General features: G+C 40.3%; 3 protein-coding genes across 7 annotated transcripts; 1 reads left to right on the top strand and 2 right to left on the bottom strand.

Moving 5' to 3' along the window:
- Window positions 1-13,503: 13,503 nt before the first annotated feature.
- klhl13 (kelch-like family member 13) lies at window positions 13,504-62,947 on the bottom strand. Of its 4 annotated transcripts, XM_047379405.1 has the most exons (9): window positions 62,811-62,947; window positions 60,334-60,406; window positions 42,800-42,871; window positions 36,672-36,813; window positions 35,830-35,962; window positions 26,694-26,890; window positions 24,725-25,520; window positions 22,140-22,253; window positions 13,504-14,566 (listed from the first exon to the last, which is right to left on the bottom strand). In XM_047379405.1, exons 2-9 carry the CDS (start codon window positions 60,384-60,386, stop codon window positions 14,079-14,081), a joined length of 1,995 nt encoding a protein of 664 aa, XP_047235361.1. In that variant the 5' UTR covers window positions 60,387-60,406; window positions 62,811-62,947; the 3' UTR covers window positions 13,504-14,078. The 4 variants fall into 4 exon arrangements, with proteins under 4 accessions (XP_047235361.1, XP_047235364.1, XP_047235360.1 ...); XM_047379408.1 differs by lacking the exon at window positions 42,800-42,871; XM_047379404.1 differs by lacking the exons at window positions 60,334-60,406; window positions 62,811-62,947 and adding an exon at window positions 51,939-52,240.
- An 11,832-nt stretch (window positions 62,948-74,779) lies between these two features.
- wdr44 (WD repeat domain 44) lies at window positions 74,780-88,897 on the top strand. 2 transcript variants are annotated; one of them, XR_007040238.1, is made up of 21 exons: window positions 74,780-75,344; window positions 76,545-76,578; window positions 78,400-78,480; window positions 78,601-79,207; window positions 81,818-81,966; window positions 82,103-82,198; window positions 82,835-82,971; window positions 83,070-83,153; window positions 83,258-83,364; window positions 83,788-83,939; window positions 84,019-84,157; window positions 84,261-84,325; window positions 84,480-84,596; window positions 84,680-84,802; window positions 86,364-86,555; window positions 86,646-86,747; window positions 86,828-86,943; window positions 87,757-87,884; window positions 87,966-88,100; window positions 88,188-88,395; window positions 88,615-88,897. XR_007040238.1 is itself a non-coding variant. In XM_047378719.1 (20 exons), the coding sequence occupies exons 1-20, from the start codon at window positions 75,253-75,255 to the stop codon at window positions 88,274-88,276; spliced, it is 2,745 nt and encodes a 914-aa protein (XP_047234675.1). In that variant the 5' UTR covers window positions 74,780-75,252; the 3' UTR covers window positions 88,277-88,897. The 2 variants fall into 2 exon arrangements, 1 of the variants encoding a protein (XP_047234675.1); XM_047378719.1 differs by having other exon boundaries at window positions 88,188-88,897.
- Window positions 88,898-88,969: 72 nt separating this feature from the next.
- Window positions 88,970-105,472, bottom strand: zgc:163098 (uncharacterized protein LOC100037380 homolog). Its single transcript, XM_047378720.1, has 24 exons — window positions 105,318-105,472; window positions 103,253-103,337; window positions 102,957-103,068; window positions 101,996-102,105; window positions 101,805-101,875; window positions 101,602-101,711; window positions 99,640-99,704; window positions 99,396-99,561; window positions 99,093-99,292; window positions 97,485-97,528; window positions 95,618-95,722; window positions 95,459-95,525; window positions 95,150-95,319; window positions 94,903-95,065; window positions 93,630-93,709; window positions 93,458-93,545; window positions 93,234-93,362; window positions 92,930-93,119; window positions 92,768-92,827; window positions 92,629-92,692; window positions 92,407-92,539; window positions 91,724-91,834; window positions 89,366-89,532; window positions 88,970-89,289 (listed from the first exon to the last, which is right to left on the bottom strand). Exons 2-24 carry the CDS (start codon window positions 103,328-103,330, stop codon window positions 89,169-89,171), a joined length of 2,604 nt encoding a protein of 867 aa, XP_047234676.1. The 5' UTR covers window positions 103,331-103,337; window positions 105,318-105,472; the 3' UTR covers window positions 88,970-89,168.
- Window positions 105,473-108,856: the final 3,384 nt, after the last annotated feature.

The raw sequence follows: 108,856 nt of genomic DNA on the forward strand, positions 1-108,856 counted from the left end.
CCCAGAAGTACTGAACTGCTCCAGTTTTGCAAACCTCTTAGCAGGTCCACAGGAGGTTGCTTTTCACTTTCCTAGAGCCTAATTAAATATTGCATGACGAGAAATTAACTTCACATGTTTCATTTGGTACGAAGATATTTTTCTCTGATTGCGCAAACTGCTTTGTTCTCTCTGCACGTGGTTCAGATTTATATTCTTTGCATCCCTCCTCCTAGTCATTGTCAAGGGGGCAACAGAGCATATCCCAGCGAGCACTGGGTTGAAGGTAGAGATGCACCTTTGACAGGCTTACCATCTGTCAGATCTCCAATCCGCTTTGAGCTGTGCAAAAAAACTTTTAGAAAAAAAACTCAAACAAAATGCAAACTGAACGTAAATGGTTCATATTTTTCAGCATCACAAGAACAGTGTGACAGCTTTAATTTACGAATTAATTAAATAAAACATGCTTAGATGTGAGTTATGTGCACATCCTGTCTTCTGTAAAGGCTAAACGTAAGACAAAATATTTGGTAGGAGAGGAGTAATTAGCTTTTGAGTCCAGCAAAGTTTTGAATACTTTCCAATATAGGAAGATACAAAAAAGTAACTTGTATATAGAGTGCTTTTGGTGCAATGCTGAACAAACGAGATCATGGTGACCAAGGAACACAGCAGACAAATCAGGTATTAAGGTCTGAAGAAGTTTAATGCAGAGTTAGGTTACAAAGCAATATCCCAAACTGTGAACATCTCACAGATTTTTTCAAAATGGGCAAGAGTATGGCTCAACTGCAAAACTACAAAGACAAGGACAAAGAGTCCGGATTGTAGTTTGCCACAAGCCACGTAGGGGGAACAGCAAACATGTAGAAAGGGGCACTCTGGTCTGATGAGAAGAACATTTATCTTTCAGGCCTTGATGCAAATGCTATGAACTGGTATGGTGGAAAACATACAGCTTACAAAAAAGTGGTGGTGGCATCATTATGCTGTGGGGAATATACAGGGAACTTAGTACAGAGCAATCCTGGAAGACAACCTGTTAGAGGCTAGCGAGACTTGAGACTGTGGTGAAGATCCTGCAGCAGGAAAGCAACTCTAACCATACAGCCAGAGCTACAGTAGAATAGCTTAGATCAGGGGTCTCCAACTCCAGTCCTCGAGAGCTATTGCCCTGTAACCTTTAGATACATCCCTGCTTCAACACAGCTGACTCAAATGATTGAATTAGCTCTTCGGCATGCCTTCAAGTTTGGCAAAGGTCTGTTAATGAGCTATTCAATTGGTTCAGGTGTGTTGGAGCAGGGATGTATCTAAAAGCTGCAGGACAGTAGCTCCCGAGGCCTGGAGTTGGAGACCCCTGGCTTAGATCAAAGCAGATTCATGTGTAAAAATAGCCCAGTCAAAGTTCAGGTCTAAATTCAAATGAGGATCTGTGGCAAAACATAAAGACTGATCTTCACAGACACTCTCCATCAAATCTGATTGATCCTAATCTATTTTGCAAATAAGAATGGGCAGATATTTCCATTTGTAGCTGCGAAGCTGGTCCAGACACACCCCAAAGGACTTGCAGTTGTAACTGCAGCTCTATCACATAATATCCCGATAAGTTACAATCAAGTTTTAAGTTGTAATGCAACGACATGTGGAAAAAATTAAAGAGGTATGAACACTTTTGATAAGCTATGTATAAAATGCAACAGACAGCTGAACTAAAAATCTAGAACTAATGACTGGCCAGATGTTGGACAAAACAAATCTCTGGCGGGGCAGAAACAAGTTGGGGAACACGAGGTGAACCAGAGGCAGATTATTCAGGACACGGTCGCAGCAGGATAGCGAGCTCAGGAGGGCTGCAAGGACTTGACCTTTTCTGAATATTCATGACGAGGGAAAAGAGATACACACCTTCCCTGACACCTAAAACCTCTGTGGGGGCCAAGAACAGAAGCCCGCTTATGATTCAGTGCCAAAACATTGTTATATCTAGCATAAAGAAACTAATGCATCAGGATATCTTGGCAGCCTGCCAGCCAGCAGGATCAATAACCATTAACACCATTGTGCATTCAGTCAGAGGACAGCAGGGATTTGAGGCTCTGCAGATTATTTCATCATGATGGGAGGTGGATCACAGCTTTAGTTACAGTAACCGCATCCAGCTCCTTGCTGCTCTGCTGTGAGAGATGCTTTTTGACTGACAATGTCATCAGAGCTCTCTCTCTCTCTCTCTTTATGCGTGTGTAAACACATGCAGCAGCCTAAAGAAACTAGGTCATTTTTCAGCCTCGATAGGATGAGGAGGAGTCGTCTGGAGACACACCGTGCTGCAAATGTGTGCTGTGTGCTTGTCTCAAAGAGTCAGGCCGTAATCCACACACTCCTGTTTTTATCTGCCTCATGAATCAGGGGAACATGCCTCTAGTGGTGATGAAATCCACAGAGAAACACAAGTAGTGAAGCAGGGGGGGGAGAGGAAGGAGAAAAAGGAGGAGGAAGAGGGACGAGCACTTGTAATTTCTTGCTCCAGATCTCTTTGGCTCAGTGCTGAGGAGACGCTGTTCATAAATAACCAAGACTTCAGTCTTTGGGATGCACAAAGCTCTGAGTCATGTAATATTGACATTGGCTTGCTAAGAAACAATAGAAGCATGTGGCAGGAATTACACAGAGGATCTCGAACATGATGTGCTGCACTCCCGTGGTATTCCTGAATATCTGAAGGTTGTTGGAGCTTTATCCAAAGTCGCTTCCTAAAGTGCTCCTTTGACTCTTTTTGAAAGGTATGGGACTGAACGTCCCTGATGCAGAGCAATGCTTTAAGGATACATCTGAGAGTAGCAGCAGAGTGTTTTCTGATTTAACTGTTGGAACAAAGCTCAGACTGATGCAAAGGAGTGGATCTTTTTTGGGGTTTTTTCAAGAAAATGTGCAGAGAAAGTGGAATAAAACCACTAAAATGATGCAGAGGTCTTAGTAAAAGAAAGAGCCGACAGCTTTCAGGGTAGATTGATAAGAACAAGCAGCACTCTGAGGCAAATGCAAGCATCAGCATGCCAACGTGGTCACTAAGTGGCGATGCCAGCATGCTGATGTAATGCAGTGTGAAATGCTTCTCAAGTTTGCCATCATTGCTCAGTGTGATATAAAGCAGCAAATGCATTTGAGGGAATCTCAAACAAGAGCAGAAATGATCCTCCAAGGAGCATCTGGACAGAATCCTGCTCCTCAGTCAGCTTATTTTTCTAAAGCAGGCATGTGTGCCCAAACATTAGTGGCATTAGAGACAAGAGGGACCTGGAAACTGACAAATGTGTACAGTCTATGTGGAAATATATGTAGATGTAAAGGTTTAACATACAGTGCAAGTAAGAAGTTTGCATACGCTCATAGTGGTCATGAATCTCGTCTTCATTTTGGGCTTATTAATGACTGTACATATTGGATAATTTTTCAAGGTGGAATTGTAATGAAACAAAGAATTAATTAATTTTAAAAACAATCAGGAGAACAAGTATGGATTTAATGTTAATGTTCTCTAATTTAAACAAGGATATTCCTTTACATTGTTTAGTTTGTCCATTCATGTCAGAAACAAACTTCTTGATCAAATGGAAATCATTTTAAATCTAAATCCACCAGGTGTATATGAATCATTTTGGGCTCAGCTGTAATGGTTCACATCAGACCATAAAATGTTGCTCAAATTTCAGTGAGCTTAAAGGTGTGCGTTTTGAAGCAGGGGCTTGTTTTTCTTTTGGTCAGCCCCCTCTCAGTCCAAATTTGTTACACTGTGCACAGTGACACTAGCCTTCAAGGGTCCTCCATTTCATGGCAGGCTTGAACTTCAGTGGTTCCTGGACTGCTACGGATCATTCAAAACTGTTTTATTTCATCTGAATGTGACAGTTAGGGTCAGATGGTTGAAACCCAGACACAATGTTGCACTCAAACAAAACAATGATCCAAAACATGCATCAAAAGCTGTTTTACAATAGATAAATCAGGTTATATCGTTCAAACTTTTGGAAACCTCTGACTTCAACTATGGTAAGAACCTCTAGACTTTGCCTAAAATTGGGTCAAATATCCCGCCAGATGTATGCCTGAAGGTTGTTGGTGGCTTTAAACAGTGTGTGGTTGAGGTTCAACTTCATTTAATCACCATTAGAGGGGGATTGTTCATATCTATTTCAGCCTGTATGTAGATATAACAGCGGTTTATTAGGGCAGCACAAATCTGTTTCCCTACTAAAAGAATTTGGGGGAAATATGTCATTTCACTCATATGGCTTAAAAATGTATTTTTTTTATATATAAAAAAACACATCTGCACTAAGCTGCACATCCTTCTCTTAATGGCCTTATATACACAGACACAAACACAAGCCGCAGTGCAAACAGAACAGCAATACTCTGAGGGGCAGATTATTAAAGCTTTGAACTGTTTGCAGCAAGTTTTGGGGTTGTTTGGAGACTGTGCTAATCACTAAAGAGGAGTGCTAAATTAGTGCCTTGGAGGTGTAAGAACAGGAATGTTTGCACCTGGCCCTGTTGCATTCATGTCCATGGGATTCTTTTTTTTTTCAACTTTATTGGCTGGCGTGACTGAGTTTCTGCCTCTTCGAGAATCTGAAGGTGTTGATTGTGAGAAGAGAGCCTGTAAGAAGGAAAAGATTCTCCAATTGTGCAAATGCGTTTAGTGATTCACATTATTCGAGTTCTAAGCGTGTTTCTTAAGCCAATTTGTTTTGACCCGTGGGTTTTGCTGGCTCAAATCCATCATTTTTTTGTTGTGGATTGATGTATTGTTTTTAGTGTTGCTGGGATTTAAGACAAATCGAAGTAAAGTGGTAACATCACACACCATAAATTTCTAATGGTTGAGAAAATTAGCAAAACCTCAGTCTTCATATTACATATGGATGCAATTGTCGCCCAGTCTCTTAGTTATTGTTTAATCATGAACCTTGACCTTAACTAAGGCAAGTGAGACCTACCTAGATGTTGTTCTAGGTTTTCTGTGTCCTCTGGGGTAAGTTGTCAGAATAATTTTGCTATGCCAGTCATTCCTGGGAAGGGTCACTAAGTTGTAGTTAATTCATGACTTGACCAAGGGGATGGTTTCTTTCCACATGTTGCCAGGCTGGTTTGGGTAGCTTTTTTCCCTTAAGAAGTGAAATTATCATTTGATATGTGGAGTGGAGCAGTTGTTAGCACTGTTGCTTTGCAACAAGAAGCTCCTGGGTTTGAATCCCAGCTCATGTTTTCTGCATGAAGCTTGCATGTTCTTCCTATGCATGCATGGTTTTCTCTCCAGCTTCCTCCTAAATTCCAATAACACGCATGCAGCTTAACTGGTCTGTAATTCATCCTAAATTATGAGTTTGTGAGGACATGGTTGTCCTGTGAATCTCTGTGTTAACCGTATGATGGTGGTGGGGTACACTCTGGCCACCTGACCAGGGTGTACCCCACCAACGACTACTGGAGATAAGCACCAGCCACGCCACAATCCTGCAAGGGCAAGCTGGTATAAACAATGGATGGATCAACCATTTAAAGACTACTTTTTTATTTACTTAGATGGTCTTTCTCTCATGATAAAATTAGTTTGATGATGGGAAACATTTATGGTCAACATAGAAGCAAAATCAGAAGAAATCACATCACTAACTTTATACGAGGAAATATCTGGATACCTGTAATCTACGTCTAACAGAAGTAATGTAATTCCAGTTGCAATTAGTTTTTTGTGCATCTTCATTATTTTTTTATTCTTCTTCTTCCTATTATTGTCATTTTTTAATAAAGCTCTCAATGTGCATGAATTGTGCATTGAAAGTGAATTGATGCACAGCAGGTTTGTTTTTCCTCCAAATCCAAACTGAAAGCAGTTTACTGAAATAACAGGAGTAAACTGCACTGTACTGACAGCTGATTGTTAGGTTAAAGCAAAAAAATTAAATGTTTTCCTATTTATTATTTGTCTGAATGAGGTATATCTGCCTCTGGTTTTCCGCCGCCATTCATTCCTTTATTCCAAAAATGGTTAATCAGCAAGTCTAAATAGTCTCTCTTGTCTCCTGTTTGAGCACCTCTTGCCCACAGGAGATAGGCAGCACCCCAATAAGGAGATGAGTGAAATATCCCAGATCAAACACCCAGCTGCTTTGCCAGTCAAGTAGCCAGTCTCTGGATTGTGACGAGCAGTTAAGGAGCAGATATTAAATAAGCCTTGTAAAGAAATTTGAAGTTAAGGAGCTATGTGTTTTGGGAATCTGCAAGTGCTTCTTAGGTACTCAGGAATGTTTACTTTCTAAATGTAAAACAAGATTATGGAATCTACAGGGGCAGAGGATTTGGGGATTAAAAACAAGTAATGACTGAATTAATATTACAAACTCACTGTGATGAGCACTTGTTCACTGAAATGAAAAAAAGTTTACTTTTGTGCAAATTTAATTCATAACTGGCTAAGAAATAACAACACAGACAGTATAGATGTTTGGGGTGTGAGGTAAAAAGAAGTAATTTAATTGCACCTGACAAAAAGTAATCTTGTTTCACTCAAACAAAATATAAACAAAAATGTGTTTTTTGCTGAGGAAAGTTAGAACGCTCTAGCCTTACTCTCTTTAGCTGAAATTACTTCAGCAAGACTCTTACTGTACCCACCTACCTGGAAAGTAGAGGAAAGTTGACCCGATGATTCAGTTTCGGTTGTTAAATGTTTCAGGAGTTTCTAGCATCTGCAGCTCATTTAAAGCCATCCCACAACATGAGATCAAGATCGAGGCTTTGACTAGGCCCAGGACATCTTTCGTAATTCTCAGCCGGTTCTTGGGAGGATTTATTGGAACATTCTGGGTCACTCTGATGCTCCAGGATCTGGTCCTCCTTAGCTCCATTTGTTTGATCTCACATTTTCCTCAAGCACCCTCTGATTTACGGTTAATTTCATGGTGGATTCTTTGATAGTGAATTGTGCAGGTCCCACTGAAGCAAAGCAATCCCAATGACACTTCCAGTGTTGGTATAAGGTTCTTTTCCTGCAATGCCCTATTGTATACCAAACGTCCACTATTGAATTTCAAAACTAATTAATCAGTCCAAAGAATTCACACTTTTAAACTTTTGTCTGGCCTTTGTGTTTTTCTTAGAGGTCAAAGGCTTCTTCCTTGCACCCATCCTATCCACGTGAAACTTGTGTAGTCTTCTTGTTATTGAAGCATTCAGTTTCATATTAACCGTGGAAAGACCTTGGTGACAACTTACGTTTTTGGAGACTTCTTTAAGCATCTTGCAGACCTGGGCATGTTGTCAATTGTTTTGAATGTCCTCCATTTGTAGACTAGTTTCCAGACAGAGGAATGGCAGATTACACGTGTATGTGAATTTTTTTTAATCTAATTTTACGGAACAGTTTAAAGGGTAGACTCTTCAGATTTATTGTTTATTTGACTTGAATTTAAATTGACATTAAATATCCATGTGTCCAAATATGCAGGCTGGCATAAAGTGTTCTGATTGTTTTTACAAGTGGGTTTAGGTGAAAAAGGGCCTTGAGAAAATAGAAAAAAACATTTTGCAGTATATGTTTAAAAATAAAATCGGTATTTGGCAAAAAATCTTTTGTGTTCAATAATTTTGTAAACATTGGCTAAGAGCTGAATTTGTTACATTCAAGATCTTCGTTTATTCAATGGCTTTCCATTATTAGAAGGATGTGAACTGCTTTTAATAATGGGCTTTAATTAATATGTGAATATTTTGCATCTGAAATGTCCAAAAAAAGACAAATTTACCTTTCATACTAATGCATTAGCTAAAAGAAAACACCAACCTAAGAGCTGATGGAAAAAATAAAATATAACTGCAACATCCAGGTCATTAAAACATGTTTACCAAAATTACCCTGATCCAACAACAGTGTTTAAGGGACGAGGGAACAGAAGCAGCTCTGCAGCATCTCATTATTGGGATAAAATGAGAATATATTGAGCACTTAAAGCAGCAGTCCAAACTCACCTGATGATCACACAAACCTTTTGTTCTTGCCAACAGCATGAAGAAACATGCTTTGGACACCATATGCTGCTATTAAGGCTTTAATCATCCAGGAGCAGATGGGCAGATTGCAGGCGACGTTACCGTCTGCTGCGATGTCAAGAGGAGACACGCCAGCGGAGGGAGTGCCAGCACTGGTCACCAGCATCTTCACATCACTAGGAGGAAGATCACTGCTTTTGTGCTGGCAAACATTAGTACACAGACTGCTACGGCCTACAACCACTGGGAACAATGTAGCTTGTGTTTAATGAATACTGTGTAAACTTTAACAATTAACAGGAAAGAGGTGACCCCTACACTGGAGCCGATTGGTCCTGCCTTTACCTCACAGCTCATTCATTACAGACATGCTCACAAAGATAAAGGAAGCCATCCTCCCTTCTTCTGGCTAATTAATGAGCATGAATCTGAAACCAGGGTGCAAATGTTTCACTGAGACCAACGATGTCAGGAATCCAATTATCTCAAAGACTGGACTAAATCCAAAACAACTATTCAAAAGAAAGTTATCTAGAAGAAAAAAAAGTCTCTGAAGTACTCAAGTTCACATGCAGGCCCGGATTTATATGTACGCCTATAGAAATATTCAGTTAAATGTCCTCGAGGGAGTTAGGCACCAACCACACCCTTTTCGTAGCCATCAGCTATATGCTGTCATAATTCTGACTCTATATTTGACCACTCTTCTGATTGTAATTGGTTGAGTTCAGAGTCCAGTTTTCACTGGCTGGTTTCCAGCCACTGACTCTACTTCTGAGCATGGTCGACCATTGCCCCCAATGGTGTCCAGGTTTCAATCATCTGACCCAGACAGCTAGACTCTGATGGAAAGAAACTAGATTGGATGTTCAGGAATATCCCAGAACTGGATGCTTCTGGACCAGTGTTATTCTCCACAGTGGAGCAAACTTGACAACCAACAAGAAGCACCCCTCCAAAATAGACCCCTTTAAATGGACAGTTTGCAGCTGCCCACATGGATAAACCAAATGCCTTCTGGAGAAAAGCTTTAATCAGAATCAGAATCAGCTTTATTGCCAAGTTCGTGCATACAAACAAGGAATTTGCCTCCGGTACACTTTGCTCTTTTGTTCTGTTTTTGCATTACGGAATATACAAATTTACAATTTACAATGTACAATATACACATATCTAATAGAAAAGGTGCATTGGCAACACCTGTATGCTGTTGTTTTGTAATCTATTGAATGTTCATCAACAGCCTGGGAGAAGAAACTGTCTCTGTGGCGGCTGGTTTCAGTGAACAGTGCTCTGTAGCGACGGCCTGAAGGTAAAACTCTAAACAGTTTATGTGCAGGGTGTGTGGGGTCTGCAGAGATTTTGGCAGCTCTTTTACTGACCCTATACCTGTATAAGTCCTGGTTGGAGAGAAGGTCAGCCCTGATTATTCTCTCTGCAGTTCTGATTATTCGATGCAGTCTGGACCTGTCCTGTTTTGTGGATGAGCCAAACCACACTGAGATGGATGAAGACAGGACAGATTGAATGATAGCAGTGTAGAAGATGACCAACAGCTCCTGTGTAAAGGTGAACTTCTTGAGTTGCCTCAGGAAGTACAGTCTCTGCTGGGCCTTCTTTCGAACAGTGTCTATGTGTGAAGACCATCTCAGGTCCTCAGAGATGGTGGTTCCTAAGAACCTGAAGTGGTCCACAGCTGACACGGTGTTGTTGAGGATGGTGAGGGGTGTGTGGGGGTGGTGTTCTTGAGTGAGTTGAGTTCAAGGTAGTTCTGACTGCACCAGTGTACCAGCTGATCCACCTGCTGTCTGTATGCAGACTCATCACCGTCCTGGATCAGTCCAATGACAGTGGTGTCATCTGCAAACTTCAAGAGTTTCACAGACGAGTCCGATGAGGTGCAGTCATTTGTGTACAGAGAGAAGAGGAGTGGGGATAGAACACACCCCTGGGGGGCACCAGTACTTATTGATCTGGATCGGGAGAAGATGCTCCCCAGTCTCACCTCCTGCTGTTGGTCTGTCAGGAAGCTGTTGATCCACTGACAGGTAGGAAGCGGACCTCACATGTCTCCAGTGACTTGTTGAAGATCCTTGTGAAGATCGGAGCAAGTTGATTTGCGCAGGCTTTCAGGCATGATGGGGAGACGTTATCAGGTCCTCCAGCTTTCTTTGTTTTCATGCGCTGAAAGAGCCTGTTTACCTCTTCCTCGGAGATCTTTAGTGCAGGCAGAGGATCTGATGGGGGGGGGTTGGTTGCTGTATGGCAGGAATTTGTTCCTGAATGGGATGTAGAGGGGATTATTTGAGGTGTGAATGGCTTCTTGTCATGTCTGCAGTAGAAGGTCAGATGGGACAAACACTGAGCTATCTGAAGAGTGTTTGGCAGAGTCAAGCTGACGCATTTAATGCTTTGAACACAGTACCAACTGTCAAGCACGGTGGTGGTAGCATAATGCTGCAGCTCCATTTTGCAGACAGTTCCATTGGTGTATTGCACAAGTTGGATGGAATAATGAAGAAAGAAGATTAAAATTCTTCAACTTTGTGGCAAAACAAGAGCTAGATGGTTGAAACTTGGGACAACTAGGCGATCTACAGGTCCTTCTCAAAATATTAGCATATTGTGATAAAGTTAATTATTTTCCATAATGTCATGATGAAAATTTAACATTCATATATTTTAGATTCATTGCACACTAACTGGAATATTTCAGGTCTTTTATTGTCTTAATACGGATGATTTTGGCATACAGCTCATGAAAACCCAAAATTCCTATCTCACAAAATTAGCATATCCTTAAAAGGGTCTCTAAACGAGCTATGAACCTAATCATCTGAATCAACGAGTTAACTCTAAACACCTGCAAAAGATTCCTGAGGCCTTTAAAACTCCCAGCCTGGTTCATCACTCAAAACCCCAATCATGGGTAAGACTGCCGACCTGACTGCTGTCCAGAAGGCCACTATTGACACCCTCAAGCAAGAGGGTAAGACACAGAAAGAAATTTCTGAACGAATAGGCTGTTCCCAGAGTGCTGTATCAAGGCACCTCAGTGGGAAGTCTGTGGGAAGGAAAAAGTGTGGCAGAAAACGCTGCACAATGAGAAGAGGTGACCGGACCCTGAGGAAGATTGTGGAGAAGGGCCGATTCCAGACCTTGGGGGACCTGCGGAAGCAGTGGACTGAGTCTGGAGTAGAAACATCCAGAGCCACCGTGCACAGGCGTGTGCAGGAAATGGGCTACAGGTGCCGCATTCCCCAGGTCAAGCCACTTTTGAACCAGAAACAGCGGCAGAAGCGCCTGACCTGGGCTACAGAGAAGCAGCACTGGACTGTTGCTCAGTGGTCCAAAGTACTTTTTCCAGATGAAAGCAAATTCTGCATGTCATTCAGAAATCAAGGTGCCAGAGTCTGGAGGAAGACTGGGGAGAAGGAAATGCCAAAATGCCAGAAGTCCAGTGTCAAGTACCCACAGTCAGTGTTGGTCTGGGGTGCCGTGTCAGCTGCTGGTGTTGGTCCACTGTGTTTTATCAAGGGCAGGGTCAATGCAGCTAGCTATCAGGAGATTTTGGAGCACTTCATGCTTCCATCTGCTGAAAAGCTTTATGGAGATGAAGATTTCATTTTTCAGCACGACCTGGCACCTGCTCACAGTGCCAAAACCACTGGTAAATGGTTTACTGACCATGGTATCACTGTGCTCAATAGGCCTGCCAACTCTCCTGACCTGAACCCCATAGAGAATCTGTGGGATATTGTGAAGAGAACGTTGAGAGACTCAAGACCCAACACTCTGGATGAGCTAAAGGCCGCTATCGAAGCATCCTGGGCCTCCATAAGACCTCAGCAGTGCCACAGGCTGATTGCCTCCATGCCACGCCGCATTGAAGCAGTCATTTATGCAAAAGGATTCCCGACCAAGTATTGAATGCATAACTGTACATGATTATTTGAAGGTTGACGTTTTTTGTATTAAAAACACTTTTCTTTTGTTGGTCGGATGAAATATGCTAATTTTGTGAGATAGGAATTTTGGGTTTTAATGAGCTGTATGCCAAAATCATCCATATTAAGACAATAAAAGACCTGAAATATTTCAGTTAGGGTACAATGAATCTAAAATATATGAATGTTAAATTTTCATCATGACATTATTGAAAATAATTAACTTTATCACAATATGCTAATATTTTGAGAAGGACCTGTATTAGGACAATGATGCTAAACACACATCAAAACTGCACATAAATAAAGCCAACCAGTTATTTCAGCTTAAACAAGTTAAAACATCAACTCAAGTTAAGAGTGGTCACTTATTGAGCCAGGATGTTGTTGATGGCTACAAGTGTGTGGTTTCTCTGCAACTTGCTAAGCAACATTTTATCAAATATTAGCACAAAAATGAAGAAAAGTTGTTTTTTAGCTGATTGTTTGAAAATTTGTTTGGCAATAAATCTTGTTGCATTGGAAAATATGTATATTTCCCTTTAAACTGTGCATTTGTAAGGAAGATTCATTGGTGGGTTGTGCCCATTACAAACTGAGCAAAATCTCTCTGCTAGCACTAAACGAGTTAGTCAACTATTGGGTTCTGTTTGGTGATTATCATAGGATAGGATGACTAAAGTTGGAAGGAACGAAACATTTTAGGAATTCAATAATTTATTTTGAAAATAACAGCGTAACTGAAGCAGGCACCTGGTCGCCAGCTTCGTCTAACACTGCAGTGACATTGCATCCTGTTTTTGTCACAAGACATCATATGTGGCCATGTTGGTCACTCTGAAACAAACAGCACCCCCAAACTGATCCGACAAGCGGGTAGGGTCAGTAGGGTTAAGGTTATGGCCGCAGGCAGGCCATTCCATCCTCTTCACTCCTAAATTCTGGAGGTGGTCTCGGATAACCTTGCTCTGTAGTAGTGAGCGTCAACATCTTAGAGAACACAGTTTGGGCCCCAAGAGTGGAGATATGGGTGATATATCCCTCTCTGCATTGAGATAGCCTCCTATGAAGAAAAGCCTTGTTCTTCCTGCAAGGGAGATGTCAAAAGCCTTTTGATACAGTCAGAGAACATTTAGCTAGTTTTGTATGAGCAGAACCCAAATACTCAGCTGTACCGGTCAACCCGGCACTCCATTCTCCTTAAAGTTGTTACAAAGAAACAAACAAAAACAACAAGTAACCAAACAAAACAAATTTCCATAAGTTTATATTATTAGACCAGAATATGTTTGGACCTAGTATGGATTAGAGAAAACGCATAATAAATTCAAACCTGAGCGTAATCACTGAAGTTGTTTGTTGTAAAATTATTTCACCCTGAAATGCATCGTTAAAAGGCCAAAGCTTAATACCATGCCAGAGATGAGTTTATGTAAACCTTTCACCTCTTCTTATTGGTCCACTTCCAGTTTTAGATGTTCAGCTTGAGTCCACCAAGTCAATCATCACAACATCCACATTTTTTTTTTTTAAATCATGTTTATTAAATTTAGAAAACATCGTTTCATTAACAGTTTCATACCAACAGCAGGAAAGAGCTGAAACTGTAAGAGACGCAGATGGGGCCCGGGCCAACCCCCTGAGTTAAAAACCATCCGTTCTGGAGCTCTTCTGTCACGATACCTCTGTTGCCTGGGGTTACCTGTAATTCAACCTGGCATAGAGTAGAAGAGAGTCACAACGTAGTCAACATCTCAAGGTAGAACGCCAAAAGAAATGGGACGTAAGAAAACTCTGTTGACATCAGGTAGAAAAGTTGATTTGCAAAGTCAAGTTTCAAGTCAAGGTATTTCCTGCCAAAATATGCTAAGTACGCAACATTGACACGTAATTAGGTTGCCAAACCATGTCCTATGTAGACTTAATCACTCGGAAAGGTTTCTGCACAGTCTTAGGGGATGTGAACTCAGGGATGCAGAGCAGATGTCTGAGAAAGAAGTGCAAACAATTTCTATAAGGAGTGCTTATTGAGAAAGTTGCATGGGGAAGGATAAAGGGGGTTTGAGCAGAGCGGAGCCACCCCCTCTTTGTTTATCAAGGTGCTGAGAGGGGCGACTCTCTGGAGGGTGAGCCGGAGATATCCTCAGGAGGGAAAACCGTGAGTGTGCAGGCTCGGATCCCGCCTAGCGACTCGGGCAAGTCAAAAACCTTTTGCCACTCGTCTCTCTCCGGGTCGTATTTCTGTACTATTTCCACCATGCAGCGATTGTTCCAGGAGTAGCCGCCCACTACGTAGATCTTATTTTCAAAGACGGCAACACCGACGTCGCTCTGACCTCGCAGCATGGCGGCAATGGGTGTCCACAGGTCGAGGGCAGGAGAGTAGTATTCACAGCTGAGCACGTCGTCGTAGTCGCTGGTGCCACGGAAGTGATTGCCCCCGATCACGTAAAGCCGGTCGCCCACCGTGCACATGCAGTGGAGGCCGCGCACCGTTGTCATGGGCGCCTTCTGAGTCCATTTATCCGCATCTGGGTCAAAGCACATCAGCTCCTTCTGGAAAGTGTCATGAGTGATTCCCCCTGCAGCAAAAAGAAGGAAAACATTAAAATGAATTCTCACTGATCCACTTGGGGGAAGAAAACACTTTATGGACTCGTCAATCACATTTGTGTGTCATTCACTAGATAATTCCCTTTCTAGGCCATGCTGAGCACCAGCCATAATGCTGCCCTGGGCTTCACATTTTTATTACTCTTCTTTCCGCGATCCCACATTGCATATTCGGCCAATAAACAGATTAAACACTAATTATACAAACTAGAGCAACATCAGTGGTTGCTCAGCCTCTTTTTTTACACTCATTGTGAGCGCTCGGCACAAAGCGGTACGTTGTTACAAAGCCCTTGTTGACATATGCACAAACAGACGGGAGACGTCGGGACACGAATAGATGAAGGAAAAAAAAATATACAGGACATGTCTACAGGGAAGGCTTAAAATAAAGAGGAACACAATCCCAGCATGCATTTGGGTGGGAGCCAGCTCAACCCTCCCCCTTCCGCCCCCACCACACACATAGGCGGAGTGACTAGGAGCAAACGCAGAGAGGGATTTGCGGAGCGTGCCATACACACACACACACAATACCTCCTTTTTTGTTGCCGCCCATCAATTGTGTACTTGGTTCATTGTTCAGGATTAATCTGTGTTTTCAGCTGCCATGACTCAGATCTGTGATGCTGCACCTTCTTAACTGATCAAATGTAGAGATAGCCCGACTACTTTACCCATCCAATTGTATGGAGCCATTATAAACCCTGAGAAGAGTGATGGAGTTAACTCTGGATCTTTGTAATTCCCCCTAAAGGTGTCTGGCCTTTCCTTTAATCAGTGCTCTCTGATCAGGACACCCAGCGTCTCAATGTTTAATCAGCAACATTAGAGGGACACCAAGAGAGAGAACGTGTTTTAACCAAACTGATCTCATCCTTCAAAGCCTTTGTCCTTCAATAGTCGTCACAGAAAGAACTGCTGTTTTTATTTTATGCCATGTGTGTCCATATGGTTCTATTTCAAGACATTTCCCTGTGCAGCCATGCGCGCGCTGAACAACTGCAGAGTCGCTTTGTACAAGCAGTGACCTGGATGAATGAGTGCCAGCACACGCGGGACTCGAGCAGATGACTGAGAATGGGCGGAGAGGGGCAACTAACGGAGGTCCGTTTCAACAAACGCCCAGTAACAATCACGGGTGTCAGGAGTTGAGATCCTGCATAAATATCGGCCACAGGTGATCTGCGCTCGTCTTTGATGTTAAAGCCCTCAAAGGTGAACGGCAGAGATAAAGCAGGTATTGATCAGTCTCACTACAGGAATAATTCGCCATGAATGCAGCTCTGTAAGGACAATAAAAGCAACTGAAAACACCTGAGTGCATCCTTACCCAGCACACTTCTCACTCTTTAGAACAATTTCAAACAGAAATGGTTCACTTTTACAATCCCTTTATGCTGCATAAAAGCAGTTCAGACAAATGAGGAACAATGTTGTGGACAAAGTATTTGCTCCTTATAGATGTTTTCTGTCAGTGAAATTCATACTTGAAATGTTTGACATCAAACAAATTTTAACATCAGACCAAGTAAATGGCTTTCAGTAGATGAACATCATTACATCCGCTCCATAAATTCTTCGAATTGCTGCCATCCGGCTAACGGTACCGCAGTATGAAATGCAGAACCTCCAGACTGATCAGCAGCCGTCTCCTGCTTGCTGGGTTGAGGGGGTGCCACAGGACATGCATGTGTTTATTAATTAAAGTTTTAAATTTCTTCTGCTGACCCTGGAGAAACACTCTTTCATTTTGCAGCTCTGGGTTTGTATGCGCAGCAGATTGACTATCAGACACGATTTGATAACAATTTAGCCATGTTTAGTTAAGTAAATAAAAAAATACAGTTTTCAAAATTATAATGTTATATTTTAAAAAAGGGAAAAAGACTATTCAAACCAACCTGTTCAAATAGGTTTTGGCTCCCCCTAGTTAAATAATAAAATTAAATGTCATTAGCCACCTTTTTCATAGGTTTAGTTTCATTTCACTAGCCATACCCAGCCCTGATCACCTGACAACATGACTATATTCAGGCAAAAGGATCTACAAATCTCAACTACACACCATGCCCCAATTTAAACAGAAATAATGCATAAGAAATAAAGTCACTGGCATCCATCAGTCTGGAAAATGGTACAAAGCCATTTCTAAAGTGATTACAAAGAAAATTCTCATGAACCAATCAGACATTTCCACACAAACAGGCTGACCAATAAGCATTCAAAGAGATGGGGCTGCCGACTACTTGAACCAGAGCCTAGTGCTGAACCTTCCCAGAAGGGGACAGCCAACCAAATCATTAGAAGAGTTCATCGACAACTTCTAGAAAAGAATCCAGATCATCATCTGAAGCGCTGCATCTCTTAGTGTCAGTAAAAGTTCATGATTTAGCAATATGAAAGAGACTGGGTAAAAATGGCATCCAAGGGAGGGTTTCAAAGGAAAAAACACTGTGGCCACAAACTAAACAAAGACCCCTCTCACATTTGCCAAAAAACTTCTTGAAGATTCACAACATCGGGATCTGAAAAGAAAAACATGGTAATTGATTTGAAAATGTGTGTTGCTTTACATCTGGCTTTAACGTAGCAATTGAGGAAAAGAATTGCCGCATTGTTCCTTTCACAAGGTGCCAAAATCCTGCCTTGAAGTGTATTATAAAAAAAGGGACAGTAATTAATTACTCAGACAGAAACCACCAGGTCTTATTCAATGAAAAAACAAGTGATTTTAAGTCAGTTCTGCAGGAAATAAGACACTGCTGAATGTTTGCCCATAGGAATGTCCGAAGCAAGACACAGTAGAGGCAGCATGATGCTGTGGGGTGTTCTCCAGTGGCAGTTATAAAAAAATGTTTCAGTATGTTGAAAAAGCGGAGTAAAAATGTTATTCTGCTCCAGAGCACTCGTGACCTCAGAATTCACCTTCAAGCATGAAAATGTCTTTAGGTGGTTCTCTGACTTGAAGCCAATTAAAAATCTATGAGGAGACTAGAAAAAGGAGGTCTGCTGACAGCCCCCGCCTCAACAAACGAAGCTCAGGGGGATTGCAGAAAGGAATGGCAGATAATCCCTCAATACAGGTGTGTATAGGTAGTCATGTTATTTCATGCCCAAAAGGGTTCAGAGCAGTAGATGCTGCCAAAGATGATTCAACCAGTCGAGTATGAGAGCAGAGCGCTCGTTTCAGTGAAACATTGAACCCTCTCTTGAAAAAAATGCTACTGCACAACTGATAAGATTTCAAATGTGTGTGTATAGAAATCGGAAAATAAAACCTACAGCAGAGGCAGGAGTTTCATGCTCTGACGAAGTTTGGTACTAATATCTGATTTCTGCCGAGTGACTCTGGCTGCGATGGCCGGTGGACTGAGTGCCTTTGTCAGTTTCATCCAGCTGACAGAATACTTTCAGACAGCACAGCAGCACAGATGGAGAAAGTGACCTGATGTGCTATGACAGACAGACAAGGAGGTCCACTCCAGCGTGGGTCACCTTGCACTGCAGGACTGTAACCCCCTGAGACTGCTGGAACAAGTGAGGTCTCACAGCAACAAAAGATTTCTCTCGTGGATCATTCCTGTTAAAGCTAAGTTTTCATGTGAGCTGCTTGTTTCCTGTCTGATAGCAGCTGCAATCAAACAGCTTGAGTTAGATATTTCTAGGTGGTAAAGGTGCAGAGGCTGCTCTAAAAAACAGCATTTATCACATGAGTGGCCAAATATCTGCATCATAAAACTGTATTTTCAGCACAGAAGGAATAAAAAAAGCCAATGATGAGCAAAGGACAATGCGTACAGAAGTGTGTGGCAAAAATCTATTTCACTTCAGTCTTCACTATAAACAGTGAGAATATAATTCATTTTCATTATTGTATCATCAGCATCTTTTAGTCTTGCTGGTTCTAAAAACATCATTATTCTTTAGCTCGATGTGAAAATCATCTAATTAAAGAAAGCTTTTATAGTTTGCACTATTAATCATGTGCTGAGGTGTTAACAGACATCCTCCCAGCCTTAGTTAATATAAAATCTAATGAAAAGGGCTACATGTTCTGCTAACTTGTCGATATTTCTCAGTTTTTGTGCCAACAAGGCAGAACTGTTGAAAACTGAGAAAATAGGAATTAACAAGACAATAAAAATCGATCAGTAAAATGCTGAACACTATAAATTAGTCCCAGTCAACTTCCCAACTGTCTTCCCAGCTTGACTCAGATAATCTTCATACTGCACAACAAAATACAACTACTCAAGAGAATTGGTCGAAACATTTGGTTAATATGTGCAGGTAATACCTGGGATAGATTCATCAACAGTTTAGAAATATTTATCCATATTTCTACAGCCAGCATCAAACAGTGTAACAACAAATAACAGAGCTTGGTTGGTCTGTTGGGGGACCAGTTCCAACATTTTATTTTCTGAGGTCTTTCCCTCATCCAAACTCATTTGTGTAGACTTCATTTTAACAACTGAATGTAATGATCAGGTAGGGAGGAAGTACTTATTCATTTACTTTTACGGAGTGTCGAAGAGGTCAAAAAAATATGTTTAAAATGATCCAGAGAGACACAAGTCAACCCTGCTGTAGTGGAGGAGTTACCACATAGCGGCTGGAGACGTCATGTCCTCGTTTTGGACTACACGGTGGCACACAATAAACCAAAGCAACTAAAATACCAAGGTAAATATAACTTTCAGGTAAATTAGCTCAGACGGAAAAACGGTTTATAATCAAAACAAGAACCCCAGGCAGAGGCCCACAATTATATTCATATCTACAAATTACTGAGCAAAAGCTGAAACAAGGGGGTGTAATTGTTTTAGTTAAACTAGGTGTCATTAATTGTCTCACCTTATCTGCTTTTTCCAGGACATTTTGGGATTTAAAAAAACCTGACTAACTGGGATCAGTTTGCTTTGGAATAACTGTTGTGAATGTTGTGAGTTTTAGAGTATTACAGGATCAGTTTTTATGCGTTTGCAGAAGGATGATTTTCTTTCGTGGCCAGGAGGGATTAACATTGTCTGTTTTATGTTACACCTCCTACACCTCCTTTAGTTCTCTCGCTCCATCTTTCTAAATTCCCCTCCACCAGCCCAAATGTTCTTCCCTTTTGTTGCCTCGCTCTGGATTAGTCACACAGAGAAACTAGGGCTCATCTCCATACCGCCGGATTTGTTTCAAATCGCAGGAACGAGTGTTAATGTGACGCCTAAAGAACAAGCAGTGATCGCCCAATGGTTCACTCTTGGTGTTTACTTCATGCTCCAGACCCTGGACCACCACAAACTTCACAACCATGCTTGGGAGAAAAGTCTGAGGAGTGAGACGCCACAGTCACAATTACAGACTCTTTTCTATGAGATGTTAAAGGTCAAGTAGATAAAAGTAACAATCAAACTGATCAAGAACTAAACATATTGAGCACACAATAATATCAAATACAAATAACAATACAGTGCCTCGCAAAGTATTCTTACCCGTTAGGCTATTTGTATTTTTTGATGATACCAAAAACTTTAAATGACACATGGCTTTCAAAATTGTTTTTACCAAAAAGAAAGGAATAAAAAAAAAAGTCTGAAAGTGAGAGCTGCATTTGTCATAAGGCTGTTTTACAGAGAAGCCACCCTGAGGCCCATGGTAACTCTGGAGGAGCTACACAGCTCAGGTGGGACAATGTGTTGTCAGGACAACCACTATTTGTGCACGTCACAAATCTGGCCTTAAGGGTTGCACAATACATTGAATCGCAGTTGTCATGGCAATATCAGCATGTGCAATGTCGCAATTACAATGGCTGCTTGCTTGCCATGTTTGGTAAGGTATTATTATTCCAATGAGACTTGATTGTCAGATTTAGAGTATTTTTTGAAAATAACCTTTAAAGTATTTAAAACATATCTTTCAAAAAAGCTCACATTTTTGTATTAAAAAATTCTCTTTTATGGTCTGATGTAATATTCTAATTTTAAAAGTAATTTTTTCATTAGCTGTTAGCAGAAAATGGACATAATTAACCAAAATAAAGGCTTTTAAACATCAGTTTGTGTGAGGTTGATCTTTATAATGCGTTTCACTTAATGTTTCACTTAATGAGCTAAGTTACTGAAATAAACGAAGGTGTTGGGCATTCAGGTGCTGTACATCAGTTTTATATGTGGCTATTTGGATGGACTGTAAACACCCATGCTGGATGTGTATCTTTACAATGTAAGATGCCAAAGGTCACGCAGAGTGGTCAGCACATGGTATGACATTAAAGACAAGTGTTCAGAAAATGTGGGTTCATTGTTATCTGTGGTTATCCAATTTTCAGCAATAAAACTGCAATTAAATGTTTCCCCGATATTGTGCAACCCAACTGGCCTTAATGGAAAATTGGCAAGAAGAAACGTAAACCGTATTTTTCTTGGATTGCTAAAAGAGGACAATGAAAGAAAATGAGACCAAATTTGAACTTTTTAGCCGGTGGCAAAAACCTAACCCCACTGAATACATGATCCCCACTGTGACACATGTGGTGGCATGCTGTGGGGATGATTTTCTTTAACAGGGATATGAAAGCTGGTCACAGGTGACAGGTGAGCGCGGCACTGCAGCAATTACTTTAAATACCGACTCAGGAGAGATGAAAAGAAATGCACACCACACTTACCAGATTTCATTTGTTAAAAAAAATTCAAAATATCTTTTTCCTTCCACATCACCAGTAGGCACAACTTTGTCTTCATCTATCACATAAAATCCCAGTACACTGAAGTCTGTGGTTGTAACTAGGTATGGGTTAGAATGAGATTCTAGCAGTATGATAAGATTAACAGCAGTATATAAAATCAAAATGTAAAACACGACCTGTTTTAATTTTAAGAATAATTCCTGCTCCTGCTACCATAGAAAATCATGTCAATATGTTATATCGATATATATAGATAGTAATTGGCAAAATTTAACATTCATTTTTATTTTGACTTTCATACATGAGCCAAAGATACAGAATAAATACCAGCTAAAAGCAGTTAATAGTTTTTAAGAGCTAAGCGTGCAGAACATTAACCTTTTTGCCACTCTGCTCTTCACAGAGTAGCAGAGTATAACAAGCTTGCCAATTGCCCCTTTAAAACATTGCTCCCTAAATAAAGGGGTAATCTAGAAGCCCTATTTCAGCCAGCTGACAGGCAATGCACAGCAAAAGATGGGGAAAGGGGAAGTCAATGTTACACAACCCTTCGGACTGCCAAAAAAAGTATGGACACGGCAGCATGGTCTGGCAACGAATACAAACAACTTTAACCTATAGGAGCGGGATTATGGAAGAGCTTTTTGTAACCAGCCCATGTCTAGTTGTAACTAGATGAGGAAAAGGGTAACGGATATTTCTGCAAAGCACTGTAGATTGTGGTTAGAAATATAACTAATATCTCTGAATCAAGCGGACAAAGAGTCTCTGTGCCATTAATTTTTAAACAAGCTGCACATTCACAAAAACTGTCACGTCAACTAATTTTAAACAAACTCCCAGGATGCACTTACCTGAAATATACATATAACCCCCATACACGGTCCCAGCGTGGCCGTAATGTGGCTCATTCATTTTGGCAACATACGTCCATTCGTTTGTCCTTGGGTTGTAGCACTCCACAGTAGCTTCAATATGAAGGAAAAAAAAAAACAACCAGAAGACTGTATTAGAGGAAAGTAGGTCAAGACGCATCTAAAGAGGACAAACGGCAGCAAATGAGGCCTTGGAGGGTCTCGGCGTGGGATCTAAAACACAAATTTAAATACAGTACACATCCCCACAGCCCCCAACCAGTGCTGCGTCCACTGACTGAACAGGAAATTGGCAGATTGTTACATCCTTTATCTTAATGTGCCTGAGGGTAGTTATGCAAAAAATCTGAGCGCTCCAAGAAGAAGGAGTCTGGGATTCATGAGTGATAATCACAGGCGAGCGATTGGCTGCTTGTTATGACCCCACAACTAGTAACAAGGGTGCATTAATGAGATTACTTTGTGCTTGATATAAGATCATAACTAGTCTCAAAGCATGTTTCAGTCTGTGCCATCAACAGCTCTTCATCACCATGGTTAAACTTCATGAGTGTTCATCAACACAATAGCAGATACCAGGTAAATTTAGAGAATATGATGCAGAACTGCAAAATCAACACAATTACGAAGGCGTAAATGTCATGTAGAAAAGAAGTTTACTATAAGGGCTGCAAATAGTAGCTCAGTGGCCTCAACTGTGATCTGTATCATCATATATCTTTATTTAAGCTTAGAAAGGCCATATTTTACTGGCACATTTAGTGTATGTATGCATGTGCGTACATAAATCTATATATATATATATATATATATATATATATATATATATATATATATATATATATATATATATATATATATATATATATATATTTATATATATATACCCCTTTATTTCTTAGGACAGTAATATAGGTACAACAAAACACATTTGTTCTCAGGCTTTAAACAGCTAAATTAGTCCAAAGAGAAATAGAAGTTATGCGAGACAAAAAGACACTGCGCGCACTCATTAAAACGGAAAATCCCTCTGTGAATGTTGTTATGGTTGTTAAGCATTTCCTTTTCTAAAAACCAAGGCATTTAAGACACAACAACAAAACTGCACCCATACAATCCATCCAGAGTAAACAAACATGGCGGAGGGGAAGGGCACATGCAGAAATACATCAGGCCTGAACCACACGCAGAGCGGAGGCAGTGGAACGTAAAGCTGAATCAGGCAGTTGTGTAGACAGGCGGTGAGCTCAGGCTGTGTTCTTTGGTCTAATTATAGCCTAAAATAGAAGACAACTCCTCTGGTCGGCTGAAGTTATACGGTCGGATTTAAGTATTGGGTGGCACCTCTTTGTGGTTTAAGGCTATGGGTGCAGAGGTCCCAGATTGGTTACTAGGCATTGACAAACTTCAGGGAAAACATTTTCACCATAAATACAAAGATCTGCTCAATAAGTTTCTAGAATCGAAATGTAAGAACAGTGTTTTCGTTCCAAGACTTTTCAGCCAGGATGATGTTATAAACACTTCAAACTCTCTAGGGCGTGTCAGTTGCTGTTGCTGTGAATCCTTCTGTCAGTATTGATCCTGTCAAAACTTCAGCCTCTACTCGGGACCTACAGCTCAATGTCGTACGCACTGGCAAAGAAGAATTACAGGACATAACACTCCTCAGAGACAAACGCAGTAAAGCCTACGCAGCAAGTATTGATATGCTTCTGGAATTGATTGCAGCAGATTGGGAGGACATTTGTGACAATTATCCTAGATCACATGCAGTTTTCTTATGCATCATGTTAAACCAGCACTTTAAAGAATGATAATTCTTACAACTTAAAGGTATCTGCTGTTGATTTTAAGCAGTCTTACAGTATTGATATTTTGTACCGGCCCACGGTGGACCGAGGAAGATTCTTAAACATAATATGGCCAACTAAGTTAGGGCTCTACAACATGTAAATATCACAATATCTGTGTGCACATTAATAATATTAAAGGACTGTTTGGAAAGTACTATTTGCCAGTTAGCATTTCTAATTATCATGACTACATCCTTTGAATGCCAATATTATATTCAGCCTGTTGGGTGAAGTCTCACTGCAGCAGATGCTGACATCCAACACAGATGATCGTGCCCGAGATGCTAAAGGTCACAAAGAGTGTTGGAAGCTTAATATCGCAAAACAATTTCCTAATCGCACCCCTGAAGTCAAAGGGAAAGATGCGATCTATGAAGGACAGACTGCTGTTCTCAAGGATTAAGCCTTGAATTAACATGATCAGACAAAAAAATACAGTAAAATACAACAACTTTAGCATTTTTCAGTTTTTGCTCTTCTAAAGGATAATTTACAGAGAGATGATATACAGTTTCTGTCCTCAGACTGGCAAGTCTGGTTTAATATTTTAGATCCAATGAGTACTGTTACCAGCAGCCAACATATTTAGAGTTTATTATATTTATTTCATGATCCGGCACTAAACAAAAATCAGAGTTACTTATGGCGTCACCAACAGAAATAATTTGCTTGATTTAAAAGGGCACAAAAGGTCAACTATGAACTTACCAAGCTCCCCAGCTGCATTTCTTCCACCAACAGCATAGAGGTGTCCTTTGAGTGCACTGAGGTGGAAGAAGGTACGTTTCTCATTAAGGCACGCCACCTGAATCCATTTGTTGTAGCGAGGGTCGTACCGAAACACAGTGTCCACTGCCGTTTTGCCTTTGGTGTCATAGTTGCTTTGGCCACCCACAACATAAAGAAAGTTGCCGATGACTGCGATACCGTGCTGGTAGCGAGGTGCGTCCATGGGAGCAAGCGCCTTCCACTCATGAGCTTTCTCGTCAAAGAGCCGCAGCTCCTTGCTCACGACCAGCTGCTGACGCAGAACACCACCCAGGGTGACCAGGTGGGCGCTGTCCGAGCGAATGGCTGTCCGTTCAGATTGCATTACTGGCTGCATGTAGGGCATCATTTGGTAATTGCTAGCTTCCAGAAGTAGGTTGACGCAAGTGTTGTCTGTACGCATAAAATCCACTGTTTGTACGTGATTAATGAGCTCCTGGGGGTTCATGAGGGGAAAGCGGATGTTCTTCATGAGCTTTGCTGCATATTCCATTCGGCCGTCCTCGTAGCGCAACCAGCGGCACGCAGCCTTGAACAAGTCTAACTCAGTGCAGTGTTTCAAGCTGTTACTGGACAGCACAAAGGCCAGCCGTTCAAACGGGAGCTTGACGAACTCTCCGGTGCCCAGTAAAGAGGGGAAGTTCTTCAGGATGAAGTTGTTGACGTATTTGTCCACCTCCGTCAGGTTGTATGTGTTGGCAATTCGCCCCACTTCAACGCAGTTGTCGAGTGAAACCTGCAAAAGGAGTAGCAATAGGAGTACCACTTATTTTGTCACATTACAACCACAAACCTCTGTTTTTTTTGAGTTTGAAAAGTATGACATGCATATGTATTTAGCCTCCTTTTCTTTCCTAAATGGAATTTTGGGCCACCATCTGCACTGCAAATAATTTTAATCAGTTTAATTTAATCTCAGTATTAATTCAGCTGTTATGTGAGGGCCTCAGAACATTAGTAAACAAACAGCATCATAAAGACCAAGCCACACAGCAGACAGCTCAGGGAGAACGTTGTGGTGAAGTTTAAAGCAGGGTGTGGTATTTAAACAGTATCCCAAGCTTTAAACATCTCATGGAGTATTGTTCAATCCATCACCTAACAGTGAAACATGGTGGTGGCAGCATTATGCAGTGGAGATCCTTTTCTTCATCGAGCACAGGGCAGCCAGTTGGAGTTAAAGGAAGATGGATGGAGCTAAATAAACAGGGCATTCCTGGAACAAAACCTGTTGGAGGCAGCAACCTGGGTGGAAGGTCACCTTACAAAAGGGCAACAATCCTTAGCATATAGCAAGAGCTACAATTTCAAATTCATGTGACAATGGCCTAGTCAAAGTCCAGACATAAATCTAAATAAAGACATGTGGCAAAATGTGATTGTCAATGTGACAAAAATCCATTTCTGGATGTAAAGAGCTGGTACAAATATTCCCCAGACAACTTACAGCTGTAAATCTAGCAAAAATAAAAAACAGTGGCCAAACAGAGTACTGCCTCAGGAGGGAGTGCTACACTTTACGAAACTTTTTAAAACCGTGTTTCATTTTCCTTCCATTCACAATAAACATTACTACCTGACATTACTATCACTATAAATCTAGGTTGAATACACTGACGTTGGTAGGGGTGACGAGACAAAATGGTGAAAAGTATCAAGACGTATAAATACTTTTGCAAGGTATTGTACTTACACTTTTTAAATAGCCTGTGGTTAGTCACCAACGCATTCTTCAGTATTCATTCCCATTTTCATGGCTTCCATACAGTCCCTAACTTTATATATTGACTACAAATTCAAAACACTTTTCAAAATAAGCTCCCAAAGCTCTTTACGGCAGTGCTCTCTAAAGTTATTAGCAACAAGCTCTAAGTTTTTACATGCAGCTGCTCCTTTGTCATCTCCTTACCCCAGAAATGAGAAAAACTTTGCAGAAGTCCAACACAGGAAGTATTTGTAAGAAACTGGCCGCCTCAAGTGTGTCTTGCAGATTCTCCATGTTGAGTGACAACTTTGCTGTGTAGATAAAGTCGATGATCTTCTTGAGGCCTATTCGGTTTACTCCATGAAGCTTGATGCACATTAAGTCCTGTTCTTTCATTCCACCTGCATCAGGGGAGAGTGGGAGAAAAATAACAAAACAAAAGAAAACAACTTATGATTACATGTGGTTCGACTCATAATTAGAGATCAGAGACACCTCAATCCAAGCAGATTTTCAACACACACATACTAAGACAAGCTCTTTTAATTATAGATTTTTGTCATCATAGATCCTAAATCCTCTACCCAGGAGTGTATGGGTAAGTAGCACGATGCAGCAGGTGAAATAAGCATCAAACACATCCACAGTTTTCTCAATTTAAACATTTCTGATTGGGGCGTAGCCATGAAATTCTGACAGGATGTCAGCAGCAAGTTAGCCATGAAATGAAGTTATGAGTAAAAAACTGGAATGACACAGGTAATAAGTAGAAAATACTTAATCATGAAGAAAATGCTGTGCAAAAAGCCATAGAAATCCAAAATAACCCGTAGAAATTGATCAGTGTGTAGGAAACATTCCTGCTGCAATGTGCTAATTAATATTATCTGGTTTAATATTAACTGATGGTCCATAAAAGGTTTCTCACTGCCAAAGTACTGCACAGAGTGGTACAATTAGTAAAAGCAAAAGAGATCTTCACATAAAATTTCTACTGTTGCAAAACCTACTAATGGACCTGCACTTGGAAACTTCTGAATATTCCAGTGAGCGGCGCTGGAGCCGTAATTGTGAAATGGAAAGATCCTCATTTTACCATAAAGGACCCCCAGAACCGTCAATATTCGAAGACAGTTTGTGTGGAAAAATGTCTCAAAATCTTTCCTGAACAATATGTGTGACCAGTTTCTGTTGATTTCTTTGCATGTGTGAATGACTTGTGTTGTTGCAAACATCTAGTGATGATTTTATATCAAAGGCCTCAATGGAAATACAAATATTTAAACTGGTCTTTCAAAGCATGACAATTTTAGATCTCCATCACTCAACTTGGCCTTGCCCCCCGACAAATTATGACAACATAATAAAACTTCAGAACTTCTGTTATAGTTTGGGTTTTGGTGTGTTGTCCCAAATTTACATCTGCCCCACCATGTGACCACCTCACTGGCCCATCAAAATCTCAAACCTAAATAAATAACAGTTTCTTCAATTCTAGAATATGAACTAATCTAAATTATTATGGTGGTGAAAAGCTATAATTGGGAAATATAATTTAAAGAGCAAACTGAAATATCCAATCAAAATATGTTTTACTTAAATGTTTATATCTGAAATTGAGTACAGCTTTAATGTAAAATCAAAAATGACCTGATACAATGTATGGCTTGGCAGAGAAGCTACTATAGACAACAGTGAGATCTGCATAAGGAAAAGACTTAAAATATTACATTCGTACTCCATTGCTTTTTACAGATAGTGTGAGAAACTAATCGTAAGTGCCCTTAAGGTGCGGACAGCAAGCAGATAAAATATTGTATTCAGACATTTTATTACATTATCATTAACCATCTGGGACTTTATAATCAAGCACCAAATGGTGAGCTTCAGACTGTTTAATCATTTGAGAAAGCGATAGTGACCCCCTATTTCAATGTGGTTCCTGACAAGCAGCACGAACAAAGGGTCTGTGTTGCTAAGAAGATTGGATTTATCCTTAGTGTTCCCTGAAGCTTTAAAGATAAGTAAATTAGACTGCAGAGTAGAGCAGCACAATATATCTAACCCAGTAGTCATCTCAATATATGCAATATCACAATTGCAAAAAATGCTTGGGTGCAATATTTCGGTGGTTATATTAATATCAGGTGCGATGCATTTAATTCTGCTTGACTTTCACTGTCTTTTATGCCCAAATCTGATCAATTTGAGCAAGTGCTTAAGGTGGGTGGCGTGGACATGGTGACGAAAAGAAACAAATCTGAGGAGATGGTGCGAGTTTCATGCAATCTTTATTGTTATTGCAATATTACTGTTTAATATTGCAATGTCAGATTTCTCCAGCGTTTTTCAGCCCTACAGCAGAGTTCTCTGTGGATCAGACTTTTCCTTGGTAACGCAGCTTGAAGTTTTGCCACCACCCACAAATGTGTGAAGCTATACAGACACATATAGATCAAGCTATAGAAGGTATACATAGATATGGAACCAGCGCAACACGCTTCAATTCAGGCAAGGTAGAGAGAACAGAAGGCTGCAGATCCCCACATAATGTTACATGAGGGGCACCGCTCTGTGTTGGGTTTACTTGTTGACTAAATACTAAAAGTAAACAGAAATATGTACAAATAAGCAAATGAAAAGATGACTGAAGTAAATCAGAAGACATGTATTGCTATATAAGGGCTCTCGTTGTTTTGAGTCACTGATTCCTGTACACTGAATAGCTCAAGTACTTTTTGGATTTCTTCTTTAGAAAACGTGCACAAATGAATAGCTGACTTCTTCAAGGGATAGTTTGGATTTTGTTCTTTTTTATTACAAGAATTTAATCATAACCCAAACTGAAAACTTTCATATCCGTGGGATAATTCAATTCAATTCAGTTTATTTATATAGTGCCAATTGATAACACATGTTGTCTCAAGGCACTTCACAAAAGTCAGATACATACATTCCAATTAATCCTAACCATTGAACAGTGCAGTCGGAGTTAGCTTTTTATTCAAATTGGATAAAACGTTTTTCTATCTAAGGAAACCCAGCCAAATGCATCCAGTCAGTGACCTGTAGCATTCACTCCTCCTGGATGAGCATGTAGAGACAGTGGACAGTCACTGGCGTTGACTTTGCAGCAATCCCTCATACTGAGCATGCATGTAGCGACAGTGGAGAGGAAAAACTCCCTTTTAACAGGAAGAAACCTCCAGCGGAACCAGGTTCAGTGTGAGCGGCCATCTGCCAAGACCGACTAGGGGTTTGAGAGAACAGAGCAGAGACACAAAGAGAACAAAGAAGCACTGATCCAGGAGTACTTTCTATGGGCAGAAAAAGTAAATGTTAGTGGATGTAGCTCCTTTAGTCGTTTCACCTAGAAAGAAAGAACAGATAAACTCTGATCCAGTTTTCAAGGTTAGAGTCTGAAAGAGAGAACATATAGTTAGTCACAGTAGAAGCTCAGTCAGTAGCCATGTCTAGGAGAGAGAAAGGGTTAAACACTAAAAGACAGGGCCATGTGGATCATCGGTAGAGGGTGAGCATTAAGTTGTTGTCAGCAGAAGCTTGGACGATGCCCCTCTCCAGAAAGGTGTCACAGGTAGATACAGAGTCAAGCCAGGTGTAGCTTCTAGGAAGAGAAAAGAGAGAACAAGGTAAAAAGATGAAATAACAGCAAATAATGCAAAATTGGAGAGTAGTGTGAGAATGTAGCAAAGAGGACTGCTGGAGGACCACTTTCACTAAGTGGTCCTCCAGCAGTCTAAGCCTATAGCAGCATAACTACAGAGATAGCTCAGGATAACCTAAGCCACTCTAACTATAAGCTTTATCAAAAAGGAAAGTTTTAAGCCTAGCCTTAAAAGTAGACAGGGTGTCTGCCTCACGGACTAAAACTGGAAGCTGGTTCCACAGGAGAGGAGCCTGATAACTAAAGGACCTGCCTCCCATTCTACTTCTAGAGACTCTAGGAACCACCAGTAAACCTGCAGTCTGAGAACGAAGTGCCCTGTTAGGAACATATGGAACAATCAGATCTCTGATGTATGATGGAGCTAGATCATTAAGGGCTTTATATGTGAGGAGGAGAATTTTAAATTCTATTCTGGATTTAACTGGGAGTCAATGAAGGGAAGCTAAAGTATGGGAAATATGATCTCTCTTTTTAATTTTCTTCAGAACTCTTGTTGCAGCATTTTGAATCAGCTGAAGGCTTTTAACTGCATTTTGTGGACATCCTGATAGTAACGAATTACAATTGTCCAGCCTTGATTTAACAAATGCATGGACTGGTTTTTCAGTGTCACTCCTGGATAGGATATTTCTAATTTTGGCAATGTTCCGGAGGTGAAAGAAGCAAATCCTAGAAACCTGTTTAATATGGGATTTAAATGACATGTCCTGGTCAAAAATAACACCAAGGTTTTTTACTTTATTACTGGAGGTCAATTTAATGCCATCCAGGTTAAGTGATTGACTTAAATAGAGTACAAAACAACAGCATACAGATGTTGTAAATGCACCTTTTTATTTATATATGTGTATATTGTACATTGTAAATATGTATATTCTGTAATGCAAAAACAAAACCAAAGAGCAAAGTGTACCGGAGTCAAATTCCTTGTTTGTATGTACAAACTTGGCAATAAAGCCGATTCTGATTCTGACTAAGCAGTTTCTTTTTTAAAGACTCCGGTCCAAAAACGTCAACTTCTGTATTGTCTGAATTTAGAAGCAGAAAATCTAAAGTCATCCCAGTTTTTATATCTTCAAGACATGCTTGTAGTCTATCTAACAGGTTGGGCACATCAAGATTTATGGATAATTAAGGCTGAGTATCATCAGCATAACAGTGAAAATTTATCCCATGCTGCCTGATAATTTTACCTATTGGAAGCATATACAGTTCCTTCTCAAAATATTAGCATATTGTGATAAAGTTCATTATTTTCCATAATGTAATGATGGAAATTTAACATTCATATATTTTAGATTCATTGCACACTAACTGAAATATTTCAGGTCTTTTATTGTCTTAATACGGATGATTTTGGCATACAGCTCATGAAAACCCAAAATTCCTATCTCACAAAATTAGCATATCATTAAAAGGGTCTCTAAACGAGCTATGAACCTAATCATCTGAATCAACGAGTTAACTCTAAACACCTGCAAAAGATTCCTGAGGCCTTTAAAACTCCCAGCCTGGTTCATCACTCAAAACCCCAATCATGGGTAAGACTGCCGACCTGACTGCTGTCCAGAAGGCCACTATTGACACCCTCAAGCAAGAGGGTAAGACACAGAAAGAAATTTCTGAACGAATAGGCTGTTCCCAGAGTGCTGTATCAAGGCACCTCAGTGGGAAGTCTGTGGGAAGGAAAACGTGTGGCAGAAAACGCTGCACAATGAGAAGAGGTGACCGGACCCTGAGGAAGATTGTGGAGAAGGGCCGATTCCAGACCTTGGGGGACCTGCAGAAAAAGTGGACTGAGTCTGGAGTAGAAACATCCAGAGCCACCGTGCACAGGCGTGTGCAGGAAATGGGCTACGGGTGCCGCATTCCCCAGACCTGGGCTACAGAGAAGCAGCACTGGACTGTTGCTCAGTGGTCCAAAGTACTTTTTTCGGATGAAAGCAAATTCTGCATGTCATCCGGAAATCAAGGTGCCAGAGTCTGGAGGAAGACTAGGGAGAAGGAAATGCCAAAATGCCAGAAGTCCAGTGTCAAGTACCCACAGTCAGTGATGGTCTGGGGTGCCGTGTCAGCTGCTGGTGTTGGTCCACTGTGTTTTATCAAGGGCAGGGTCATCTGCTGAAAAGCTTTATGGAGATGAAGATGTCATTTTCCAGCACGACCTGGCACCTTCTCACAGTGCCAAAACCACTGGTAAATGGTTTACTGACCATGGTATCACTGTGCTCAATTGGCTTGCCAACTCTCCTGACCTGAACCCCTTAGAGAATCTGTGGGATATTGTGAAGAGAACGTTGAGAGACTCAAGACCCAACACTCTGGATGAGCTAAAGGCCGCTTTCGAAGCATCCTGGGCCTCCATAAGACCTCAACAGTGCCACAGGCTGATTGCCTCCATGCCACGCCACATTGAAGCGGTCATTTCTGCCAAAGGATTCCTGACCAAGTATTGAGTGCATAACTGTACATGATTATTTGAAGGTTGACGTTTTTTGTATTAAAAACACTTTTCTTTTATGGATCGGATGAAATATGCTAATTTTGTGAGATAGGAATTTTGGGTTTTCATGAGCTGTATGCCACAATCATCCGTATTAAGACAATAAAAGACCTGAAATATTTCAGTTAGTGTGCAATGAATCTAAAATATATGAATGTTAAATTTCCATCATTACATTATGGAAAATAATGAACTTTATCACAATATGCTAATATTTTGAGAAGGACCTGTATATAGTAAAGAGAATTGGCCCAAGTACTGAACCCTGTGGTACTCCACAATTAACCCTGAAGTTTAAAGATTTATCATTTACATGAACAAAGTGGAATCTGTCAAACAGATGAGATTTAAACCAGCCTAGCACTGTTCCCCTGATCCTTACAGCATATTCTAGCCTTTCTAAGAGAATATTGTGATCGACTGTATCAAATGCAGCACTGAGATCTAACAGGACAAGAACAGACACAAGTCCATTATCTGAGGCCATAAGAATATCATTAGTGACTTTCAGCAAAGCTGTTTCAGTGCTATGATGAGCTCTGAAGCCTGACTGAAACTCTTCAAACAGGTCATTGCTGTGTAAATGCTCACACATTTCATTAGCAACTATTTTCTCAAGAATTTTAGATAAGAATGGAAGATTGGATATAGGTCTGTAATTTTTCAAGTCATCTCGATCATGCGAAGGTTTCTTAAGTAAAGGTTTAATTACAGCTACCTTAAAACTTGTGTTACATATCCATTTACTAAAGATAGATTAATCATATCTAAAATGGGACTGGTAATCAGAGGGAACACTTCCTTAAATAATATGGTTGGGATTGGGTCTAACATACAAGTTGAAGGTTTAGATGAAGCTAATATTTCTGATAACTCAGGAAGCTCCACAGGATCAAAACAGTCCAAACACAGATCAGGTTCTACAGTTACGTCCAGTGTTGTCTCACTTGCTGAGGATGAAGTAATCATCTTTGGGAGTATGTCAATGATTTTATTTTTAATAGAATCAGTTTTGTTTAAGAAGAATCCTATAAAGTCATGACTGCTGAGAGCTAAGGGAATGGATGGCTCAACAGAGCTATGCTTCTGTGTAAGTTTAGCAACTGTACTAAAGAGAAACCTAGGATTATTCCTATTCTCTTCTATTAATGATGAGAAATAAGCTGTTCTGGCTTGGTGAAGTGTCTTTTTATACAACAGTAGGCTATTTTTCCAGATTAAGTAGGAATCCTCTAGGTGTGTAGAGCGCCATTTTCTCTCCAATTTTCTAACATTGTGCTTTAAAGTACACAGCTCTGAATTAAACCAGGGAGCTAGCCTCCTATGAATGATTACTTTCTTTTTCAAAGGGGCTGCATTGTCTAATGCATCACGCAATGATGAAGTAACACTATAAACAAGAGAATCAATTTGTGAAGGGGAAGAAACAAAATTATTGCCCTCCACTGTGCTTTTCTGTGATAATGAGGAAATCAAAAGTGGAACAGATTCTTTAAAGGTTGTTACAGCATTGTCTGATAATGATCTACTATAATGAAATTTTCTTTCAGCTGTGGAGTACTCGGTTAAATTAAACTCAAAGGTTTTAAAAAAATGGTCAGACAGGACAGGGTTATGAGAAATATTATGTCTTTACACTCAATGCCATATGTCAGCACTAGGTCCAGAGAATGAAGACAAATGTGGGTAGGTTTGTTAATGTTTTGAGCAAAGCCAATTGAGTCTAAGATAGCATTAAAGGCTATATTTAGTCTATCACTTTCAGCGTCAACATGAATGTTAAAACCCCCCACTACAATAACCTTATCTGTATTTAACACTAAAATCAGATAAAAGGTCTGAAAACTGATCTAAAAATTGAGAGTAAGGGCCTGGTGGACGGTACAAAACAACAAACAGAAGTGGTTTTAGTGCTTTGCAATTTGGATGAGGAAAACTAAGGTTTAAATATTCAAAAGAGTTGTAGCTATTAATTGGTCTGGGACTAATCAATAGATCGGACTGAAAGATGGTTGCTACTCCTCCTCCTCGCCCAGTAGTTCGAGGAATGTGAAAATTTTAATAATTAGTAGGAGTTGACTCATTTATAGTAACATAATCCTCTTGCTGCAGCCAGGCAAAATAGGCAAAATAAATCAATCAGATTGTCACAAATCAGGTCATTAACTAGCAAAGTCTTTGAAGAGAGAGATCTTATGTTCAGTAAACCACATTTAATTGTTTTGTTTTTCTTTTTAGTCTGAGTCATGTTTATTTTTATGAGATTTTCATGATTTCCTCCTTTTAGATAATTTTTTAATCTATTCAATTTTGGCCGTGGGCGAGACACTGTCTTAATAGGTACAATGCTGGGGATTTCTCCAAAGTCCGTACTTGATGCAATCGGCTGGTTTTGCTTAAATAGAAATCTTTAACAGCTGAGCTTGACTGCTTTGTATTATAACTAGGATCAATTGCAAATGTGGTTACATACATCTGCAATGCATGCAACTGCCTTTGAATCCGTCAATATGATTGGACTGATATGATTGAATATTTATGTCTATAAATAGGAGCTGTCAGTCTTGTAAAGTGCATTGAGATGACATTTGTTGTGAACTGGCTGGCACTATATAAATAAACTGTATTTTATTGAATTGACTTATCTACAAACTTACTGCAAAATGATAGACAACATGGAAGGGAACTATTGCTGATATTTTCACAGAATCTCACACTGACAAATTCTAAACCATCCCTCTAATAAACCTTAGTGTGCACCCCTGCGAGCAACAACTTGTCTGCATTTCCATTGTTTACATTCATTTGTCAGTTTTTCCGGGTTTCATGCTCAGCTTGAATGCAGGCATTCCTGTCAGTCAGTGGTAAACCAAGAGTATGGTAGGCAACCAAAACACACTATGTGTTTAAAGGTTTTCAATGTTCCTATGTTGCTGAATTGTCTGCTAATAAGTAGAAAATAATACTAAAACCCAAACATATTTCTTTACTGTATGGAGGGAAAAAAAATCAATGCAAACTAATGACTAATACATAAAGAACATCAAAGAACCAAACATACATACATGAAGTGCACCTGTTTAATTTATGCTACGGCTGCCCTCTGATGAGCATATGCTCTGGTCAGAGAAAGGGTTTTGCACACCCACCTGTAAACATAGCTTTGAAGTAGTCAGAGGATGAGGCCATCATTGCACGGTGAACGGGGAAAGCTTCATCGCCGTCCCCAGCAACCAGCGTCACGTCACACAGCAAACCTTCTATTCTCAGCTGATCAAATCCCTGAATCCAAACGGGACGGAAGGTGAGAGTTATACGAGCAGGAAGTGTTTCTGGCTTCAGCTTAGGGGACCTAAATTAAGTGGCGGCTTTATATCCCCCCTCTTCCAGTGACTCCTCAGCTGGGTCAATAACAGACTAAGATCACGTGCTAACCAAAGCTCCTGCTGACAGAAATAAAATCACCATTTCTGTAGTCTCTACAGTTGAATTATTAACACTGCACGCATTTATGCAGACCTCATTTTTCTACCTACTATATCAAATAAATTAAGGGTTTTGGTAGTTTGTACAAATAGCCTGAAAAAAAACTGACAGTGTTAAAACAACACAAACAGCTATAATTGGTGGGTACATCTTTGCGGGATCAGGATGTAAGATAGGCTAGAAAAACAATGATCCCACATTTCTGTAAATATTTTATATATCTTTTCACTGAACAACACTGAATAGATGACACTTTGATAAAAAGTTAGTGTGCTGCTTGTACAAAAGTGTAAATGTGCTGCCCTCTCTAAATACCTCAACACACAGCCATAAATGTCTAAACTGCTGGCACAATAAGTGAGTATACCTCTTTGTTACTTATTTCTTAACAGCAAACCCTGCAGCATTAAGGCATACCCATAGGGTTAATAATGTAAAAGGGGGAACAAAAAACACTGATCACTAATCGGCACAACTTTTTTCATAAAGCAGTGTATGATCTCACCTGAAGAACCACAGAGCTGTGCGTATTGCTAGTGAAAAATCGAGTGTTTCCAGTCTTCGATGCCTGAAGGTGAGCAGGGATGCCCATTTCACCATAACCCAGAGCGACTTTCATGTGCGCGTCGTCGTCCTCCACGAGGGATCTGGAAAACAACAGAAAAAATAAGAGGGTTTTAAACTTTAAACTCTTAAAAAAAGTTGGAAAAAAAGGATTTCCTGGATTATAATAAAATATAATGCGACTCTTGACTGTAGAATAAACAGGTCCCGTTTTTTGATGCCTTCCATTCAAGTGTTTTCATCTCAACCTCCCCCTCAATCCATCAGTGTCCTTGGATGAGGCGATAAACTACAAAAAGCTTCTGATGAGTTACAAATTAAAACAAGCTGAACCTCGGATTTGTTCAGTTTAGCTCCCATCCTTAAAACTCCTTTCTGAGTGAAGAAAATTCAGTTCAAATCAAAAGCTGTTCTGAGAGATCCCCTTTCTCTGTCTATTAAACACTTCCACTCTGATGGAAAGGGTTCTGGCAAACCAAACACCCAGTTTCACAAGATAGAAAATGATGCAACCCGTTTGCCCAAGCCAACTGACTTCAACATTTATGGGACAGCACCCTGCATCACTGTCAGCGACACCAACCGAGGGAATTTGTCGTGGCAAAATGTTTTCCGGCTACGAATCTCTCCAGAGACCTGTAATATTTTTAGAAAAGACCCTAAAAAAAAAAGAAAAAAAAACAAGCTTTCTTTCTCGCAGCATTTGTTGGCCCAACGCTTGATTTCGACAGTTTTCTCCAACATTGGCAGAAACTCAAAACAAATGTAAAAGCCACTTTATTTTGCTCCATGACCAGAGGAAGCTCAGCATTATTTAATTTCCATAAGCGTCTTTCAAAACGGAACAGACTGGTTTACAGTGATGTGCGATATTACCTGTTTCAATCTTTGTATTTTTACTGGTTTTATTGGATACTATTTTTTAGAAATGAGCTAGATTCCAGGACCACGGTAAAAAGTAACTTTTAAAATAGCTAAACAAAATGTCCTTCGTAACACTCCTACTTTTTAAAGCATTTTTTAAACAGCTGCCACAGATTGCTGTAGCCACTGTAGTTTTTTTTTTTTTTATTGTTTATAGCTGTTTGGAGCATAGAGTAACGCCACGCTCCCAACAGAAGACTTCCGGACACTTCCTTAAGATGGGAAATTCTGGACATATTCCAAATTAGAAACTTCCCATGTAGAACATAATGATACTTAAAGGAAAGAAACTGGAAATTGGAAGCAATTCAATTTAATTAAACATCCAGACAAACTGTTTTGTCATGGCCAGACAAACAAGTGATATTTCCAAGTTAAATATTAAACAACAAACATCAAATATATTTACCCAATGATATGAAACTTTGCTTTATGTAGTCGACAGACTCAAGCTACACCAGTCTTGTGCTCCAGGTGCCCTCAGTAATCCAAGCTTCAATGAACCCGTTTATGTGGTGGAGAAATACGCAGTGCATGTAGGGGTTGTGGCCTCAACACCCCAGCAGTAAGGAAGTATGTTATGTGTACGTGACTGAGAAGTAGCACAGTAAAGTGTACCTGCATGAATCTGGTTGTTTTAGTCAGGATTGTGCTTATATTTAAATATCTATTTTCCTTAACTATATTTACAATCCCTTTTAAAAAGGTCAACCTTCATTTTTTCAGATCCTGGTTTATTCCTGTAGATTCCCATTAATGACCTTTAAATCCAAAGCAATGTTTCAACTTTAAAAAAGCCCCAAAGGTTGCATCCCTAAAATCAACTACTAAATTTGGCGGGTGTTTATTCTATATTCTTGCTTAAATCAATGGATGATAATAAAAATAAATATTGTATGTTTTTGTTTTTTTTAAAAGCTTCAACATCATGATATAAATCTTTGATCTTTAACTCTTAGAATCTCTGAGTTGTCTTGGTATATATTTTTTTGCAACATAGCAGTTTGATCCAGTGTTTAAGTACGTTATTTAACAAAAGCTGACTATGAAAGTATTTTATTCAGCAAGAAAAAAAAAGGAATTGTGAGAGGCGTAATGATAAACCTACCATACTGCTGTCTTTTCTGATTCAAGCTGAATACTAAGGAGTGATGAAGCGTTCTGTTTAGATAAACCACTCATCTGTTTTGTAGTGACTGGTTGGTATTGTGCCTTTGTTAAAGTCTCAGGGCGAGAATGAGACAAACCAAAGAAATTCAGAAAAAGATTTAAAACGGCTTTCCCATCCTGAGGTTCGGCATTGTAACAAAGCTGGCTGGTAAAAGGCCTTTCGGGTTAAAAGCAACAATATTGCAGTGTTTTTCATAATCCACATGACTGTGTAACTAAAAGCATGTAAAGGGATAAAGATACCAGTAGGACCTCGACATGTGATGAAACAAGGTGCAAAAAGTCTACCTGCTCGACAGAAAATAAATGTGTGAAAAATGTCACTCTGTGCCCAAGGGAAATACCCTCTCCATATACAGGTCCTTCTCAAAATATTAGCATATTGTGATAAAGTTCATTATTTTCCATAATGTCATGATGAAAATTTAACATTCATATATTTTAGATTCATTGCACACTAACTGAAATATTTCAGGTCTTTTATTGTCTTAATACAGATGATTTTGGCATACAGCTCATGAAAACCCAAAATTCCTATCTCACAAAATTAGCATATTTCATCCGACCAATAAAAGAAAAGTGTTTTTAATACAAAAAACGTCAACCTTCAAATAATCATGTACAGTTATGCACTCAATACTTGGTTGGGAATCCTTTTGCAGAAATGACTGCTTCAATGCGGCGTGGCATGGAGGCAATCAGCCTGTGGCACTGCAGAGGTCTTATGGAGGCCCAGGATGCTTCGATAGCGACCTTTAGCTCATCCAGAGTGTTGGGTCTTGAGTCTCTCAACGTTCTCTTCACAATATCCCACAGATTCTCTATGGGGTTCAGGTCAGGAGAGTTGGCAGGCCAATTGAGCACAGTGATACCATGGTCAGTAAACCATTTACCAGTGATTTTGGCACTGTGAGCAGGTGCCAGGTCGTGCTGAAAAATGAAATCTTCATCTCCATAAAGCTTTTCAGCAGATGGAAGCATGAAGTGCTCCAAAATCTCCTGATAGCTAGCTGCATTGACCCTGCCCTTGATAAAACACAGTGGACCAACACCAGCAGCTGACACGGCACCCCAGACCATCACTGACTGTGGGTACTTGACACTGGACTTCTGGCATTTTGGCATTTCCTTCTCCCCAGTCTTCCTCCAGACTCTGGCACCTTGATTTCTGAATGACATGCAGAATTTGCTTTCATCCGAAAAAAGTACTTTGGACCACTGAGCAACAGTCCAGTGCTGCTTCTCTGTAGCCCAGGTCAGGCGCTTCTGCCGCTGTTTCTGGTTCAAAAGTGGCTTGACCTGGGGAATGCGGCACCTGTAGCCCATTTCCTGCACACACCTGTGCACGGTGGCTCTGGATGTTTCTACTCCAGACTCAGTCCACTGCTTCCGCAGGTCCCCCAAGGTCTGGAATCGGCCCTTCTCCACAATCTTCCTCAGGGTCCGGTCACCTCTTCTCGTTGTGTAAAGTTTTCTGCCACACTTTTTCCTTCCCACAGACTTCCCACTGAGGTGCCTTGATACAGCACTCTGGGAACAGCCTATTCGTTCAGAAATTTCTTTCTGTGTCTTACCCTCTTGCTTGAGGGTGTCAATAGTGGCCTTCTGGACAGCAGTCAGGTCGGCAGTCTTACCCATGATTGGGGTTTTGAGTGATGAACCAGGCTGGGAGTTTTAAAGGCCTCAGGAATCTTTTGCAGGTGTTTAGAGTTAACTCGTTGATTCAGATGATTAGGTTCATAGTTCGTTTAGAGACCCTTTTAATGATATGCTAATTTTGTGAGATAGGAATTTTGGGTTTTCATGAGCTGTATGCCAAAATCATCCGTATTAAGACAATAAAAGACCTGAAATATTTCAGTTAGTGTGCAATGAATCTAAAATATATGAATGTTAAATTTTCATCATGACATTATGGAAAATAATGAACTTTATCACAATATGCTAATATTTTGAGAAGGACCTGTACACTACATACATTTTATACAGAAAATAATATAGACAATAAAACGAAGCGCATTTTGAACCGACAATTAATCTGTAGTAAAACCCAAACAAGTCAGCCTTTCCCATTTATGTTTTAGCAAAATAAAAAAATAAAGTATTTTAAAGCAGATTTTCAGCTAATTTAATAGCTAAAACACAGATTTGAGTTTTAATGACAGCAGGATGTGTATAAATAGTGAATGAAAACCAGGCTTAAATTATTACAACTATCCCCCAAGGAGCACATAGAGATAACAGATTAGTCAATGAATGTTGCACGGTGGTTTTAAAAAGTGTTTGATTGGCCTGGTTTTGATCAAATATTCTTCAGCACAAATGTCTGGCTCAGCAGGGTTTTAAATGCGAGTCTTCAAATGGGCCTATGAGCAGGCAGTGCTCGTCAGATGTAGAAGACTAATGCTTTTTGAATGGACTATTTATATAATGAAGCCTTTTAAAATCCTCGCCTGGCTGAGCAGTTGAGAGAGGGATTTTAAACACTGCTAGAACTTCCCTGTGCCTTTAAGAAATCGCCAGTAGATTTTAGATGCGAGGAGGGTTACTGTCAAAGCCATCAAGTTTATATTTACCGTTTCTTCAGTAGTTGAAATGTCAGAAAAGGACTAAATTTTTAACCTATTAAATCACCCACCCCTCACCACCCCACCAGCTGAGCCCTTCCTACTTATGTTGCTCCATCCTGCTGGTCAGCTGGCTGAAAGAAGGTTGCTACATCTTCACCACAAAGCAAAGACAAATTTAGCAGTTTGAAAATATTTCCTGCTGCAAAAACCACAGACAGTCTGAAAAACTCAAGGAGCGACCCAAATCACTAATATTATAGGAAAGCTACTTTAAAACTATACCACCTGAGCAAATGCCCTGACTAATTTAATTCTGTTAGTATCAGCTAGTTATTCAAGTCTTACTCTAAGAAAAGCAGAACGACAAAATCGGAAAATATTCGGTGAAATAAGCACTTGGAAACTACTACTAAATTTAGCTGGTGTTGGTTCAGTGGCAGATGCAGGTCTTTCAAGGAGGGGAAGCTCAATTTCAAGATCACTGATTCGCTCATTTTGCTGTCAATCTAATAGGGATTCATCCTCAGACAGATCATCCAATCATCATGCAGAAGCTGAGCATCCGGGCCAGCCGAGGCCAGCCCACTGCCCCATAAACCCCCAGAGACGCTGAGCGTCCGATGGGCGGGACAAAGCCCGTCATTTTTGCTTTGCTATTGAACTCACTGTTTAAAGCACTGTGAAGCTGCGGGAATGAGTGAGAGGAAAGCCGCGTCGTTACCTGTGATAAGAAGCTGATTCTGAACAAAAGTTGAGCGTGTTGTAGCACATATTTAGTCAATGACATGTACACACAACAATATATTTGATCACTTATTTTTAGACATTTTAGGGGAAGCTGAGCTTCCCTTGCAGTCTTAGAGCAATCACCACTGTGTTGGTTCTAAAATGTTGCTTAAGTTTATGCATCAAAATCAAAATAAATATAACTATACTAATCAACATCTATTATTTTAGCCGCTGCAGTAAAAACCATAAGAGGAGAATGTCATACTGGCAGTGTGGTAGTGAGAAATATGCTTTACATTTGCTATTATCTGCAAAGTAACATCAAACCAAACATTCTTGAACACTTAAGGCCAATAAATACATAAATTCACAGAAAATGCAAAGAAAAAAGAAGAAAAAAAAAGCACATAAAGATGCAAACTGTACCATCACAAGAGGTTAGGAAACTTAAAAAATATATATAATCTGACCACATGCACTGAAGGTCTGCTACAAACAAGATTACCAACACTTAAATATGGGACTGGTAAAAAGGTCATGTCGTACACGGAGATGATGGTGATTTACTAAGTCTAGCAGGAGTTTGTAAACAGCATTACAACTAAACACGGATGGTTTAAAACAGTAGTCACAACCACAGTGACACAGAGCACAGGCAATGTACTTGTACATTTACCCCGTCAGGTGGTAAGTCGGACAGGCAGCGAGGAGAGAGTGGGTTGTCCAAACCATAAAGGAGTGCTGGTGGCTGCCGGAACGAAAACAAGAGAGACAGAAGCTACAGCATCCAGCATAAATGTTCTGCTGTCCTTAGTAGGACACCAGGCCCCTTATGAAGGCTTGAAAGGCTTCAGCATTGCGTCTTATTGAGGCTCAACACTTGACATCATCAAAACGTTACAAAATGTGGATGAATTACCTTGCAAAAATACAACAAACTCAAACACGTTAATCCCCTTTAACATTATTGTTTAACCCCATCTAAAAGCAGAAATGTTGTGTTGTGTTGCAGCCAATAAAGCCAATAACCTAATACCTTTCAAATAGCAATAAGGTATTTTTTTTATTTATTATGGCAGTTAACATTTGACAATAGGTTATCACATTATTGGAGACTAGTTATAACATTTTCAATGTTTTGCACATAAAAAAAAAGTAACTGTGATAACTGTAGCCAATAATGTGATAAATATAAACAAGACTGCATTTCCTGAATATCAAAGATTTGTTTTGGTAGTTTTGTGCAAAATTAGGTTTGGTGGAGTCCATAATCATAATGACTCAAAAATACTTGACTTAATTTAAAAGGGTATCTGCTGCACAAACCATCTATTTAGAATACTGTTCATTGGATTACATATGAAAGTAATTTCATGTATGGATAAATGCCATTTAAACAATTACTTTGAAGTACACCTGGTAGTTAGATTGTTAGTGGAAAGAGGTAACATTCAGAAAGAGCAGAGTGGTTATGTGACCTAAATGTATTACACTGTTATTACAATTTTAAATGCTTTTGTTACACCAATAAAATAACTTATTATAATATTGGCAAAATGGTTACATTGCTGGCTGAAACATTACATGATTGTCAAATTATTACATTCTAAGTTATTATTACTACATTTACCAGCTCCTTGATGTGCCAAACACTAAACGTAAACTTAGAGGTGACCGTGCTTTCGTTGTGTCTGCTCCAAAGATGAGGAATGATCTTCCTTTGCATGTCAGACAAGCCTCGTCACTCTTTGAATTTATAAATATTCTTAAAATGCATTTATTTGCTAAAGCGTTTTGCACCTCATGAGAGGTTGGCTCTATTATACCATTTTTTATTTAAAACCTGTCTATTTTAAGTTGTCTGTTTTAATTGATCTGTTTTCTTTTGTTTTATGTTATTTTGTATATGTACAGCAGTTTATGTTAAAGTATTTCATAAATAAAGATGGTACGGTATTTAAAAACGATCAGAGTTATTACGTTATTGGCAGGTTTTACATTTATTGGTCATTATTACATTATTGGTTGCAACACTGTTGGTGAAAACAAAAAACTGTTGAGACAAACATTTTATAACTTTATTGTTCAATGATGAATTGAAGCAAATTCACACTTAACACAACGTGGATGGATTGAAGGATGGACTAATTAACAACAGAAAATACAAAAAATCCTACATTGTAGCACATAATGTGTCCTAGAGTTATGTCATAAGTGATATAACAGAAATATGGACAAATTAATCACTATTACAATCATTTTACCATTATTAAAAAAAAGGACTCAGCCTTAAGTTTAATTAAAACTAATCTAGTCTAGCCTTGCTATTACCTCAGTAGCTTCACTGGATATTTACTGCACTAATTCAATGTATTACGATTTACAAAAGAAAGTTTTTTACTTGGCGTTTCTGACAGTATAACTCTGCATTTAGCTAAACAAAAAAATTGAATTCCTGCAATTCTGATTGAAATACGAAGGCTGATCCACATCAGCCTATATGTAAAATATTTTCAGTGTTATAATGAAATTCAAAAGCTTGATTAAATCACCACAAGGTAGTTCTCTGACTAGCATTTGTTTTGCACGTTGCTATAACAATGCATTAAAGTGATTAAAGCCAGCTTTGTTCAAACTATGCTTTAAAAGTCAGACTGAAAAATCAATGCTACAGTGGTCATATTCATCGTTTTCTCATACCGTCCCTGGGCTGATTAGGGACAAACAAATATATATGGCTGGATGAAAACATAGCCTTGGGAACAGGTTCGTCCATGTTCATGTTAAAGATCTTTGGAGAGACAACCAAGGAAAGCTATTTTCTCCTGCCCAGTTTGATGGCAACTCTCCTAATTTGCTGTGTAGTATGAAGACATCTAAATTCATCACGAACCCATTGAGTTTGGTGTCAGTTTTCTATGTGCTCTGCTCAGAAAAGACCACAGGGTTGCTTCAGCACAGTTAAGGAAACATACAACCCAGCAGCAGAAATACATGAACAATGATTGAGTGGAAAACCTCTGAATTGAGAGTTATTGCAAGTTGAGCTGGGACAGAAATCCCTATTTGTCTCTAATTGGAGCAATGAAAGACGCCGATACTGAGAGTCCTTTCAATCACTGACCACACAAATGCAATAAAGCTACATGCTGAACAACGCCTGACCACGGAGAAACCCAGCAGCGCTGAAGGACAGTACACCATGATTCAATTGAATAAGGCTGTCTGCAGGTCACTGAGTATTTTTTGTCTGAAAAAAAGGCAGTTCTAGAAGCTGTGCAATGATGAAAAAACTATCTCAGATTATTGCATCTTACAAGCTAAACAATTGCCTGTAAAACGGTAGAACAGCACCAAAAATTTTAAAAATCTATTTCACAGAAATAAAAATAAAGTATAATCTATGGGGGAATTGTCTCCATTTATCCGTTCTAACTCGTAATGTCGTTTACTGTCTACTTAAATAATTGTGTCCCATGTGTGACACCTTTAGTTTGTTCAGCCCATTTCTCATGAATCAATAGCAATGATGAACTGTTCACCAATCACTGATGCCAAAACTTTAATAAAGACTTTTCAGGTTAAATCTTAACATGACTTCATGGTCGTTTGTATTTAGGGTGCCCAAATTCCTCCTTTTTCTGTTTTTATTTTGCTGAATTGAATACATTTACAAATTGAAACAATTAGTCTAGAGACAAAATACAGGTATTGTTTGCATTGTGCTCATTTTGTCTAAGGAAGACCGTCTTTGATCGCAAAATATTTCTTACACTCTTACAGTCTTAAAACATTACAAAGCACTGACAGTAACTTTATCTCAGTAGTGTCTGGGTGTACCTAATGCAACATTTTAATATAAACGTGAGGTTATTAAGCCAAACTCTTTTTATAAAATGTTTTTATTATGAGTAAAGCAGCAACCCTGTCATTAATTTCAAAGCGCAGCTGTTTTGAGAGAAACATGATAAAATAGTAGGATACACAGTGTAAAGCCAAATAAAAACAGGTTTTTATAAAACACAATCCATCATAATACTTTTTTCAAAAGAACATGTCTAGAAATAAGTACTGCTCTTCATCAAAAGATCTTGTAAACCATTAATTAGTGGAGAAGAAGTGGAGATTTACTTCAAACATTAAATCCAGAATCTGAGCAAAGAAGCAGGAGAAATGCAAAAGCCATAAAGAGATGAAAAATATCAGCAAAGCATAGCCTGTATTCAAAGGAGTGCAGGCACAGCTCTGCATACTAAAAGGAGCTTAATTTGTCACTCCACAAATAGGGATGCATGATTAGTAGCAGATCATGTTATAATCACATAGGTCAGCATCATTATAGTTTATTTCCATATTTAATTACCCCGAATGTTCTGGTAGGGCACACCTGTTATTATATGAGGCTGATTATGACCTCAGAATGTGCAGCTATGCAAGCTCCATACCAAAAAGGTCCCAGGCGTTAGTCTTTCATGAGAAAGGCTGGACAAAACTTTGCACCTCGGCCACAGGTTTCTGATTGGTCCATGTCTAATTTGTTTTGGGTTTTTTTCGCTAAATATTCTGTCAGAGGTCAAACAATTTCTGCTTTTCCAACTGTCCTACGAGTGCAACTATTCATTACAGAAATACAACTTCAAATCTGGGGTTTTTAAAAGACTTCTTGCCTCCTTATCCAAGTGCTCTGCCATTCAAATTAAAGCATGATGCATCAGATGTAACAGACCTGATATAAAAGAGTTTAACCTGTCTTCTGTAATGCATCTGCTTTTTAAGCAGTTATGAAAGATCCTGGTTGGTAAACCATTTTCTGTGAAAGCAAACTCCACTTGATCATATATAGCCTTTGGAGGTGATTGTGTGTGTGATGAGTATAGATATGACAGTTTCACCTGAGTAAACCCACTTGAGTCTGCCTGTACCTCCCCCTGGCCTTTCAATAAAAATAAAATAATCCCCCAGGCAGCGGTTGCCATTTCTGAGAAGTAGCCACAAATCAGCATGAATTCAATGTTTGCCTTAAAAGGGCAGGTGTATTAAAACCTCAAAAACTATTTTCCCCATCTGTGTGCATCTACAGTTGTGTTGTGTGAATGCACAGGGCAAGATTAACACAAATGAATATAAAACGAACAAAAAGTTCATTATGAAAAACAGCAGCAGACGTTTCTCACCAGAAGGCATCATTTAATGTTGGGTAGTCATGCAAACAAAAAAATAACTAAACCTTTATTTTATGTTTTACAATACACTGATTATTAGGCATGAAAACACAACTAATGCATTATGCGTGTTTGACAACTTTTATATACCAATCATATAGCATCTGTACCAGTCTTTTATTTTTTTTAAGTCTAGCCTCCTAATTCTGAGAAAAACGAGGTAGAGGTTGGATTCTGTAATGGAGGCATTACAAGATTACCCCCATTTCTTCACCCAAAGCCTCTAACATTAATCTGATTTTCAGTGAACTTACAAAAAATAGTGGATCAGAGTGCATTCTGTTGTTTAATGCATTTAGAGATCAAAATGGTGGGAGTTTTTAAGTTTTGATCAACTTTTCAGATTTTTCCCCCAGTATTTGAATTGCAAATCACCAAGCAGAACCAATTAAAGATAACTGGATTATATTAGTATTCCAGTTTATATTCAGCTTTATAATATTATTACAGTAGTTTGGAACAGGAGAATAGGTTTAACCTCATTGCTGGCATATCTTCCCTGAATAAGTGTAATTAAGGAAGACTTGGATACATCTCAGAGGATCTGCTTTATGTATTTTTAACGATAAAGAGGTTTTTTTTTCTCTGCCAGCAGAAGGTTAACTCAACTCAGATTCTCCGGTGAAGAAAACCAGCTCTTATTCTGCGTCGGCTGTTAAAGCAACCGTCCTGCGATTTTCTCAAAAAGATGAATTCATTGCAGGCTGACTTTGAAAAGGCTTCAAATGAAATTTTATAGGGCCAATGAAAATCCTGTCAATGCAGTATCGGCAGCAGACTTTGCAGCCAAATAAGACATATGACATGTCTTTGCAACAGTCTGTTAAAAAGCGTGTCAGAGCTTTTTATTCTTCTTTTAAACTGATAATTTTCCAGCCTCTTTGGAATCTATTCAGATATTTACTCTAATAAGACTTTCTACATTTAAGAGGAGCAAAACACATTCACTGAAGGACATAATGGTAAAAGACGTCCACAAACAAGTAAAAAAAAAAACTAAACCAAGGCCAAGAACAAGAGCAGAAAAAAAAATGCTTTAAATAGAAAGCACTAAAAAATAACAAAACCATATGCATCCCTAGACTGACTGGATTTTCTGCAGTTTGCATCTATTACACTGTTGACAAACAGCAAGATGAGCACAAGGAGGAAAGAAGGGATACGACAAGTGCCAACAAGAGTCCAACAGCAGCTGTGTTAGTTTGACAACTGGATCACCACAGCCCTTTTCACACATTAGTTATGCTTCATTGACTCAAAAAAAAAATGCCTTTACTCGCAAAGACACCCCAGTTTCTACTTTGGTATTTAATCTAAACCAAACAAAGGAAGCTAAGCACTACAGGAAAGCCATTCGGCATTGTTTAATCAGATGAGAGCCAACAATGCCAAAGGTTGGAGCCTTGTGCTGCGTGCCTCACCTCAACGTTCACACATACACACTGAAAGCATCTCTATGACTACCTCTACTGCTGGCTCTATGGTGCTTTAGCAGTGGGTCAACTTAGATTTCAACTAAGCAATTCTGATGAAGACACATTTGGCACAAAGTGCTGCAAGAACAATTTATTGCTTCATTGGTGACATTTACCACATTTATTTGGATAAAAATACAACATAGGACCATAATTCCAAAAGACAGGTGTGTGTCCACCAGCTTTGCACACCCACAGGCTGACATTGTGGATCATTCTTCTTAGTAAAATACCTCGACCTCAGTGAGACTGGATGGAGGAAATCTGAACAGAAATTTTCAAGTTTTGCTAAAGATTTTGAATTTAAATTCAGGTCAGGACTTTAATTCCGTTCATAAAACACTTCAAGGCGGGATAAATGTGCCTTGTTTGCCGTCTCCTTGTGTCTTGTGAAAGGAGAGATGCAGCGAGGGTGGTTGAGCTATGCCTGCCTCTGTTACGCCCATGACTCACCAAGACAGCTGGTCACAGGCCTGCGTCGCGGGAGTGATGAAGATGATGTAGTGTGTGAAACCAGTTAACCGTAGGATAGAAAAGCGTAAATAGACTTAAAAGTATTTTCCGACAAATTGAGAGTGAAATGTGGAATTTAAATTTCAAGCATTTGCACGGCCAACAACAGGATCACTACATAGTTTGTTTGCCATCGTTCTTAATAATAAAAAAATTGAATAGGGAGACCTCCAACACAGATTTGGTGTGTGGAGTTGGCGTCGATGCTGCACCACACCTCCAGTCGTTCCACAGTGACGGTTTTATTTTTGACTGAGCCAGTCTAACCTACTGATATTACTGAATTTAAACTGTGCCACTGAAACTCTGGGTGTATATTAAGTGTCACTGTCCTGCTAGGAGGTGAACCTCTGATCCAGTTTCAAAGTTGCAGCATCTAGCAAGTTTTTCTTTCAGCAATGCCCTGTATTTCGCTCCATTAATCTTTCCAACAATTCTGACCAGTTTCCAGGTCCTTGCTTAAGAAAAGCCTCCCCACAGCATGATGCTGCCACCATTGAGGACTGTCTGGTTAGGGTGATGTAAAGTGCTAGTTTTCTGCCACAATTTTGCATTTAGGCGCAACATTTCAAATATGGCGTCATCTGAACACAACACTTTCTTTCTTGATCCACGACTTGCTACCCAAGTCGTGGATCTCTGTAGCTCTTCCAGAGTTCCCATCATTCTCTATTTACTAATTACGTGACTTCTGAAGGTAATTGGCTTCATTCGATTTTATTTAGGGCTATCAGAGTAAAGGGGTCTGGATACGTATGGATACAACTCAGCAGTGTTCCGTTTGAAAAAAATAAAAAATACCTTTCAAAAACCATGTTTCATTTTTCCTTCACTTGGAGATTATGGTTCTAACATGACAGAACGTGAAAATCTTTAAAGCGTGTCAATACGTTTGAAAGTTTCCAACTGTTCGCTTGGTGGAGGCGATGTCCATCACATATTCTAAAAATTAACTCCTCTGTGTCCGCCATCAGTCGCTAGCTAGGACACAAAAATTACCCCTCACCCAGTTATAAATGTCTGAAGGCAAATGGACAGCTGGTTTATAAAGAGTGACTTCTCCCTCACCACAGACTAACCCCAAATATCAGCCTGTAAAAACACAGCTAACTATTCAGGTTTCAAAATAGTAAGTGGTCTGGCTGGGCAAAGCAACACGGAGCAAAGTAAAGTGGCACCTCGATACATGGGTACACTTCGCATGTGATTGCGTCCACATGATTTAGCAGGAAGATACTGTGAATAGCCACTGTTCCACAACCAAGTAACCACACTTTATGTACTTTAAGATTTGCAACTTCATGGGAAGAGCCGTCAAAGGCCTCCAAAGGACATGCCAGACTGGCTGGTGTAAAGACCCCCGTCTTACATTTACACAATGTCAAGAGACAAAAATAAAGTTTATGTGATGTAAACAATCTTTACAGCCCGTGACAAAGTCTTTGTCATTGCTGTGGCAGGACAGCATTACATTACACAACAAATATATGAAAGATTCTGACATGCACCTAGGATATAGTCGCTCTATATGTGTTGCTGCATTTTTAAGCAGCTTTATTAATCAATAACAGAGGGGGAAAAAATCAATTTCTTGGCTATTGCTATTAACTATTGCTGCAGGTTTTTCTTCAGGAAAAATGTATGTACTGATACAATGACCAAATGCCATTATATTTTAAACACTTAGAGAGTTTGACCTACAGTCAGTTCAGACCTGCTGAGGGCACCTACCTGACAATAACAACATTTTTCAGCTATTTAAGTGTAGCCAACAGTGTTTGTATAGTACAGTCATTGTGGCTTCACATATATCTGTAGAGATGTAAAAGAAAATATAGCAAACAGATGAAAAGGGAAAAAAAAGGTGGAAAGGTTCTTGTGGTCAAGCTTCTAGGCTCATAAATAAAACTACAAGACAACTGGATGACACAAAAATCCAATCTAGAGAAAATCCATCAAAGTACACTGTACTAGCATCAGAAATTCCTGCAGGCAGTGAGTTAGCTCACTCAGCCCAGAGAACTGTTTTTCTTTCCCCTTCAAAATCCAGCTCTTCTTCTATAAGCCGAAGCCATGCCAAGAACCAAACGGAGCTCTGATGGAGGGGATGAAAGCAAGGATGGCGAGAGGTTGTGTGAAGCACCCGCTTTCTACCCTTCCCCCTTCGTGAACAGTAGCTGATGACAATAGCTTCTAAACCAGGGCATGTCAGACATCCTGACAAAGGCAGTCTCCTCCCAAGCTGCCGATTCCCAGCTCCCAAATAAACACAGCCACGGGAAGAGGGCAAGAGTCAGGGATGTGATGCCTGCCATGTCCAGACTTGCAGCACAACAAGCCTATTTGAATAAAAAAATAAAAAAAGGCATGCTGAGATGGAATCATAAAAATCACGCTGGACGAGGGTAATCTCTTGATTCACACTGAGCTCAGTCTCATCCTGCCCAATAAAAGGCACGACATATATAATAGCACCTTAATCTATTTAAATAAATGATGCCAGGAATAAAAAGAAATAAAATTAATTGTTTTTAAAACTGACAAATCCACCAGTAAATACACTACCACAGTTGTGCAATGTGAATCCCATTAAGCTCTTACTCACATGTAGGCAGGCGAAAGGGGTGAGGACCTGGATGTCTTAAGAACTGGCACTGGGAATTTCCAGCTGACAGGAGAACCGCTTTTCCATTTCAACGGCATGTTGTTGTCACCAGTATGGTGCTATAGCAGTACCAGCAGCAAAGAGCATTTCCATGAAAAGATTCCCAATGCAGTCTTCCATCCCACTCTGCCCACACCATGAGGGGGAGGGAGAGCAGCGGTGGCACCAGCAGCTGCAGAGAAACGCTGGTGGAGGCAGTGAGGGCTACAGTCAGGGTTGTGACTTTAGCGGCAGCACTGAGAAGCGTTCGACGCGGCTGCTTGTCCTGCTGCATTCGCAGTTGTTTGGGGGGGGGGGGGGTCTGAAAAGGCTGTAGTTAAGCAACAGTGCCACCTTGCTACAAAGGTGAGGATTACAGCTCTGAGCAAATAGTTTTAAAAAGCTACACTGTTATTTGTAAGGATCTTAATATTAATTTCTCCCTACTGAGACTTGGCACCTTCTTCACCACGCCAGCTTAGGCTTCAACGTCATTTACCCTTCCATTTTTCAACACATCCTCTTTCTACAAGTCCACCTGCTATAGCAAGTAGACCTGCTTTTGCCCTTCTGAATATACTGGTATACCCATAAATTTCATACTGTCTAAAAACAATCTCATCAATTACATAAAGTCTAAAACACTGTCTATAAATCTGTGAATTATGTCAAGTCTGCCATTTAGTGCATCATGATTTGTACATTCTGTTCTCACTGATGCAACGGTACAGCTGCTTTTACTTTAACTCTTGAAGAGAGGAATTTTGTGCTCTGGCTCCTCTGCTGGACAGGCGTGGTAAGGCGTATTCGTCACTTCCTGTTTTCGCTGTTGAACTCGGTGAATTGTTTGGTGTGTGAAGGTTCTCTCGTTTGATCTGATTTCTCTCTACTGTGATACCTCTTACTTGTTCTAATAGATAAGCACGTTGAAACACATACTTTCTGCTGCTGCTTTTAACGATTGAGGACTCTCCATGTCTTACACGGTTTTTTCTAGTAGTGGTAAGGGGTCGTTAGCTTAGCATTAGCTTTAGCTCTACCATGGCTACCCATTCTGCTGTTTCTCTCTCTGAGTCTCCTCCTCTCTGTGTCAGATGTTCAGTTACTCCTCTGACTCCTTTAGTGATAATGGTACATGTAATAAATGTAGCATTGGAACAGATTATTTTGTTTCTTCCCCTTCACAAATTGATTCTTTTGTTCATAGTGTTACTTCATCATTGCGTGATGCATTAGACAATGCAGCCCCCTTGAAATAGAAGGTAATCATTCATAGGAGGCTAGCTCCATGGTTTAATTCAGAGCTGCGTACTTTAAAGCACAATGTTAGAAAATTGGAGAAAATGGCGCTCTACACACCTAGAGGATTCCTACTTAATCTGAAAAAATAGCATACTGTTGTATAAAAAGACACTTCGCCAAGGTAGAACAGCTTATTTCTCATCATTAATAGAAGAAAACAAGAATAATCCTAGGTTTCTCTTTAGTACAGTTGCTAAACTTACACAGAGTCATAGCTCTGTTGAGCCATTCATTCCCTTAGCTCTCAGCAGTCATGACTTTATGGGATTCTTCTTAAACAAAACTGATTCTACTAAAAATAATATCATTGCCATACTCCCAAAGATGATTACTTCATCCTCAGCAAGTCAGACAACATTGGAAGTAACTGTAGAACCTGATCTGTGTTTGGACTGTTTTGATCCTGTGAAGCTTCCTGAGTTATCAGAAATATTAGCTTCATCTAAACCTTCAACTTGTATGTTAGACCCAATCCCAACCAAATCATTTAAGGAAGTGTTCCCTCTGATTACCAGTCCCATTTTAGATATGATTAATCTATCTTTAGTAAATGGATATGTACCACAAGCTTTTAAGGTAGCTGTAATTAAACCTTTACTTAAGAAACCTTCGCTTGATCGAGATGACTTGAAGAATTACAGACCTATATCCAATCTTCCATTCTTATCTAAAATTCTTGAGAAAATAGTTGCTAATTAAATGTGTGACCATTTACACAGCAATGACCTGTTTGAAGAGTTTCAGTCAGGCTTCAGAGCTCATCATCGCACTGAAACAGCTCTGCTGAAAGTCACCAATGATATTTTTATGGCCTCAGATAATGGACTTGTGTCTGTACTTGTCCGGTTAGATCTCAGTGCTGCATTTGATACAGTCGATCACAATATTCTCTTAGAAAGGCTAGAATATGCTGTAAGGATCAGGGGAACAGCACTAGGCAGGGTTCAGTACTTGGGCCAATTTTCTTCACTATATATATGATTCCAATAGGTAAAATTATCAGGCAGCATAGAATAAATGTTCACTGTTACGCTGATGATACTCAGCTTTACTTATCCATAAATCCTGATGAACCCAACCAGTTAGATAGACTACAAGCATGTCTTGAAGATATAAAAACTTGGATGACTTTAAATTTTCTGCTTCTAAATTCAGACAAGACAGAAGTTGTCGTCTTTGGACCGGAGTCTTCAAAAAAGAAACTGCTTAGTCAATCACTTAACCTGGATGGCATTAAATTGACCTCCGATAATAAAGTAAAAAACCTTGGTGTTATGTTTGACCAGGACATGTCATTTAAATCCCATATTAAACAGGTTTCTAGGGTTTCCTTCTTTCATCTCCGGAACATTGCCAAAATTAGAAATATCCTATCCAGGAGTGACGCTGAAAAACCAGTCCATGCATTTGTTAAATCAAGGCTGGACTATTGTAATTCGTTACTATCAGGATGTCCACAAAATGCAGTTAAAAGCCTTCAGCTGATTCAAAATGCTGCAACAAGAGTTCTGATTAAAATTAAAAAGAGAGATAATATTTCTCCTACTTTAGCTTCCCTTCATTGGCTCCCTGTTAAATCCAGAATAGAATTTAAAATTCTCCTTCTCACATATAAAGCCCTTAATGATCTAGCTCCATCATACATCAGAGATCTGATTGTTCCATATGTTCCTAACAGGGCACTTCGTTCTCAGACTGCAGGTTTACTGGTGGTTCCTAGAGTCTCTAGAAGTAGAATGGGAGGCAGATCCTTTAGTTATCAGGCTCCTCTCCTGTGGAACCAGCTCCCGGTTTTGGTCCGGTTTGGCAGACACCCTGTCTACTTTTAAGGCTAGGCTTAAAACTTTCCTTTTTGATAAAGCTTATAGTTAGAGTGGCTTAGGTTATCCTGAGCTATCTCTGTAGTTATGCTGCTATAGGCTTAGACTGCTGGAGGACATAATGACTACTTTCACCCTCTTCGTTACATTCTCACACTACTCTCTAACTCTGCAATATTTGCTGTTATTTCAGTTTTTAACTTTATGTTCTCCATATTTTCTCTTCCTAGAAGCTACACCTGGCCTGACTCTGTATCTACCTGTGACACCTTTCTGGAGCGGGACATCGTCCAAGCTTCTGCTGACAACAACTTAATGCTCACCCTCTACCGATGATCCACTTGGCCTTGTCTTTCAGTGTTTAACCCTTTCTCTCTCCTAGACATGGCAATTGACTGAGCTTTTACTGTGACTAACTATATATGCTCTCTTTCAGACTCTAACCTTGAAAACTGGCTCAAAGTTTATCTGTTCTTTCTTTCTAGGTGAAACGACTAAAAGGAGCTACATCCATTAATATTTACTTTTCCTTCCCATAGAAAGGACTTCTTTGTTCTCTTTGTGTCTCTGCTCTGTTCTCTCAAACCCCCAGTCGGTCGTGGCAGATGGCCGCTCACACTGAACCTGGTTCTGCTGGAGGTTTCTTCCTGTTAAAAGGGAGATTTTCCTCTTCACTGTCGCTACATGCATGCTCAGTATGAGGGATTGGTGCAAAGTCAACACCAGTGACTGTCCACTGTCTCTACATGCTCATCCAGGAGGAGTGAATGCTGCAAGTCACTGACTGGATGCAATCTGCTGGGTTTCCATAGATAGAAAAACTTTTTATCCAATTTGAATAAATAACTGAATCTGACTGCACTGTTCAATGGTTAGGATTAATAGGAATGTATGTACCTGACTTTTGTGAAATGCCTTGAGACAACATGTGTTGTGAATTGGCGCTATATAAATAAACTGAATTGAAATTGAATTGAAGATAACTGCTGGTGTTTAGGTTTTAAAATTCAGTTCTATGTCTCATAGTTTAAACAGAATGGCTTAACTTTGTTTGTTTGTTACCCTCTCTAGTCACACATATCTCTCAAAGTGCTTTACTATAGAGCCACATTCACTCAATCACAATATCAAACACACATTTATACACAGATACACAGAACGGTAGGCAACTTGGGGTTAAGTACCGTGCCCAGGGGCACTCCGACATGTGACAAGGATGAATCTGGAATTGGACCCACAGCTTTTGCACTGCAAGACAACTACTCTACCCAATGAGCCACAGCCGACCAGTTAGATCATACAATACATTTTATTTTTACTTCTTGTGTAAATACTGTTATTTTTATCCAATGCCATCATACCGGACCATTCTCATCTTCCACTATGGCATCATTAAGTAATCTAAAAGGTACAGCCAAAAATCTGTACGTTTGTGAACAATAAGTGCACCCCAAGGCCCTAGATATGTACAAAATATGTATGTAAAATCCTAGAACTTAAAAAAGGTGGTGACTTGCTTTTTTTTTTTTACTGTAAATGTACTGTAATAAAATAACACACAGTCTCTCACAAAGATCCGCTGGTTATGCCCTGCAATAACAGAGACATCAGTATGCGTTCAACTATTTTAGTCTCACTTTCACACTTTCATAGAGGAAGCGGCATGTGCATTGCTCACCACAGACACAGGGCATGCACAAATCACTCCCAAGTTTGGCGCTAGTTGCCGGGAGACCAAAAAGATTTCTACAAGTACTTTGAAAAGTAAGACACACCGCACCCCCTCCAACTGCATACTTGAATGCAGGATGCACCTGTCAAACTCAGAGATGAAAGCACGGGTGGGACTTTAACAGATGAGGAAGAGAAAGAACTGCGCAGCGGCCAAGAAGGTGTGGGTTTACCCACCTCATTTGACAACCTCGGTAGTCTAATTCAGACTGAGTGAGAAGCAAAGTGACTAAATAACGAGTTGAGGCATGAAACTAAGCCTTAGACGGAACAAACACAGACTCTGATTAGATTACATGATTCAAGCATGTTCACAAAGCACTACTCTTTAGATAAAGTTTAAAATTCATCGTGCAAGGACAGTAATCCCAAAGATCTTCCACACAGCTTCCTATTTAACGAGCCGGCGCATCAATGAATTATTTATGACTGCAATCACGGGATAACAGAGCTGTCATTGCTTTCGTGGCTGCAGTGCTAGCTATGCTGTGACAATTTGCAACAGTGAAAAATTCATCCATAATGCACAAACCACAAGGTGGAGGGGAATGTGTGTCAGAATGAACCGTTTGTTGCATCAACTTTTCTAAACACCTGTGGGACAAATGCTGTAATTCATAAAAGCCAAGCGACATTGAGTGTGGTTTTGGCGGGAGTTGTTTTTTTTTTTTTTTTATAATACTTCAGAAACGCTAAAAGTACAGCCACACAAACCCAAACCACAACAAGAGGTTGAGTAAGAAAACAAACCGCAGTCTTCCTCAAGAGCTGCAGCTTATGACTGTCTAGATGACAGGAGTGGCCTTTCTGAATGAGGTTGCTAATAAAAAAAACACTTCCACTATACTGCTTATACACTGCTATGAAAACGTTTTTGCACCCTTAGGGTTTTCTTGTTTTTGCTTTTCTGTCACAAATGTTTCAGATCAAGCTAATTTTATTTTAAGAGAAATAACCTGAGTAAAGAAAAAACGTTTTCAAATGATGATTTAATTTATTAAAACAGGGAGAAAAAAAGCTATTCAAACCAAACTGGCGTGAAACAAAAAAAAAAAGTAATTGCCCCTTAAACCTAATAACTGGCTTAACTGGTGGCCCATTAGTGACGACAACTGAGTTGTCATTGACATCAGTGTCCAGGGATTTTGGCCCACTCTTCTTTGAAGAAATGTTTTAATTCTGCCACATTATAGGGTTTTCATAGATGAAGTGAAACCATGGATTCTTAATCGGATTCAGATCTGGACTTTAACTAGGCCACACTAAAACCTTAATTTCGGTTATGAGCAATTGAGAGATGGATTTTACTGCTGTGATTTAGATTGCTCTCCTGCCTACATGTGCTTAAGGTCACAAGCTGATGACTGGATAGTCTCCTTCAGAATTGTTGCTAGAGAGCAGAAATTGCTGTTCCTTGGATTATGACGAGTCATTTGGGTCCTAAAGCAAGATATCACACCAACAGCACCATGTATGACTGTTGGTATGGTGGTCTTTGTCTGAAAGGTGTTAGTTTTACGCCAGATCTAACAAGACGCATACTGTACCTTCTAAAAAAGTTCTACGTGGAGGGCAGTGGTTTTCAGCTTGTACTTCTACCAAGGATGCAATTTTGCCCAGTTTCTTTCCTACTGTTGAGTCAGGAATACTAACATAAACTGAAGCCTGCAAGGCTGATGTGAAACATTTAACTGTGGCAAAAAATAAAATCAAAACCTGTAAGGGTTCAAATACTTTTCCACACAGTATAATGTGTACACATGATGTAATAAAATATGTTTTGTATTTATGGAAGATAACTAACACTTCCCCTTATTAGTTCTGTCCATGTACTGGCATATTATTCAAATCACTCTGTGTGCATAATTAAATAGAAAAAAAACAAGGTTGAACAAATGATTGAGCATCACAGCAAGAATCAGATTGGATTTGGAGAACCGTTTCATTCGGAAGCAAGACTAATAAACATCCATAACCCTTCTGGATCGTTACCAGATTTTAGGTCAAGAAATGAGGCACCATGCTGGTGTACGATTGATGCTCCTTTGAGACATATCACACAGCCTGCGTTTATTAAATAATGTGACCATTACAAGCTTTCTCTGACTAACCTAATTCTAATTCTTTATTATAGCGTCACTGCTGGAAAATAGTCTAGTTACGGCTTTAGAACGCCTGTTTTGTAATTTCGACCGGAGCCCTCTCTCCTCATCTCAAGCAGAAACTCTGCATCAGGGAAAGCCCTTTAACGTTTGTCAAAGTTACATATTTTAATAAGGTTTGTAGAGACTTTATGTAAGCTATAAAGTGTAATTGCTGATAGATTCACTGGCTATACTTTTTTTTCAGCATACATAGTTAACATAAAGAGCACTGTTTTGTACCTCACCATGGAAACACGCAAATCAAATGGCAGGGGTAAAGTAGGAGGTTCCAGGAAAATAAATTCAGAGGAAAAATGTTCTGTCTCAAAAGGTGAAACATATCTATACAGACAAAGATTGAAGAAAAAAAAAATGACCATGCACCAGTCACTCATAAGATTATGATCATTCACCTAGGTAACCCTAACTGAGAAATCACTGAAGCACTGAGTGTGGACAAAGAACGCCTTATTGGTTTCTGTAGTTTTGGGCGCTAAGATTTTGCAAAAACGTCTTTCGGGCCCTGTGGGGTCTAAGTGGATTGGCTTCAACTCAACAGAATAGATCCTTTAAACTTTGTGTCCCAGAAGTTTGGACAGCAGGTAAATAATTATTTTTAATTTCTTTAAACACCCATCTTTACTGCTTTTCAAGCAGATCACAGAAAAATAGAACAGATGCAGCTGCAGGTGATAATAAATACCAGAAACTAAAATGACTTCAGAAAATAATTCTGGCAGCTCTGTGTGTAATCCCGTTAGCATTCTTGCTTGATGCTTCTAACATTGCAACGGGCTTATAAAACTATTCAGTTGACGCGTGTCAAATGTGGCAACAATTAGCCAAAAGCTGTTTAAACGACAAAGTTACTACAGTCAAATGTCAACAAATTTAGCCAGTATTAAGCACAAGTCTGTCAAGCATTAATTGGCTTTCATTGTTGAACTATTCTAATGGAAAAACTAGAGGTCTTTCCAAGGAATTGGAGGTACTCCAGTAAGACTCTTAGGACTAGCCCTCAGTCCTGGTCAGTGTGCAGCGATGTCTACTCTTGTTTCTCAAAGAGTAATCAGGAATTAGCCAATTCAACTCATGTAATGCTAATGTCAATTCCCATCTGAAACTAGGCCTTTTTGCTGCTGGATTACTTGAGGTTTGTTCTGTTTTTCCATGAAATTATTTTTTGCTTTATAACAACAAAAAAAAGATCCCTGAACATTCAAAGATTGTCAATTCAGTCGGTTTACTGCTGCTGGTTTATTTACAAGGTTTGTTAGCTAAAAAATGAAATAAGAAGAAACGATACACACTTTCACAATGAATTATGAAATGATGACAAAATGTGACACATCACATTACCTGTCATGTTGTCCGACAGGCATCGTCTCCCCTCTGTGTGCAGGGTGATCCATACCCTCCCCAAAAAGCACACCTGGACATCAAAATAATAAATGAAAGCTTTTTAAACACATAATTAAGACCATCTTTAAAACCTTTAATAAAAATGATGGACACCTTAAAATCCTTCAGACTGGTAGAAGCTCAAGACTCGCCAGTACATGAACAGCTTCTTTAATCTTAAATAAATGACCTGCACCTGTTCATACAGCTTGACCCAATGATACTGAACTAAAACATAGATGTCTGCTTTTTTTGTGGGATTCATATAATTTAATTCTGGGTTTTGTGCAATACTGGAGAAATGTATGAAAATAAGATTCAAGTACACATTTTATCTTTTATTGTACAACCTGAGTAACTGGCAGCCTGAGTGAAGATTTTTTGTGAGTTACAGGTCGTGTTAAACAAATCCATATTAGGAAAGTGTTTTTGCCAGCCATTGATAATTGAAACTTTGCACTTTTAGCTGAACATGTATTTATTCATTTTCCTCTCGTTACAGCATATCTTCTATAAATGGATATGTATCATTAGAATCCTTTATAAAAACATATGTTCACCTCAGTGCAACTTTATAATGCGAATGTCCTTCAGTAGATCTAAATAAAATGGCAAAATTACTTCCTCAGAAGCTTATCAACTTCTGCAGAGGACTCGTAATGAACCATTTTAATTCAGATGTGCTGGAACAGAGATGCAGCTAAAAATTGTAGGACACGTGTTCTGAAAAACTGATGTTTTGGCTAAACAATTTCAGTTCCATCTGAAGACAAGTAACCCCAGAGCAGAGCTTGATGATGATGCCACCACCATCTTTTACCACAGGGTGTTTAGTGTCATTTATGTGCTGAACACCTTACAGGACTTTGACAGAAAAGGTGTGCTTTATCAAACCATACCATAACATATTCCCCCACATGCTTTGGGAGATTTTAGCCATGCCTGAAGGTTTTCTTTTGAAAAAAAAATAATAATTTTGTAATACAAATCTACTCTTTAGTCCAGAAATACAGAGAATACACAACCAGTAATTTCTGAAAATTCTAGTATATTGGCAGCTACCCCGACTAGACTCAGCTTTTTTCTTTTCATCAGATTTGAAGAAATCTCCAGTTATTGATGACTGCGTGTTTTTGTGTGTGTGTGTGTGTGTGTGCGCGTGTGTGTACTTCAAACAACTAATAGTTCAAGGGTGTGCAAAAAAAAAAAAAAATGATACAGCTTTTTATTTATACATATATCTTATACTCTAACATATTAGTTTTTACTTTTAATGTTTTAGCTTGTTTAGCCTTTATTTAACCCGGAAAAAGCTTATTGAGATAAAAATATAATTCTTCAAGAATTATATTGACAAAATAAACTAAAGTACAAATAAACACTCAACCCACAGTACATACTCAATTGAAGAAAACGGTTACATAGTATTAGATAAAATAGTAAAAATTAAAATAGATAATTCAAGATATAAAACTAATCTGTCTGTAAGGAAACCTCAATACATTCTTCGAATCCAAAAACACCACAGTTAATGTGATAGAAAAGGTGAGTGATCTCTATCCTCTAGATGAAAAGCTTTTGAGGCAGTGTATTTACAACTTGTTTCTTTGTGTAGAACCAGGCTAATTAAAGGGTAAACGAATATCTACACCGAGGATAACTAATCAGCTTAAATTTACTGCTGTTTTGATTTAATTTAGCTTTTTCAAAGTGATAAAACAATGGCGCTGTCTCTTTAAGTGATCGCAATGTGGTTCACATGTCAATTCAGGCGGATTCCTCATTCAAGTTTGATCCCTGTTGTTGACATTTGTTTTTAAGTTTAGTAATAAAAAACAACAACAGGGCGCTGTGAGCGGATCTCACTAGAATAGTGTTTTAAAACTTAAATAATGTTGTGTTTTTAAAAGTCGCCTCTCAGCGTAGGTGAGACCTTTTTTGCTAGCTGGTGTTCAAAGCTAAAATCGATTGAAACAACAAACGGCATTAGTCGGACAGACCCATTCGATTAGCAGACAGCACTGTCAAAGGCTTGTTGGCTTTCTGGCCATGTTGTTGCCTCCACAATGTCGGTCCATTCTCCTCTGGGATTCAGGCTCTAGCTAACTAGCTTAGCCAACACTAACGTTAACGTTTGCTATCCTAAAATCTTGGCAAAAGGCCACACCAATACATGGTTGTCAAGTTGAAAAGTATTCTCCATATTCAGCTAAGTGTGTTTAGTTAATTTACTGAGCCGCAACTGACCGGTGTCTAACCATAAGTTAGTTGGTTTAGTTAGTCTGGTGGGTTGATTGATATGCAACAGCCAGCAGATGCCTGTGCCCAACTGTCAGCTAGTATGTGTTCAGCTAAACATGCAACGTACGATATTCCCACTACTTTACTCTGTTTTTTATACACTCCGTAAACTTTTAGGTAACATGTTCAATTACCTTTCGAAGCAAGATAACGATACCAGCGTCCTTGTTTTCCTTTCCAAGCCCCTCAAATCCACTTACAAGGCTGAAGCCGCCTTCCTCCTCCCTATATCCAATGCTGTTGTCGTTTACTGTCAAGCAGGAAACATCGAAACTTCCCATTGGTGAAAGAGTCTGGCAATCTTCTGTCATTGGCTCAAAACTTCCGTTACTAAATAAAGTGGTTTTAGGAAGAGTTCGTTTCATGTGCAGCACATTGAAGCTGGCTGAACAGTGTATACTGCTGTGGTCTTTAAACGAGTAGCGCTCCAAACCATCTACCCAGTTAAAATGTAAGAAATTTTACACACAAAACAACAACAAGCCTCAGATATGCGTGACATAAAAATTTAAAGTGAGAAAGAAAGAAAGGAATTGTGGTAGAATATTATAACTGCAGTCTGTTCCTCATATAAATACTTCATAATGATACGAATGTGGTTTAGAAAAGCAGAAGTAAGATTTTTAGCAAGAGAACTACAGATAGCGTGTTGAGTTAATCAGTCTACTCATAGATTTTCATGTGAAATGCGATTGAATTCAGGTTTGATAATACTTCATTTGTGTTGATGTGAAATTATACTATATTGCCTATAATATCGAGTCACTTACATTTTTAATCTGTAGAGCTGGCCCGCTTTGCAGCTATAATAGGTTAAACTCTTCTGTGAAGGTTTTTCTCAAGCATTAGGAGTGTGTTCATGCAACATTATGACCATTCTTCCAAAAACACATTCGTAAGGTCTGACATTGATGTTGGACGAGAAGGCCTGGCTTGCAGTCAACAATGCATTGATGCAACAATTTATACAGGAGGTGGTTTTACTGGGTTGAGGTCAGGACTTTGTGGAGGCCAGTTCTGTTCTGCCACACCAAACTTGTTCTTCTGTCTTTATGGATCTTTCTTTGTGGACCTGTGCACAGTCATATCGGAACAGGAAGGGGCCATCCAAACACTGTTCCCAGAAACTTAAGAGCATAAAATTGTCTTGTTAGGCTAGAGCATTAAGATTTCTTTTCACTGAAACCTAAAGGGCCAAGCCCACCTGCTTAAGAACATCCCCACATCCCCTCTGCTCCAAACTTTATACTTGGCAAAATATAGTTAGGCAAGCAGTGCTCTGCTGGCAACTGCCGGACATAGGCTGGGATTGCCAGACAGATGTGCATGATTGGAGGTTTGTCACTCTAGAGAGCATGTTTTCAATGCTACAGCAGCAGCATTGTGCTTTACACCACTGCATCCTGCGCTTTTCATCGCACTTGGTAATGTAAGGCTTGGATGCAGGTGCTTGGCCATGGAAACCCATTACAGAAAGCTCTGTTATTTAGATAATTTGAAGGCCACATGAGGTTTGGAGCTTAGTAACTATTAACTCTGTAGAGAGTTTTCAGCACTTTATGCACCTCAGCATCCTCTGACCCTGCTCTGTGAATTTACGTCTCCTATCACTTCACGGTTGAGTTTCATTCAATCCAAGTTGCTTAAACTTTGTTATAATACCACTTACAGTTGACTGTGGAATATTTACTAGCAAGGATATTTAATGACTGGACTTTTTGCAAAGGTGGCATCCTATCATAGTTCTATGCATGATCTTGAAGAAGTCTCTGACTAAAGACAATTGGTTGTTGAATTTATAGTAGAGAATGCTCAGAGTTGCCAATTACCTTAATAATTGTATGAAGCATTCTTCTTTAATTAATGAGATATTGGGACTCCAGAGCAGCCCTCAGAACAGCTCCAGCTTCCTTAAACTACTGATCAGCTCACTGGCTCTGATGCTGCTACTCTAACTAATGACTGCACTTGAGACTGTCCACAACAGACTTATTGACCTTAAAACTATGAATGCTTTTACAGACTGTAATAAAGAAACATAAAATTTGAAAAAAGCATTAACAGATTTGCAATTGAGTCAGTGAATTCAATAAGGGCCCAACTAGACAGACGTATTTTGTGATCCACAGGTGAAAATCCATTCCCTCGCGTACAAGAATGTCACAGCTCTTATTCATGCATGTACTTGAAAAGAACATGAACCAAAGAGGGCTGCTCTGTGGCACAGAGGTTAGCACTCTTGCCTTGCAGCAAGAAGATCTCTGTTGCTTTGCAGCAAGAATTGGTCTCTCTAAAACTGTCCTTAGATTTAAGTATGTTTGTAACAGTTAAGGACATTGGATGAAGCAGAAGGACCAAAATATCGAGGCACGTGACGTGGCCCGGTACGGCGGAACCGGGGTCCCACCCTGGAGCCAGGCCTGGGGTCGGGACTCGTCGAAAAGCGCCTGGTGGCCGGGTTGCTCCTCGTGGGACCCGGCCGGGCCAAGCCCGAACGAGAGACACGAGGCCATCCCCCAGTGGGCCCACCACCTGCAGGGGGAACTGTGAGGGACCGGTGCAAAGAGGATTGGGTGGCGGACAAAGGTGGAGACCTCAGCGGCCCGATCCCCGGATGCTTAGGCTGGCTCTAGGGACGTGGAATGTCACCTTGCTGGGGGGGAAGGAGCCTGAGCTTGTGCGGGAGGTCGAGAGATATCGACTAGAAATAGTCGGGCTCGCCTCCACGCACAGCGTGGGCTCTGGAACCCATCTCCTTGAGAGGGGTTGGACTCTCTTCTACGCTGGAGTGGCCCACGGGGAGAGGCGGCGGGCTGGTGTGGGTTTGCTTGTTGCCCCCCAGCTCAGCCGTCTCGTGTTGGGGTTTACCCCAGTGGATGAGAGGGTCGTATCCCTGCGCCTTCGGGTTGGGGAGAGGTCTCTGACTATCATTTCAGCCTACGGGCCAAGTGGTAGTGCAGAGTACCCGGCCTTCTTGGCGTCCCTGTCGGGGGTGCTGGATAGTGCCCCTCCCCGGACTCCATTATTCTGCTGGGGGACTGAAGAGAGGGGCTGAGCTGTCCACTGATCACCACCTGGTGGTGAGTTGGATCCGCTGGAGGAGGAGAAAGCCGGACAGACTTGGCAGGCCCAAGCGCATAGTGAGGGTCTGCTGGGAACGCCTGGCGGAGCCCTCGGCCAGGGATGTATTCAACTCCCACCTCCAGGAGAGCTTCGACCAGATCCCGAGGGATGTTGGAGACATAGAGTCCGGGTGGACCATGTTCTCAGCATCTATTGTCGATACTGCTGCCCGTAGCTACGGCCGTAAGGTCTGCGGTGCCTGTCGCGGCGGCAATCCCAGAACCCGGTGGTGGACACCGGCAGTAAGGGATGCTGTCAAGCTGAAGAAAGAGTCCTATCGGCTGTGGTTGGCTTGTGGGACTCCTGAGGCGGCTGACGGGTACCGTGAGGCCAAGCGTGCTGCGGCCCGGGCTGTGGCAGAGGCAAAAACTTGGGCCTGGGAGGAGTTCGGTGAGGCCATGGAGAAGGACTACCGGTTGGCCTCAAAGCGATTCTGGCAAACCGTCCGGCGCCTCAGGAGGGGGAAGCAGTGCTTCACCAACACTGTTTATAGTGGGGGTGGGAGACTGCTGACCTCAACTGAGGACATTATCGGGCGATGGAAGGAGTACTTCGAGGATCTCCTCAATCCTGCCATCACGCATTCCGTGGTGGAAACAGAGACTGGGGACTCGGGGTTGGACTCTTTCATCACCCAGGCTGAAGTCACCGAGGTGGTTAAAAAGCTCCGCGGTGGCAAGGCTTCGGGGGTGGATGAGATCCGCCCTGAGTACCTCAAGTCTCTGGATGTTGTAGGGCTGTCATGGTTGACACGCCTCTTCAACATTGCATGGCGGTCGGGGACAGTGCCTCTGGACTGGCAGACTGGGGTGGTGGTCGACCGGAGGGTGTGTTCCAACTACAGGGGGATCACACTCCTCAGCCTCCCTGGTAAGGCCTACGCCAGAGTATTGGAGAGGAGAGTCCGACCGATAGTCGAACCTCGGCTTCAGGAGGAGCAGTGTGGTTTTCGTCCCTGCCGTGGAACACTGGACCAGCTCTATACCCTCTACAGGGTGCTCGAGGGTTCATGGGAGTTTGCCCAACCGGTTCACATGTGTTTTGTGGACCTGGAGAAGGCATTCGACTGTGTCCATCATGATGCCCTGTGGGGGGTGCTCCAGGAGTGTGGAATTGGGGGCCCTTTATTAGGGGCCATCCAGTCCCTGTACGAGCGGAGCAGGAGTTTGGTCCGCATTGCCGGCACTAAGTCGGACCTGTTCCCGGTTCATGTTGGACTCCGGCAGGGCTGCCCTTTGTCACCGGTCCTGTTCATAACTTTTATGGACAGGATTTCTAGACGCAGCCAAGGGCCGGAGGGGGTCTGGTTTGGGGACCAGTGGATTTCGTCTCTTCTTTTTGCGGATGACGTGGTCCTGCTGGCCCCCTCTAGCCAAGACCTACAGCATGCGCTGTGGCGGTTCACAGCCGAGTGTGAAGCGGCTGGGATGAGGATCAGCTCCTCCAAGACCGAGGCCATGGTACTCGACCGGAAAAGGGTGGCTTGTTCTCTTCAGGTTGGAGGGGAGTTCCTGCCTCAAGTGGAGGAGCTTAAGTATCTCGGGGTCTTGTTCACGAGTGAGGGAAGAATGGAGCGGGAGATCGACAGATGGATCGTGTGGCTGCCACAGTAATGGGGGCACTGTGCCGGTCCGTTGTGGTGAAGAGAGAGCTGTGCTGAAAAGCAAAGCTCTCAATTTACCAGTCGGCCTACGTTCCTACCCTCACCTATGGTCATGAACTTTGGGTCATGACCGAAAGAACGAGATCCCGGATACAAGCGGCTGAAATGAGCTTCCTCCGTAGGGTGGCCGGGCACTCCCTTAGACATAGGGTGAGGAGCTCGGCCATCCGGGAGGGGCTCGGAGTAGAGCCGCTGCTCCTCCACATCGAGAGGAGCCAGTTGAGGTGGCTTGGGCATCTATACCGGATGCCTCCTGGACGCCTTCCTCGGGAGGTGTTCCAGGCACGTCCCACCGGGAGGAGGCCCAGGGGATGGCCCGGGACACGCTGGAGGGCCTATGTCTCTCGGCTGGCCTGGGAACGCCTTGGGCTCCCCCTGGAGGAGCTGGAGGAGGTGTCTGGAGAGAGGGACGTCTGGGCATCTCTGCTGAGTCTGCTGCCCCCGCGACCCGGTCCCGGATAAGCGGAAGACGACGAGTACGAGTACTTTTTTTTTCTTTCACTTAGAGTCGTGATAAGATGGGAATAGTCAGAAGTGTGTAGATGCAGATTAAAGCCAAGCGTGTTGGTCTGTAGTCTGTTTTTTTACATCAGGTTTTTATATAACAATGGTTCTGACTGGCCTGTCCAGGGTGTACCCCGCCTCTTGCCCATAGACTGCTGGAGATAGGCACCAGCTCTCCCGCGACCCACTATGGAATAAGCGGTAGAAAATGACTGACTGACTGGCTCTGACTGAATCAAACATGTTTTGTTTGTTTATGTAAAGTTTTGATTTGATTTGATTCAAAAATGACCTAATTCCATTGTCTATATTTAGTCGCCTACCTAAAACCAATCTCTCATTTACCTCCATATTTTGTGATTTATTTCCTCTTGTAGGCCACTATAGGTGTCAAAGATATAATGCTAAGACAATGTTTATACCTCGAGAAACAAAAACCTCCTTTAAATGAAGGCTCGATGGACTGGGGTCCTTATTAAATTCACTGATTCAATTCCTGACTGTGTGCAGCTTTATAACAAATAAATAAATCGAATGTCTTTTTATGTACATTGTCTGATAATTTAATATACTCGTAGCTGGAGTCTTTGTCCACTGAGGGAACATTCTCCAGACTTGAGCTGCTGGTGGTACTGAAACAGAGATGGCTTCACTGCTGCAGGCGGACCTTAAATAGTGAGAGCTTCGTAAGGAACTTTAGTGGCTTCTTGGAAGGCAGAAGTTGGCCTCACCACATGAGAAGACTGGAAACAAACCCTTGTCCCATCAGGAAGTGGGGAAAGTGGTCGTTGGTCTTCTTCACCAAGTAGCAAAAGTGGAAGGGAGCATTACCAGCACTTCCCACAGTTTGACAGCCGTCACTTGTGATGATTTGATATTTACTAAACTGACCAACTAATGGTGCTGAAGGACCAAGAGGTCCAACAGATGGAGACCAGTTCTCAGACATTTCGCCTCAGATGTAAAGTTCCTTCATAAAAGCAGGTGCTGAGTGTATTTAGAGGAAGATCTGAAGGAGATTCTGTAGCTGAAGATCATGGTGTCTTGTTGTTTCTGGTTGATGATGATGTCTGATCTCTGTTTACAGGTGTGCTGAGGAAGATGATGGGGAAACCACACGTGCCTTCTCCTTCCTTATTGATCTCCATCCTCCAACGCCCTCCTGCTCCTCAACAAACCCAATAAACTGCTTTCTCCTGAGAAGGCTTTGAAGATGGACCAGTCCAGTGTGAGGCTGAAAGGTGAAGAAGATGCAGGAAGCTGCTGTAGATTTATGGATCCCACCAGTTGGGCCTGACATTCCTGTATGACTTGTGGGACTCTAGAGGAATCCTTTCCACCATCCAGCAGGTTAAAGTGGAAACTCAACAGGACTCCCAGAGCAAAGTGACTGCTGCAAGCAGATGAACTGAGTTACTGCAGAAATCTGATGCAGAGCTTTTTAACTCTGAATTGGACTCTGCATCTGAATCTGTTCCTTTTGTTGTAAATAAACCTTGTTTCCATCTTCAGTTCAGGAGGCAACATAACAACAAGAACATCTTCTAAGGTCTGATATACCAGGAAATAATAATCTATTTTGTTTCAGCATTATAAATTTCTCTTTAAGTGATGGACATATGGATTCACGATTGAATACTTTGGTACACAGAGGAGATCATGGTTCACTCAATGACTGCAAGGTGCCCAGGTACTATGGCTGAAAAACAAGCCCGAGCCATCATACCTCCACCACCATGCTTGACAGCAGGTATGAGGTGTTTGTACTGATATGCTGGGTTTGGTTTCCTACAAACATGCTTCACCACATTATGGTCAAACATCTGTACTTTGGTCTCATCTGTTTAGAGAACATTGTCCCAAAGTCTTGTCCTATGTTCAGATGTAGCTTTGCTAACCTAAGTCCTGCTGCCATCTTGTTTCTAGAGAAAAGAGGCTTGCAACCTTTCCAAGCTGCCATGCTGATTCAGTGTTTTTCTAGCTGTCCTGTTATGACCTTTAACCTGCTAATTGAGGTCTGTAGAGTCTGAGATGGAGCTCCTGGGTTTTGGATCATTTCTCTAAGCTTCACGCTCTGACCTTGGGACATCCACTCCCGGGAAGGTTGACAGCTGTCTGAGATGTTTTCCTCCTGGGAATAATCTTCCTCTGTAGAATGATGGACTTCAGATGGTTTGTAGATGACCTTCTAACCCTTGTTGATGTGCAGCTACAGTTATTTATCTGAAGGTCATTGCTGATGACTTTCTGTCTTGGAGTTGTGTTAACACACATCTGCTTCTATAAAGATCGTCTCTCTGAAGATGATCAGTTATTTAATGCATTTAATCAGCAGCTTCTGGCTGATACTTCCCCCCTTAATCTAAAGGAAGCAACAAGAGTGATTTTTTCTTCTTTGGTTTAATTTTTAGTTAAAGTTCAACTGACCTTTAAGCACAAAATATTCCATAAATTGTTGAAGATTTTATAAAATAAATATAGACTCCATCCAGTGTTAGTAAGGACTCTTTTCTATTTTGCTCTCTGTGGGGTCAGGCGCTTTTCCACTCTCTCCTTGATCCTCCCCCATTTTTTGCCCTGTTTCAGCTTTTTGTCTGTGTTTTTCTTAGAGCCTCTGTTCGCATATCCTCCTAATTTGTTCATTATGGATTTGGTCAGCTGGTCTCTCAACGCAATCGATCAAATTTTCTCGACGGGAAGACAGGGTAAAGGGCAGACGGGACGTTCTTCTCAAGATATGCAATGGATTCTTGGCAGCAGTGGAAGATTGTGTGCCTAACAACAATGTTAATCGAGGACGTGGAAGATTTGTACATAATTGGATTTCTGATAACAGGAATTCTACTTTTTGGAGTTGGCGGTTACCTGGCTTATCGAAAGATTTGTAAAACATCGGCAGCTTTTCAGAGCACTCCAAAGCTGCCTGGGATGTTTGAAGGGATCTTTAGAGTTCTCAGCACTCAGACTGATATGTTAAAGAGAGCAGAATCGCAAGCTGGACGCAATCCTTGAACAGAATCGCAGGCTGGCTGCGTTTCCCGGACTCAAAGGTGATATGATATAATCTTGGAGAAAGTTGTTTGCTCAGGATCTACTGAAAGTACCAGAAATTTGGCTATTTGGATTTGAAATTGAGAATGCCAGCAAGACTTTGAAGGCAGGGGGAAAATCACAGCTGGCCTGAACTAAAACATTTATTGTTTGTCTAATTCAGGCGCCCCGATACGGCCTTCACAGGCTTCTTATCAAAACATTTCTCCTGGATGTTCTGTAAATACAACGCTCTGCCCCAGCCACCCCCCTCATCTGTGGACTGAACTGTATGGCCGTTTGATAAAACTTCCATCTCTTTTTCAAGGACAATGGCACCTTCGTCAGTGTTGACAGTCTGATTCTTTGCACACATGATCATACTTAAATATTGGCACCCTCAAGAGTCCACCATGCCCCTGCAAAATCTTTGCTTATGTGTGTTGCTTTCCCATGCTCCTTATTTTTACCTAAATGTGGATTTCATTTCTTCATTTCTTCTCCTTTTCATAGATTTTTAGATTTACCAGTGAAAGGAAAATAATAGTAGTTTCTTAAAAGATTTGAACAAAAGCTGTTTTTACACCAGTGACTCAGCTTCCTTAGTTAGAACTCATCAATTGCTTAATTAAATTTCAATGACTGTTATAACCTCTTTAGAAATATTGGTTTAGAACCAGCTTTTACCAGAAAAACCCAAAGGATTATTAATGTTATCTGTATCTTTGTAATGTTGGCCAGATATTTTTAGATTTCTCAGAAAGATTCATAGATTTGATTTCTTAGAAATATTATAGTATCATTTGATTTGTTTTTCTGTGTCTGTATCTGTTTATTTTCTTTGTGATTGTATTGTAATTGTATGTACAGCGCTTTGGGTGTCTCGTTACTGAAAAGCGCTATATACATAAACTTACCTTACCTACTTACCTAGTTTTTAATGGTTGTCCTAATGCTGATTGTTTTTCCTGTTTGTCAAACTTCTTAGTATGGAAAGGAACGTTTTGTAGTCATGAAAGAGTAAAAGTGAGCAGACTAAAGTGTTTTGGGTGGTCTTAAACATGTATGCATGGCAGTGAGGTGTGCATAACGTTTTCCCAAGAAATTTGTTTCTCTAAACTTAGAAAACCAGGCTGAGAAGAAGTGATATCCTTCTCTGTGTTTCTACCATGATGAGCATTTGACCAACGCTGAGCCTGCAGCTCTGAGCTGGAGGCGCTTCAGGCCGACAGCTCAGAAAGAAACGCTCGTGTTTCCTAGACAAACATGGCTGATTACCCGCAGGAATGGGATTTCAAAGGCCTGAGCTGAGACCATTACAGAACCAATTAAACTGGGATGCGCTGGAGGCCTACATGGGCTTTAGATGCACTCCTGTGTTGTAGCCTAATGAGGTCTAATCTGGTGAGGCGGGCTAATTAAAAAGGAGGGAAGATTCAACCATAAAAACTTTGTGTTCCTTTTTTAAATCTAAATTAAAACATCTGAACCTCAACTGCAAACCTTCTGTCTCTCATTGTGTTTGTGGGTCCAAAAGCATCTTTGAATCAGCTCTCGTTGTTGACCGCTTGGTCTTGAATCACTGCACCGCTTCCTTTCTCACATTACAGGTCCTTCTCAAAATATTAGCATATTGTGATAAAGTTCATTATTTTCCATAATGTCATGATGAAAATTTAACATTCATATATTTTAGATTCATTGCACACTAACTGAAATATTTCAGGTCTTTTATTGTCTTAATACGGATGATTTTGGCATACAGCTCATGAAAACCCAAAATTCCTATCTCACAAAATTAGCATATCATTAAAAGGGTCTCTAAACGAGCTATGAACCTAATCATCTGAATCAACGAGTTAACTCTAAACACCTGCAAAAGATTCCTGAGGCCTTTAAAACTCCCAGCCTGGTTCATCATTCAAAACCCCAATCATGGGTAAGACTGCCGACCTGACTGCTGTCCTGAAGGCCACTATTGACACCCTCAAGCAAGAGGGTAAAACACAGAAAGAAATTTCTGAACGAATACGCTGTTCCCAGAGTGCTGTATCAAGGCACCTCAGTGGGAAGTCTGTGGGAAGGAAAAGGTGTGGCAGAAAACGCTGCACAACGAGAAGAGGTGACCGGACCCTGAGGAAGATTGTGGAGAAGGGCCGATTCCAGACCTTGGGGGACCTGCGGAAGCAGTGGACTGAGTCTGGAGTAGAAACATCCAGAGCCACCGTGCACAGGCGTGTGCAGGAAATGGGCTACAGGTGCCGCATTCCCCAGGTCAAGCCACTTTTGAACCAGAAACAGCGGCAAAAGCGCCTGACCTGGGCTACAGAGAAGCAGCACTGGACTGTTGCTCAGTGGTCCAAAGTACTTTTTTTTCGGATGAAAGCAAATTCTGCATGTCATTCGGAAATCAAGGTGCCAGAGTCTGGAGGAAGACTGGGGAGAAGGAAATGCCAAAATGCCAGAAGTCCAGTGTCAAGTACCCACAGTCAGTGATGGTCTGGGGTGCCGTGTCAGCTGCTGGTGTTGGTCCACTGTGTTTTATCAAGGGCAGGGTCAATGCAGCTAGCTATGAGGAGATTTTGGAGCACCTCATGCTTCCATCTGCTGAAAAGCTTTATGGAGATGAAGATTTCATTTTTCAGCACGACCTGGCACCTGCTCACAGTGCCAAAACCACTGGTAAATGGTTTACTGACCATGGTATCACTGTGCTCAATTGGCCTGCCAACTCTCCTGACCTGAACCCCATAGAGAATCTGTGGGATATTGTGAAGAGAACGTTGAGAGACTCAAGACCCAACACTCTGGATGAGCTAAAGGCCGCTATCGAAGCATCCTGGGCCTCCATAAGACCTCAGCAGTGCCACAGGCTGATTGCCTCCATGCCACGCCGCATTGAAGCAGTCATTTCTGCAAAAGGATTCCCAACCAAGTATTGAGTGCATAACTGTACATGATTATTTGAAGGTTGACGTTTTTTGTATTAAAAACACTTTTCATTTATTGGTCGGATGAAATATGCTAATTTTGTGAGATAGGAATTTTGGGTTTTCATGAGCTGTATGCCAAAATCATCCGTATTAAGACAATAAAAGACCTGAAATATTTCAGTTAGTGTGCAATGAATCTAAAATATATGAATGTTAAATTTTCATCATGACATTATGGAAAATAATGAACTTTATCACAATATGCTAATATTTTGAGAAGGACCTGTATATGGGCGGCTCGCTGCAGAAGAAAAATGTAAGGCTGAAACTTAGGCCAGCATACATGAGCAGGCAGCTGAGGCTCCACACATAAACGGGCCTGCAGAACCGAGCTGCTCCCTCACAGGGTTGGTCCAATTAGCTTCACATTCACAGCAACAAAGACGCTTTCAGTGCTTCAAACTTATCTCCAGAACAACATTCCTCTGGTTTTCCACTCGTGCCTCCACTGTAGACCAGTTTTACCTGATAACTTTTAGTCAGGATCTCCAATCATCTCATCTCCAACTAAAATCCCTGTTTTTGTCTCTACACAGAACTTTTTTCTTTCTCTTGATGAAACAGGTTCTTGTCATAAGAATGCAGAATTATTCACACGTCTTAAATCTTTCCAGATTTTCTCACATTCCAACCACAAATGGTTTTACTTTATGAATCAGACCAACACAAAGTAGAATAAAAATGTGAATGCAGACTGCATTTGACAGACTCCGGGACACGCTGTTCCTCTCTCTTGCTGTTCTTCATTAGCCCAGTAGTGGGCAGTAATGTCTCTAAACGACAACGAACTGTCATAACAGCGGAGTAGAAGCAGCTGCGCCACGCCTATCGACCCACCCGTTAACATTTAATGGAATTGCCGTAAAAATATTGTTGTTTTATGCCAACGGTTTGTTTATGACGTTGTTTCTTGCGTCCTCGTCAGCTTTACAGCTGTCCACTAGTGGCCTTGGTACCGAAAACTGGTCTCTAAATTGTGCTTTTATGGTCGGCGCTTTGCTGTGATTGAGACAGATTTAAAAACCGGCTGAAGGCTACGTTAGCATCGGAGTACATTTGTTAGCCTGTCAGTTGGTTAGCATATTCTAACATTATGACGTTAGGTTAGACAAGAAAGTGGTTGTTTTCCCCTAACCTTCGGCCACAGTTAGAGTGTTAATTTTAATAAGGCAGGACATAAAGAGACAACGCATATGTACAACATCTCAAGAGTCCCAGGTTAGGCTTTGACACGGCTGTCTAGCGACTTAGTTGGACTAGCTGATGAGCGAAACTGGCGTTAGCATGGCGTCAGATACAAGTGACAACGAAGAATTCTACGATGCTCCAGAGGACGTTAGCTTGACTCCAAAAGAGTAAGGAAACAATTTTTAATTGACTTTTTCACATATTTGTTAGTTTTTATTATCGCTCACAGACAATTAGTTAATGACAGCTACTGTGGCATGTGCAAACCGTTTTGCTTTATTTAAAGCTCTTAAACCTTTCCTAAAAAAAGCTAGCTGGTTTGGGTTTGCTTAACCGTTTTTTCCATTTTATTTTATGTTGTTACACAGCACTTTAGTTGACCAGCTGTTAAATGTCGGGAGAGGGAGAGGCTAAGCCTGAGAGTCACATAATATCTCTGGGATCTCAAACAGAAGGATAAGGTTACTTTGCAAATGTACAGTTTCAGTTCAAAACACAGCCAAAAGCATACCTGTCAGGATGAACCAGAAAAACATTTAAACGTAACGCACGGAAAAACTGATTAAAGATCACAGTCAATGAACATGGCATTCAAGGTCTTGGTGTCCTCCCTTGTAAACTTGATCTTCCCCCCCCCCCCAATACTATTTACTAAATACCAGACAGAAGAGTTGAGTCATATCCACACATTGAACCTTTATGTAGATACCAGCTGGGAACAAGCATGACAGATCAGCTTGGCCTTTTAAAGGTGCTGTGTTGTGCAGCAGTTATTACTATTCTCATTAGGTCTTAGCAAAAACGATTTATCTTGGGGGGGATAATCATAGGAATTCTGTGACGATGACAATAAACATGAATTGACGTCTACAAACTCTAAAAAACACCGTATGTTTGTGATTTTTACCTTTGCTGTCAGTTTTGTCTGCAGTTGGTTTATGATTCCAAATATTATTGGATACGATTATGTTGTACCGTTTATCAGCACAGTTGCACTGCTCAGTGGAACTGGTGTTGTGAAATAGGCTTTGCAATAATGGGTGAGTTTTATTTTTAGCCCAGTATTTGTGTTCGCAAGACTCGGATTGAGACTGGTCAGTTTCTAGCGCAGAAGAGTGTGATGAATATTTCAAAGAATTTTGGGCATCACTGTTATTGTTATCACGATAAATAGCACAGCATCTTGTAATGAATGTTTAGTCCATATTGCGTCTTCCCCTATGTTTTTGAACATGCCAAAGTCCATAACTGCAAACCCCCTTGAGAAGCAAAACTAAATGTGTTTTACTAAATGTTTAAAATTCCAAGTTGACATGTTTTTATGAGTTTCACTGCACTTACCACTGCAACTCTCTTCATCATTTTAGGTCACCTGCAAAGTTTTTCATTCCTCCCCTTCAGGTATGTGTATTTAAACTCAAAGTATTGTTGAAATACGGCAGTACATTTGGTCAATTCTCAGCTTTTAGGTAGCCTTGTATTTTCAGTTTCTAATGCCCCTATAATACACTGCTGGGCCTAAATAAATATTTTAGAACATTGCCAATGATCCTAGAGTGGCAACTGTTGCTTCCCCTGCATCTGGGAGAGTCCATCGTTTTATATTTAATATTCCTAATTTAAAGAATTTTAAGCTGTTGTCAGTAGTTATAGGAGTCCATGTCTCTGCATGTTCATCCTGGGGTCAAATTATGCATTGCTCAAGGAACCCAAAGGCTAATGTTTGATTTTACAGGCCTTTGTCTGCTTGTTTGTTGTTGGCGTCTATTGCAGTGTAGTTAGGAAAAGATGGAACGGGTATGGTTCTTGTAGAAAGGTTGCCAGACGATATTATGACCAAAGTGGAGATATCTGGCTATAATACTGAGCACTGCTCCTTACCAAGTATTTGGTGAGAAGCAAACTTGGCACATCAGGATGAAACCATCATAGATGATTTGGGCTTGTTTAGTACCAGCCTTGTAGCCAGTCAGTTCACTTCATTAAACAGAAGTATTTTACAGATACATTTTATACCTCCTACTTTATAGGAGGATCTGGGCCCAGATTGGGCCCAACTACTTGACTTATTGCTTCTATAATTGAATCTCCTAACTATTGCATCATAATACGTACCAAGTTGGTCACACACTGTTCAAATTTCTTAGTTTTTGTTAAATAATGTTGAGTTCTATTCCAGTGAAGTTCATTGTGTCTGTATACAATAGGTTATTTTGTTATTAGACGCTCAGCTTTTCTGTCTCTGAGGATGTACCAGACATGTTTCGACTGAGACTTCCATCTTCATCATAGGTGTCACTAGATGTTACCTGATGTGTCAAAATCAGCTGTTCCCTGAGGCCGTGTCAGCCTGTCATTGTAGCGACAGGCTGACACCGCCCCTTGCTGCTGCCTCATCGCTGTAGGATGTCGTTCCAGGTGTTGGGAACCTGGGAGGCCCCTTTGTCCCCGTTCATAGTGACTAATGAGCAGGAAAAGAACCGGCATTATAGGAAAACTTGAAATCAGCGATAGTGGACCTCTGCAAACAGGAAAACCACATGGATTGGGAAAGGGCCAAAATTATCCGCATGGAATACAACAGACATCAGCATTGGATCATGGAGGCAGTGGAGGTTAAAAGCGAGCCCACACAGCTATGAACAGGTGTGATTCCTACACCTGGAACAACATCCTCCAGTGATGAACCAGCAGCAGGGGGTGCTGTCAGTCTGTCTTTACATTGACAGGCTGACAATGTCTCAGGGACCCGTCACTTACCAACATCATTTTATTTTCAGTCGGCCAGAAGTTGGAATTGGCCAATTTTTTCCTCGATTGGCTCTCATTGGTGATCGGCAGGTTAAATGTTGAATATTCAGATCTGTTTTTATTATATCAAAACTAACAACTCCTATATTTCTGGCCTGTAAGTGCTTAAACCAATAGCATGTACTTAGATTTACTTTTATTAGAGGCTTTTGATTTTAGTGCACCTTTTTTTTAGTCGTTTTTGATTTTTGGATAAAAATCTTGGTGCATCAGTAAAAAATGAGGGATTGGCCATTAGACAGTAAAATAGCCAAAGGGTTTATTCTGATGAATGGCATGCTACATCAAACACAAAAACCCAACTTTAAAAGTGAGTCCAATAAGAATCCTGGAATAATTTTAAATGTCCTCTCCAAATGAAACGTTGCTTGGTCTTTTTATTGTCCAAATTTGTTTATTTCTATTTTTAAGGAGACACCAGATAGTTCAGGAAATGCTGAAGAAAATGTAAGCAGTGCGACATCAGAAACTCAGCAAGATGATTCTCTGCAGGTATGAATTTCTTCAAATAAAATCTTATAAAAACTGCCTTTATTATGGTTTAGTTTAACATGAGAACTGATATTTGTAGTCAGTTTTTACAATTTAACTGCGGTCTGGTTTTGTTCCTAGATCATTGATAGCATCATAGAGGAGAGCCAAAAGGGATGTGCTGTTGATGAGGTGGTTCAGTTGCTAGATCAGCTACAGGTTGATGTAAAATCGGAGCCAAAGGAAGAGCAGGATGCAGGGGACGTTCCTCTGGAGAGAACAGTGCTGGTTGTTTCACCTGAACTTGTTGAGGGGTCAGAGGAGCAACAGAAAAGCGATACTACAAATGAAGACTGCTCTTTAGCTGCTCCCGATCCCCCAAATCTGCCAGGACCTTCAGCTGGGCCACAAGACCGAGTGCAGCCTCCAGATCTCACCAGCACCATCGCTCACAGTCAGGGCGATGCTGCTGTTCTAGTGACACAAGACGAGAAGGGGCAGAGACCAGCAGACATCTTGGATCAGGTTCCCTTAACAGACAGGCCGGTTCAAACAGACTCGCCGGGGCCCTTAAAACCGCCCCGCCAGTTCACAGTAGAGCCCGATATCGTAGCCAGCACAAAGAAGCCACCTCCTACACGGCCGCCGCCTCCTGGTGGCGGTCCCCCACCGAGACCTCCACCACCATCTTGCCGCGGCTTACCACCCAGGATGTCCCAGGAATGTGTGAGGCCAAGTGGACTGGAAGGTGAGAAAACTCTGGGGGATTCTTTCACAAAAGTGAAAGTCCCCTTAATCTTTGACTCATCATTGATTTAGAAGCAGTTATAAAGTGTTTAAAATAGCATGGTAGAACAATCCTTAGAGCAGGGCCTGTTTTGCAGACACAAGGTCTAAAGGTGTGATCCTGGTTTGTTTGAACAAGTCAGAGCATGAGTAAATCAATGACAGAACTGCAGTAAACATTATTGTTCAGAACATCGATGCCAAGTTGAAGTCATGGGAATTTTATAAACATGACAGAATTCCCAGTACGACATTCTAACACATTCTCCAACTCAGATTATCTTAACTTTCGAACTCATCTCAAAAGTCTACACACCCCTGTTAAAATGATAGGTTTTTGGGGATGTTTAAAATGACAACATGGTAAATGATTTAAAAACTTTAATGTAGCATTAGCATTTTTTCTGCACAATTCAGCTGCAAAATATCAGTTAGGCTGGAAATGTAAGAACAAATAGTTAAGGTGTAATAACCTAGTTGCAAAGGTGTACACACCCATAAATTTCTAATTTCCCCTCGGGGATCAATAAAGTATCTTTGAATTGAATTGAATTGAAATCAATGCTCTGCTGAAGCACCTTTTGATTAAATGTCGTCATTCTGTCCTGTCGAGTTCACACCCACCACCATTTATACTGAACCTGATTAACCTGAAATAAAGTGCAGCTCTCCTAGTTGGATTTTCCAGGCTTCACCATGTGTGCACCCTTTAACTAAACCTGTTGTTTGCAGAGGATACAAGGGATCAGAACGATCTTATTGTAGTAATGTATTAGGAAAGGGTACAAAATGTTCCACAGCATTATTTATATACCAGTGCACGATGGAGAAAGCCATCAGTAACTGATCAAAACTGCTTAGAGGCAGACCTCAATACTGAAGGAACTGCAGGATTTCTCAAGATGGACTTTTTAAGTTCTACATGTGAATACATTCTATTGTATGAGCATCAGCAAAGCAACACCCTCAGTCAAACATGGTAGAGTCAGTAAATACTCTGTGGTTACTTTTTTCATGTGGGGCCGAGACTTTTATCAAGCCGGATAAAAGTGATGAGCAATCCCAAATATCAGCTAGTCAACTCTATAGCTTCAGGTACCTGTCAGACAGCTGGGGATGAAGATGGATTTTTTTTTTTCTGCATCACTGTGAGTCCAAGCAAACATTAACAGTAGAATGACTTGTGAGAGCAGAATAATTGTTTAGAATGACCTAGTCAGAATCCAGGGCCCATATTCTCATATAAGATGCAGTACAATCATATTAACACTATAAATAGAAGGAAGATGTAAATGAGGTGAATAAGTATTTGTTGTATTGTACATGATGATGTCAGCAGCAATAGCCTAAATGGTCGTCTACACCCACCTGTCGGTGAAGAAGCTCGCTGGTGTGCTGCTCTGTAGCTTCTGATCACAGCAGGTACCAGCGCTGCTCGCATTCTAGGCTGGTGCTGAAAGCAGAGGGAACGGGATTGTCTGTTCGCACCGTGATCCCAGGACCAAATCTGCCTTTCAACACTCCTCCCGTCTCCTCCACCAGCAGGGTCTGCTCCTCTGTTCAGTTCGGTTTTCTCCACCTTTTTGTCTTCGCTTTGTTTTGGTCGTTTTTGCCAAATCAAACCTCTTATACAAGAAATCACTCACAGTAAAATGCTGACAACTGAGTGTCCACATTAATATCAAATAGATGAAGTAGGAAAACGACCTGCATGGCAAGTATACATAATACTAATAATAATAATAAGCAAATCAGAATAATGATGAGCATGTTCAAATAAGGTTCAAACATTTTGATGCTGTGTGACAATTAATTTAATTTTGTTAAGTTTCATCATCATGATGATTTACACATTTCCAGTCTAAATTCTATGATTGGTTAATTTCTCTTCACTGATAACTAGGACCACATTTATTTTATTTTTTTAATCTTTTGCAACAACCAATCACAGCTCTTACATCACACCTAGGAACAGGGTCAACCACACCTCCTCACTAAAATAGGAATTTGTGTCATCTCCTTGCTTGGAGTCACTCTCTGCAGTGAACCGGATCACTCTTAAGATGAGACTTCTTGGCAAGAATTTTAGGGTAAGATAGGAGCTCTCTGAGAGGGTTCTGAGAATCTATGAGAATACGGGCCCTGGTATTTTCAGAGGTTGAAGAGCCACTGTAAATAAAAATAGCTTCTTTGTTAAAGATCTAAATTGCATCCAGTACCATTGGGAACATGGACAAACAGAATGTAGTTTACCTGTGGTTTGTTTAGGGTGAACATGAACAGCAGACGAACATGAAGCCAATGTTGACGATGCATAAACAGCACACATTTTTTAACTTCCCTTCGGCGAATAATAAAATGCATTGTGTTACATTCTACAGGCAGATGACTATGTAGAGGAAAAGATAACCTTCAACCATTCCTCCTGAGAGACAGTCAGTCAGATGTTATATGGTGGTGTTTTGTTGGAATATTTCCGGTCATCTTGTCCCCTAAGAGCAAAGGGTCATAAAAATTAAAACGCCAGGATTGTTTCTTACAGCATCTCGTGTTTTCTTGTCTGCTTGACCAGTATACGCGGTGAGTGCAGTTAACTGTGATTCCCTGGAGCCCTCTGGCCTGATGTCTCCATCCAGCACAGTAAGGTGTATAACCAAAGATCTGCAGCATTCCTTGGATCTGGCCAGTGCCACCAGCGGAGAAAAGGTGGTGACGGCACAGGTCAGTAAGCCTGTAGATCAGGCTGCTTTTTTTTTTTCATTCTTGCCTTTAGCGGCTCAAAATGATCTAAGGTGAAGGAATATGCTTCTCTAATGCTTATTTATGTCTGTTTTCTGTTCCGGTGTTTGATTCTAAGGAAAATGAGGACGACCAGTCTTCATCTCAGAGTGGAGCACAAACCCCCGGCCCTCAGCGTCCACGTTCTAACTCTGGCAGAGAACTGACAGATGAAGTAAGAGTCACTGTGTGTGGGCTTGGTTTCTGTTTTAATAAGATATTACCCTAGGTAGTAAAGTGAGGGCTCATCCATTTTAATGCATAAATACTTGAATTATTATTGCAAATAGGTTTTCTTCTCATGTTGATACTAAAAAGTCAATTTATAATTAGAATATTTAAGCATAGTGTACAAATGTACAGTACATAGCAAAACCAAAAGTTTTTCTCATTTTATCACACTGCAACTACAAACCTCTGGTGTTTTTTTTTTTTTTTTTGGCATTTTATGTGATGGAATGACACAAAGTAGTGCATAATTGTGAAAAGGAATTAAATAACACAATGAAAGTGTGCTGTTTAGCCTCCTTTACAGTGATGCCTATGTGATGAGAGGGAATGATGCTGCAGTCTAAGCTGTTCATCACTGAGCTTCAAGTGTGACCGACCACAGTCTGCACCGCAGGATTTAAAATGACTTAGGATTGAACTCCAGTAAATCCAGCGCAGACAAGTGTTATAAGCTGATAACACATTAACAACAATGACAAGTGGAGGCTGAATATTTTTACACACTAATAATTAGAGGTCTGCTTCACAGCCAGAGTCCGCTTTGGCATAAAAACCTACTTCCATGTGATGGTTTATTCAGGAAATACTGGCCAGTGTGATGATCAAGAATTTAGACACTGGAGAAGAGATTCCCTTGATTCAAGCAGAGGAGAAACTTCCTACAGGGATCAACCCTCTAACTCTGCACATCATGAGGAGGACCAAGGAGTACATAACGTGAGCCCAAACTGATTACGTTTTAATAACTTTCTAACCAAGCCTATTGTACCATATGTAGAGGAAGCTCCTAAGGTTTCTTCTTTTTCTCCTCTCAGTAACGATGCAGCTCAGTCGGATGACGATGACAAGTCTCACGCTCCGTTGTCAGACACGGATGGAGGAAAACTGAAGCAGAGAACGTAATCTTGCCGAGCTTATTTGTTTTTTCTCCCTCTCTCTCTCTGTTTTCACCCCATAAAGTATTCCAACATAAAACAATGTGTTTTTCGATGTTTTTAACCAGGACCCAGTTAAAAAAATTCCTGGGAAAGTCTGTGAAGAAGGCCAAGCACCTTGCTGAGGAATATGGGGAAAAGGCAGTCAATAAAGTGAAAAGCGTGCGTGATGAAGGTATACAAACTAAATGGTTTTTATATTTTTCATACTAGAACAAACCATCTTAAAATTCGAATAGTTTGCGTTTTAACCTTAAACTTTTTTTATGCTTTAGTACTGTTCAACCACAAACTTCAATCTGTTTTCTTTGGATTTCATGTGACAGACCATCACAGAGTAGTGAATATTGTGGAGGAAAATTGATTTTCTAGGATTTTTATAAAGACAAAACTGCAAAGTGTGCTGTGTATATATATTCAGCCCCTCTAAGTGAATACTGTCATGAGGAATGTTTGATACTCCAAAAATAGTTCAAAAATGTACATTTTAGATGGAATTTAATGGATTTAAAGTAACTGTTCAGTCTTTAAACGATGCGTTCCTGCTCCTACTGATTTAATCATCTTAGTTTTGCTTTCCGCATGGTTTCCTCTTCAGTGTTCCACACAGATCAAGATGATCCTTCATCCAGTGATGATGAGGGCATGCCGTACACCAGACCTGCCAAGTTCAAGGCAGCACATAGCTTCAAGGGTCCCTTTGACTTTGATCAGATTAAGGTTGTGCAGGACCTGAGTGGAGAGCACACGGTACTTATAATTATGGGAATAAGAAGAGAAGATCCTAAGGTGGTGACAATTGTTTTTAAAAATGTTTCTTTATGTCAAGGGAGCTGTTTGGACAATGAAGTTTTCTCACTGTGGAAGACTTCTGGCAACTGCAGGCCAGGATAATATAGTTCGCATCTGGGTCCTCAAGACTGCCTTTGACTACTTTAATAATATGAGATTAAAGTACAACACTGAAGGTATGCTTCTTAATTAATGTGGACCGTGTGTTTTGCAGTCACTGAATGTATACAGCAACATTACAGATTCTGGTAGATAATCCTTGATATTTTGGTCCTCCAGGTCGAGTTTCTCCTTCTCCTTCTCAGGAAAGCTTGTGCTCATCCAAATCTGACACAGATCCTGGGGTGAGTGCAGTAAAACCTCTTGAGGCAAAATCAGGAAAAAATATAAAACTAAAGAGAATCTGTTATGTTTTAGCCACAGCTTTTAGTGATTAATACTGGATACTGAGCAGCATTCTACATGAATGTTTTCATGAATGACTTGGCTGCGTTTTAGGCTAGTTGTCCCTCGGAGGACCCAGACACCGAAGACAGAAATGCCCCTTTCCGCCCAGTTCCCTTCTGCAAGTACAAGGGTCACACAGCTGATCTGTTGGACCTGTCCTGGTCAAAGGTAATAACGTTACCATTACGCTCCCTCCTAACACACATTAGATTCTCATTCTTATTTGACTTATTCTGTTGTTGTGTGTCCAGAACTTTTTCCTGCTCTCGTCCTCCATGGATAAAACGGTTAGATTATGGCACATATCCAGGAGAGAGTGCCTCTGCTGCTTTCAGCACATTGATTTCGTCACAGCCATCGCTTTCCACCCCAGAGTAAGTTGGGTCAGCGTGTGTTTGTCTTGGCACAGATCTTGTATTGTTAGAGTGCTACTGCGAGGTTTGTGAATGTCCCATTAATTTTAGCCTTTACAAAATGCATTTGAACTGTTTTTATCAAGGTGGAATGGTTCTACAAGTATATCTCTAAACAACACAGGGTTAAAATTATACATGCACAGTCCAATACATCTCTAATAACATCTTGTTCGAAGTCCTTCAGCAGGTTCCAGAGAAACCACTTTTTTTTTTATCTTTAGTCTTTTAGTCCCAAGTATAGACATTTTAAATAAAATATTTAAATATACAAAAATAATTGGTGGGGAATTAGGTAGGTGTATTTTTACCAAAGAAGACGAGGTGTAATTAGTGCAAATGTGCATGGTATGGATCTGGGCACTCTGGGACTGTTAAACGTTCATCAGAGAGACACCCTGGCTGGTTTTTGATAATAACACTCTGCAAGTAAAGGTTTTCCAGGCTCAGGAAGACTTTTAACCATACTCTATACATTTTCAATAGGTTTGAAGCCTCAACCATCCAGATTTTACCATTACCATTTTGCTCCCTGTTCACCGTTGGCACATCCAAACAAGTCTGAATGTGTTTGGTACCATTGTCCTTCTAAATTACCCAACCATCTCACCCAAACCATCGCCCTCAAACTGAAGGACTTTGGTTAGGAAGTTCAGGGACTAGCCTAACATAAAATGGCTGTGCACCAGTGTCACTTTCCACAGTGGAGCAAGTTTTACATCGCCATGGGCTGAGAGTGAGTCGACCAGCAAAGACTGAAATTTGCAGCTTTGTTGTGATGAAACAAGACAAGGGTTTGGCCACTATGGCGGGAATGTTGGGAGGAGTGAAAGTAAGTCTTTAAAATGTATGAACACTGTACCAACTGCCAAGCGTGATGGTGGCAGCATTATGCTGATGCCAGGGGATGGAATAGAGGGGGGGGACGATCTACACATGTTCAACGTCTCCTGAAATCAGATGGGTGTTTCTACAAGGTAATGATCCTAAACTGATTTTAGAATAGATAAAGCAGACTGGGAAGGGCTCTGACTTATACCTCCTGAATATTTGCGGAGTACCCCTTAAAGCAGAGTCCGTGGCCAGGAAGCCATTTTAGATGAGTTCTACAAATCTCTCTAAACACTGTGATCAATTATTCAGTCAGAACTGTGCCACAAAATGTGTTGATAGCTACAAAAGCATGTGGCGCAACTTGCTTAGAGACATTTGTCCGAGTATTACTGGGCGTGTTTGTTTGAGCCTGTAGGTAAAATTTTGACCCTGTGAGGATTAGAGAAAATCCACAGTATATTCCATCTTGTTCCCTATTCTTGTTTTAAGAAAAACATTGAAGTTGTTTGTTGTACCATCTTTCCAAATGAATCGTAGGAGAAAAAGAGTGGTTCTGATGTATTCTCAGTAGCCCAGAGTTAAAATAGGCATTTATTGTCATGGTGAATACACACAAACATCTCACCATGACGGTATATTCCTGTGCAGTTTTATGGAAACTGTATTTTTCTTTTTCTTTGTTTTGCAGGATGACAGATACTTTTTAAGCGGTTCTCTGGATGGCAAACTACGGCTTTGGAACATTCCAGACAAGAAGGTGGCTTTGTGGAATGAGGTTGATGGCCAAACGCGACTCATCACCGCCGCCAACTTCTGCCAAAATGGGAAATACGCAGTTATCGGTACCTACGATGGACGCTGCATCTTTTATGACACAGAGGTATCCTGTTTTTATCCTTAAGATCTGTGTAGTCATGATTATCCTAATACAGATTCAGAGGCTGATGCGGTTTTTCTTTTTATCTACCAGCGACTAAAATACCACACTCAAATTCACGTGAGATCAACCAGAGGAAGGAACAAAGTAGGCCGCAAAATTACAGGCATTGAACCTCTGCCCGGAGAGAACAAGGTAACAGCTCTCCATCTACAACATGTTTGACAGCTGTGCAGTGAGGCTGGTTAAATGTCAAACTCTGTCCACTTTGATAGATTTTGGTTACCTCAAATGATTCCCGCATTCGCCTTTATGACCTGAGGGACTTGTCTCTGTCCATGAAGTACAAAGGTTATGTCAACAGCAGCAGCCAGATTAAAGCCAGCTTCAGGTGAGCATTCCCTTCATGCTGAACAGTTTACCAAATCCTAAATCTGCACTGCTTCTACATTTATAAGGAGAGAAAAGCTTTCTGGCACTTTTATTATAGAAGGTTCATTACATGTTTTTATTGGTATGGTGGCAACACACGACACAGCTTGCAAAGGGCTGGAATTTGATTTCCAGGTGTGGAGAAGTGAAGAAAAAGAAAATGGATTATGGAATAATAATTGTATTTTTCGACTTATTTCCTTGTCCATTTTCTAAATGTTGTACCACCATACTTCATTCCCTCCTTTCTTTCCACTCATTTTCTCTTCCCATTCCTTCCTCCCCCCCACATCTAATTTTCCTTCCTTTATTTGGCTTCTACTTTACAGCCTTTTTCCCTTCAATTCTTCTTCCTTTTTGTCCTTCGTTTCCCTTTTTCTTCTGTCCTTCTAATTGCTCTTCCTTCTCAACTTTCCTTCTGTGCTTCCCTAATTTTCTCCTTCTTTCCCCGTCACCTTTCCTCACATTTCTTTTATTCTTTAGTTTTTTTTTTTCGTCTTTTCTTCAAATATGAATTCCTTTGTTTACCTTATTTCCTTTTGTCATTACTGCCTTGCTGTGAATTTTACAGCTTCTGTATATAAAGCCTGATCTCTATGGAATTATCTATAATAAATGTATGATTAACTTTCATATTTCTACTTTAGAAATGGGAGTGAGAAACTGGAAAAATCTAGAATTAGGCAATGAAAATGTTTCTAAGACCTGTAACAATTAGACATATTTTCATTTCATTCAAAACTTGATGTAGTCTCTTCCCGTCTTCCTACAGCCATGACTACTCATTCATAGTCAGTGGCTCAGAGGATAATTATGTGTACATCTGGAGCACTTACCATGATCTGAGCAAATTCACATCTGTACGACGAGACCGCAATGACTTCTGGGAAGGAATTAAAGGTAACCACTGTGCTAACTACCAAAAAGCATTTCATGTAAAATATTCTGCTGCTTGACATCTACGTTTGCTTTGTCTTCCAGCACACAATGCAGTGGTCACCTCAGCCATATTTGCACCCCATCCAGACCTTATTGTTCCTCAAGAAACATTAGCAGAGAAACCGGAAGCAGACAGCAAGAGTCTAGATTCCACGGACTCGGAGACGATACCGTCAGGTTTGTCTCCTTCCTTTCATTCGCTAACTGGTTTCCTCAGACTGAGGACTTGCATTTCAGTGCTGTGGATTGTTGCTTCCTTTGCAGGAGCCCTGAAAACAGATCACACAGAGGTCCTGCTCTCTGCTGACTTCACTGGAGCGATTAAAGTTTTCATCAACGTCAAAAAGTACTGAGCACTTCCCACATAGGTCTGTTCAGCAGAGATTAATCCAAGTTACTTTACCTACCTAATGGTTGTTTCTCTGAGAATAACGTGGAGAAACAAGTGGCGAAAGACTACAAAGTGGGCAAGGTGAGGTTCCTTGTCTTATTTCTATTTTTTATCTTTCATACTGGGTAACTGTGAACGGTTTGGCATTTAGAGATCCAGAAATGTTTCTAGAGCAGAAACTAATTCTGCTCAAACATACAAGTTTATAGTTGTATAGCCAAGAATAATTATAAAAAACATAAAAATCTATTTTCAGTAGTTATAAGCACCTTTCTTGTTTCCTTGGTTTTCTCATCTCAGACAAATGTTCCTGTACGAAAAGCAAGACACGCTCGAAGTCTGATGTTTTATGATGAAATGTCAGGTTGGATTAAAATGACAAAAGCCCTGTTTTGTTGTCCTAAATCTAGCTCGTTAAGTTTCCTTTAAAATAAATCATTTCAGTGGACTCACAGTACAACAGGCACATTCAACAGAAGCACATTTCATGGCACTATATGTAAATCTGTTTCAGATTGCAAACCTACAGCTTTTTTAAACAAAATGTACTTTCCTCAATAAAAATCTGCACAAGCCACACAAATGCTTGTCTTTTTTTTTTTTTTTTTGTCACAGCTTGGTCAGACGTTTTGCAGAAATGTCTCCGACAGAAACGCTCATCACCAACGGTGATTTATTTAGTGTCAGATCTTTGCAGCAACATCTCACCATTTTAAAAACCAAAAAATATATATAAGTAGGTACAGTGGTGAAACTTCACAATTTAAAAAAAGGTGCCGAGTCTTATTTAAGGTGGAACCAAGAGAAGAGACGGGTTTGCAGGACAACAAATGATGTCGATGTCCTGAATCAAGTTAGTGTTTACTCTTCTTTGTCTTCTTATGGGATCGATGTGGGGATCGGGACTTGGATTTGCCTGCCTTCTGCTCTGGAGATGGCGACCGGGAACGTTTGGACCATTTAGGAGACTTTGTTCTGAAAAAATGATCACACAGCATATTAGCTTTAAGGATACTGAGCTCTGCATGCCATAAAAGCATTTTTTTCTGACCTTGAAGGAGAAATGCTCCTTGATTTTCGAGGCTTTTCTCCAGGATTACTGTTCTGCCTTCTGTCTCCGTCCTCATTTTTTTTGCTTCTGTCTTTGTGTCTTCTGTCATCCCGCTGCCCATCTTTAGACTTTGACCTCTCACTCTTTTCTTCATCCTTGTGAAACTCCTACAGAGAGTGGAAACATTTTATTGAATCAAGGGAGACCGTTAGATAAGACTCTTAAGATCTCCACACCGACTTGGCTTGCAGATTCTTCCAAGAAGAAGCTATTTTATCAACACCAAACAATTTGAGAAACGTACAGTACAGACCAAAAGTTTGGACACACCTTCTCATTCAAAGAGTTTTCTTTATTTTCATGACTATGAATATTGTAGCTTCACACTGAAGGCATCAAAACTATGAATTAACACATGTGGAATTATGTACTGAACAAAAAAGTGTGAAACAACTGTAAATATGTCTTATATTCTAGGTTCTTCAAAGTAGCCACCTTTTGCTTTGATTACTGCTCCGCACACTCTTGGCATTCTGATGATGAGCTTCAAGAGGTAGTCACCTGAAATGGTTTTCCAACAGTCTTGAAGGAGTTCCCAGAGATGCTTAGCACTTGTTGGACCTTTTGCCTTCACTCTGCGGTCCAGCTCACCCCAAACCATCTCGATTGGGTTCAGGTCCGGTGACTGTGGAGGCCAGGTCATCTGGTGCAGCACCCCATCACTCTCCTTCTTGGTCAAATAGCCCTTACACAGCCTGGAGGTGTGTTTGGGGTCATTGTCTTGTTGAAAAATAAATGATGGTCCAACTAAACGCAAACCGGATGGAATAGCATGCTGCTGCAAGATGCTGTGGTAGCCATGCTGGTTCAGTATGCCTTTAATTTTGAATAAATCTCCAACAGGGTCACCAGCAAAGCACCCCCACACCATCACACCTCCTCCTCCATGGTTCACGGTGGGAACCAGCCATGTAGAGTCCATCCGTTCACCTCTTCTGCGCCGCACAAAGACACGGTGGTTGGAACCAAAGATCTCAAACTTGGACTCATCAGATCAAAGCACAGATTTCCACTGGTCTAATGTCCATTCCTTGTGTTCTTTAGCCCAAACAAGTCTCTTCTGCTTGTTGCCTGTCTTCAGCAGTGGTTTCCTAGCAGCTATTTTACCATGAAGACCTGATTCATACAGTCTCCTCTTAACAGTTGTTCTAGAGATGTGTCTGCTGCTAGAACTCTGTGTGGCATTGACCTGTTCTCTAATCTGAGCTGCTGTTAACCTACAATTTCTGAGGCTGGTGACTCAGATGAACTTATCGTCCGCAGCAGAGTTCTTGGTCTTCCTTTCCTGGGGCGGTCCTCATGTGAGCCAGTTTCTTTGTAGCGCTTGAAGGTTTTTGCAACTGGACTTGGCCACACTTTCAAAGTTTTCCCAATTGTTCGGACTGACTGACCTTCATTTCTTAAAGTAATGATGGCCACTCGTTTTTCTTTACTTAGCTGCTTTTTTCTTGCCATAATACAAATTCTAACAGTCTATTCAGTAGGACTATCAGCTGTGTACTGTATCCACCTCCTGCACAACACAACTGATGGTCCCAACCCCATTTATAAGGCTTGAAATCCCACTTATTAAACCTGACAGGGCACACCTGTGAAGTGAAAACCATTTCAGGTGACTACCTCTTGAAGCTCATCAACAGAATGCCAAGAGTGTGTGGAGCAGTAATCAAAGCAAAAGGTGGCTACTTTGAAGAACCTAGAATATAAGACATATTTTCAGTTGTTTCACACTTTTTTGTTCAGTATATAATTCCACATGTGTTAATTCATAGTTTTGATGCCTTCATTGTGAAGCTACAATATTCATAGTCATGAAAATAAAGAAAACTCTTTGCATGAGGAGGTGTGTCCAAACTTTTGGTCTGTACTGTATATAATCAAAACTTTGACCTGACTTGGTCTGAAAGTGAACAAATGATCATCAGACTTAGAAAACATTTAGAAAAACAACTATTTGTCTCTCACTTCATAACTGTGTGGCACTTTGTGGTTCTATGAGTACTTCAGCAAAGCACTGTATTCCCACATTTAACTATACCCACATAGCACAGGTGAAAAAAGGTGTAGGTACACTTTTCCTTCCAGTAGATGGTGCACATCTTGCCAAGAATTTCTCTGGCTCTGTATATTACAAGTAATCTGAGCTTTAAAGAGGATTTCCCCTGGTTTCTGGTGAAAGAATGCACTCTGGTTTGGTCTATTATGGTACAGCATGCAAAGTATGACAAACAACAATAACATGAATAAAGTCAGAAGTGTCATTGGGAACTGAAAATGAGAGCAAGAGAAGCTGCCTACCTTCTGCAGCAGCTTTTCCCTGTAGTTCTCCACTTGCTGCTGTATGCTCATCCCAGACTTCCTCTGTTTTTTTCCAGATTCCAACTCATCTTGGAGTTTCATAACCTTTACCTGTGTCGGAGATGTCACGTCAGTTTTAATAACATCTTTCTATCGGATACAAAGCAGTTAAACTCCAATAGATGTTACACGAGGTGCCTCTCCTCACAGAGGTACTGATTTTAGCTTTTAATTGAAAATTGGACACATTTATTAAATGTGTTCGGTCATTTTATCACAATTTTCAGAATTTACCATACTGGACATGCTGGTAGGATACGCTCAAACGTCATGCCAGGTCTCAGATCGAACACACGTTTATTTTGGTGTGGATTTGAGGAGATCAATGTATGCCAGAGAATAATTCATGATTTTCCTTCAAGATAAGATTTCAGAGGCTGAATGACGGTCTAACTAATATTATTAGATGATCTAAGTAGGGATATTACAACTGCATGCCTGCATTCTACTTTTAGTGGACAGATGAAATATTCTTGAAATAAGACATTACAGATTCGCAGACCTTAAGTGAGAAACTGTTTTGGATTTGCACGGTTTCATAAATCACACACAGATCCTCTCTAGATCAGTTTTTTTTTTTAAATGAGGGTCTGAACAGAGTTTCTAATGGAGCAAACACTTACTTCCACCTCCCTCAGCCTTTTTCTTTTACTCTCAGACATTTGTGAGAAAACTGCACCCTCATAGTTAGGCGACCTGCAGGAATCAGCACTGCTGTCACTCTCTGAGTCCCCATCTTCATCCTGTAAGTTGCAGCTGCAGCCAGATAATAGGAATCACTGAAGCATTTATTTTCTTTCCAACAAATGATGACCTTACAGTACATGGGTGATATTGAACCTTACCTAATGTCAGCCCTATTTTCACCATCCTGCTCACTTAAAGTATTCCACTTGGAGACCGTTTGGACTGAAAGAAAAAGCAGAGCTATTAGTAGGACATTTGAGGTCAAACTAGTAAAAGGAGCATCCTGATATGTCTTACCAGTATCACTGATCTTCTCCCATTTAGACAAAGGCACTCTGGAGAGATTACTTTCATCCACTGAGGACACAAAGCAAACCTCAATAGGCAGCTGACAAAGTGACAGCGTTTTGTTAAAGAGCTACATAGACTCTGCAACATAACTTCAAATGGTGGACTCACAAGGTAGGCCATCGATGTCCTCAACAGCAGCGTTTAGGGGCACGCCATCGATGTCATCAACAGGGACTCCATCCAGGGGGTCCCAGCCCATGGGGCACCCGTCTATGTCATCCACCGGAGTTCTTTGCATAGGGAGCCCATCTATAAGTGCGCTGTCCAACGGTGCACCGTCGATCTCACAAGACACCTCCTACAAAGAGACAAATAAACACCTAAAACTCACTTTGTCTAATTGTATATATATCAACATCTCCAGCTGGTGAAAAGACATAAAGAAGTGTGTGTAACGAGGAGATAAGCTTACCGTTGTGGCCTCTATGTCCTCATCTCCTGCTTTGGCAAAGCCCAAAAAGATATTCTGCAGCTGGATTAGATAAGGTTGGGGATATATGGCCCAGTCTTCCCATGCTCTAAAACAATTTATGACCTTTTGCTGTGGAGACAGGGTGTTTAAATGTTTTAGAGTTTTCTTTCTGTTCTAGTTTGGGTAAATGTCTTTGGATGAAGCAGGTGATTTACAAATGGTACCTTAAACTGTTCAGCCTGCAGTCTGGCTTGGATGTTTTTGTGTGCTGCATGGAGCTGCTCAAATATCTCTGGTAACTTCGTTTCAAAACTGCAGAGGACAAGATAATTTAAACAAAAAATAAAGACTCTGAGGCTCTAAAAGTGAATTTAAACAAATTTCACAAACTCTTACTATTTCCGATAATACGATGCCCCGGCCACTTTGGCACATGAGTTGTGCAAGATGTCTGACACGAGATATAATCTAGAAATCTGTGGAATTCATGACAAAATGAAATGATGTGAATACATATTTTACTTGGCATACATTTCTGCTTAAATTTGGTAACAGAGAGGCATATGGTGCCTTGCAAATGTATTCAGAGCCCCTCAATCCTTTCACATTTTGTCAAGTTAAAAGCACACACCTAAATGTTTTAGGATTTTTAATGACCAAACAGTTCCTAGTCACGACTTTGGAGGAAAAATTTGTTTTTAAAAATGTCTACACCTGCATTTGTATTCAGCCTTCCTTACTCTGTTTCCCCTAAATAAAATCCCGTGCAACTAACTGCGTTAGGAAGTCCCCTAATTAAGTAAGTAGAAGTCCACTCGTGTGCAATTCACTGTCAGGATAAATCCAGCTGTTCCCTAAAGGCCTCATAGGTTTTTTAGAGAACATTAGAGAGCAAACAGCATCATGAGGACCGAGGAACACAGCAGACAGAATCAGGGAGAAAGTTGCTATGAAGGTCTCGTACAGTCCCGTTCAATCCCTCATCCCAAATTAGAAAGCATTTCCCAGACCTGCAAATCAACCAAGAGACATTTTCGTGCTACTAAATAAAATGTGTCTAGAAAAAAAGGGTAAACGTGTAGAATCCTTATTACTGCTTCATTATTGGGGAAAAACAGACTCTTGAACACAAGAAAGCTGTGCAAATTCTGTAGATATATTGCATAAAACCCGAATGACGAACTGCTAAATTGAACATCACATTTGAAAAACATTACTCCTATTTTAAATAAGTTTGTCTAGGTTGTTAAAAGGCCCTGATGGGCAGCTGAAGAGCCACATGTGGTCCTGGAGCCAGAGGTTGTACACCCTTGACAAGCCAGCCAAGGAGAGCATTAATAAAATAAAAGAATTAAATAAAAAAAATTCCAAGAGGATAATGTTAACTCTGGAGGAGATGCGGAGATCAACCCACAGCTCAGGCGGGGGAATCTGGGGACAGGAGAACTATTACTTGTGCGCTGGCCTTTGTGGAAAATTAGCAAGAAGAAAGCAATTCTTGAAAAACAAAAAAGAAGCCTTTTTTCCACTTCATAGTTGGGCCATGTGTTGGTCCTTTGCATAAAACCCCAATAAAACCAACTGTTGCTTATGTTTGTACCATGACAATTGTGAAAAGGTTAAAGGGATGTGAATACTGGTGTAAGGCACTGTAAACAGGAGAACTGGCCTTCTTCTGTAGGGGAACTTGAAGCGAACAGAAAGAGTCCGAAATGTGTCCCACTACTTCCTCTGCTGCATCTGCCCGATCAAGACAGAACAACATGGCGTTGGCAATATCTTCTCTGCTGGGAGTGAGCTCCTCCAGAAGAGTCTCCAGTCTCTCTCGGTGCCTAGAATATGTAGGAATATTCAAAACTCAGCTCAAATAAAATACAGAAGCCAATGTGTGTCTAAATCAGCCAGGGCAGACTTACTCGGCTCTGAGCTGGCCCTTCTTCACCTCCTCCTCAGAAGGAGCGGCCTCCTCTATCCCTGCACCCTCTTCACACCTCTCAGTGTAGCTGTTGAGGATGGGTGGTCTCCATAATGAGCCTCCTCTGAACAACCGAAATTCTGCTGTTCTCCACTTTGTTGGGGACTCGCCCTGTGGGACACATGAAGACAATCCATATAGAGACATTTTAAATACACACGAATAATTTCTTATAAAAATCAGAGTAAGAACTTAGGACTTGTTGAGTTTCTGCTATTGTAAACCGGGCCTTTCAGTGACCCAAACTTACCTGGAGGATGGAGAACAGTTTCCAGCGATAATAAACATGATCTTGGCTTTTGTTTTCAAAAAGAAACCTGGGAAAACGGAAGAATTCACCAATTAGTTCCTGTTTTTTTTTTTTTTTTCACTAACAGAACCATCGTGGGATAATCTGCAGCATGGCTACCTGTAATCTGGATTGTTCTTTTCTTTGCTCATTATCATGGCTTCAAACAGAGGGCCTTCACGCACCACAAACTCTATCATCCTGTGAATAAGGAATAGCAGATTCCTGTGGGGAGAAAGGGCTGTATCAGACTGGGGTTGTGTGTAAAGAGTTTACATTCATCCCTGAATCAAACAGAATATAAGACACCAGTTACCTCCTTAATCAACTAGAGTCCAATGATAATATTGCCTCACTGTGTTCTATGTAAATCAGTTTAGAGAAACTTTAGCAAGTGTTCAAACATGCATCCCCACATACAAGCATATAATTGGGTTAATGTGACCATTAGAAAATATATGCAGCACCCTCTATGCTCACTGGAACCCTTGGCAAAAATGTGTAAAAACGTAAGATCAGTTATTCCTTTTATTGCAGTAGCATAAAAACAATCCGACCTTCAGATTACACACATTTTTTGACAGGGAGAAAAAATATTACTAGTAAATAACCAGGTCTTCAATTATCACCAACCCTAAGAACTCCTATAAAATGATTTTAAATGAGTCAAACTTTAATTTAGTAATGCACAACTTCCTGTTTTTCATTGTTTTTGTCAGGAGTTGGCTACAAGAAACAAGCTACTTAACTGAGCCCATATCATATCCACTGTCAGAGCAATATTTAGGCAACTTGCTTAAAGACAAATCATGCCTTCCATCCAGTAAGCAAACGAAAACATATCAAGTTTCCCAAACTCAATGAGACTTTAACTAGGACATTGTGCTTTGCCCAAATGAGACAAAAATTGAGCTTTTTAGAAACGACAACTTCAGGTGGGTTTGGTGTAACACAAAGGATGAATACATGAAAAAGGACTTTTTTTTTTGATGCTGTGGGCTTCATTCTCCTACAAAGGGCTTGGGAATGTCATTGGGCAGCATTACATCATGGCATCTTTGACACACCAGGATATTTTTCATAAATATCGGGCACCAGAAAACGAAGAACAGGTCAGGATTGGGCCTTTCAGAAGGATAACAATCTAAAACATACAGCTAAAGCAACAAAGAAATGGCCAATCAGACCACATTTGTTACCCTACGGAATAAATGCTCTTAATTTAATAGTCAGATTTTCCTAAATTTCACTGTGTGAGATTATACTTCTGCAATAAAAGGTGACTTTATTTTAAGGCTTTATCCGGAGTGCCAGTTATTGTGGAGGGTACTAATTTAAGCCTTAGAAGACCTTTTAAATCAGCTGATTCAAATTCAAATGTCAGGAATGGCTGTATTGGGATATTTCATTTAAATGGTTTTGAATTACCAGTTAGTACTATTAGACAGTTATATAATCATTAAATATGAAATCATCCATACAGAAACATTTCAAATGTAAAATATCCTGAGTAGCTCCTGCAGATTGCTGCTTGAACACTGTTGGAGTTCAATCACTAAAGCAAAGTATAATCCTCTAATATTGTGTTGGATTTGCAGCATCTACACCTTCTTATAACTGACTTTGACTTTAAACTCTTCACCATGTGGAAGTTACTGCTTTGATTTACAGAACTGTAATGAAACTCGTGCTCTATGCTGATGGCATCCTGACTGGAGTTAATCTACCTGCCTTCTAGCTGTATCGGTCTGCAGTGTCTCAGCCAACCCATGACAACCCCAGCACAGATTAAATACTGAGAGTATTATTTCAGTAAGTGCACTAAGTCCCACTCTTCATGTGACCTGCTTGTGTGCATGCAAAGTGCAGTAAAGCCTCTGGTTCCTAACGAATATGCATGGATACAAGATGAGAGCACCTCAGCCTCTGTCCTATGACACCTAGTGCTATGACAGCTGGTCAGTCGTAGAAAGAAGAGTGTGTGTACCTTTCGGTTGGGATAACCACTTTGACTACGGCTTCGGACAGAGTCTGTTTGTGAAGTCAAATCAAATAGTGAAAATATTACAAAGTGAGTACCTGTACAGATGAAACACTGCAGGATACATACAGCATAGAAAACAATGGAGGCATTCATGATCAGACAACTCGGGAGGGATGGCAAAACTTTAACATGTAGGGGTGGGGGGACACGAGCTAATTTTTTTAATCTAGAGACTAAAAGCTTTAATTACCAGTCTGCATCCAAAGACAGCATAAGAAAGTTATGAAAATGCTCAATAACATCACCCTGCATTGTGTGACATTGCAGTGCAGGGACAGTTGAGCAAGTACTATATTTTTAATTAGTTAATGATAAATCATTACAGATTTAGTGGATTGTGGACCAGCTGCTTGCTAAGCTTTGAAATTACTTACTTGAATGATCATAAAGGCCAAATTATCAACCTTCATTCATTCTGCAAAAACAGATCTAAAAACACACGATGACCCTTTATTTTCGTACAAAACTACCGATCCTTGCCAAAGTATTCATACCCCTTAAACGTTTGCACATTTAGTAAGTTACCACAAACCACAAACTGCAGTGTTTTGTAAGGATTCTATAGGAAAGATCAACACATAGTATTCAATAATTGTGAAGTGGAAGCAAAAAGTTGAACGGCTTACAAATATGAATCTGACTGTGAAGCGTGCATTTCTGCTTAGCTGCCTTTATAAAGCTCTCTTTATAAAATTCAGTGCAACCAATCACCTTTAACTTTGAACATCTCACATAGCTTCAATCCTGTTCAATACATCATCTAAAAATAGCAGTATGGCACAACAGCAATCTTAGTTAAAAATGGCTGCCGACCTAAACAGAGCAGTCGGGAAAGGTGAGTATTAATCAGAGAAGAAGCCAAGAAGCCCATGGTAACTCTGGAGGAGCTGCAGAGATCCACAGCTCAAGTGACAGACTCTGACAATAGGACAGACACTGGTTGTGCACTTTATGGAAGAGCCGTGAGAAAAATAGCAACCGAAACCAAGTGTAGTGGCAAACCTATGGAAAACAGTGAACGGGTCAGATAAGAAAACTGAACATTTTCGCTTACATCCAAAAGGCCAAGTGTGGCGAAAAACTCTCTGAACAAACCGCCTCCACAGTGAAACATGGTGGTAGCAGAATCAAACTGCCGAGATGCTTTTGTTTAGGGGGACAAGGCAGCTGATCCGAGTTGACAGGAAGAGTTTAATGAAGAAAAATTCTGAAAGCAAACCTGTTAAAAGCTGAAAGACTTTAAACTGGGATGAGATTCACTTTGCAGGATGATAGCAACCCTAAACATGCAGGCAAAACTGCAATGGAAAGGTTTCATTCAATGTGTATTTATCCGTTCAAATGGGCCAGCCTGTCCAAACCTAAATCTACATGAGGTAAAACTTGCTGTTTACACAGAACATCTCAAAGTCTGGGGCAGAATGTGAAAAGGTTCAAGGAGTATGAATGCTTCTCTCAGGGCACAGTAAAGGTTACTATTCCTAATGTAAGACATTAGCTTGACCAACAAATGTTCAGTTTGACACCAGCAGCCAGATGAGGTGACTTTACCTTGTCGAGCTCTGCTTTGGATGTGCCCAGTGGCTTTGTGAAGTCGTTGCGGAACCGATCCCTTGGCTGAGCATTGAAAGGGAGACCAGATGGGGGAGGAGGTGCCACTCTCACCCCAGCTGGTGTGTACAGTGGCTGAGGGGGTATACGGGCTGGTTTGCCCCATCCTAGCTTCATTTCAAAGCCCATAATCACTTTACCTGCGATACCAGACATGTCTGCTGTTAAGAGTCATTCTGCAACAAACAAACAAACAAAAACATAGTTCTATAATTTAGGACCGTTGTTGAAGGTCCCCTTCACCATCAAGAGCAGCCATGGCTCTCTCCGCATCTTTCCGGGTCATGAACGCCACAAAGGCTCTGTTTGAAGTCCTGCAGCGCTCCTCGTCTGTTCGGGGCCACATGATCTTCACACTGGCCAAAGGACCATATTTACAAAACTCTCTGCAGAGTAGCTCTTCATTCATCTGAAAAAAAGACAGTAAGAGATAAGACATGTATACCTAAAAGCATAAAGCCCAATAAACTGAGTGTACTCCAATTACCTTGGGGCTAATGCAGTTAATGTAGAGGTTAGTGGTGACTGGGGCAGTCAGGTCATCGTACAGCACTGTGCGATGGAACAGAATGGATATTAGTGGCTAATGGCCATCTAATAAACAGGGTTCCTACATGTTGCTCATGTAGCAGCTTCAGACATTTTTCAGGCTTAACTTTTTTAAATATTTAGTCCTTTACATTTATTTAAAATATAAATGATTAAAGTCACCATGACTTTATGCCAGCTATTTCTACAGTGGGGCTTGCATATGGAATCTGCACAGAAGGGAGGGAGGGAGGGAGAGAGAGAGAGAGAAAGAAAGAAAGGAAGAGCAAGAAAGAAATGACTCTAAAAGACAAGAAAGGAACAGACATTAAACAAGGAAGAAAGGAAAGCCAGAAGAACACAAAGTAGTACTAGGAAGGAAGAAAGGAAAAACACAAAGAATGAACGACTCAAGAAAGGAATATATATACAGGGGTTGGACAATGAAAACACCTGTCATTTTAGTGTGGGAGGTTTCATGGCTAAATTGGACCAGCCTGGTAGCCAGTCTTCATTGATTGCACATTGCACCAGTAAGAGCAGAGTGTGAAGGTTCAATTAGCAGGGTAAGAGCACAGTTTTGCTCAAAATATTGAAATGCACACAACATTATGGGCGACATACCAGAGTTCAAAAGAGGACAAATTGTTGGTGCACGTCTTGCTGGCGCATCTGTGACCAAGACAGCAAGTCTTTGTGATGCATCAAGAGCCACAGTATCCAGGGTAATGTCAGCATACCACCAAGAAGGACGAACCACATCCAACAGGATTAACTGTGGACGCAAGAGGAAGCTGTCTGAAAGGGATGTTCGGGTGCTAACCCGGATTGTATCCAAAAAACATAAAACCACAGCTGCCCAAATCACGGCAGACTTAAATGTGCACCTCAACTCTCCTGTTTCCACCAGAACTGTCCATCAGGAGCTCCACAGGGTCAATATACACGGCCGGGCTGCTATAGCCTAACCTTTGGTCACTCATGCCAATGCCAAACGTCGGTTTCAATGGTGCAAGGAGCACAAATCTTGGGGTGTGGACAATGTGAAACATGTATTGTTCTCTGATGAGTCTACCTTTACTGGTTTCCCCACATCCGGGAGAGTTACGGTGTGGAGAAGCCCCAAAGAAGCGTACCACCCAGACTGTTGCATGCCCAGAGTGAAGCATGGGGGTGGATCAGTGATGGTTTGGGCTGCCATATCATGGCATTCCCTTGGCCCAATACTTGTGCTAGATGGGCGCGTCACTGCCAAGGACTACCGAACCATTCTTGAGGACCATGTGCATCCAATGGTTCAAACATTGTATCCTGAAGGCGGTGCCGTGTATCAGGATGACAATGCACCAATACACACAGCAAGACTGGTGAAAGATTGGTTTGATGAACATGAAAGTGAAGTTGAACATCTCCCATGGCCTGTACAGTCACCAGATCTAAATATTATTGAGCCACTTTGGGGTGTTTTGGGGGAGCGAGTCAGGAAACGTTTTCCTCCACCAGTATCACGTAGTGACCTGGCCACTATCCTGCAAGAAGAATGGCTTAAAATCCCTCTGACCACTGTGTATATGTTATTCCCAAGACGAATTGACGCTGTATTGGTCGCAAAAGGAGGCCCTACACCATACTAATAAATGATTGTGGTCTAAAACCAGGTGTTTCAGTTTCATTATCCAACCCCTGTAGGTCACAAGGAAGGAAAGAAGAAAGGAAGGAAGGACACAAGAAAATATAGCAGAAGGAACAAAAGGATACCAATAATAAAGCATGAGGGAGTCTAAAAATACAAAGATTTTTAAACACTCTTATTTATTATTTTTATTTATTTATTTTTATTTCTATACTTCAGACATAACACCCCAAAACTAAAATTCCAGACTCTTTAAGAACCCTAAATAAACTAGTAGCAGATGCTTACTTGATCGTCCCGGTAATGGAACGTCCAGATCTGCGTAACCTCCCCCTTCACCTCCAACTTCAGGGTCATGTTTCTTCCTCTTATGTCTTTCCTCACGTTCCTCCTGTATTCTGAATTTTTACAATGCAAAATAACAAGCGTAGGTGGATAAATATTTCTTATTACACTCAAGCATAATATGGGAGAAAATATGTCAGACTTACAGCTTAAGTTCCTCTTTAAAAAGTTCAAGATTACTCTTCTTCTTCTTTTCTTCTGTCTTTCTTTTGAATACCTTTTCATCAAACAGGGAGTTAATACAGCATTTATTGCTACCTGATGATAATCTTTCACAGGGCCTGTACATAAACAGAAACTACTACCACACTGCAAAGATGTCAGAGTACAAACTTACAGACTTTTTGCTTTCAGACGATGATGGTGGTGAGGCATGTTGAGACACAGGGACAAACCTTGTGGCGGGTCGGTACAGCTTACTTTTCTTGATCTCTGCTTCTTCCTCCTCTGCAGAAAGTATAACAAGCCAAACACTAACTTTTAAATTTTTAGTAAAACATATTCAGGGTACAAATTACAGCAACATGTTACAATGTTTTCATTTCCCTTGACCTTTTCACTTTTTTTTTTTTTTTTTTCAATAAACCATAAATTTGAAGTCTTGTCCTAATTTGATTAAGGTTGGACTTTAACTGCACAAGACATGTTACCTATAGACAAGTGGAAGGTGTAAGGGAAGGGTCGTTTGCTATATCTACGCAGGAGATACGCTAGTTCACATTTTATACACATGTAAACAAAATGCACCAATTAATCTGAGATGAATAAATTAAACTGAATGAGTATTTAACTCCTAATCTTTTTTTTCTGTTTGATTTTACACAGAACGTAACCACACTCTTAAAATAAATAAATGATGTTAATTCAACACTGTTTTGACCTCTCAGATACTTAAATACTGTGAATAATGTTATTAGAGCAAATGCTTTGCTGTATCAGACTTTCAAAAACATGTCAGTTGTTTAGAAAGTTATTTTTCTAATAGAACTTCAAAGGCTTAAAGTTTCTTCTCTAGTTCCTCTTGTTTATCCAAATGTGTTCCCCTAATATTTTTCTTGACTGGGCCATTCAAAAACATTAATATCCTTTGATCCTAAACCTTTTCACCGTAGCAAAGGCGGTTATGTTTGGGGTCCCTGACCTCCTTCCTCGTTCTAAACATTTTGCAGTGTTCATTTTCCTGCCAGCATAGACAGAAATTTCAGTTGTTGTCTCATCCAATCAACACACTTTCTTCCAATGCTTGCTGCGTCTCCTGCATTGCTGGTGGCAAACATGACTGAGCTGTCGATACTCGCCTTTAGTAGCATTTACAATTCCCCCTCGTACGAAAGTCTTCACTTTGCTTTTTTCACTGGTTTCAAAAGATGCTACAAATTCTTCAAAAACCTCTGCAGCTTTCTCTTCTTCCTGGCGGGACACAGAAAGATAAAAACATAAAGATATGTGTAATTTACCTGTTCTTACGGTCGAAGAAAGACAGCTTGACGGTTACCGAAATTTGTATAAAAGATATCTCAAAAACACAGTTTAGTTTTTAAAATGACAAAGAACAAATTACTATTATGGCATCTAAAAGCTAATGTACCCATACCTTTTTCTTTAGCTCTACTTTTTCTTTCTTCGTGATGGGTTTGATGGAAGCCGCTGGTTTTCTTTTTCTGTCTGCCATTCTCAACCTGTAAGGGATATAGATGAATAAAGCTGAAACATACAGAACCAGCATAACAATACTGATTAAATATACAATGTAGAAACCCAATCACACAGGTTTTAAGGTATAACAAGGTTTTATACAGTTATGCATGCATTCAACACTGCTAAAATGCACTGACCCAACCCCGAGTCAGCTGGCTGAAATAAGACTAATATACCTTTACACAAAAGACAAAATATTTCCAGTCATGAAAAACTAAAGGTTGATGGGTTGGAAACTGAAGGAGTGTCACCCATCCCTCTTGTTAATTTAACACAGTTTAAAATTACAGTTCAAAAGCTACAAGTGGCATTTCTGTTAAGAAGCGGACTGGAGGCTGGCTACCTGAGCAGACTGCCCAACTACTTAACCAGCCAATATCAGCTCGCTATACTTTTATAACTTTATCATGACAAGAATGGCAAAGAAGTACAATACGTACATTTGGAGGCAAAAATTTGAACTTTGTTGCTAGTCAGTAGTTGGTGATAATATTCTGGTAAAAGTATGTGCATCAGAATTATTAAGACATTATTCAGACTTTATCAGGCCAAATCAGTGGGTTTTGAGGATTTTTTTAGCAGGCGGGATAATAAACTTTTGAAACTGTTGTATATTTGCTCGAGGTTAGAATACCAAAATGATTTCATACTGGCCTATGCAAAATCAGAGTATCCCAGTTGCGATCAGTTACTCATATCAGACACCCTCAACAAGTAAACAATATGATTCTGGTAGAGCAAAAAGCAATAGACCGGCAGTATCAGACCTTTCAACAACATAATGAAATTAAATTTTAAGTCAAAATGACCAATCGATAGTAAAAAGAAAACACTATAAACCCTTTGGAATATCCTTTCCTCTAAAAGAAACTGAGAGAACCCAAGGTCCAATGATGATGAGAAGGACTTCTAAATTTAACTGGCAAATAACACAGAGAAAAAGCAATCCACAACCCTGGAGAAGATGCGCAAAACTCCTTTTAACTTGTACTAATTATGCAGTAAGGCTATTAAGTTTATTCTGATCGTGCTTTTCCTGACCCATACCAATTTCAAGTTTTCTTTAAGGCTTGACGATTGATTTTCAGCAACTCCATCTTATTTCTAGGGAACTTAAGCCATGAAGAAGGAAAAATGTGTTGCAGTTTATTTGGTAGAGGTATAGTTTTAAGTAGTAGGAAAAAAAAAATCGGATTTTATTTTTCAATGTCTCCTGCTGATTATTGATCAGAGCTGATCGAGGGATAAACTGTCTGAGTCTGATCTCTGGCCCATTGAAAGGAGCTCCTCTATTTGTATGTATCACAAGCCATATTCAGGATGTGATTATAAAGCAATTTAGTGCATCTCTCATGCTCAGGTTATAATAATGCATCTTTAAACAAATGTATGGCCTAGGAGGAGGTCCTAAAACAATAACTACACATTTTAACATCACACAATTAACTATGAGATGTATTCAGTGCCCTAACCCGTTCAATGCTAACTGATTACATCCATTTGAGGATGCAACGCAATTCAAGAGAGCATGTTTAGCTTTTTTAAAACTATGCTGCATACATATCATAATTTAATACGTTTCCAGCAAAATATAGGTATTTTTAGACCATTTACATTAAAATAATCAGTTTTAATCGGCCTGGTCTGCATGAAAGCCACTGTTTTACTAAGCTAATGTTTAGCTTAGCCACCAGTTGTTATTCTCTTCTGAAATATTAAGCTAACCGTAGCTTTTACACGGCTAGTGCTGCACAGAACTGACATTTATCCATCAAATAACGCAGTTGCCTTAACACAGACACGTATATGGTAATGGTTAACATCTGCTAACTGGGGGTGTCCTACAGAAACAAACACATCCCTGCTTGCTAGCTAACACACAACCGTCCCCCTGCTGTAACGCTAAAACGCACCGATTGAAGGAAAATATTCAACCGCACTGCATGCACACAGAGCCATACCTGAGCCAAAAACTCTGTGGGTCTTATGCTAATGCTTCACCATGTTGGTTACGATATATATGTTTGCTTTGTTGCTGTCCCAGCCAGCTACTGAGATGGAAGAAGATACCCGAGTGGAGCTCCTCAGTGAGGGCAGGACGCCTGCTCAGTCTGGACGTCATTTATTGAATACGCACTCATAAAGAGGAAAGATCCCTGTAAGACATCACTGGATTTAATTGTATACGTTATCTGACTTTCTCTTGTGATCACTTGTTGTTGGAAGGATTTCTTAAATGTATTACTTATTTTTTCATCAGTTTAGACAACAGATGAAGGTGCAAAAAGATCCCTGAAACTTAGTCTCACAACACAGAATTTGTTTGTATATAGCTGAGTACTGTGGAATAAAATACAATCGCATTTAGCTCTAGTACACAAAACAACCTGGAACAATGTAAGTCTTCTGTGTAATTGATTATTTATATGTCTTTTGGTTTTTTGTAACTGTTTCTCTGGGTCAGATCATCCTTTTGCCAATTTAACCTACACTTTGTAATTTAATCTTTTACAATTTCCATTTCACATCTGTAAACAAACCGATTCATATCTACTTAAACCAAGTTTTTTTTCATTGTAGTTAATACTTCCATGAATTGGGAGATAAACAGCCATATAAACGCTCAGATCTTGCTTAAAACTTAATTTAAAGGTATATTATTTTCTATATTATTTTTTACACAATATTTCTATTTATTTCAGTCCTGATTTCTGTTTTTGCTTGTTGACTCTGATAAAATATAACAGATAATGACCCATGATCAAACCTAAATCATTCTAAGCAACTTCCTGTTAGTATATATTCATTAATTAATTCATCTTCTGTACTGCTTATTCCACATTGGGTCACGGGGAAGCTGGTGCCTATCTCCAGCAGTCTAGGGACGAGAGGCAAGGTACACCCTGGACAGTTTGCCGGTCCATCGCAGGGCAATAGTAAAACATAAAACATAAAATCACATTCTGAGATGGACTTACGACTGGTCCCCCCGTGGTCTCATGTGTATGGCCTTTAATACTATTATAAGCCATGCTCAATAGTTTGTTGATCTATTAAAATCTAAGTTTTCACTAAGAATCCAAATGTTTTTAACCCATTACAATGAAGTTGACCTTAAAGGAGAGACTGTACTGGCTGCTGCAGCTTCTTGTCTGTCTGTCTATGTGATATGCTGAGATATCCTCATATAATTGCCTGTGTAAGATTAGTAACTACATTTTATGACATTCAAAACAATCCTCTAAATATATAAAGTAGAAGAAATGCTTTTTCTATAAGTTTTGGCTGTACAGGAGTAAATGGAACCACATAAAAATATACAAATCCATCAACACTTCCCTTGTCTTGGAGATTAGGTTGCAGGGGTAACAGTTCCAAGTAAGAAACATCCCTTACTCATCAGATCAGTATGGGTGATCCCAAAGTGTTCTCTGGCTAGAAGGGACATATAATCCCTCCACTGGGTTGTGGTTGTCCAGCTGCAGTGCACATCTTTTGAACCTCTCCCAAAGACTTGAAAGGGCTTTGCTTCATAAACTTATTATGGCTGGGGTTATACCTGTTATTCGTTTTTCTTCTCCACTTTTCCTTCCTCTAACTTTCCATTAATTTCTTGGATACAGATCTCTGAACAGCCAACTTCACTTTTTGGTTCTGAAATAAAAGCTTCACCATGGTATTAAAATTTTTTGATGTAATATAATTCTTGTAGTGTAACTAAAATTTGTTATTCTGCATAAAATATGTAATTTTTCCAATTGTTATGTCTACAAACAATAATTCAAACACCTATAGTTAATATATCAAAACACTATACATTTCTGACGTTGCCCTTCCAATATATACAGTCACATTAAAATAAACCGGAATATTAATGAAAATTAAAATCTTTTTCAGTAATTTATCTCACCAAGTGAAACACATAGATTAATTACGCAAAGACTTATGTTTTCAAGCCTATGTTTCAGTTAATTAGGATTTTTTCCTTACAGCTAATGAAAACATAAAATTTAAGATTAGAATATTACATCCGACCAATAAAACATAAAACATTTTTAAAATAGGAATATGGGCTTAATAAAAAGTTTAATACCTGCTTGAAGGTTATTTTTAAAAGATACTTTTCCATATTGGTATGCATACTCTTGTTTATTAAATAGGACTGTATACAAACTGAGACAATATTTACATGTGGGAGTGTATTCGCAACCACAGCTCCTACACCTTGGTTTCCAATGTTCCCCTGAATAACCTCTGTTTTTGAGGTGCAAGGAGTGAAATGAGATTTAATGTATATTGCTATGTCAAAGATGTAGGCTATTCACTCCTGATTGATGATCTTTAGTACAAGTTAATAATTTGATATAAGGAACACTGAAGCTATATTAACAGAGTCTGCAGTCAAGCATAAAGAATATCACCAGTAGCACTTCAGGAGTTCTGTTGATCATACAAATATAGTCCAGGTGAAAGGGACAAAACATTGTTTTTGTCTAAACAGGGTTTCACCTGTCTCCTTGCTTTGAGATCTAATTGTATTGCAGAAAGTATTTTGTGAACAGAGTCCAATCAAAGATTGATAGAAAGTTTGCTGTACCCCAAACAGTTCCAATGTCACATTATGGTTTTGGGGTGGACCGAAGCGCAGACAAGAGCTAGGCAGCAGCATTTCGGATAGATCCAGAGCTTTATTCGAACGTAACAAATATTGCAGGTACTGACCAGAGTGGCGATCCAAAATTTACAAAACACACTGCAGGAACATGCGGAACTCAAAGCATGGACGAGGGTAGTAAATGAAGAGGAACCAGCCTGGAACAAAGAACACAGACCAACTAATATACAGTGAGAGGGGAACAAAGGGCAGATAATCAAAGAAACATTCTCCAACAACGTGAATCAGACCCAAAATCAACAAATGTTTTGGGAACTAGTTTCAATGAGTGAGATCAAAATAATTTTAAAGGCTGTAAATGTGAAAACATCTGAAGATTTTGTTTGACTATACTGTTGCATAAGTCACTGGAACCCTTTTGTTAATATTTTTAGTGATCTATGATGTGTTGTAATGTGTAAAATACTAATGGGTGTATTGTATTTTCATGGTGATTTGAGCTGTCATCTTGGCCAGGACAACTTTGTAAATTAGAAATGTTCCCCTTTTCTCACATTAGAACAGGCCAACACAAAGTAGTGCATCATTCTGAAGTGAAAAGAAAATCCATTGTTTTTTCTAGAATTTGTTTTGTTTTATATATGAAATGAGAAAGATATTATTTGCATTTATATCCCCCCTTACTTTGGTACCTTAAAATACAATCTAATGCAACTGTCATGATTGTTAGGTTGTGAAGCTGGCAAGGAAGTAGCATAAAGGAGTAACAGAATAACAGGCAGTCAAACGGAAGAATCCAGCAATAAACAATAAGAACCAATGAGCTTAAATACTGAGACAGGAGTGGAAATTGACAAATGAACCAGAAGAGCTAATCAGAGGAAA

The sequence above is a fragment of the Girardinichthys multiradiatus genome, chromosome 11 (genome assembly GCF_021462225.1).
Source record: "Girardinichthys multiradiatus isolate DD_20200921_A chromosome 11, DD_fGirMul_XY1, whole genome shotgun sequence".
NCBI classification, from domain to species: Eukaryota; Metazoa; Chordata; class Actinopteri; order Cyprinodontiformes; family Goodeidae; genus Girardinichthys; species Girardinichthys multiradiatus.

Bases quoted from the DNA above. Each gene is read 5' to 3' on its own strand.
- klhl13 (XM_047379404.1), bottom strand. From the start codon at position 52,036: ATGCCGTTGAAATGGAAAAGCGGTTCTCCTGTCAGCTGGAAATTCCCA. The intron at 35,963-36,671 runs GTGAGATCATAC...GTTTGGATTCAG, and splicing joins ACAGCTCTGTGGTTCTTCAG to GGATTTGATCAGCTGAGAAT. The intron at 25,521-26,693 runs GTAAGGAGATGA...CTCCTTTTGCAG, and splicing joins AAGTTTTTCTCATTTCTGGG to GTTTCACTCGACAACTGCGT.
- wdr44 (XM_047378719.1), top strand. From the start codon at position 75,253: ATGAGCGAAACTGGCGTTAGCATGGCGTCAGATACAAGTGACAACGAA. The intron at 82,972-83,069 runs GTGAGCCCAAAC...TTCTCCTCTCAG, and splicing joins AGGACCAAGGAGTACATAAC to TAACGATGCAGCTCAGTCGG. The intron at 87,885-87,965 runs GTAACCACTGTG...TTTGTCTTCCAG, and splicing joins CTTCTGGGAAGGAATTAAAG to CACACAATGCAGTGGTCACC.
- zgc:163098 (XM_047378720.1), bottom strand. From the start codon at position 103,330: ATGGCAGACAGAAAAAGAAAACCAGCGGCTTCCATCAAACCCATCACG. The intron at 95,526-95,617 runs GTAGCCATGCTG...CCGTTTTCCCAG, and splicing joins AAGAACAATCCAGATTACAG to GTTTCTTTTTGAAAACAAAA. The intron at 89,533-91,723 runs GTAGGCAGCTTC...CACTCTCTGTAG, and splicing joins GGGAAAAGCTGCTGCAGAAG to GAGTTTCACAAGGATGAAGA.